Below are 128,281 nucleotides of genomic sequence, written 5' to 3'. Positions count from 1 at the left end.
CGCTTCGGTAAAAGATGGTTGATGAAAGTGAAAAGTCTACACCTACACCTGCATCTACATCTGGCTCTGCTGAGCAATACAACGGTAACAATGGTTATACTAGACCGCCGGTATTTGATGGTGAAAACTTTGAATACTGGAAAGATAAACTAGAAAGTTACTTTCTGGGTCTAGATGGTGATCTATGGGATCTTCTGATGGATGGTTACAAACATCCAGTAAATGCCAGTGGCGCAAAGCTGTCAAGGCAAGAAATGAATGATGATCAAAAGAAGCTTTTCAGGAATCATCATAAATGCAGAACTGTTTTGCTGAATGCTATCTCTCATGCTGAGTATGAGAAGATATATAACAGGGAAACGGCCTATGACATATATGAGTCCTTGAAAATGACTCATGAGGGAAATGCTCAAGTCAAGGAGACTAAAGCTCTAGCTTTAATCCAGAAGTATGAAGCCTTCAAGATGGAGGATGATGAAGACATTGAAAAGATGTTTTCAAGATTTCAAACTCTTACTGCTGGATTGAGAGTTCTTGACAAGGGATACACCAAGGCTGATCACGTAAAGAAGATCATCAGAAGCTTACCCAGAAGATGGGGTCCTATGGTGACTGCATTCAAGATTGCAAAGAATCTGAATGAAGTTTCTCTGGAAGAGCTGATCAGTGCCTTGAGAAGCCATGAGATTGAGCTGGATGCAAATGAGCCTCAAAAGAAAGGTAAGTCTATTGCATTAAAATCTAATATCAAGAAATGCACTAACGCTTTTCAGGCTAGAGAAGAAGATCCTGAAGAATCAGAATCTGAAGAAGAAGATGAACTGTCCCTGATCTCCAGAAGGCTAAATCAACTCTGGAAGACCAAGCAAAGGAAGTTCAGAGGCTTCAGAAGTTCAAGGAAATTTGAACGTGGAGAATCTTCTGATGAAAGAAGATTTGACAAGAAGAAGGTCATGTGCTATGAATGCAATGAGCCTGGACACTACAAGAATGAATGTCCAAATCTTCAGAAGGAAAGTCCCAAGAAAAAGTTTCATAAGAAGAAAGGTCTTATGGCAACCTGGGATGAGTCAGAAGATGATTCAGAAGATGAGCAGGCCAACTGTGCGCTGATGGCGACAGAAGATGACGGATCAGAATCTACATCAGAATCAGATTCTGAAGAGGTATTTTCTGAACTTACTAGAGATGAGTTAGTTTCCGGTCTAACTGAACTTCTGGAACTCAAGTCTCAGATTAGTCTCAAATACAAAAAGCTGAAAAAGCAATTTGAATTTGAAACAAAGAAGCTTGAGTTGGAGAATTCTGAATTAAAAGAAAAACTTTTAAAATTATCCAATAATGTTGGATCTCCTTCTAATTCAGAAAAATCCACTCCTAGTCTAAACCATATTCTGAAAGAATATGATTTAAGTTTCAGGAAGTTCTTATCTAGAAGTATTGGCAGAAGTCAGCTAGCTTCTATGATATATGCCGTATCTGGAAACAAAAGAGTTGGCATTGGTTATGAGGGTGAAACCCCATACAAACTTGAACCTGTTGATGAAATGAAACTCACATACAAGCCATTGTATGATCAGTTCAAGTATGGCCACTCTCATGATATTAGGCACACTTCACATGCACAAAGTTTTCACATAACACACACCAAGAAGCATGTAACACAACCCAGGAAAAATCATGAAACTCATATTAAAAATTATCATGCTGTTCCTCCTATTGCTTATAATGTCAAACCCAAGTTCAATCAGAACTTGAGAAAATCTAACAAGAAAGGACCCAAGAAGATGTGGGTACCAAAGAAAAAGATTATTTCTTTTGCAGATTCTCTTGATAACAAAGAAGACAACATTCAACATGACATGACACCTGGACTCAAGTTGCTCTCATCACTTGAAGGGAAGAAAGATTGTCTTCCAAGTTCTGGTTCTTAAATCTGTTGAAGAAACTATGTTTGTAGGAATTCAGAAAAGAAGCATATTAGTCTTGGAACCATCTATGATGTTTGCCTCTAAGGCTTTGATGTTTCTTTCTTGATTATTCTGATTGCTCTAAATGCTACAGAATATACAACATTGAAACATTGATTGTGGACAAATCAATAAACATCTGTTTTGATGATAAACTTGTTTCTGATGAAACAAAGAGCTTAAGAATTTCTGCAGATACAGTTTTGTCTTATCAGAAGCTGCAGAACAAAGAAGTAAACCTCCAGAAGCTGTGTACATCAGAAGTAATGGATCAGAAGATCATTCAGACTTATATCAGCACACTTCAGAAGGAGTATTTCCAGAAGAGAAATTAGATCAATTCAGAAGCAGTAATCAGAATTTGAAGGCGTAAAATCTCTCTGATATTTACAGCTGTCATCTATTATCTGATGATGAACACGTGTCTGTACGGTTTGTACAAAGCGTGCAGTTGAAAAGACGCCGACCTAGGTAACTGTATTAAATCATTTCATTTACTGTGTTCTCTCTCCTAATGTCATTTCTCATTAAATGCATAATGATTTCTTTTTAAATCTTTTAAATAACCCGCTTCATTTTCATTCCCATTTTTTCTCTCTTTCTCTCTCTTTTGTGCATTCACCTCGTTGCATCTCTCTTCAAACCCTAGTTCTTGATTTGATCTCAAAGCATTATCATAATGAATCCATCTTCTCGTTCATCAATCTCTAAAGATAGTATCACTTCCACACAGAACCGTTTAAGCAAAAATGATGCTCCGTTGAAAACATGCTTAATACCCACGAAAGAACTGGAAGTTCTATGTGAATCGGCTGTGGACGTCAACAACCTTAAAGCAAATGGCTTTCAGTGTGATGCAAGAATCCTTGAGCAAGGATGGTCTAAATATCTTGATAGATTGGTTGGTCCAATTTATCCTGAACTTGTAAAGGAGTTTTGGGTACATGCAACAGTTACCCCAACTGCCATCATTTCATTCGTGCTAGGGCATGAAGTGACTATCACTGAGAAACTCATCAGAAAGCTGTACAATCTTGATGATGAAGAAGGTTGGTCTGAGTTTCAACCCCATACAGTTGACTGGACTTTAGTTGAAAAACAAATCTCTACGGTTGTTGGAACTGATTCTCATTTTACGGGCAACTTAAAGCCTTTTTATAAAGTATGGGCTGAGATTATTCTGGGTTCTCTTCACCATAGAAAAAAGATGCGCTGCTCCTCCTACATCAGTCCGACTCACAAGTATACTCTTTTCTGCATTGGCAAAAAGATAGAGATCAACATCTCTCACATTCTATTTGAGAATCTGAAAACCTCTATCTTTGATTCAAGAGAAGATGAAAGGGCGAAGTACCCTCATATTCCAAGAACAAACATTCCTTTCGGAAGGATGATTTCAGACATTCTGATTGAAAGCAAAGTGGTGGACTCCATCAGAAATTGTAATGCCTCGCATTTTCTTGGAGTAACTCAAGGTCCCATCTTCAATGGTGTTGATCTGTTCGGACTGGAAGTCATTAAGAATGTACCTGTTATGTGCACAAGCTTTCCTGACATTCTGTCAAGAAGAATTGCTGTTGAAGGATTCATATCTTTGTATCATAAAGAACTTGATCAAGTTGTCAAGTTTTACTTGGAAGATTGTGTGAGGAAGCAATCAGACGTTGATCCTGCATGGATCCGTGGCAGAGTACTTCCATCCAAAGATGATATTCTGAAGAAGGATAAAAAGGAACGTCAGGCAAGGCTAAAAAGAAAGGCACAAGAAGATGAGGCTGAGAGAGCCAAGAAGTTGAGGGTCACCTATGATCCTGACAAGGTGGACTCTAAAGAACGAAGAGATAAAAGGATCAGAGATTCCTTTCGCAGAACCAGATCTTCTTCTTCTTCTGTACAAATCTCCAGAAATGTCTTTACTTCACCTCCTTCTGTCCCTAAACCATCTTTCCAATCACCTCCATCTGAACCAAAAGTAAACTTCACTCTACCAAATCCTTCTCCATCATCCTCCTCCTCTCCCATTCTAAACCCCACACCTTTAAGTATTCTTCCCCCAACTCCTTCTGATAAATCTCTCTCACCAATTCCCTTTACAAACACTCCATCCTCGTCTCAATCCATCATTTCTGATATTCCATCCTCATCAATCATTCTCTCAGATATCCCTTCTTCCTCATCCACCGTACTTCCAACTTCTATATCTCATCCCTTACCTATCGAAAATTCCGAACCTTACTGTCTTCTCTATCCTGACTACAAATTCACCTTCAATCCGCCTGAACCTGAACCCTATACCTACCTGGAACTTTTCAGACTTGAGGTAATTAGCAGTCTAGACCTTCTGAAGGATGCATTCCTAAATGGTCTGGATGATGTTTCTACAAGAAATCTCTGGAGAAGATTTCGCAAGGATTTTCAAGTAGAAGCAATAGCAGTACAGAAAAGACTAGTGGCTGCTGCCCCTGGTTACCCTGGTTACCTTCTGGAGGGAGATAATGGTATATACTACCATCCTCTCAGAAATTGTGTTGCTGCTGAGGAGAAGCCCTTTGTGGATGAGATGGAACAGTTGAGACTGGCTGCTGCAATGGAAGCAAACCCATGCAGGGACATGGTTATCTTTGTTCCTGATTATCCTGTTCTGCTAGGAGATTTCAAGACTCTCTTTGACTATCTGAGGGAAAACCCGTCTGAGAAAGATCCAAACTTGGTCATTCCAGAAGTTGTTGACCCACCAGAAATTGAAGGTCCTTCTGCTCCCAGGAATCTTGCTGCCATTCTTCAGGCACTTGAGAATGGAGACTCGGAAATTCCTGCTGCAGAATATGGAGATGCTTCTATGCAAGAGGCAGATGCTGAAGATCATGTTGCTGAATCAGACCCTGTTGAGGTTATCCCAGCAAATGATACTTCTATGGAAGCTGCAGATCAAGTTGTCATTCCTGTGGATCAAAGCTGTGAAGCTTCTTCTGATGAACCTTCTCGTCTTGCAAAAACGCTGGAAGAAATTCAGAGGAGACAGGATGAGCAAAGCTCACGCAATGACAAGTATGATGCTTTCATTGAGAGGCAAGAAGGACACAACAACGAGATGAAAGAGATGTTGGCCAAGATCTTGTCAAGACTAGGGCCATCTTAGATTGAGTCTATGCTGTTTCTTTCCTTTCTTTGCATCTGTTTTGTTTCTGTGCATCTGATCTTTTCATTTTGTACTTCTGTACCCAATGGTTGAACATTAATGAAATCATCTTCTCCCTCCATGTGTTCTGTTTTATGCATCTGAATCTTTTTAAATATTCTTTTTGATGTTATGACAAAAAGGGGGAGAAGATAAATGATAAATGATTTGATTAAATCTATCAGTTGCTGGGTAAAAGCTCCCACACATTCACTAACAAGAACTGCAAGTTCTATATGGTTTAAGTGTTTTGCAGGTACAGAGAAGTGAAGTGAAACACTAGAAGCAAAACCATAAGAAGCGTTATTCTGTAAAAGGAATAAGCTCTTGGAAACTGAAGCAAGCTGAGTGCTGTCAAGCTTCAGAGATCAGAAGCAAGAAAGAAGAATGAATCAGAAGCACTGATAATAGAATTTGAATATCATTGTCTATCCTGTTCTGACAAAATTCTATTTGCTCTGATACATATAATGTTATGGCTCTGATACATTATTTGCTCTGATACATTATATCAGCCTATATGGCTCTGATACATATAATGTGTTCAAACATACATTTTATGTTCTAACTCGTTCATGCTGACTTTTGTCGTTTAGTTTTTGTTCTGTAACATTTCAGGATGTAGAGATGCTCTGATGATGCTCTGGTACATTCAACAATGTTCTGATACAAATCTAGCATGAAGTGATGTTGGTAGACATTCAAAGTTCTGAAGCTATCCGAGGGAAGCAGAAATCAGAAGATGTGAATGTTCTAAAAGATCCAGAAAACTCAAGTTCTGAAGCTGTCCTGAATGGAAGCAGAAATCAGAAGCTGTGAATGTTCTGAAGATCAAAGAAATTCAAGTTCTGAAGCTGTCCTGAATGGAAGCAGAAGTCAGAAGCTGTGAATGTTCTGAAGATCAAAGAAATTCAAGTTCTGAAGCTGTCCACGATGGAAGCAGGAATCAGAAGCTGTGAGTGTTCTAAGGATCTAAAGAAATTCAAGTTCTGAAGCTGTCCAATGGAAGCAGAAGTCAGAAGCTATGAATTCTCTGAAGGCAGAAGCTTATATGATCGTCTCTACCGAAATAATCAGGGAAGTCTTTTATCAAAGTTCTTCGAGTATTTATTTCAGGGGGAGATTATTTATCTCAGGGGGAGATTGTTAATCTCAGGGGGAGACATATTCATATGCTTATGCTATAGCTGTGTAATTTGTCTTTTGCCGTCTACTCTTTCTGATCGCAAATTCATATCATTTATATATGTTTTTGTCATCATCAAAAAGGGGGAGATTGTTAGAACAAGATTTGTTCTTATCAATTATCTTAGTTTTGATGATAACAATAATATGAATTTTGCTTAAGATAATATGGTACTCTAATCCAATGCAATTTCCCTTTCAGGAAATATATATAAAGAGTACGCATAATTCAGCGCTCAGAAGTTGTGTCTCAAATGGTTCAGCATGCAACATCAGAACATGGTCTGGCAAGACATCAGAAGATGGTCGAAGCAGAATCAGAACATGGGTCTATGAAAGCATCAGAAGAACATGAGATCAGAAGCACTGAAGATCAGAAGATGGTATCACGCAACAGAAGCACTTCAAGATCAGAAGATCAGAAGATGCTATGCACCAAGCTGTTTTGACTCTGATGATATTCAAACGTCGTATTCACAAACATCAGATCAGAAGGAAGTACAGGTGGCAGACTACGCTGACTGACAAAAGGAACGTTAAAGCTACTAAAGGCAACGTCAGTAGACACAGCGTGAACAAGGCTCGAGGTAGTTGACAAAAGCGTATAACATTAAATGCAATGCTGTACGGAACACGCAAAGCATTAAATGCACTCAACGGTCATCTTCTCAACGCCTATAATTATGAAGTTCTGATGAGAAGCAAGGTTAACGATTCTGCACCAAAACAACTCAAATTAACTTGCTGAAACTCTGTTCAAATTCAAAGCTCAGAATCTTCATCTTCATCAAAGCTCACTACATTGCTGTTGTAATATATTAGTGAGATTAAGCTTAAACGATTAAGAGAAATATCACAGTTGTGATTATCGCTTTTAAGAAGCATTTGTAATACTCTTAGAATTACATTAAGTTGTAAGGAACTAGAGTGATCGTGTTGATCAGAATACTCTAGGAAAGTCTTAGGAGTGAACTAAGCAGATTGTAACTAGAGTGATCGTGTTGATCAGTAGACTCTAGAAAAGTCTTAGAGGGTATCTAAGCAGTTGTTCCTGGAGTGATCAAGTTGTGATCAGAATACTCTAGAAGACTTAGTCGTGGACTAAGTGGAAAACCATTGTAATCCGTGCGATTAGTGGATTAAATCCTCAGGTTGAGGTAAATCATCTCTGCGGGGGTGGACTGGAGTAGCTTCGTTAACAGCGAACCAGGATAAAAATAATTGTGCAATTTATTTTTATCGTCCAAGATTTAAAGTCACACTTATTCAATCCCCCCCTTTCTAAGTGTTTTTCTATCCTTCAGTGGTTACCGACGACGTCCCTACGCTGGCTGCAAATGCATCTGACACATAAAAAACAACCCGCAACGAACCCAAAGAGAAAGATTGCAAGGCTGCGTATTGCATTCAAACGACTGTTGATGCTGCAAATTTTGACAGAATCTCTCATGCTGAATCAGCGAATGAGGCATGGGATATTCTTGTCAAGTATTATGAAGGAGGTGAGAAAGTCAAGGTTGTCAAGTTGCATACTTTGCGTCGACAATATGAATTATTGTCGATGGGAGAAGACGAAAATATTTCAGAGTATGTGTCGAAGGTGCAGAAACTCGTCCATCTCATGAAGGGTTGTGGTGAAACCCTAACTGATAAGATTATAGTTGGGAAGGTAATGCGTACGTTGACCTCTCACTATGATCAAGTTATCGTAGTTATTTAAGAATCCAATCAACTTGAAATCCTAAAACTGGAAGATTTGGTTGGTTCGTTGGAAGCGCATAAGATTAGGATTGTCGAAAGGAAAGGAGTTCAAGATTCGATACAAACTTTACAGGTTCAATCATGGAAAAAGAATGGTTGTTCCAATAAATTAAAAGGCAAGGTTGACAAGACTCAGGGCAAGAAGTCTTGGTCGAACCCTCACAAGCATCAGGTCGATGATAGAACTTCTAAATCCTTGAAAAGAGGAGGAGGAAACTATCGAAAGGACAAAGAAGATAAGAAATGTGTGTAGTGCTATCATTGTGAGAAGTGGGGTCACTTGTCAAAAAATTATTGGTATAGGAAATATAATGGATCGACAAAAGACAAGGACGCAGGAGCGAACCTTGCATGCCAAGATTCAGATGATATGGTGGTTATGGATGCAGTTGTAGATAAACATGTCGAATCCATGATCTGGTTTCTCGACTCATGTGTAAAAATTATTGTCGGCCACAAGAATAGTTGGTTGTGGCATTTGAGGTTTGGACATTTGAATTTTTGATCACTCAATCAATTGATTACTCAAGATATGGTTTCAAGTATTCCAAGTTTTGAGATGCCTGACAGATTCTGTGAAGGCTGTGTAGTCGGAAAGCAATCCAAAAATTATTTTGCTTCTACTATGCCAATGAGATCATCTTGCATACTCTAAGTGTTACACTAAGATGTATGTGGTCCATTCGAAGAACATACCATTGGTGGAAACAGATATTTTGTTTCGTTTGTCGATGAGTTTAGCCGAAAGTTGTGGATCTATGTGATCAAGAGAAAGGACGAAGTACTCGACATCTTTAAGAGATTCAAGACACTTGTTGAAAACCAGAGTGAGAAGAAGATCAAAGTTTTGCGAATAGATGGAGGTGGGGAATACACGTCCAAAATGTTTGAAGAATTATGTGCATATCATGGTGTTGATCATGAGGTAACTACTCCTTATACGCCTCAACATAATGGAATTGCAGAAAGAAGAAATAGAACCATATTGGATATGGCGAGATGCATGCTAAAGGAGAAGAATCTATCAAAATCCTTACGGGGTGAAGCTGTTTCGACTGAAGTTTATATCCTGAACAGGTGTCTTACCAAGACATTGAAGAACAAGGTTCTTGAAGAAATGTGGAGGGGTAAACGACCATAAGTAAGCCATTTGAAGGTGTTTGATGAGGGGAAAACGACCATATGTGTTACAAGCATGTTCCTGATGCAAGAAGAAGGAATCTTGATGACAAGAGTGAACCTATGATTCTGGTAGGATATCAAAAGACTGGTGCACACAGGCTATTCAATCCAATTAATGAGAAGATTGTGTTGAGTCGAGATATTGTGGTTGATGAAAATTTTGCTTGGGATTGGAATTCTAGTAATTCATTTAACAAGCCATTGGTGGCCTTTGACTTTGTCGAAGAAACTAATGAAGTCGAAGTCAAAGGAATTGTTGAGAATCCAGTTGAAGTCGAAGTTGAAGCAGTTGCTGACATTCCTGACATAGTCAAAGTCAAAGAGGTTGTGGTTGAAACAAGTCAAAGACCTCAATGAACTAGAGTTCGTCCCACTATACTTCAAGATTTTGAAGTGGTTGATGATGATGAAGTCACCCCAGATGGAGAATTAGTTCATTTTTCTTTACTTGCTGGTGTTGAACCAATCAACTATAGTGAGGCTTTAAAGATTCAATAGTGGAAGTTAGCTATGGTCGAAGAGTTACAGGAAATCAAAAGAAATATAACCCATGGGAGTTAGTTGAATTGCCAGCACATACAAAAGCTATCAAGTCAAGTGGGTGTTCAAGTTGAAACACAATGTTGATGGTGTTAGAACAAGATTTGTTCTGATCAATATTCTTAGTTTTGATGATAACAAGCATATGAATTTTGTATGAGATAATGTGGTACTCTAATACTATGCAATTTCCATTTCAGGAATTATATAAAGAGTATGCACAAAATCAGCGCAAGAAGCACTGACTCAGAAGGTTCAGCATGCAACATCAGAACATGGTCTGGCAAGACATCAGAACATGGTCAAGCAGAATCAGAACATGGGTCTATGGAAGCATCAGAAGAACTTGAGATCAGAAGCAGAAGCACTGAAGTTCTCATGGTATCACGCTCAAAAGCTCTTCAAGGTCAGAAGACAAGAAGATGCTCTGCACCAAGCTGTTTGACTCTGATGATATTCAAACGTTGTTTACACAAACATCAGATCAGAAGCAAGTACTAGACTGGCAGGCTACGCTGACTGACAAAAAGAACGTTAGAAGCTATTAAAGGCAACATCAGTAGACACAGCGGAAACAAGGCTCGAGGTAGTTGACAAAAGAGTGAAACATTAAATGCAATGCTGTACGGATTACGCAAAGCATTAAATGCTCCCAACGGTCATCTTCTCAAGTGCCTATAAATATGAAGTTTTGATGAGAAGCTACGTTACGAATTCTGAAAACAACACTTGCGCACTATCCAGAATCGCTGTCAAATTCAAAAGCTCTCAAACTTCATCATCAAGCTCACTACATTGCTATTGTAATATCTTAGTGAGATTTAAGCTTAAACTTAAGAGAAAATCACAGTTGTGATAATAGCTTTATAAGAAGCATTGTAACTCTTAAAAGAATTTGTTTACATTAATTTGTAAGTTCTAGAGTGATCAGGTTGTTGATCAGTATATTCTAGCAAGTCTTAGAAGTTGTCTAAGCAGTTTGTTCCTAGAGTGATCAGGTTGTGATTAGGATACTCTAGAAGACTTAGCAGTTGGCTAAGTGGAAAACCATTGTAATCAAGTGTGATTAGTGGATTAAATCCTCAGGTGAGGTAAATCACTCCAAGGGGTGGACTGGAGTAGTTTAGTTAACAACGAACCAGGATAAAAATCATTGTGCAAATAGTTTTTATCTTACTAGTTTTTAAAGCTACACTTATTCAAACCCCCCCCTTTCTAAGTGTTTTTCTATCCTTCAATTGGCATTAGAGCGCCGGTTCTAAGGTGCAAGCACTTAACCGTGTTTAGAAAAGGTTCAGGAAGAGAAAAACGCTTCAGTAAAAGATGGCTGGTGAAATTCCAACAAACACACCTACATCTACATCTGGCTCTGCTGAGAAATACAATGGAAATGGTAACAATGGTTATACTAGACCACCAGTATTTGATGGTGAAAACTTTGAATACTGGAAAGATAAACTGGAAAGTTACTTCCTTGGACTAGATTGTGACTTATGGGATCTTCTGGTGGATGGTTACAAACATCCAGTGAATGCTACTGGCGTAAGGCTTACAAGACAAGAAATGAATGATGATCAAAAGAAGCTTTTCAAAAATCATCATAAATGTAGGACTGTTTTGCTGAATGCTATCTCTCATGCTGAGTATGAGAACATATCTAACAGGGAAACTGCCCATGATATATATGAGTCATTGAAAATGACCCATGAAGGAAATGCTCAAGTCAAGGAGACCAAAGCTCTTGCTCTAATCCAGAAATATGAAGTCTTCAAGATGGAGGACAATGAAGATATTGAGAAGATGTTCTCAAGATTTCAAACGCTAACTGCTGGATTAAGAGTTCTGGACAAAGGTTACACCAAGGCTGATCATGTAAAGAAGATCATCAGAAGCTTACCCAGAAGATGGGGTCCAATGGTGACTGCATTCAAGATTGCAAAGAATCTGAATGAGGTTTCTTTGGAAGAGCTAATCAGTGCCTTGAGAAGCCATGAGATAGAGCTGGATGCAAATGAGCCTCAGAAGAAAGGTAAGTCTATTGCATTAAAATCTAATATTAAAAAATGCACTAACGCTTTTCAGGCTGAAGAAGTAGATTCTGAAGAATCAGAATCAGAAGAAGAAGATGAATTGTCCATGATCTCCAGAAGGGTAAACCAACTCTGGAAGAGCAAACAAAGGAAGTTCAAAAGCTTCAGAAGTTCAAAGAAGTTTGAACGAGGAGAATCTTCTGGTGGCAGAAGATCTGACAAGAAGAAGGTCGTCTGCTATGAGTGCAATGAGCCTGGACACTTCAAGAATGAATGTCCAAAACTTCAGAAGGAGATTCCCAAGAAGAAGTTTCATAAGAAGAAAGGTCTTATGGCAACATGGGATGATTCTGAATCAGAATCAGAATCAGACTCTGAAGGAGAGCAAGCCAACTTTGCACTGATGGCTACAGTGGATGATGGATCAGAATCTACATCAGAATCAGATTCTGAAGAGGTATTTTCTGAACTATCTAGGGAAGAGTTAGTTTCCAGCTTAACTGAACTTCTGGAACTCAAGGCTCATCTTAGTATCAAATACAAAAAGCTGAAAAAGCAATTTGAATTTGAAACTAAGAAGCTGGAAGTGGAAAATTTTGAATCGAAGGAAAAAGTTTTAAAATTATCCAAAGATAGTGGATCTCCTTCTGTATCAAAAAAATCCATTCCTAGTCTCAATCATATTCTGAAAGAATATGACTCGAGCTTCAGAAAGTTCCTATCTAGAAGTATTGGCAGAAGTCATCTTGCTTCTATGATATATGGTGTCTCTGGAAACAAAAGGTTTGGTTTTGGCTATGAGGGTGATACCTCACATAAATTTGAACCTGTTGATGATTTGAAAATCACATACAAGCCATTGTATGATCAGTTCAAATATGGCCACTCACATGATATGAAGATCACTTCACATGCACAGAGTTTTAACACTGTACACACCAAGAAGCATGTGACACAACCTAATAAATATCATGCTGTCAAACCTAAAGAATATCATGCTGTTCCTCCTGTTAACTATTATGCTAAACCCAAGTTCAATCAGAACTTGAGAAAGACTAACAAGAAAGGACCCAAGAAATTGTGGGTACCTAAGGAGAAGATAATTTCTGTTGCAAATATCCTTAGCTGCAAAGAGGACAAAGCACAAAATGTCATGGTACCTGGACTCTGGTTGCTCGCGACACATGACGGGAAAAAGGTCTATGTTCCAAGACCTGGTGCTTAAGTCTGGTGGAGAAGTCAAGTTTGGAGGAGATCAGAAGGGCAAGATTATTGGCTCTGGAACCATAAGTATTGGTAACTCTCCTTCCATAACTAATGTACTTCTTGTAGAAGGATTAGCGCATAACTTATTGTCCATAAGTCAATTAAGTGACAATGGTTATGATATAATCTTCAATCAAAAGTCTTGCAAGGCTGTAAGTCAGAAGGATGGCTCAATCCTATTTACAGGCAAGAGAAAGAACAACATTTATAAGATTGATCTTTCTGATCTTGAGAAGCAGAAGGTAATTTGCCTAATGTCTGTTTCTGAAGAGCAATGGGTCTGGCACAGAAGATTAGGACATGCTAGTTTGAGAAAGATTTCTCAGATTAACAAACTAAATCTGGTCAGAGGACTCCCAAATCTGAAATATAAATCAGATGCTCTTTGTGAAGCATGTCAGAAGGGCAAGTTCTCCAAACCTGCATTCAAATCTAAGAATGTTGTCTCTTCCTCAAGGCCGTTAGAACTTCTGCATATTGATCTGTTTGGACCAGTCAAAACAGCATCTATCAGAGGGAAGAAATATGGATTAGTCATCGTAGATGATTATAGCCGCTGGACATGGGTAAAGTTCTTAAAACACAAGGATGAGTCTCATTCAGTGTTCTTTGAATTCTGCACTCAGATCCAATCTGAGAAGGAGTGCAAAATCATAAAGGTCAGAAGTGATCATGGTGGCGAATTTGAGAACAGATTCTTTGAGGAGTTCTTCAAAGAAAATGGTATTGCCCATGATTTCTCTTGCCCTAGAACTCCACAGCAAAATGGAGTTGTAGAGCGAAAGAATAGAACTCTGCAAGAAATGGCCAGAACCATGATCAATGAGACCAATATGGCTAAGCACTTTTGGGCATAAGCAATAAACACTGCATGTTATATTCATAATAAGATCTCTATAAGACCTATTCTAAATAAGAATCCTTATGAATTGTGGAAGAACAGAAAGCCCAACATTTCATATTTTCATCCGTTTGGATGTGTGTGTTTTATTCTGAACACTAAAGATCATCTTGGTAAGTTTGATTCTAAGGCACAAAAATGTTTTCTTCTTGGATATTCTGAACGCTGTAAAGGCTACAGAGTATACAATACTGAGACATTGGTTGTAGAAGAATCAATCAATATCAGGTTTGATGATAAGCTTGGTCTTGAAAAGCCAAAGCAGTTTGAGAATTTTGCAGATATAGATATTGACATATCAGAAGCTGTAGAACCAAGAAGCAAAGCTCCAGAAGCTGAAAGTCTCAGAAGCAATGGATCAGAAGATCAAGTTGCTGCATCTTTAGAGAATCTCAGGATTTTTGAAGAGCCAACAGTGAGAAGATCATCTAGACTCTCCTTAGCTCACTCAGAAGATGTGATCCTTGGAAAGAAAGACGATCCCATTAGAACAAGAGCATTCCTTAAGAACAATGCAGACTGTCAATTAGGTCTTGTTTCTTTGATCGAGCCAACTTCTGTTGATCAAGCTCTAGAAGATCTAGACTGGATAATTGCTATGCAAGAAGAACTAAATCATTTTACAAGGAATGATGTATGGGATTTGGTTCCTAGACCAAAAGGATTCAACATCATTGGTACTAAGTGGGTGTTCAGAAACAAGCTTAGCGAAAAGGGAGAAGTGGTAAGAAACAAAGCCAGACTGGTAGCTCAGGGATATAGTCAGCAAGAAGGGATTGACTATACAGAAACCTTTTCACCAGTGGCCAGGTTAGAATCTATTCGTTTACTAATTTCTTTTGCCACCCAGCACAACATCACTCTGTATCAGATGGATGTTAAGAGTGCCTTCTTAAATGGTTATATAGATGAGGAAGTCTATGTCCATCAACCTCCTGGTTTTGAAGACTCTAAGTCTCCAGAATATGTTTTCAAACTTAAGAAATCATTGTATGGATTGAAGCAAGCTCCCAGAGCTTGGTATGAAAGATAAAGTTCTTTCCTTCTGGACAATGGTTTCACTAGAGGTCAAGTGGACACAACTCTTTTTTGTAAAACATCTAAGAAGGATATTTTAATTTGTCAAATTTATGTTGATGATATTATCTTTGGAACATCTAATGCTTCACTTGGAAAGGAGTTTGCTAAGTCTATGCAGGCTGAATTTGAAATGAGTATGATGGGTGAACTCAAGTATTTCCTTGGGATTCAAATCAATCAAACTTCTGATGGAACCTATGTTCATCAAACGAAGTATGTGAAAGAACTTCTGAAGAAGTTTAATCTTTCTGAAAGCAAAGAAGCCAAAACTCCTATGCATCCAACATGTGTTCTAGGTAAGGATGAGGTAAGTAAGAAGGTAGATCAGAAGTTGTACAGAGGTATGATTGGATCTCTTCTATACTTAACTGCTTCTAGACCTGACATTCTATTCAGTGTTTGTTTGTGTGCTAGATTCCAATCAGATCCTAGAGAATCTCACTTAACCGCTGTTAAGAGAATTCTGAGGTATCTGAAAGGTACTACTAACGTTGGTTTAGTCTACAGAAGATCTAAAGAATACAACTTAGTAGGATTCTGTGATGCTGACTATGCTGGAGATAGAATTGAAAGAAAGAGTACTTCTGGAAGTTGTCAATTCCTTGGAAGTCATTTGATCTCCTGGTACAGCAAGAAGCAAGCTACCATAGCTCTCTCAACTACAGAAGCAGAATATGTTGCTGCTGCTGGATGTAGCACACAAATGCTCTGGATGAAGAGTCAGCTAGAAGATTATCAGATATATGAGAGTAACATTCCTATTTTCTGTGATAATACTTCTGCTATATGTTTATCTAAGAATCCTATCTTACATTCCAAAGCTAAACATATTGAGATTAAACATCATTTTATGAGGGACTATGTTCAGAAGGGTGTTCTTTCCTTAAACTTTGTGGATACAAACCATCAATGGGCTGATATCTTTACAAAGCCCCTTTCTGAAGATAGATTCAAGTTCATTCTGAAGAATATCATTATGGACTTATGCCCAGAATGAGAAGATGAGAAGATCTTTGTATGAATATCTTCTGAAATGTGTTAGGAATAGGCAACTATAAGAAGTTCTGATACTAATCAATTAGAAGTTCTGATTCTGTTATTACTAACGTTTCATTATCTAAGTTGATTTAGAAGCTCTTTTAAAGCAAAACAGCTGTCACCAGTCTTTCCAGAAAATGAATACATGTTCACTATTTTTGGACAAGCATGCGTGCAGTTGAGGAGACGCCGCCCTAGGTAACTGTGCAAATCATTTCATTTTGTTACTTTATCTCTCCTAACGTCATTTCTCATTAAATGCATATTAATGTCATTTTTTTAATCATTTCTTTTAAATAGTTTTCTTTTTACTTTATTTTATTTTCTTTTTCAAACCGTTTAAATAACCCGCTTCATCTTCATTTCATCTTTTTCACTCTCTCTCTATTTGTGTATCTCTCTCTTTGCATTAGTTTCCTTCAAACCCTAGTTTCTGATCTGAAACCAAGCATAATCATCATGTATTCTTATTCAAGTTCATCAAGCCCTGCAGAAAGACTTTCTTCTACTCAGATTCTTTTACGCAAATATGGGTATGCTCCTCTGAAAACCTGCATGATTCCCACTGAAGAACTAGAAGTTCTCTGTGAGTCCGCTGTGGACTTCAACAATCTAAGAACAAATGGCTTCCAATGTGATGCAAGGATATTAGCACATGGATGGTCAAACTATCTCGATAGATTGGTTGGACCAATTTATCCTGAACTGGTGAAGGATTTCTGGGTACATGCAACGGTTACCCCAACTACCATCATTTCCTTTGTGCTAGGGCATGAAGTGGTTATTACTGAAAAGCTCATCAGGAAGCTCTACAATCTGGATGATGAAGAAGGTTGCACCGGTCCTCAACCTGGAAGGGTTAACTGGTATCAGGTTGAAACACAAATCTCTCATGCTATTGGGCTTGAATCTCATAAAACTGGTACTTTAAGGTCGTTTTATCAAGTGTAGGCTGAGATTATCCTGGGTTCTCTTCACCACAGGAAGCATTTATTCTCCTCCTCCGCCTACATTAGTCCTGATCACAAGTATACTCTCTTCTGCATTGGCAGAAAGATAGAACTCAACATCTCTCACATTCTGTTTGAGAATCTGAAGACTTCCATTGTTGAGTCTAGAGAAGAAGAAAGGGCGAAGAGTCCTCATATTCCAAGAAACACTATTCCTTTCGCCAGAATGATATCTGATATTCTGACGGAAAGTAATCTGTTGGATTCTATTAGGACCCTTGGAGCGTCCCAATTTCTTGGAGTTGTTCAAGGACCTATCTTCAACGGTGTTTATCTGTTCAGACTTGATCTCATCCAGAAGGTATCTTCTGTTGGTACAATCTTTCCGGATATTCTGTCAAGGAGAGTTCCTGTTGAAGGTTTTGCCACTTTGTTTCATTTAGAACTTCACAAGGCTGTCAAGCACCACTTGGAAGATTCTGTTAGGAAACAATCTGAAGTTGATCCTGCGTGGATCCGTGGTAGAGTGCTTCTGTCAAAAGCTGATCTTCAGAAGAAGGTTCAGAAGAAACAACAGGCTAGGCTAAAAAGAAAGGCTCAAGAAGATGAGGCCAAGCAAGCTAAGAAGCAAAGGATCACCTATGATCCTGACAAGGTGAACACTTTAGAATATCGGCAGAAGAAAATTAGAGATTCCTTTCGTACTCCCAGATCTGCAAATGCTCCTTCTGCAATTGTCTCCAGGCATGTTTTTACTCCTCCTTCTGTACCTCAATCTTCTACTCAACCACCTCATTCTGAACCACAAAACACCTTCACTATACCAAATCCTCTTCCACCTTCTCTTTCCACTCCTGTCTTAAACCCTACACCACTAAATATTCTTCCTCCAACTCCTTCTGATAAGCCATCCTCATCAACCCCCATATAATTATTCCTTCTTCACCTACTCCAATCACAGATATCCCTTCATCCTCAATCATTCCCACAGATATCCCATCTTGCTCAAACACCGCACCTCCACCTTCTCTATCCCATCCCCTAACTACCAGAAAATCCAACCCTTACTGCCTTCTCTACCCTGACTACAAATTCACCTTCAACCCACCTGAACCTGAACCCCATATCTACCTGGAGCTGTTCAGAAATGAAGTGATTAGCAGGCTTGACCTTCTGAAGGATGCTTTCTTCAATGGTCTTGATGATGTTTCTACGAGAAGCCTCTGGAGAAGCTTTCGCCAGGATTTTCAAGTAGGAGCTATGGGAGTACAGAAGAGACTAGTGGCTGCTGCCCCTGGTTATGCTGGTTATCTTCTGGAGGGTGATAATGGTATCTACTATCATCCCCTCAGAAACAGGGTTGCTGTTGAGGAGAAGAGATTTGTGGATGAGCTGGAAGAAGCAAGAATTGCTGCTGCAATGGAAGCTAACCCTTGCAGGGAGATTGTGGTCTGGAGACCTCAGTATCCTATTCTGATTGGAGACTTCAGGACTCTCTTTGAATTTCTGAGGGAAAATCCTTCTGAGGAAGATCCAAGCTTGGTCATTCCAGAAGTTGTTGACCCACCAGAAGTTGAAGGTCCTTATGCTCCACTGAATCTGGCTGCCATTCTTCAGGATCTTGAGAATGGAGATTCTGAGGTTCCTGCTGCAGAGTATGGAGATGCTTCTATGGAAGAAGTAGATGCTGAAGATCATGTTGCTGAAACCATTCCTGTTGAGGAAAATCCTGCAAATGATCTGGCTATGGAAGCTACGGATCAGCATGCCATCCCTCTGGAAAGAAGTTGTGAAGCTTCTTCTGATGAACCTTCTCGTCTCGCAAGGACTCTGGAAGTGATTCAGAAGAACCAGGATGAGCAGAGATCGATCAACGCTGAGTTTCGTGCTTTCATGGAGAGGCAGAATGAGAGCAACAATGGGATTCATGATATGCTGGCCAAGATCATGTCAAAGCTAGGGTCATCTTAGTCATTGAGTCTTTGATTGTTTTCTTTTGTTTTGCTGCATCTGTTTTTCTATGCATCTTCCCTTGCCCTCTTGTACTTCTGAACCTTTTCTCCGTGCTTAATGAAAATTATCCTTTTTTTTCAAGTGTTTGTCTTTTTGTTTTTCATCTGAATCTTTTATGTTTTTGATGTTATGACAAAAAGGGGGAGAAAAATGTGATAAATGATCTGATTTATTTTATCAGTTGCTGGGAGAAAGGCTCCACATTTCTAACAGAACTTGCAAAGTTCTATGTCTTTGAGTGTTGTCTTGCAGGAATTAAAGATCCTCTTTTAAAGCTCAACATGAGAAGCAAAGAGATGAGGAAAAGCAATTCTATAAAGAATCAAGCTCATGGAAATTGAAGCAAGCTGAGTGCTATAAAGCTTCAAGAATCAGAAGCAAGAAGGAAGAATGTTCTGATATTCTGATGATAGAATATGCTTTCGCTCTTATTCCTTATATGTTCTGATGCATGTTTTTAGTTACAGAATATGCTCTGCAACATTTTGTGTGTGTGCTCTGATACATATTATATGTTCTGAAACATATTCTATGTTCTGATTCATTCATGCTGACTTTTGTCGTTTAGTTTGTTCTGTAACATTTCAGGATGTAGAGATGCTCTGATGATGCTCTGGTACATTCAACAATGTTCTGATACAATCTAGCATGCAATGACTCAAGAAGAAATTCAAGCTCTGAAGTTGTCCAATGGAAGCAAGAATCAGAAGCTATGAATATTCTGAAGATCTAGGAAATTCAAGTTCTGAAGCTGTCCTATGGAAGCAAGAATCAGAAGATGTGAATGTTCTGAAGATCTAAGCATATGTGAACGTCTCAACTGAAATACTCAGGGAAGTCTTTTATTTATAAAATTCTTCTAGTATTTATTTCAGGGGGAGATTATTTATCTCAGGGGGAGATTGTTAATCTCAGGGGGAGACATATTCACACATTGTCTATATGCTTATGCTATAGCTGTGTAATTGTCCTTAGCTGTCTGTCTTTTCTGATCGCAAATTCATATCATTTATGTATGTTTTTGTCATCATCAAAAAGGGGGAGATTGTTAGAACAAGATTTGTTCTGATCAATATTCTTAGTTTTGATGATAACAAGCATATGAATTTTGTATGAGATAATGTGGTACTCTAATACTATGCAATTTCCATTTCAGGAATTATATAAAGAGTATGCATAAAATCAGCGCAAGAAGCACTGACTCAGAAGGTTCAGCATGCAACATCAGAACATGGTCTGGCAAGACATCAGAAGATGGTCAAGCAGAATCAGAACATGGGTCTATGGAAGCATCAGAAGAACTTGAGATCAGAAGCAGAAGCACTGAAGTTCTCATGGTATCACGCTCAGAAGCTCTTCAAGGTCAGAAGACAAGAAGATGCTCTGCACCAAGCTGTTTGACTCTGATGATATTCAAACGTTGTTTACACAAACATCAGATCAGAAGCAAGTACTAGACTGGCAGGCTACGCTGACTGACAAAAGGAACGTTAGAAGCTATTAAAGGCAACGTCAGTAGACACAGCGGAAACAAGGCTCGAGGTAGTTGACAAAAGAGTGAAACATTAAATGCAATACTGTACGGATTATGCAAAGCATTAAATGCTCCCAACGGTCATCTTCTCAAGTGCCTATAAATATGAAGTTCTGATGAGAAGCTACGTTACGAATTCTGAAAACAACACTTGCGCACTATCCAGAATCGCTGTCAAATTCAAAAGCTCTCAAACTTCATCATCAAGCTCACTACATTGTTGTTGTAATATCTTAGTGAGATTTAAGCTTAAACTTAAGAGAAAATCACAGTTGTGATAATAGCTTTATAAGAAGCATTGTAACTCTTAAAAGAATTTGTTTACATTAATTTGTAAGTTCTAGAGTGATCAGGTTGTTGATCAGTATACTCTAGCAAGTCTTAGAAGTTGTCTAAGCAGTTTGTTCCTAGAGTGATCAGGTTGTGATCAGGATACTCTAGAAGACTTAGCAGTTGGCTAAGTGGAAAACCATTGTAATCAAGTGTGATTAGTGGATTAAATCCTCAGGTGAGGTAAATCACTCCAAGGGGGTGGACTGGAGTAGTTTAGTTAACAACGAACCAGGATAAAAATCATTGTGCAAATAGTTTTTATCTTACTAGTTTTTAAAGCTACACTTATTCAAACCCCCCCTTTCTAAGTGTTTTTCTATCCTTCAGATGGGTCAATAGCAAGACATAAATCAAGATTGGTAGCTCGAGGTTTTCTTCAAAGAGCATGACTTGACTACTCTGAAGTATTTGCTCCAGTAGCAAGATTGGAGATTGTTCGACTAGTGGTAACATTAGTAAAACTGTTCGACTGGTTGACATTTCATTTCGATCTGAAATCACCATTTTTGAATGGTCCTTTAGACGAAGAAGTATATGTCACACAACCTCCAAGGTTTGTGATTTATAAGGAAGCGAGTAAAGTATATAGGTTGCACAAAGTGTTATATGGCCTCAAGCAAGCACCTAGGGCATGGAACAAGAAGATCGACTCATACTTAGTCGAATTGGGATTTGTAAAATTCAAATCTAAGTATGATGTCTATGTCCGGGTTGTAGCAATAGACATTACAATCATCTGCTTATATGTTGATGACTTGCTGGTAACTGGAAATAGCTTGGAGAACTTGTTGAAGTTCAAAGAGCTGATGATGAAGGAATTTGAAATGTCGGGTCTGGAAAAATTATCTTATTTACTAGACATGGAATTTCAAATGTCAAAGCAAGGTATGATGCTACATCAAAAGAAGTATGTCAAAGAGATACTCAAGAGATTCAGAATGGATGATTTAAATCCTGCATCCTCACCTCTCGAACCAAATGTGAAGTTGGAGAAGAATGGAGAGGAATACAAAGTTGATGTAACTTTGTTCAAGCAAATTGTGGGTCCTCTGAGGTATATGTGAAACAGTCGACCTGATATAGGTTTCAAAATCGAATTAGTGAGCAGATACATGAGTGAACCAAGAGTGTCACACAAGAAGGCTGCAAGAAAAATTCTAAGATACTTAGAAGGATTGATAGAGTATGGAATTTTATTTCGACGAATCTCTAAAATAAAAGAAGCAAGATTTACTTGTTTTTCAGATGTTGATTAGTGTGAAGATAAGGAAGATCGAAGAAGCATAGCTCGATATTTGTTTCAAGTATTTGGTGTCCCAATTTCATGGTGTTCGAAGAAACAACCTACAGTGGCATTATCATCGTGTGAAGCTGAATATATAGCAAGATCCTATGCTGCATGTCGAGCAATTTGGATAAGATCGATACTTGAAGAAATGGAGGTCGAAGTAAAGAAACCTCTTGTGTTGTAAACTGACAACACGTCAACCATAAATCTGGCGAAGAATCCAATTTTGCATGAAATGATTAAGCATGTCGAAGCTATATTTCACTTATTGAGGGAAAAGGTAAATCAAGATGAACTTGAAGTTAGGCACTGCTCAAGTGAAGCACAGTTGACCGACATTTTCAGTAAAGGATTGATGATCGACAAATTCCTAAATTTGAGAAAGATATTAAGAATAATTCAGATGACTATTTTTATAGTATGTTCGACAACTTGGATTATAAGGGGTATGTTGAGATATTACTGAGATTGATATATTATTGAGATATTAGATATAATATAAAATATAATCTAATCTAATAATATCAAATATAATCCAAGTTGTGTAAGCTCATGTCCAGTTAGAGTTGTATATAAATAGTTATCGTCTGTATCATTATTTGTACAATTCAAGTGAATAATATAATCCTTATTTTCTTATTACTCTCTCTTTCTCTCCTCACTAAAAATACCTCACGCACTAAAAATAAGATGAGGTATGAAACTTATTGCCAAAGCCAATACAAGTTAGTGTGGCATTACAACTCCATCAACAATAATAGTGCATATGAATAATTGAGGAGTCCTACTTGATGAGACAGTTGTTTGTGTGCCCATTTTTAAGTTTAAGGAAGCAATTGAGAAAAGAGTTAGTAGAAAACAGGGAAGAGACCATACAAAAGAGTGGTTTCATGTGATATGTGTTAGAAGCCAAATTATACATATATTTGTTCATAACTTTTATGGTATTTTACAACTCTTTTCCTAAGTTCCTACTTAATTATGCATTAAACTTATGTAAATAAATAAAATCGAGTTTTGATTGTAAATATTATGTTTCTTGACTTTCCTTTGTATTTTATAGGTGCTTATAGTTATGGCATCATTGGAATTCAATTTGTAGAATGAAAAGGCTTGGAAGAGGCTTGGAAACAAAACCAAAAATCAAAGTTTTCGCAGGCTCGCTTAGCCAGCTCCCAGCGGGCTAACAAAGGCTAAATCCAATAACTTTCCAAATTTTGAAGCTCGCTTAGCGAACGCATCTCGCCAAGCGAGGTCTGCGTGAAAATCAGATATTTTGTAAGCTCGTTAAGCGAGCCATGCTGGCTAAGCGAGATTACTTTTTAAGGCACTTGATATATTTTTTAGGGTTAATCTTATCTTTTACCACCAACTTTTCATAACACAAGTTCTAGGGCAAGAAAGAGGATGAGAGAAAAAACAAGTCAAAGGCAAAATATTCAAGACTTACCATCATATTTTCATCATCTTTTGAGTTTTGATGCTTATAAATCTTTTGTGGTTACTTGTTGTTGAAGCTCCCATGGCTATGGAGAACTAAACCTCTTTTATGTCAAGATTAGAGGTAGTTAACTTGTATAGTATGTATTTTTTTTATCTTTTGTTGTATAAACTTGATTGATGATTAATATATGGTGAATATCTTGTTATTCGTGTTCTATTTGTTGCTTTGAATCACTATTGAGAGATATGTTTCAAATCTCGACATAAAAGATATTCATCTATCAATAAACAAACTCTAGAGATAGATTTGCGAGTTGATAACCACATGTATCAAGCTTTAAAGATTATTATGTTGATTGTTGGCATGAGAGATCATCTCATGGTTAATATGATAATTTTCACGATATTGCTTTAGAGATAAACGGTATCGAGAGGATACGTGGTTGTATTATTCATTGATAAGTTCATACGCATGATTAATCAAGTATATATGAAACAAGTTAACAAAAACTAATCTTGACACGTTTTCTCAAATCTTTTAAAACCCTATTTTAACATCTTTGTTCACTTTTCATGCAGGCTACACTTTATGTCACCAAAATCTTTCACAATCTTTCTCTCAAAACAATTATCACTGTAGAACGGCGGTAATATCGCACTAATCCGTGTGGAAATGATAAAGGAAATACTTACCCTTTCAACAAAATGGCGCCGTTGTCGGGGATAGTTTTGTTTAGTATTGCATCGCAATAGTTGTCGTGGTTTTGAGCTTTGTATATATCATATATATTGTATATACCTACTTGTATAATTTCAACTGTACATGTTTATTTGTATATGTTCAACATATAGTTTACTTGCCTATAATTACACATAAGTATACTTTTGTTTGGTGAATGTTGATGAAACAAGTTGAACTCGGATTAGCTCTTTAATTACAAATCTTCAATTTTTAACTTGCGTATCCAACATTAATAAACTTTCTCTTTTTGTAGATTAATAGTTGTATGTGTTCCATGTTTGTATATATATGTGTTTATTCATGTTCATACTTGTATATATGTGTTTTCTTTTATGTTCATGGAATTGTTGTATATATTTGTACCCATAAAGTTTGTTGAGTAGTTGGGTAGGACACTTTCTTTAGGTTTGCACGGTGAGACGTCAACATGACATGACGAGAGGAAGCTACTTTCCAAGCACGATAAAACAATAAAGGAGTCGAGCTAACGACGTAAAACAAGCGCTTGTTGGGAGACACCCCAACGGTTGTAAGTTTTGTTTAATTTTCTGCATATGAGGTATTTAGGTGAAGTGGAAGCAAGCTGGAAGAGCTATTGTTGTTCTTGTTTTTCTGGTTTTCTCTGTCATCGCTTAGCGAGGTCTATCTCACTTAGCGAGTGCATAAAAATTCAAAATCTTTGCTTTGTATCAGTGGGATTCCTATTCCACTTGGTTTCCTTTTTTTCCCACTTTCACTAAGGCTAATTAGTAGTTGATAATAGTTTTGTTTTTCTAATTCTTTTGTTGGTTGTTTGGCTCAAATTTTGGTCTGGTAATCGAAGATTTTTTAGGTGATTTTCCAAAGCTTATGTGTTTCAACTTGCGGATGTATGGTAGGATATTGTTTTTGAAGTGTATCATTCAAGATACTCATTTATCGCTTTCTATAGCATAGCATGTTTAGGAAAATTTTCATTTGTACAATTACTATGTCATTCATTCTTTTGCATTACTTGCTTGTTGACTGAATCACTTTAGTTCCCAAACCATAAATGTGAGGATGCTTTCCATTGTTCATATATGTTGGAGGCCACAATCTTTGTTTTAACTGGATTTTATTATGCTTAATCTTTTGTTTATGTTGATTTTATAAAAGCATGAAAAGAATCAAGGCATTTTGTTTCATTTTGAGCACAACCACCTTAGCCAAATAGTTAATTCACCTTGTGAGTGTGTGATCATTTGTTAACCCCTTTGAGCTTTTTCAACATCCATGTTATTTCTTGAACTTCTATGCTTGCATTTAGTTCACTTATTTTTGTATGGATGTTGATTCTTTTTTCTTGAACCCTCAACTTTATATTGTGGTATGAATTTTTACCTTGCCTTATAAAGTATGGAGTATTCATATTATGATGTGGTTGAATTCAAGTTGGGGATAAAAATGATTGTGCACTTGTGGTTAGTTGCTATGAGGTTGAAAAGAAAAGAAAACAAATGTGAAAAAGAAAGAAAAGAAAAATAAAGAAAAAAGAAAAAAAGTTTTGAAAAAGAAAAAGAAAAAAGTATGGAATAATTATGCTAATAAGTATGGTGTTTTGGTGTAACAACTTGGAATAAGGAAGAAGTTTGATCGGAATTGTGTTGTTTGAACCTGTGTGAATTGATCACTCCCTTAGATTTATGCAAGTTTTTGTTTCGATTAGCTTTAGGACTTATCCCTTGTTTGCTAACCAAGCCACATTACAAACTTGAAAAGTCCTTGTGGTTCTTGCTTTTGTATCTTCAATGTGATTTTTGGATTAATGCATAATTTAATCTTTTGTTTGCAAGATTGTTGGATGAATGTTAAAAGTCCTTCACTTTTGTGTGTTCTTCATCCATTGATGAATTTTTGCTAGGTGTGATTCATGATGTTAGCTTGTATTGTTTTAGAATGTTTTGTATGATTTTTGCACTTATGATTCATTCCGTTTATATGTTGTCGTTGTAGGGAAGTGGTAAGTATTTAATTTGTTTATACATTTTTGTGTTGCGCCATACATTTGTTTTTGGTTTTCTAAACCTGTTGATTCACGATTCTTTGGTTTATTACTTTTGATTCTTTGTGTTATTTAACATTGTTTGAGGACAAACAAAGTTTCAAGTTGGGGAGAGTTTTATAAGTGCCAAAATTTCATTATTTTGAGTATATAAATAATTGTGGCACTTATCGATTATATTCTTTTGGTTTTTGTAATAAAATCCCAAATTTCGTGTAAATATTCGTATTCTTGAGTTTTGATTTGTTTTGTGTATCGTTTCATAGGTTTCCTTTGTTTTATAGGTATTTATGCATATCAGAGGCTCGAAGAATAAAGTGTCGAAGGCACGACTTTGATTTCGCAGTTTTGGAGCAATAAAATGACAATCATGCAGAAGCTCGCTTAGCCACCTTCAAGCGCGCTTCCATAGGCTCAAAATAAGGATGAGAAAAATCATCAATTTGGTTTCCATTCAGTCATTGTTAGATAAAGCACTGAATAAGCTTTCCAACACTTCGAACCGGCGCAATTCGAAATTACGGTTCTCAAGTTATGGCAAACAAAATTTGATTTTTTTCTGCTACTCGCTTAGCGAGCCAAGCTAGCTGAGCGAGACTGCCTAAGACAACAGCTCGTTAAAAGGGGCAAACATCACATTTTTTAGGTTATGTTTTAGGGTATTTGTTCCTAACTCATCAAACTATAATTTTTAGGTTAGATTAGGTTAGAAAACAACTATGGAGCTTGCATTTGGATGATTGGAGGTGGATTGCTCATCAACCGGAGCTGACAAACCGGGAGATTTTCGGTTTATTTCTCTTCATATTTGTGTTTTCTCTTATAGTTGGGTTTTATGTATGTATTTACTTTGAACTTATGTATATTTGTCGCCAATGGAGTTATATAAAACTTGCTTTATAAATCTATGTTGATTATTGTCTTAGATTTTTGCTCTGTGCTCGGGATTTGGGTTGCTTTAGAGATAAACTTATTGAATCCTTATCTTGGATGATTGTCTGTTAGTTTCAGAGCTCTAGAGATAGAGTTAGAGCTGACAATCACTTGTGTATGCGTTCTTAATGCTTTCGTGTTTAAGTGGCGTGCGGGAGATCGCCAACGCGAGAGTACGGATGTTCTCGTGACTTTGTGTTAGAAATAGCCTTGGTTGTGAGTTGATCTCGTAGGTTCTCCAGAGATGGACACTGATGTGAGAGATACGTGATAACATAGACGAGCATCGTAGATTCAGTATAATTGGTCGATAAGTTTAAGTTTGTGAGAAGTCGTATGCAATGCTTGATAAATCTTATCTTTCCGAAGAATGAATTCTTTTTGTGTTAATAATTACTTTTCCGTTTTTATATTTTTGTTCATTCAAATTCGAGCTCGAAACCGTAGAAATCGTTGAATGGCATTCTACAACCATCTATGTGGATACGATAATTCTCGAATAAATATTTCCAAATCTTTTGTTGTTTGCCGCTATACAGCTTCAACAATATGTATGTAGACCCATGAAATGCAATTTACTATTATCATTCTCGAAACAGATTATATTTATTTTATCAATGTAATTCAAAATCGACATACTTTCAAGATCCTATATTTTATCAACCTCCCAAATTAGATAGTTTGAGTAAACCATTCTTATTGTTAAGCTAACACATGTGCAGATGTTCTTGCTTTAAGAGGCCACAAAGTAGGTTTTAGTCTATCCATCTTAGACAGTATACATTATAGTATTAATTTACTAGTTGATAAAAATTTAATTTTTTTTCCTTTATAATCGTGTCTTGATCTTTGTTGTTAAGCTAACCATTAGAGATTTTACATTCTAACAACTTTTTATCACATCTAAACACAAAGGGTGAGTAGTCAACATTGCCACATCGGTAAGAATTTGAAAAGAGAGGAGAAAGATGTATCGATGAAGCTGAAGTCATGAAGTAATGAAATGAGAAGTATTATTTTTCTTTTATATATATATATATATATATATATATATATATATATATATATATATATATATATATATATATATATATATATATATATATTATTAAACAATTAAATAAATTAATTTAAAACAGAAAGCATTTTTTTAAGAAACTATTAAAAATATAAATTAACTTTACATTGAAAAATAAATAAATAAAATCATTTTAAAATAATTTAGTGAAATGAGATGAAAGGAGATTATTGAACCAATTTGTTTCAGTTAAAAAAAGAGATATTACAAAAATAACTTTTATGAAAAAATTATTAGTTAAAGTTATTTCAAACACATTTTTTATATGTTAAAATATTAGTTTTAATAACATAAATATTTATTATTAAAATCAAAATATAGTTAAAATTATATCAATGTTCAAAAGAATATCCCAAAAAAAATTTGTGAAAATTTATTCAAAAAAAATTTAAATTTAAGTGAGTTCTTGAAATTTTAATATCCAAAATAAAAGTTTTCATAAAATGATAAAGTATATAAAATAAAATTTAATAAAATTTAATGTTTCTTAAAAAGAAAATGTGCCTGTTGTTTTATGTTTGGAGGGAGTTTTAACTAGCAGACTAGGAGGAAAGAAACCGAGAGAACCGAAAATGAAGATATTTGGTGAAAAATAAAACCGTCGACAGCAGGGTTCGAACCTGCGCGGGCGAAGCCCAACAGATTTCAAGTCTGTCTCCTTAACCACTCGGACATATCGACTTGTTGATATGGTGACAAATGTAAAGGATAAAAGCTATTATCTTCAAGGATAAACATAGTATTTCATACGCATATTATATTAGCAACTTTTCCTTTTCACATCTCCACATGTATTTTGTTTTTTTTCTTTCAAAACCTCATTACATTATTCTTTTGAGAAATGTTTCTATGACACTCAAAGTGACACATACACCGATTACCATAATTAGTTCCCAGTATCAATTAAAACAAACTCATAAAATCACTTGAATGAAAAATACAGATTGAAAAGAAAAAGACAGCTATATTACTATATTAGATGAAAAAAGTCTCATTTAAAAAATCATCTTGAGCTTCAATATATATTGACACTGTTTTCTCTGTATTAACTTTATCAAGATAAAATTCCATACTTTTTTAAATAAGTTATTGATCAATTTTGAATTGTTGGATCTAAAGTCTTAACAATTCGCCGTTAAACAGTCACTAATTTAGTACATAAATTATCACAATCACTTTAATTTCATGTCTAAAATATTTAAATATATTAAATATTTTTTAGATATTTTAAATTAAACGAGTAGTAGTTTTTAATATATTTTATGAATTTTTTAATTAAATAAATATATTAAAAGATTATTCAAACACGAGGAATGTAAAGAAAAGAAAAGTAAAAGTACAAATAAACTAGAATTCTAAAAAGAATTTAAAAGCCTAAATATTCAAGAGAATTGATCCAACAATGATTCAGGTTATATGAGAATGATGTGTATTTGACATTAATCCATCGCCAAACATGAATTTTAACACTATCAACTATTTTAGACAATGACATTCTTTGCATTTGAATAACTTGCTATTACGATTTAATCCACAATATGAATATATGACTTGAAGACAAACATGCGAATCATTTTTAAGCAAGAAAAAATCAATAAATTATTGGAAAATCAAGTCAAAATGCAAAGAATATTCTTGGAAAAAATAAATCAAAGAATAAATGTTGAGAATTTTATTTTCTATTACACATTCGTAAAGATAATAAGAAGATTATGCATTGAAGATACCACTGTTTTTTTTTTCTTTCGTACCGGTTCCGACCTATGTAGTAAATTGACTGATCCGCCTCGTGCTACGGAGACACTGTTAGCTGGAGATTTCGACATAATATTTGTGTTCTTCGAAGACATATGTCTCGAGGAAAGAATGACTTTTAATGGCTATTTTTAAGAGTATTATGTGTCAGGATTATTTCCTAATCAAAGTAAAGTATGAATAAATTGTCTTTGAAGCCTAAGGAATAAAGGACTTAGGATATTCTGATATATTTTATTATTATTCACAAAGACATGTTGCTTCGCGTCGAAGAGTTTCGAGCGGGAGGATTTGAATTTCAAAGTGTTTCGTTAGAATCAAGAAGGACGCGTGGAACTCCAGGAATTCGAAGCGCATGCAAACGAGCAACGTGACATCTTATTAGAGTAAGACCGTTAGGGTAAAATTAGTATAAATAAGGGTCTTAGTTGTAGGCTCAAGAGGTGTTCATTTTGTACAAATTACTCACAAATCACTCAAATACCAAGCGTAAGAGAGAGAGAGAGAGAGAGAGAGAGTTTTTCGCTGAGAAATGTACGTGTAACACCATTATATTTCCAATATTTATCCTTAGTTTTATAAACACAAATCATTTAAATACCTTTACATTTCTCGTCGAATCATTTACGTTTACAGTCCAGTCATTTCGAATTACTTTCTACAATTTCTTTCGCTGCATTGTATTTTATATTATTTTTTACATCAAACCTTAGATTAAAACATTTCTTGTAGAAGTAAAACTCAGAAATATGACTTCAATTATTATGATAGACAATTTTCGACACATTTCCTAAGATCAATCTAGTCGATCCTGCGAGTAACCAAATTATACTTAATAATTTGGAGGACTAACGGTTGTTTACCGGAAATCACCGTAAACAAATTGGCAGCCCAGTGGGACCGAGGGTTCGAAGGAAATGGGAGTAAGAGAAGTCACGCCAATATATCTTGCAGTCGTCGACTCAAAGCTTGCCCCAATCGAAAACATGGAATGCAGACACATATGGCCTTTTCTTACTGTACATGCATTTGGGAAGAAGTTGGACGAGTCCAAATTGTCTCGAGACGAGATTGGGTTGGTAACTAATAAGGCCATAGTGGCTCTTCATAATTCGCAGTCGATGGTACAACATTTTAGGAGTCAAAAAGGCCTCCCAAATGGCCATTGATTTAGCTTGATGATTTGGAGAGGAAGCATGAAATTCCCTGGTGAACCACTCAGGGCCCACTTTTCTTTCGAAGAATGGAGCCATCGAAGGAGTAAATCGGTAGAGTTTCACGAACATCATCATGAAGCCTCGAAAAGCTTCAGGTAATTGACCTCATTCTTCTTGAGGGGTTAGATGAGACAGCCTTGTGCCCTCAATGGTCCTATTTTTGATGGTTTTGTCTTCCTCATCAATTATTCCTTTCTTTGGTAAGACGGTCTCGAAAGTGGCATTTAACCATAGTTGTAGTAACCAGAAGGGTCCAGCGAAGAGTAATGAAGATCCAGCTTCATAAGTCCTTAAGAGATCAACAGATTCACCAAGGATCTCATAGAGATACCCAAGGATCATTTGGTTCAAGTCCAACTTCATGCCCGCATTAAGTTGGTTGGCCATGCAAAGATACCTTTTCGCCACTTGTAGAGACCTCGAGCAGAAAACACATCTCGATAGCCAGAGTGCTAATAAGGCAATGTGCTCTTCGTCAGAGAATTTGTTGTTATCTTTGACATGATGTTTCGTGATGAAAGTGGTATAGGTGGCTTTACTTTCACCAAACTTAATGGTGTCAGTGTCCATGTAGTTGGGATCGAAGTCCTCTCCCGTTGGTCGAAGCCCTGTAATAGCAGATATATCAAAGAGAGTAGAAGTGATCATCCCACATGGGAGATGGAAAGTGTTGTGAGATGCGTCCCAGAAATACATGGACGTTACCAACATAGAATGGTTATATTATAACCTAGTCTTCGACAGCTGAACTAATTCATAAATCACTAATTCTTTCCAGAATGGGACTTTCTTCGATTCAACTTTTGCTAACCAAGAGTAATAAGGTTCAGGATGTTTCACTAGAGGGATAGCTCTAAATAACTTAAGGGTATTGGTCATATATTCCAGACTAATAGTCTTTTGAGCTATCAGAGCTTCCTTAGAGGACCCCATAGAGTCCTTTTCTACGTTCTTAACAAAGAGGAGTCTTCCCTTATCATCTATTTTATTTTTGCTAATCAAAGGCCTAGTTTTATGGTAAACAGGGAAAAAGTCAGTTTGCAAATGCGTATTAGGACCAGGAAGTGGACCCATGAACACATGTGCTTTATCAGCAAGTTCAAAGGGGATGATTACTTGAGAAGCATAGATGATGCATTTCTCCTCTAAGTAAGGCTCTAAAATATACTCTTGATTCCCAACAAGCTTGGGTTTCTGCATCTTTAGAACCGATTGAGAAGCGTCAACGGTTTGTGATTATTGGATTTGTTTGTCTGTGGAAGCCATTGTTGATGAAGAAGCGGTTGAAGAAGATGAAGAAAAGTTCGAAAGGGTTTTTCTCAAAAAAGAATTAGAGCAAGAATGTAGATGAAACGGGAAGGAAAATCACATAAGTGACTAAGGTCACTATTTAAAGGGTTGGAAAATAACCCCTTCAAATTTCTAATTAATTTATTAAATGGAGTTAGTGGGGCACGTGTCAAAAAACGATTGGCTTGCCAGGCAGTTTCGCAGTTAATGGCCTCACTCCTAGTTCCTAGGAGTAATGATCAGACGTAATGGCGCATGGTTTTGAGAAGACGTTTTGAAAGAAAGGTCGTAATGACTATGACGTAATTCAGAATCTTGGAACTCAAGGGTCTTGAGAGGTCGAAATCTAAAAGTATCAAGAAATGCCTATTTCTACTTATCTTTCAAAACAGGCATTTATTGGGGGAAATTTGTTAGCTGGAGATTTCGACATAATGTTTGTGTTCTCCGAAGATATATGTCTCGAGGAAAGAATGACTTTTAATGGCTATTTTTAAGAGTATTATGTGTCAGGATTATTTCCTAATCGAAGTAAAGAATGAATAAATTGTCTTCGAAGCCTAAGGAATAAAATACTTAGGATATTCTGATATATTTTATTATTATTCACAAAGACACGTTGCTTCACGTCGAAGAGTTTCGAGCGGGAGGATTTGAATTTCAAAGTGTTTCGTTTGAATCCAGAAGGACGCGTGGAACTCCAGGAATTCGAAGCGCATGCAAACGAGCAACGTGGCATCTCATTAGAGTAAGATCGTTAGGGTCAAATTAGTATAAATAAGGGACTTATTGGTAGGATCCAGAGGTGTTCATTTTGTACAAATTACTCACAAATCACTCAAGTACCAAGCGTAAGAGAGAGTTTTTCGTAGAGAAATGTACGTGTAACACCATTATATTTCCAATATTTATCCTTTGTTTTATAAACACAAGTCATTTAAATACCTTTACATTTCCCGTCGAATCATTTACGTTTACAGTCCATTCATTTCGAATTACTTTCTGCAATTTCTTTCGCTGCATTGTATTTTGTATTATTTTCTACATCAAACCTTAGATTAAAACATTTCTTGTAGAAGTAAAACTCAGAAATAAGACTTCAATTATTATGATAAACACTTTTCGACATATGTCCTAAGATCAATCTAGTCGATCCTGCGAGTAACCAAAGTATACTTAATAATTTGGAGGACTAGCGGTTGTTTACCGGAAATCACCGTAAACAGGAACGTGCACTGGCCAAGCGTTGTTTTTGCGAGGAATCAAACTCGATGTTCCCTGAATGTCGTCCTTTTGTAGAGACTCGTTTGCCACTTGAGCCCAAACGTCTGGTTAGATAGCATGTTGTAACAAGTAATTCTTTATAAGAAACCAAACTTGCATTACTCTCTAAGAAAAAAGAAAAGTCTTTAAAGGAGCGAATTTATTTCAAATTAGATCCTAAATAGTAAAATAATCCTTTGATTCAACCTAAGTGCGCAATTGATAAGTTGTATAATCTTCTAAGAAAAAAAATTATTTCAATGTCGCCCTCTGTAATTACCCTTTCAATCATATCAAAAAATATTTGTCACCATAATAAGTTTTTCAAAATACAAATTAAATAACATATTGAACCTGGTTCTGAAAGAATCACTCTTAAACTAATGATCATGTTAGAACAACGCCAATTCCCCATTACCTACTACCCTATTCAAAGTCATTGAACCTAGAGATTCTACTTCGACTAGCACATTCCTTAATAATTTGTAAGTTCCTTCAACAAAATAGAAATTTTTCTGGCACACTGTTACAATATCTCGTTCTTGAACTCATATTTGTGAGACAACACCCTAAACCACAATTCACCCTTGTCTTTTGTAAGCTACCAACACCATTTATTTAGTAAAAAGAAATTAAATTCTATCACAATTTGAATGCCTAAACCTTCTTTACACTTGGTCAAACACACTGTGTCATAGAGAAACCAATTAACTTTACAAGTTTACTCGCTTTCCTAAAAATAATTACAAGGAATTCAATTTTAGAATTGGTTTTCATATGAGTCTTGAAGAAAGAAAGAAAAAATAGATAGGTAATGACAACAAGACAATTTTGAGCAATACGAGACGTCCACCCATCAAAATATTTTTTTCAATCAGAGAGAATGCTTTTAATATTTTCAATTAGATGGTTCCTAAGAGAGAGGTTTCATGGATTGCCTTCTATGGACAACCCAATGTAATTCAAAGTAATCCAACCTAATTTGCAATTCAACACATCGAAAGTGTTTTCCAACCAAGAACTCTCTAACATGTAAAATTCTACGAAAAGTTAATTTTTAGGTCAAACATAAGTTCAAACAAAACTACATTAACCTTAATAGCTCTAATGTTAACTCATTTTTCTCACCAAGGATCAAGAGGGTTCCTAAACATGTATGTCTGTGTTGGTAGGTGTTGTAGCGCTTTGTTCCGCCACCATGATGAAGAGGGTGTCTGAGGTCGTTGATGAACGAAGGTGAGTGTGGCCAAATTAGTTTTACCAAGGGCCTACAGTTGACGCCAATTGTACTTGCTAAAAAAATACAACGAGAGATATCCATGTTTGTGTAAGGCTATATGAGGTTTTAGGGCATTTGAGTGTGTTGTGAGCTTGCCCACGTATGGTTTATGGGGAACTGTTATCTGTGTGTTTTCATAGGGAATTCAAGTTCCTTTTTCCCCTTCTAGAAGCAAGGTATATATAGAAGACCAATTAGTCCTAGATCAGAGGCAAAGAAAAGTGGTTTCCCTAAATCCCAAAATATGGAACTAGGTGAACGGATCCTCCTTCCATCGTAGAGGAAGCAAATAGTCCTCCTCGACTGTTTCTCTGAACCATTATCCCTCAACCACATCTTAGCCACGTGTAATAAGTGGTGTGAATCATGGGTTTCAACTAAGATCCTATCTGACAATTCACCTCAGGCAGCCCAACCAATAAGACGACCTAAAGACTTATTTTAGACTACTACATCCCCTTGTGCATAAGCTTGTCTGACGCTAATAATTTCTTTGTTGACAAATTTCATATAATTTCATTACTCAATAAAACATATGTTTAGTTCTACATTTAGATCACAAATATTGATTTTTGCATGGTTAAGTAAAATTGATTATAATTTAAATTAAAATTTGTTATTTTTTATTTTGAGTATAATTTTCTTTTATATAAATACATTTAACTTTAAACCATTTTATATCCAACTTAATTTTTAATAAAAGTGAGTTGTAGAAAATCAACTTATTCAAAATCATTTTTTATTTCAACATACTCAAATATGCATTAGATGTTGAACGTGACACATTCCAATTTTGAAAACCTGTAAAATAATGTCTTTACGGCATAGATGTTTGACGTATATAATAATACCCTTTATTCTAGAACTTTAAGCGTAGGTAATGGTTTGAAATTGTTAAAAAAACAGCAGAATTCGTTCAAAAACGGAATAAATTAATCGCACACGTTTACATATTACAGCTGCCGCAGCTTGACCAGAATCGATTTTCAAACTGTTTTCCCACACAAAATGGATTGTACTAACCGAGTTGGTAAAAATATTATAAATTGAATGAAGAAAAAGCCAATGAAATTGAAAATCTGAAATCAAATAGAGAAACACAAAGAAGAAGAAAAAAGAAAGTGTATTAGGTAAAACACAATGGGTGTGCTTCCAAAGAGAATAATCCTAATGCGTCACGGCGAGTCTCAAGGAAACCTTGACACGTCAGCATACACCACCACACCCGACCACAGCATTCAGTTAACTCCGCAGGGCATCGCGCAAGCTCGCCTCGCCGGCACCAAACTCCGCCGCCTCGTTTCCGGCGAAGGCTGCTCCCCGGACTGGCGTCTCTACTTCTACGTATCTCCTTACGCCCGAACTCGATCCACACTCCGCGAAGTTGGTAGATCCTTCTCGAAGAAGCGCGTGATCGGCGTCAGAGAAGAGTCGCGTGTTCGAGAACAGGATTTCGCTAACTTCCAAGTTCAAGAGCGTATGAAAATCATCCAGGAAACTCGTCAACGTTTTGGTAGATTCTTTTATCGCTTTCCTGAAGGCGAGTCCGCCGCTGATGTTTTCGATCGCATTTCCGGTAACCGTTTTTTCCACGACACGTGCATTTCACTCTATTTGATTCTACTCGATTTGATTTAACTTGATTTGTATATGAATTTTTAGGTTTCTTTGAATCGCTATGGAGAGACATAGATTTGAACAGGCTTCACCTGGATCCATCTAACGATCTGAATCTGGTGATAGTTTCTCACGGATTAACGTCGCGGATTTTCTTGATGAAGTGGTTCAAGTGGACGGTGGAGCAATTTGAGCAGCTGAACAATTTCGGAAACTGCGAGTTTCGCGTGATTCAGCAAGGAAGTGGTGGAGAGTATAGTTTGGCTGTTCATCATACGGAGGAAGAGATGCTTGAATGGGGACTTTCTCCTGATATGATTGCTGATCAGAAATGGCGTGCAACTGCACCAAGAGGTGCTTGGAATGATCAATGTTCTTGGTACCTTGACGCTTTTTTTGATCAATTTGCTTCAGAATCTGATGATGATGATGATGAAGATATTAAAAATGGAGGTGAAACTGAAAGTTGAAACTAATAAGTAACTAACTCATTCAATAGGTTTTTTTTTGTTTTTTTATTTCAATGATGATAACTGAAAAGAAGAAATTCCAATAGAAAGAATAATAATTTGAGAATTTAGAAGTTCTTAGTTAACCTTTTATTGATTGTAGCAGTTTTATGCATGTGTATTATTATTCATTAATATGTCTAATAATAATAGTTTAAGTAATTGTTTTTTTATTATAAGATAAAATTTTATTTCATTAAGCCAGCTCATGGTTATGCAGGAACATATTCACCTTTGTGAAATTTAAAATTTTCAAAAGGTTATTTATATTTATATTTATCCAACTTGTGTCAATGAATACTTCTAAATAATAGCCATCATTTTTGAATTCAAATTCTATTTAGGACAAAGAGGATAGAGCGATATATACGTTTATTTAAAAATAAAAATAATAAAAAGAAAGAAGATATTATGTAGATTCTCATTGCATAGAGAGATGTTACATAACATATATTATTATTTCAACCAAGATAAATAAATCAACAAATTGAACTAAATTTGTCCTTGAGATCGGAATCCACTTTCAGAATTGAACGTAGAGGCTTTGGTTCTTCTTCTTGATCCAGAGAACTTGATTTTTGGAAGGACTTGCTCCTCTTTTTGTTCCTTTTATTCGGCAGAATCTCTTCCACATTGTCACTTATGCTTACAGATTTCCTTAGAGACGCCTTTTTTGCCAATCTTGCCGCAACATCAATGTTCGTGCTCGTGGAATCCCTATCTTCAGCTTTATTACACGATGTCTCTGATCTTACCACCTTGTTTGCCTTTTTTGCCAATCTTGCCGCAATATCAATGTTCGTGCTCGTGGAATCCCTATCTTCAGCTTTATTACACGATGTCTCTGATCTTACCACCTTGTTTGCTTCAGATTCAGAACCTTTTGGTGCAGTTGAGGTTGAATTGTAAGGTGTAGAACGCCCTAAAGTTACTGTCTTCAAAGCTTGAGAAGCTAGAGTTTTGGTGATAAAATAATAGAGCTTGTGGCAGATGCCCAGAGGTTGAGGATGGAAATCTCGTTGGTCCATCTGCTAAAATTTTATCTAGAGATAAAGGTGTTGTTGTAATGGGTAGGATGAAAAAAAATAGATTAATCCCAAGCGTGGTAAGAATGTAAGTTACTAAATTAGGAAATAGATATTGAAAATCTTTGAAAGATATCCTTTTCTTTTCTTGGAAGGTATGTTAACCAAGAAGTCTTCAACCTTTCTAAAGTAGCTATTGAATCTGACAGTAGAAAGCAAGAATATAAGGTATGATTGTTTGCATCTCCCATACTCCATGTTTATATCGTGGCAAGAGCATACTTAAGCAATGCAATTAATTAGCACTAATACAAACAAGTTTTAAGCTTAATTTAGTGAATCCTTCCAAATAATTAACAAGGTTGTATGTAATTTCGGAGTTAGTAATAATTTATTTATTAAATGAATAGTGGGTTTAGGAGAATAGCATCACCATTCTTCCACGTTTACTACTCAATTAGGTTTCCGAATCAATTTCACTGAAAAAAAAAACAAAATTTGGATAGGTTTACACGTATATTTGATTTTATTCCTAAAACAAAACTTCTCTAAGATGAACTTGTATCTAGAGGAAACAAGTAAAAGGTTTGTGGCAACTCAGCTCAACAGAAATAAGTTACAATTTATGAACAAATATAACTATCATAAACTTTGGAGTCTTCTTTCATGGAGATAGCTATGATGCTTGTGGAGTTATACGTCCACAAAGACGCCAGTATGCTCCAGGGTGAAACGTAGACTTCTCAAATACCCATATATCACGGACAAGAATCTGGAAAACATGTGAAACCAGCACTTATATAAAGGGTAGGATTATGAGCATGATAAAACAATAGATAGTGGCGGTGAGAAAATGCAAACTGATGCATGCACCCACTGTTATGAAGTTCCCTTTGGTATAGCAGGTTACCATTTCATAGAATAGAAAATGAATGTACCCCCACTGCTGCTCCCATATAATTCATGCCACAAAAATTTAATAACACTATTGATTCCTACTTTCTTAAATGCACAATTTTGGTCCTCTAGTTTTATTTTGAGCAATTTCGACTCCCACATTTATCTCTACATCTCTGACTCCACTGTTCTCAACTTGTTTTTCTCCAATTTTAAGTCGAGTGACAATTTTTAAACAGCATAGCATCCTTGTCACTTGGCTAGAGTGGATATTAGTAAATTAAAATATAAAAAAAAGTATATGTTATATTAAACTAAAACTAATAGAGTTTCAAACCCATTAAAATTTCCAAGTCATACATTTTTCCTTATATTTCTGAACCCATAGAAACAGGGTTGTGATAATGACTTAACAACCAAGCCCCTCTCTTTTAAACCTCTCATTGTCTCTTTCTATCCATTACTTTATCTCACAACTTCATCAACTTGGTCCAAACAGGCCCTTCTTTCATGTAATTAAACCATCTACCATTCACCTCCCAAACCTAACACCAACTCAACACCACACTAGCTCAACATACCCTCTTCTCCCAACCATCAACCAAATAAACCAGAAAACCCTATCTCCAAGCTATCTTCCCTTTAGATTAACAAAATGCGTAAATCCTAGACAAAATTTTAGAGAAAAGGAGCAGATCCCTGAAGAAAATGATGGATATTGAGAAGAGAAAAAAAAAGAATAGTTGAAGAAGAAAGGTTGAGTGGCATCAAAAGTGGTGACGGATGGCTTCAGTACCAAGAGAAAATTGGAGGGTAACAGTACCAAGTAAGGGAAAATTGGGGGTACTGTCTTTTAGTTCAATGGAGGTTTATGATGGTAAAGATGCTAGCTCCATAGCATATGAACAGAAAGGAAGTTTTATTCATCTTCCCAGCATCCCCCTCATAGGTCTGACATGCAATTGGGGTTTATAATTGGTAACTTATTTTTAATTTTCAAAAATGGAAGCAAAGAAGAAAGAAGAGAGAATGAATATCTTCCAGACACACTACAAGAACGGAAACAAAGCAATTGTCTAAAATTACCTCTTTGTTTTTGTCTCCAGCAATAACAGAACCTTTTAAGTCATATCCTTCAAATTTCTGCAAGTAATATAATGTTAATTTCCTAAGTTTTTGAAGTCCGCGTACTCATGAAAGGGATTGAAAGCAAGGGTATAAATTTTCTGTAATGAGACAAATTTTAATGTGTAATAAAGCATACTTGTTTAGCCAAAATCTCCATAGTGAGCTGATAAAATACTTTATTTGTGTCATTTCGATCAACTCCGATCTGTAAAGACAGAAATCTCCATTAAAAAATAATAGGAAGTAAAAAAATCACATAGAATTGTCATCATGATTCAAGCAAGAAAATACAAATTACATAAAATCACAGTAAGTGAAGAATTTGAGGTTGTCGCGTCATCTTGAATAAAATGTTACATAAAATACATTAAGTGAAGAAGAATACTAACCATACGAGCACGCAGAGTCCGTATCATAACAACAGGCTCAACCAATTCCCAGTAAACCCCACTCCATGTAGTTTCTCGTTGTTTAATTTCATTCTTAAGCGTCTGTAAATTAAACAGAAAATTATTGATGAAAAATGTACACAGCTGTATCTTAGCTAATGAATCACAAAAAGGAACTAAAGCATACAGAAAACATCTTCTCGGTAACAGCTTTCCTTAAGGATTTTTTGTCACCATTAGCTATTAGTGTGTTAATCTGCATGAAAGGAAAATAAATTTTAGCATCAAGCCAAAAAAATATGCAGAAATGAAATCATGTAGCATGAGAAAGTCCAAATAGAATGAAATGCATACTACAAGGCAAAAGAAGGAAACCAGCAAGAACTAATAATTATAAACTGTCCTAGTTGGTAAAAATATATGATTCTACTATGAAGCTAGAGGGGAAAAATGGAAAATTGAGAGTTTGCATGTCTCAATCAAAACTCTATCATTTAGGTAAAAATATTTATCATTCATGATTGTTATGAATTGTTTTTCACTCATAAAATTAAATTAATAGAATTTTGACTCCTCTAGTTTTAAATCTAGACACATATGGTAGATCGTTTGGGACTAAAAACAAGGTGACTTCATGGAATCGATTGATTGATGGAAGCTGACCTCGCCCAATGGTTAAAATACTTGGCTGCGGTTGTTGCATTGTATTGTATCCCTCTGATTATAAACAAGTTTGATATTGGCTTCCTAGTTTGGATTTAAATAATGTTGTCCTCATTGGTTTTCTAAGGTTGACACTTTTTACACATATTAAGAGAAGTTGGTAGTGTAATAATGTGTATAATTTGTGTATGACTATTACTAAATTGCCCTTTGGGTAGTATTTAATAAGGAATATATTTGGAAAAATAGTAATAAATATATTTAAAAATTTGCAAAGGGCTTTATATTTAGAGATAAACAAATGTTCCAAAACAGTCATATAACTCAGAACAGATGCAGCATTAATATATGGAAGAATGAGCTGTAGATAGACAGAACACGATGACATTGTTTGAATTATGAGTGAAAAGAGATCTTAATTGTAGCTTTTTGTTGGCAGAATGAGTTACAAAAATAACGCTTGGTAGGGACTACGCAATATAAAAGTTATATACCTCCTTGTACATACTGATAGCCTCTTTGTAGAACTGATTCTTTGAATATCCTGTTTTTCTTAACTTTGCAATGGCATAGGCACTTTTTAGCTGTAGCAGAGCAAAAAGAAAATTTTGATTAGAAAGAGCCATTGCTCATTGTCCAGGATTCAGTACTTTCGGCATGAATTTCATTTAATTTTTATTTTATTTTCTATAGTAAAACAATATTACTTAGATAAATAGTATGCAGCAATTCTCCAAGATTGGGGATAAAATTAAAAGGGAGCAGGAAAGAAAAAATTAGATTAACAGAAGTTATAATATAGAAATAGTTAGGTTGCAAAATAAGGAGATAGTGCGACCGAAAGTAACAGAATCAAGCATCATTACCTCCAGAATTATGTCGTTTTTCGTTCTTTTCCAACCACTTCTTGTGAAACACCTGAAACATCAAACATCATAGAAAATAACTATTAAGTTATAATAATAAGAATAATAGTCTATATGTAACTGCAATGTTATAAAGTCTTGAAGACACATCAAATTGGTGAAAAAATACCTAGTCAAGATTTTAACAATTCTAAGTAGATGCAACATCTCGAAAAATGCTTTAATGTTAAAATAAATCCCAGAAAAAGATATGCAAACTTAAATTTTAAGAGAAAGAATCATATAAAATAATATATGGCAGTATTGTATTTGGGCTAGTTATAGGAAGGAAATTATAATAGAGACAAGAAGCTAAATTCATGGAAATACAAAACCATTGCAGTCTAACCTTTTCCAAAATGGGATTTTCTCACGAGGTTCATAAGGTTCATAGATAAATCCAGGACTTGCCAAGGCTATCTGTGCTCCCTGCAATAATGATATGTCGGTAAAGCATGAAAATTAATACCTGGTCTGGAAATAAAAAGATCATAGGCAGCTGCTACCTAGATTTAATTTTTTTATTTATTATATTTTAATTTTTACAGAGTAATATAATATAATGGCAAAGCAATTGTTAAATAAGAGGGTTGTCTAAAGTCCATCAAAATCATTAACCCTCTGGAGGACTGTATTAGAGCACAAAACTAATTGTATCCATGAACCGTGCATCTTAGGTTTCATTCTTTCTCTAGTTGAGGAGTAGAATAAACTCCTTGTTGTTTGAAGAAACCCATCACTTCAATAGCCAATATCGAAGAGAATGGAAACATGAGATTAAATCTGGTAATTCGACTAAAAAATAATAGAATAACTGATGATAATATTGAATACTATAAGGGCACAAGCAAGAGATAATGAGATATACTAACAAATCAACTGAAAACATCATAACATCTCCCTAAACCATAACTAGTAAGAACTCAAACCTAAAAAATAGATGAGCATCGCTCCTAAGAAAAACAAGTACAATCCTCCACACACAAAAATCACCCTCTAAATTTTATCAATCCAATACAAAAAGTACACGCTTAGTGAAGAAATTCAAGAGAGCCTACCACACGCCGTGCTTGTGCTGTAGGGGTTTTGGATACAATAGTTGACATCCTTCTATCATTCATGAAAATGGAAAACTCCGGAGCCTGCGAAAGACACGACAACAAACAAAAAAATCATTAAACCAAATTCAAAACCCCAAAAGATAAAAACCAATTTGTTTCAAAACCATCAATTACCATTGTAGATCGAAGCGTCAAAGTCTTAACACTAGCCAATGAAAATCCATCGTTGCCTTTAAACAAATGACTATGTAAACCCTTAAAACTACCATCAGAACCTAATCAGACAAAAATCACAGAAAGATTAAACTGAAGTTCATATTCAAACTCAAATTATAGTTCCAAAATATATATATACTGAAAGAGATTACCGTTTGCTAAAGCATTGGAATAGCTCCTGCAGCTACCAAGCCTGAAAAATCATAGTTCAAACACAACGAAATTGTGCATAATGCCATTAATTTCAAACTGTAAAAGTAAAATTGGAATCGATAATGCGAGAAAGTGAGCAAGGTAGTGTTGTTACTTACAGATTGGATGAAGATTCTTGTCCAATCTGAGACGAACGATAGCGAGTGCGAGCTAGCTGTAATCGCTTCAAAGACATTGTATTCAACTTCGATACACGAGCATTAGAATTATACCTAGCTGATCAGGGATGAACGATGATTGATTCAGTTCAATCAAAACACAGAAATGACTGTCACAGGTTTCGTTCTGGTTTCTCAGGGTTTAAGCTTTTCAAGAAGAGAAATGAATGAATGTTGTCATGAATGTGAGATTTATTGGGCCTGTAAATTTGTAGGCCCGTTTCTCCTTGAGTTGGGCCTGTCTAGGTAAAAGTAGGAGAATTTAACTTCCCACCACCAAAGTTATATCCGGCACCCCCCTCAAAAGCTATGTTTTCACCATTATACTCTTGTTTAAAGTCACTAATTTTTTAAAAATATACGTTTCTACCGGAAATTTTGAAAAAAATACTGGATTTTCAAAAATTTATGTGAGTTTTTGTTGGAATTTTTGAAAAAATTACCTAATTTTTCGAAATTTCTGATATTTTTTTGCAAAAAAAAAAAGTGATACTATAAATTTGAAATTTCTGGTGTTTTACGATATGAACTTTTTTCAAAATACTAATATTAGTTCAAAGATATCAAACTTTTTTTAAAAAATGGATATAATTTAATACCGACAATTTAAAAATGAAGTACCGAAAATTTGATTTGTTATCGAAATTTTTTAATGAACTACCAAAAGTTTTGTTTGCTCTTTTTGACCCAACTTTGTCCATGAGCAGTTTTGAAATTAATAAAATATGTGGGGGTGTTAGGTTTAATCTTTAGGTGGCAGGCTAGGTAAATGTACAATTCTAGATTTTATCTTGCCACCCCACTTAAACTTGGCACCCCTTAGTAGTGTAAAAGCATACTATATTTTACACATGTTTTTAATATTTTTCCAAAAAAGCATACATTTTACACATGTCTTCAAATTATTCTAAAAATCACTAAGTCCCCAACACTACTGCGTGTATAAGAACTTCAACACGTTCCCTTGAACGTGTATGTCGACTCTTCTAACGCATGTTGTCGAAGAAATATCTACATAATCAATTAAATTCATCCAAGTTTTTTAAACTTATTCTAAACATGCTGAAGTTTGAGATATGTCGAAAAGTCCAGCTAACAGGAGCAAACTTGTTTTAGGGTTTCCTTTTTTATTTAATTTAATCGAATAGGTTGTCATTTCTAATCAATTAGAGAGCTGTCAGGTCCATGGATTGCTGCCTTTTTGAGCTAATTTTCCCCTATACTAGAAGTAATGTTCTCGCTTCTAAAGCACAAATTTTCTTTACTGGCTACTATTTCATCTCACTCATTCTCCTTCTAAAATCAAATTAATTCACTACACACTGTCTTAACATCGAGAGAGCGAAAACCTTATCTTGTGCATTTGTAATTAATTTGTTTATTCAAGAGCTTAGTTTTCTTATGCATTTGTAATTAACTTGGAGGTTATAAGCTAAATTTGTAAAAAAAAAATGGTCTAAGATAGATTGTTGAGATGAATTTGTATAAAGGCTGAAGTTGCTGATAGTTGAAATCTTAAAAGGAAACTATTAGGGACTGAAGTAGGTTGTTTGGTTTAATGTCAAACCAATATAATCTCTGGTGTGATCTCACTAACTTAATCTATTTTATTTCTATATTTTATTTTTCTTGTGAGATCTTTTGCAAATATCACAATTTACCCTCTCCCATCACCCCTCTCTTGTATTTGGAGTCGTTTGTTCAAGAATATTAAACATATGCACGACATTGGTAGTACCACGTCAGTGATACACCTTAATTCTGAAATTTCCATCTCAATTTTCCCATTAATTTTTTTTCACACTTTAAAGTCTAAGGTGATTGTATGATGCTATAAGCCTAAGTATTCCAATGGATTATTCACTAGGAAATTCCATTACTCATGGTACAAAACAAACCTAATAACAAAGCCCAAAGTCATATTATCTGAGGCGTTCACCTTAGCATATCAGTGTTATAAAACATGGTAACTCACAACAAGGTCATCCCTATAAACTAATTTGGTTATTAGTAAGGTATTTAGATGCATATCCATTTTCGTACAACTCATAACTATATTAAACATATGCAAATTAGATAGGTTTCACCACTAATCTCAGAGTCCATTACATTTACAAACTCATACTTATCCATTGATGATCTTAGAGATCGCCTCGGTGAAAATATCAACTACATGGAGCGTGATAGAGTTTAATCACTCTAGGAACATGAGTATCATCCCCCCTAAGTATGATTACACAATCAATCTACTCATTTTCTATTTAGTGACACACTGTCTAACGTAGGTTTCATGGTATATTTTGCAACTAAACTCTTGCATCTAAAGAAGAAGTTATACGTGAAGTATGGAGGATTGACATAATACAACCAATAATGCAAATATCACATCTCTTGCTCAAGTGATTCTTCTAGTAAATTCATAAAAGAAAAAATAATAATGTCATTTATGGTCATGCTAACATAGACGTGACATAAGCAAGTTATAAAAATGTGTCAAACAATCGTAATATAAATTCTCTAGGTACTTTGGCTCACGTGTTATGCATAATTAATAATTATTTAAACCTAAAAATAAATAATATATCAGCCGAAATTATACAAACAATCAAATTTATATTAAGTCGAGCTCTCCGCATTCGAAGGAAGATTAGACTAGTACAAAGACATTTGAATGAAGTTAGTTGATTTTTTTCAAGCCTATTAAAATCCATGAAGGACGTTCAGGTGTTAGATTCACTTAAAGGTTCAGTAAAGCTCGACCATATGACATTTTACCTAAGGGTGGCAAAATGGATGGATTGGATGGATATGGATTGGATCCTTAATGGATGGATCAAACCAATCCATTAATCCATTACAATCCATTAAACTCTCTAAATAAAAATCCAATCCAATCCATCCATTAAGGAATAAAATCCATCCAATCCATCCATTAACAAATTTCTAATGGATGGATATCCATCCATCCAAAAGATAATTAAAAATATTTTATTTTTTTTTAAATTTCATAAAAATAATAATTTAGGTATTTTAAAATAGTTTTTTCGTTTTTCGGAAAAATAATTGATTTTTCGTTCTTCCGAAAAAATTTGAATTTTTGTTTTTTCAAAAAAAATTCGATTTCTCGTTTTTCCGAAAAAAGTCGATTTTTTGTTTTTTCGAAAAAACTCAATTTTTTCGTTTTTCTAAAAAAAACTCGATTTTTTTTTTCGAAAAAGACTCGATTTTTTCGTTTTCCCAAAAAAAACTCGACTTTTTTCATTTTTCAGAAGAAAAAAAACTCGGTTTTTTTTCGTTTTTTGAAAAAAAAACTCGGTTTTTTTCGTTTTTTCCGGAAAAAACTCGATTTTTTCGTGTTGCCAGAAACAAATTGACTTTTTTCGTTTTTAAAAAAAAAACTGGATTTTTTCGTTTTCCCCAAAAAACTCGACTTTTTTCGTTTTTCCGAAAAAAACTCGATTTTTTTCGTTTTCCCCAAAAAATCTCGACTTTTTTCATTTTTTCGAAAAAAACGTGATTTTTCCGTTTTTCGAAAAAACTCGTTTTTTCGTTTCCCCCAAAAATATCGACTTTTTTCATGTTTTCGAAAAAACCGACTTTTTTCGTTTTTCCGAAAAAAAACTCGTTTTTTTCCGTTTTCCCAAAAAAATCTCGACTTTTTTTCGTTTTCAGAAAAAAAAACTCGACTTTATTGTTTTTTCGAAAAAACCTTATTTTTTTCGTTTTTCGGAAAAAAACTCGGTTTTTTCCGTTTTTTTGAAAAAACTCGATATCTCGTTTTTCTGAAAAAACACAATTTTTTCGTTAATTCGAAAAAACTCGATTTTTTGTTTTCCCGAAAAAACTGAATTTTTTTTCGTTTTTCGTAAAAACACGATTTTTCGTTTTTTCGGAAAAAAACTCGATTTTTCAATTTTCTGAAGAAACTCGTAAATAATTTAAACAATTTAAAGTATAAAATAAGAATAATCCATTGGATTATCAAAATGTGTTGGATGGATTTAATCCATCCATTAACTTATTTTTTATTTGGTGGATGGATTGGATGGATTTTTTGGTGGATGGATTGGATGAATTTTAGCTTAATGGATCCAATTGCCACCCCTAATCAAGAGTGGGAAAAGAATAAAAATCATAATTAGAATAATAATTATAAACTCATAAAAAAATAGTTTTTTTATTTTTTATCTTATTACATTTGTATTCATCGTTGAAATACACGTGTAATAAATGTGATAGTTAGGAAAACTAAATATCAGACAAATTAAATAATGGTGATGATTTATGCTGATGGTCTATATTAGTGCTGATTAAGTGAAATTAATGGTTGGAGAGTGGCACTAGCATGTATGCACAATAGCGTACCATGGAAATTCAAAACAACTAAAGGTACAACTCTTCCCGTCCACGCGTTGAAAGCGAGTGCAGCACCTCTTCGGTTTCCTTCCCCCCAAAACCCTATTACTTGTTTTTCTGTTGGATGTTGGAAGCTAGCCAAGCATAGGTGATTTTTCAAAATACACATTAGCTAGCACATTTCAGCAGTCAACAATAGTATACACCAAAGAAACATTAGTTACTCTTTCTCTCTTCAACCCAGCAAATGAATACTGAAAATCCCAGAAGCAACAAGAGAGAAAATGAAAATGAAGAAGACTCCAATAAGGTTTTAAACTTTTCCTTGTATTTCACGTCCCTTTGTCATTAAGTTTCATTGTTTCAACTGTGTGATTCATCATTTCAGAATAGCAAAGAAGAGGGAATAAAAGTTCCCACCAGAAGTAGCAAGAGACTTAAAGAAATGAAGGAGAAAGAGCCGATGGAGAAAGAGCCGAGGTTGGTACTGAAAAACTTCACAATCATTCTGAGTGTTGCTGCTTTCAAAACTTGGTTTATTTCAAAACTTCAATTAAAGTTTTTTTTTTGCACCAAAAATTACAATCTAATGATCACCTTGTAAATAAAGTCTATTACAAGATTAAGGAAAAATTAAAACAACCTTCTTCTTATTATTATTTTGTGAGAGAAAAAAAAAACCTTTTCATGAGTCGAGTGGTTTATTCAATTAAGTTTTCTAAGTGTGTTTGAGATTGAAAATACTTTTTTGATTTATTATGGTTTCCAATCTGATATTGGCAAATATTTTTTATGGTGAACCATTAGATGCCACCTTTTTTTTTTTAATATGATTTACTTAAAGCAGAGTTCCAAAGAAAGTCATGGCAAAGACCGGGAAGAAAAAAAGGCCAATGTCAAAGGAAGAGAAATTGTATCCAAAGGTAATGCCCAAAAGATTGTCTCAGAATCCACAACACCTTGAGGACTTGTACTTGAAAGAACCGATTGATATCGAGTCTCATGCAAGTTTTAACCCGGAGTTTTTTCACTATTCTCTTAAAAAGATGATTGAAGACGAAGCACTTTCCCTTCAACTACATTTTGGTATGTTTATTTACTTGTTTTGGTCCTTTTTCTTATTTTGTCAATTTACTGAAAATTTTCAATTTTGTCAGATACATGCTGGGCGATGTCTGTAGAACAAGCCATCAGATTTAATGCCAAGCTTCAAGACCGGATTAAGTTAGGAGAGTACTCCCCCCGACTCTCGCCTCAATGTTTGATTGACTGCTTACCCGCTATATATGATCTAAATCATTTGGATCCATGGGAAGGGGAAGGCAAAGCTTACCCGTGCAATGTGGAGGATGCGTTGCACTTAGTGGTGCACAGAGGCATGGCTCTGGAAACTCATGTGCCTTATAAAGGCCCGTATTGCGGTTATAAGCCCTATCAAAGCGTAAGCGTGATAATTTTATTCTCAAAAATATTTAAACACTTTATTTTTCTCATGGTTTTTAAAAAATAATTTTTTCTTTCTTTTCAGTTTGGCTTCATTAAACGGTACTTCTTTGTACCTTTAGATTGGTCAGACTTATGTATGGCAAAAGTGCTAGCAACCGTAGGATTCCTAATTGGAACATTTTCTTGTGACAAATTTCTCCAGAACTATAAGAACGATAAGGTAATTTATACGTATAATATAATTTATGAAAATATAGATTTAATGTCATAATTATTTGAGTGAAATTAAAATTTATTGTTAATTATTGCAGGAAGACTTTATTTATGGATTATCAAAAGGCTTCAAAACCAGTGGACACTGTGTTTTAATTACTGGCGTTGGGAATACAAACGGAAAGAGTTTTTTTGAAGTAAGGAACACGTTTGGTCAACATTGGGGTCGCGAAGGCTATGGCTTTATCGACAGAGAATTATTTACGGCGATTGAAAGCATCCAAGAAGCTAGCATCACCACAATTGAAGCTTACCTGAAGTCTAATGCTGCAAACCAAGATTTTATCAAATTGATGGCTTAATGACATTCAAATTTAGACCTCCTGTTTGTTGCAAATCACAATATTATTTTGATTGTACTCCACTTTAGAGGTGCTGTGAGTTGATAGGAGAACAAATTATGCTCTATTTGTTGAATTGCTGATGCCTAATGACATATTTGGTTAGAGCATAACTTTATGGTATTTAGATAGATATTTTGTAGGATTAGTTTGTTTCTCTAGGCGTAAGTCATTGGCTTCTTTAGTTTTTTTTAATACTTTATTTTTTATATGGAAATCAAATTATTTTGCTCTTTAAAGTGATTTAACAACTATGGTGGTTAAGCATATGCTATGCTAGATGTAGTTTCATTAACACATATCTTTACATTTTAATATTATAAGCTTTTGCATGGAATCATATTAAATATTGCCTTGTTCGGAATCCTTAATTATGTGAATCTTCTTTTAGACAGATATCCTTGGTTTAATATTATACACAAATGAGCATAATAGTACTTGGCACTTAATTATGTAATTATGTGTTTCTAGTTTTTGTGAATCTTGTATTTTGGACAGATATCCTTGATTTCCAGCAGGACTAAGAGCATTGGAAATAACTGCTACTTAAGTGGATGACTTCTGATCTAGCCTTGCAAGTATTTATTTACTATGAAGATTTTTCAAAGGAAGATATGTACAAGTAGCGGTGGCAAAATGGATGGATTGGATGGATATGGATTGGATCCTTAATGGATGGATCAAACCAATCCATTAATCCATTACAATCCATTAAACTCTCTAAATAAAAATCCAATCCAATCCATCCATTAAGGAATAAAATCCATCCAATAATGGATGGATATCCATCCATCCAAAAGATAATTAAAAATATTTTATTTTTTTTAAAATTTCATAAAAATAATAATTTAGGTATTTTAAAATAGTTTTTTCGTTTTTCTGAAAAATAATTGATTTTTCGTTCTTCCGAAAAAATTTGAATTTTTGTTTTTTAAAAAAAAAACTCGATTTCTCGTTTTTCCGAAAAAAGTCGACTTTTTTCATGTTTTCGAAAAAACCGACTTTTTTCGTTTTTCCGAAAAAAAACTCGTTTTTTTTTCCGTTTTCCCAAAAAAATCTCGACTTTTTTCGTTTTTTCAAAAAAAAACTCGATTTTTTCGTTTTCAGAAAAAAAACTCGACTTTATTGTTTTTTCGAAAAAACCTTATTTTTTTCATTTTTCGGAAAAACACATTTTTTTCGTTTTTCGGAAAAAACTCGGTTTTTTCCGTTTTTTTGAAAAAACTCGATATCTCGTTTTTCTGAAAAAACACAATTTTTTTGTTAATTCGAAAAAACTCGATTTTTTTGTTTTCCCGAAAAAACTGAATTTTTTTCGTTTTTCGTAAAAACACGATTTTTCGTTTTTTCGGGAAAAAACTTGATTTTTCAATTTTCTGAAGAAACTCGATTTTTCAATTTTCTGAAGAAACTCATAAATAATTTAAACAATTTAAAGTATAAAATAAAAATAATCCATTGGATTATTAAAATGTGTTGGATGGATTGGATCCATCCATGTATATAAATGGATGGATTTAATCCATCCATTAACTTATTTTTTATTTGGTGGATGGATTGGATGGATTTTTTGATGGATGGATTGGATGGATTTTAGCTTAATGGATCCAATTGCCACCCCTAATTTTACCCATGGTCCTTGTTTGAAAGCTCGACCATATGACATTTTACCCATGGTCCTTGTTTGTAAGGCACTAGGAAAAGTAACTATTAATTCGGAGTCAGATTACGAGAAGATAACACAAATGTGGATGAGAAAAGAAAGAAAAAAATATCGCGAAAAGTGGAATATGCCCGATGTGGGGTGTCACATATCCTAATAACTAGAAAAATCACACACTACTTCCATATTTAGAATTAGTGGAACAAAAATAAATTCTTTAGGTTATGTTGTTGAGAATTAATATTCATACACTGCATGTGACAACTTATACCGTATTTTTATACGATTTTGTTGTTTTGATTACATTTAAAAATTAATTTTTATTTTTCTAATACAAATATACATATGCCATAGATGTAATTTTAAAGGTGTAAATATACGGTGTATAATTTGAGGGTCAAAATAGCAAGTCTTTATGTTGTTTTGGTCATTAAAACTAGTATTTACCTATAAATACAGTATTTGTACATTTTTCTAACAAACACGGTCGATCAAACAAATTATAAAGTTTTTATCTATTTATCATCTTAGCTTTACTTTAAGCATTTATTTTTAGTTAACCCAAAATATCTAAAATCTACATTCAACACTACTTGGAGAGTTAAAAAACTCAAAAATGAAATACATAGATATTTTTAGGGTTATTCAAAAAATTCAAGAACAGAATTGAATCGTCGAACCAAATTGAACTGAAATTAAAATAACTAAATTTTTATGTATGATTAGTCAACCAAACCATAACGCACAAACACTTGTAGAATTGAATCGAAACGAACTAAAATTGAATCTGAACCAAATCAAAACTAAAAATAAAAAATACTTAAAATAAGTTTTAAAAAAATTGAAAAATTGTTTAACGGTTTGATTCTTTAATAAATGGTTCGGTTTAGGAAAATTATCTTTTAATGATTTGGTACGGTTCGGAATTTCGAAACGGTATATCAAACCAATAATTTTGGTTCGGTTCTTAGTAAATTGTAACGGTTCGGTTCGGTTTCGTTCGAATGAATTTTACTATAATTTATTCCGGTTCAGATCGATTTCTCACCAACTAACCATGAACAATCCTACATATTTCCTTCTTTAACTTAATAAAGTAGCTTGAATAGAAATAAAACCACATTTGAGAATTATTACAAGTTTGACAACAATAATAAAACAGAAGACAAAATAGAAGGAATCTTATAATTGCCTAATTGAAAATGTTCACGGGGGAGACAGACAATGAAGGTGAAGCAAGCAATACAATCTCGTGGATATGCAAGTCTAGACAAAATTGCACGCAAATCGTGCATCTAAGTGCAAGAAAAATCATGTTTTTTTCTTAAACGACACAACCAATCTTTCTTAATTTCTTCCTTTAATGTATAGACTTTAAATTAGCAACTTGAAGCAACTACCAGCATGGTGTACCATAAAGCAAGCATAAAAGGCAGCACTACTATTTACATGGCTGCATTGCACTTAATCACAAGTGAAAGTTGAGTGACATGGGTTCTACTTATGTTGTTGCATTACAAGTTGTGTTATTTTGCATTTGTTTGGTTTTGGCAAATTCTGTTGACTTTAGTTACCCAGCAGTTTTCAACTTTGGTGATTCAAACTCAGACACAGGTGAAATTACTGCAGCTAAGGGATTTAAACTCGCCCCGCCTTACGGACAAAATTACTTCAAAACTTCATCTGGGAGATTCTGCAATGGCCGTCTTATAGTCGACTTCTTAAGTAAACTTCTAATCCTTCATGAAAGTTTCTTATTGTATTGTAATTGTTATATGATCTTGATAGTTCCATTCGATATGATTTTGGTTTATCGTTGCAGTGGATGCGATGCATTTGCCATTTTTAAATGCCTATTTGGATTCAGTTGGTTTACCGAATTTCCATCAAGGATGCAACTTTGCAGCGGCAGGTTCGACTATTCTTCCAGCAAATGCAGCGTCGATCAGTCCATTCGGCTTTGGGATTCAAGTATCTCAGTTTCAGCTATTCAAAGCCCGAGTTCTTGAGTTTCTTGCAGGTACATTACTTCTGTCTCAAAACCAAGTTTCTATGTTATCCAATCAACTCATGCCTTAGGAAAATTAACACAATAATTTTTCAGGCGAGAAATTTCATGAATATGTCCCGGCCGAAGATTACTTCCAGAAGGGGTTATACATGTTTGACATAGGCCAGAACGATATTGGCGGTGCGTTTTATTCAAAAGACTTGGACCAAATACTTTCTTTAATTCCAACAATTCTACTGGAATTCGAAAATGGAATAAAGGTTGGTGACAAGTGACAACATTGTGTTTAACAAAATAACTATGACGTTGTTACATTCTTGAATTCCATTCTTTTATTTGTGATAGAGACTGTATGACAGCGGGGCTAGGAATTTTTGGATACATAACACGGGTCCGGTAGGATGCTTGGCTCAGTATATTGCCACATTTGGGAATGATCCGTCAAAGCTCGATGAACAAAGATGTCTTCATGCACTCAATCAAGCTGCTAAGGCCTTTAATCTACAACTGCAAGATTTTTGTACTAAATTGCAGGGCCAGTATCTAGATGTAAATGTTACCTATGTTGATATCTTTACCATAAAATATGACCTCATTGTAAACTCCTCAAAACATGGTAAGTCTAACTAGCAAAATTTCGCTATTGCCTCATCAAAATTTCGCTAGTGCTAAATTTGTGACTATTGATTACAGGGTTTGAACAACCTATTATGGCTTGCTGTGGATACGGAGGTCCACCATTGAACTGCGACAGTCGCGTTTCTTGTGGAGTAACAAGGATCTTGAATGGAACCACAATTGCAGCAAAAGGTTGCAATGATAGTAGTGTGTATGTAAGCTGGGATGGGACTCATTACACTGAGTCTGCAAATCAATATGTTGCATCACAAATTCTCACTGGAAAATACTCCAACACTCATTTATCGTAGAAGATGTCATTCCTTCTCTAGCACGAGTTCTAATCCAACAGCTGATTGTAACCTTGAATGACATTCAAGCTCTTATCAACAAATCTTATCTAAGAATACATCAGTTTGTCATAAATTCTGGCCTGATGCCATTATTTGTTGTATTGCTTAGAGACATACACCGAAATATGTACATGATAAAAAAAAGAAGTATTTATAAACATGAAGTAAGAATGATTCAAAGCAAGAAAAAAGAAATGTGAATTTATGGGCAAATTAATGGAAAAACAAATCACAAATATGCATTGGAATCGGAAAAAAAATTACAAGGTCGCAATATAATGTTCGTAGGTCAATGTCATCTTGAAGATCAATTTGATAGAACAAAAAGAAGGAAAAACAACATAGTTAAAAGCTACATTAAAAAAAGGGTTACATCATTGACTCCATTTTACAATCAACCTTCAAGGTGTCATGAGTCCCTTGTCCAACATCACCTTCCAAGGGGAAGCTTTATGCATGCTTTTCAATTTTGACTTCTGGTAGTCGCTTATGTTAGAAATGAAAAATACTATATTGAGATTTTATAAGAAATTTGAAGGAGAGACTATGTGAGAGAATGATATTTTTATTATTTGTGAGAATACTTTACAAATTAGTTTTTTTTTTTCTGTAGTTTTTTTTTGGCTAGTCTTGTCATCTATCTTTTGACCTTTCCTTTGACATTATTTCTTGACTTGTACATTTTTTTTCACGCATGTAGCCTTATGTTCTTTGGGAAGCAAAATGAGTTCCTATGAATCATTTTTGTCATGGATTTTCTTTCTCTGTCTATTTCTTTTCTTGAAGAGTTTCAATGTTTATTGGTTCATAATTTGCAGAAAGGCATAATAGTGTGGGATTATCTGTACCTTCATTTTCTTTATAGACATTTTCAAGCCTTCATGGTGATAATGTCTGTGTGTTGTCATTAATATCTTGAAGACTTCGTGTATGTGTCACTTCCCTTGTAGTGTTTTTAGAAGTGGACGACGTTGGTGAGTGAGACTCTTGCTGACTGTTGGTGAGTGAAACTCTTGTTGACTTCTCTAGATGTTTCTTCAAATTTTGAAAAAGAAACTATATTCTTTTTTCTGAGTATCAAAGTGCCATTATCCTTCTTTATCAAATATCACATCTCGGCTGATTACAATCTTGTTGTTGTTTGGTACAACTTGTAGTTTTTTGAGCTTTGATCATAACCTACAAAGATGAATTTATTGCTCTTGTTGTCCAATTTGGTTTGTTTCTCATCGCCAATGTGAGGTCACACTCCCAAAGACCCTAAAGTGTGGGATACCAGACTTTCTTCCACTCCATGCTTTTTGTGGTGTCTTTCTCCATATACATCTAGTTGGAGATCGATTTGATAGTTAACTACACACGCCACTAATCTGCCCAAAGTTCTTTTGACAATTTCTTACTTTTGAGCATGCTTTGAGCCTCAGCTTCTTACTTGGATAGAACTTAGGGGAAGCTTACAAACTTCAACCTATGAACTATCTGACTCATAGAGAACTTACAAACCCCATGTCTTGAAGTTGTCAAGGTATTAAAACAGGTTTAAAAACTGGGGTAGAACTTAGGGGGAGTTTACAAAACTCAACCTATGGACTGTTAAACTCAGAGGGAGCTTACAAACCTCATACTCTAATGTTGTTAAGTTGTTTAAACCAATCAACCATTATTCTTAAAATATTTATGTTTGTCATCACCAAAAAAAGGGAGAGATTATTGGAACAAAATTTGTTCACACTCCTTTTTTTTTATGATAACAAAGTACTTAAAGTAAAATAGGGTTTGCTAACATTTTCTTAAGTGTGCAGGATCATTAAGCTGATCTTTAACTAGGTTCTGACCAATTTAAATTGATTATAAAGAAGAAGCAATTAAGGTTCTATTGAAACAAAATCTAATTTTCATATAGAACCTCAGCACTAAAGTTGTCTTAGCCTCTGATATTTAAAATGGAGCTTCAAGCGCCTTACTGAAAACATAGTACAAACGTTCACTTCTCCGTACTTTGTGCAAAAGCAGATCCATCTTGTCAAACTACTAAAATTATGGAGAAAATCAACTAAAGGTTTAGCATAAGGCTCAAGGCAGCTTGGCATGATTTCTTCAATTTACTACAGCATACATATGAGCGCCTTACTTAAGAAAGACACAATGGATAAAGCAATTATTCAGAAGATGAAGATGTTCATCGTACCAACTCCAACGTCTCTCTCTTAGAAATTGCTTCTTCAACAAAGACATTTGTGCAAGAAAGCTTCCAATGTCTCTTTTGTTCCCTGTATAAAAGGAGCAGAAGATTCAAATGAAGTAACAAAATAATACAACAATAAGACACAACAAGAACAAGAACTGCTTCGCACTTTTAGCTTATGTACATAGTTGTTGTCGGTGCACATAATCTTGAGAGTTTCTTACAATTGTATATCTTATAAATCTCAAGAACCAAGGTCTTTGCGTGTGTTTCAAATGAAGTAACAAGATAATACAACAATAAGATACAACAAGAACAAGAATTGCTCCGCACTTTTAGTTTATGTACATAGTTGTGGTGACAGCACATAGTCTTGAGAGTTTCTTACAATTGTATATCTTAGAAATCTCAAGAACCAAGGTCTTTGTGTGTGTTGTACTATTTGTATCTCTGATTGTGTATCGCGTATATCTTGTTGTAATCCTAAATATTTTGTTTAGAATTTGGAAAATTCTCAGGCTTAGTGTTTGAGCAAGAAAGTCTTAGGCTGAGTGTTTGAGCAAGAAAGTCTCGGGCTTAGTGTTTGAGAAAGGAAGTCCTGAACAGTTGGTTTGGGCAAGGAAGTCTCTTGCACGCGTGCTTGAGAAAGGAAGTCTCTTTCTAATCTGATTCAGTGGGAAGTCCTAAACTGTATGTTTAGGCAAAGAAATCTCTTGCATGCGTGCTTGATCAAAAAGTCTCTTTCTGGTGAGATTGAGCAGGAAGTCTTGGACTGGTGTGTCTAAGCAAACTGTAATCAAGTTCTGATTATAGTAAAAAGCTCTTGTGTGACAAGGGGACTGGACTACTCTTGTTATAGAAGAACAGTGATAATTGTTGTGTGTGATTTTTTTATTGCTTATGCACTTTAAATTATTCTGTTGTTGCATACTCAAGAATAGAATCTGAACTTGGTCAGATTTAAAAGTTGTTATTTATAAGAATAATAATTATCAGATACACTACTCTAACCCCTCTCTTGTTGTGTTTTTTTCTCACTATCACACTCTATATTTATGCTTGAAGTACCCACTCTCTAATGGGCGAGTTAGAGTTACAAGGAGATCAAGAGATCTCTATAAAATGTTACGTAGAAAGCCTCAAGCTAAAAAGGTGTGCACTCTAGGTGCGAAAGTCAAGAAAGTGGACTCAAGAGTAAAGCCTCCAGGAGGAACCTACAAGGACAAGGAGGCTACCCCTCCAACCAGTGAGGAATTCCAAGATTGAAGGTCCAGAAGAAATGTCCTCTAAAACCATATGTCGTTTATTTGTTTTACTTTACCACTCTTTAGCTATTTTGTTGTTGATTTTTATAGGCGAGTATTACATCTTTACTGATTGTGAGGACGAGTTATTTTATGCTTTTCATATGGTGAAGATTTTTAATGAAACCACACGTTTTATTATATTAAAGATTTCGTGTCTGACTATCTTAAAGAGTAGGTGGGAGAGATTAGCATAATATAACTAGTGATTCAAATATCACATCTCTTGCTCATGGATTCTTTTAGTAAATTCATTAAAAAAACAATAATAATATCATTTATGGTCAAATGAAGGGGGAGTTAAGGGATCTTGCTAACATGGATGTGTCGGAAGAGACTTATAAAAGTATGTGTCAAATAATCATATTATATACTATTATCTAAGTATTTAGGCTCATGTGTTATAAATTAATACTTATTTAAACCTAAAAACTAAAAATAAATATATGTTTGACAAAAATAATAAAATAGAAGACAAAATTAGAAGGAATCTTATAATTGCCGAATTAAAAATGTTCACGGGGGAGACAGACAATGGAGGTGAAGCAAGCAACACAATCTCGTGGATTTGCAAATCGTGCATCCAAGTGCAAGATAAATCTTGTTTTTATTCTTAAACGACAAAACCAACCTTTCTTTTTTTAATGTATACACTTCAAATTAGCAACTTGAAGCAACCACACCAGCATGGTGTACTATAAGCAAGCATAAAAAGCACCACTCTTTTATTTGGTTGCATTGCACATAGCAAGTGAAAGTTGAGTGACATGAGTTCTACGTATGTTGTTGCATTAAAAGTTGTGTTATTTTGCATCTGTTTGATTTTTGCAGAATCTGTTGATTTCAGTTACCCAGCAGTTTTCAACTTTGGTGATTCAAACTCAGACACAGGTGAACTTACTGCAGCTAAGGGCTTTCAACTCTTCCCACCAAACGGAAGAAATTACTTCAAAACTCCAACCGGGAGATTCTGCGATGGCCGTCTCATAGTTGACTTCTTGAGTAAACTTCTAATCCTTTCATGAAAGTTTCATATTGTATTGTAATTATTATATGTTCTGGATAGTTCCATTCGATGTGATTTAGGTTTATCGTTGCAGTGGATGCAATGCACTTGCCATTCTTACATGCCTATCTGGATTCAGTGGGCTTACCGAATTTCCATCAAGGATGCAACTTTGCAGCAGGAGGTTCAACTATACTTCCAGCAAATGCAGCGTCGATCAGTCCATTCGGCTTTGGCTCTCAGGTGAATCAGTTTCAGCTATTCAAAGTTCGGGTTCTTGAATTTCTTGCAGGTATATGGAAAGTTAACTCAAATATCTTTACATTACTTCAGTCTCAAACCAAAACCAAGTTTGCAGGTTATCAGATTCATTCATGCCTAAAGAAATTTATCACAACAACTTTTCAGGGAAGAAATTTCATAGCTATGTCCCAGCTGAAGATTATTTCCAGAAGGGGTTATATATGTTTGACATAGGCCAAAACGATATCGGCGGTGCATTTTATTCAAAAGACTTGGACCAAATACTTTCCTTAATTCCAACAATTCTACTGGAATTCGAAAATGGAATACAGGTTGGTGACACTGTGTTTGACAAAATAACAATGACTTTGTTACATTCTTGAATTCCAGAGTAAATTTTTTTTTCTGAAATTAACATTCACTCTTTTATTTGCGATAGAGACTGTATGACAGCGGAGCTAGGAATTTTTGGATACATAACACAGGTCCACTAGGATGCTTGGCTCAGAATGTTGCTGCATTTGGCAACAATGCGTCAAAGCTCGATGAACAAGGATGTCTTCGAGCACACAACCAAGCTGCTAAAGCCTTTAATCTACATCTGCAAGATTTTGTTAATAAATTGCAGGGCCAGTATCTAGATGTAAATGTTACATATGTTGATATCTTTAGCATTAAGTATGACCTCATTGCAAATGCCTCAAAGCATGGTAAGTCTAACTAGCAGATTTTCATTATTGTTTTATCGAAATTCAGATTATAAGTCATTTTCCTTTCTAACATGTTAGTGTTAAATTTGTGGGACTACTTGATTACAGGGTTTGAACAACCTATTATGGCTTGCTGTGGATACGGTGGCCCGCCATTGAACTGCGACAGCCGTGTTTCTTGTGGACTAACAAAGATCTTTAACGGAACCACAATTGCAGCAAAAGGTTGCAATGATAGTACTGTGTATGTAAGCTGGGATGGGACTCATTACACCGAGTCTGCAAATCAATATGTTGCATCACAAATCCTCACTGGAAAATACTCCAATACTCATTTATCGTAGAAGTTGTTATTCATTCTTTAGCTCAAATTCACCCACAGCTGGTTGTAAATTTGAATGAAATTCAAGCTCTTATTAACAAATCTTATTTATGAATAAATCAATTGACATTATGCAAAGTCTCGTGCTTGATTGCATTATGAACCCTTCTAACAGCATGATAACATGAACCCTTCTAACAGCATGATAACATGAACCCTTCTAACAACTGATAAATGTTTGCATCAAGTACATAATAACTGGCATATAAAAATAGTCCAACAAACATATTTTCGAATTACATTTACAAGTCAAAAAAAAAAATCTGATCTCATTTATCATTTATCTCGAGCTCAATCGTAACATGAGCTGGGTTACATGCTTACAGCTGCACATTATACATCTGAATCCAAAGATTGATGATTTGGAAGACAGAACTAGTCGTGTGACCATTATTCTCTTATTTTTTGGCTATATAAGCATAGTATTGTACCATAGGAACAACAAATGCAATGACCAACAAACCTCCAACCACAAGAGAAAATTGTCCGCGTTTCTCATCTGTCTCTTGCTTTGATTTGAAGTTAGACTCGCGTTTGTCATCTTTAACTAAGGGCCCGCCAGGATCTGGAAGCCCATCAATGGCAGCAACTAGCCGTTTAGCTGTGCTATAAACTGCTTCATTGTACTTCTCATCCGTAGCCAATACTGCATACAAAAACCAGACATATGGATAGTATTGTGCCCCTAAGAAATGATCACAACTTCTACTTATTGATCGAAACTTCAAAAAACATATAGGCTAAACTAATCGGAACCGTGTGCTTTCTGTGATAGCTAAAAGAAAGGATTATTATTGGTTGATTTCCGAAAAAAGCAAACATATTCATCATTATAGTTTTTGGTAGCCCTACGAACCTTAAATCAGACTCTGATACCAAATCCAATCCACTAGCCTAAAGGAAGTACCTGGAAGGTTCTCTGAAACGGTAGCATCGAGGATTTTTTCTCCGACAGCTTGAACAAAAGCAGGTCCACCGGTAACTGCTCCTTCCTTCTGACTTGTTACAAGAACCACAACACCTTTATCGTTTCCCTCTTCCACAGAAGGATACCATCGCTCCAAAATTTGGTCAGCAAACTCAAAAGCATCAGCTTTACTCTGCAACCAAATAGCTTATACATTAACACTTATATGAAAAACACAATATCAAGTGGTTTAAGCCCCTCCGATCGCAGTTGCGGGGTTCGGGAATCGAACCGTGATCCTCCCTACCAAGTTCAGCGCCAAACCCCACTAGACTGACCAACTAATGATTGGTTGCTTTAAATTGAAATTTAACTAAAAAAATGTAATCTACTTAGCATGTTATTATTGATGAACAGCATAAACAGCACACATAGAACTAACACTAAGTTTTTTCTTCTTCATTATTTATTCTACTGAATTCAGTAAAATGACACATGGTTATGTAACAAACCGTGAGTTTTCTGAGTGTGATAAAATTGATGTGAAAATTCTTCCTTGATTCCAAATCAGACAACAACCGTTTCAAATCAGACTTGGTCACCCTACTAAGAACTCCAGCATCATCCACCACATAGGAATCTTTGGCTGGCCTCTCATTGATCACATCAAATTCAGACGCCAATGCATTGCCACTATGCAGAACTGGGCTGAAGTTAAGTGCTAAGGTGATAGCCAAAGCTGCAAGACCCTGTTGAGCATGAGTGAACCAAGATGTGGATGAAGGAAGGGATGGTGGTTTTATGGATAAAGTTTGATTCTTTTTGAGAGATGAGACAATGGGTTTGCAGGAAAAGAGGGAGTTTGGTTTGGGTTGAAGAGAAGGTGAAGGTTTGATGTTGAGAAGTGGAGAGAGGGAGTTTGGGGGAATAAGGGTTCCCATGAGGAAGATGAAGAGGGTTTTGGGATGAGGAAAGGTGGAGTTGTTCTTCCTATGTTGTTACACATCATTCTCGTGATGTACTTTGATCTGGTTTGGATTTTGAGTGGCCTATGTTTGTTGGATGTGTTTGGAAGTGGATAACGTCTAGTAGCCATGTGGGTCATTTTCAATTTTCCCTCTTTATTCATAAAATCAAAGAAATAAATATATTTTTACTTGCATCCATAATTTCAACTTACAAAATATCAATATTATTTATTATCAATGGTACTATTTATAAGATAAAAATTACCTTTAGATTCATTAAATAATTATATATTTGGACCGTATGATTAATCAGATATATTGATTATCTAATGAATCTAAAAATCAACTTTCTCTCATAAATAGAACTAGAGAGAGTATATCAGATGCCACGTCTTAGATTTGAATATGAGACCTCATATATATGTGAGAGTTTTTGGGGTTTTCCGATTAATCGTTATTATTACATCATTTGACGTAGACCTATTTCTTAATGGACTGGTGTTATCCTTGCTTCAGTCAAGCCTGGTCTGACGGAGGTGAAACGTGGTTATAAAATCATTCAAAAAGAGGGTGCCAAATGGACGACGATATTATGAATATTTTATCCATATTTAACATGTCTTGTCATTTGGCCAATTGATATTTTTGCCCCTATTCGATAGAAAATGATGGGATTTCTTGAAATCTGTTTACCTTAGTCGTCAGTCATGTGTTAATTTGTAGCTTTTAGCGAGATGAATTATTACTAGATCTAATGTGATTATTCTCATGGGAATCTTCATCGTCATTATTATCCTAACGATGCTATTACTGACATTTTTTTGCTAATTGGTTGATTCTCGACTCATTATTCTTTCTCTACGCATATAAATGCACATCATATTGTATTCCTTATTTTTCTTTGTCTCATCCTTACCTTTGTTGAGATTGTAATTCCTTGTGTCAAAGCATGTTTGCTCTATAGAAACAAGGTTGTGTCGAATAGCCTAGTGTGTGTATCAATTTGTAGTTGTCAAAATATCGAAGGAGTTGCCTCGACTGGCTTTCGACTTAGGCCTATTTTTTGTAGTTAACATAATGGGGTATTTTGGGATTTGCTTAGGGATCAAGCAAACCCAAAATCTTCAAATAGGGAGTAACCCCTATTATTGTATAAGTGAATAATATTTGCAGTTTGCATAATAAAGAGCAGAGAGTTTACTCTCCAGAATTCACAAACTCTTCTTCTTCCTTTTGTTAAAACCTAATCCTTTTTTCCCAATTCTTTTCTCTTTTCATTGTCTTAGTGTAGCGATAATTATCTTGCAACCAGGTTGGTTGATTCACTCAAATGAAGAGTGAAGAGCAAGAGAGATTCTGATCGGTTGATTGAATCTTGTTCATCAAGATTGATTAGGAATTCTCCATAGGTTTTGGGTCAATTCCAACAACCTTTTCGTGCTAGAAGTGTTCTTACTCTTCATTAAGGAATTATTCTTCTTCTTCAACCATCTCGACACTTTCTGCAAGTAAGTTTTCTTTATCCATTACTTGTAGCACCCTAAACTCGACGCACAAATTATACAATAAAATCATAGTACTTTACACCAAAGGGTGTCAAACATTCTCAAAATAAAACACGTGTCTTCAAATTAAATATATCGTAGTGGAATTATAAAAAATTTAACAACACTTTCTCATGGTCTCATAAAACAAAATTACTCAAATAAAAAAAATTCTCAAAACAACTCAACATTTTTCAAATAAAAGAAATAACGCCTCATCCCATGTGTTATAGTAACATAGCGACACAAAGGGTACTAAACGTAAAGTAGAAAATGATAAACAAAGAAGGCACATTGCCATCTTCCACACAAAATCATCCAAAGCTCCTCATTCTCTATCTCAGTATTTGCAAACATAGGCGCAAACTCAACACAATAAGCAAATAAGGGGTGAGAATAATCCTTACAAATGTTAGTGGTGAAAGTAAACAACAAGACAGTTATAATAACGCTAAGTTCATTCTCACACAACAACAACAATAATAATAATAATGCAATGCGAAATGCACCAAACTCCTCCTCCAATATGCACGTGGTACCAGATTTTGGGCATCAGATGTGTGTTACTGGTTCATCCTTGTCTCTAGTTCCTCTATGAAATGTGTCTCTCTGGACATGAGACCATTATGGTTCCTCTCTGAACCTGGCCTCACTAGACCGAAGTCCTATCTAACTCCAATATACATATATGCATGATCATGGAAATAGACATCACAAAACTCAAAACAACAATAGAATTATTCTCAAGAACTTATACTCAAACAGGTTCCTTACTGAACCATAGTTTCGCCAATATAAGGCCTCACTGTAATTCGTCTGAATTACTCAACTCAAAATATTCATATAATTAAATTTCAATAATTATATTATTTCTCAAAAACAATTCAGAGTAAAATCATGTGACTACTCAGCAACTCGAAATTAGCTCAACCAACATACTCAAAACATCACAATAGAGTAATTATTAATTTATTTATACTCTCAACTCATCAAAGGTTATAATAATTTATATATTTAATTCCACATAGTTCTCAAGAGAACTCTAAACAGCTTTACAACAATCCTTATAACTCTAAAATAACTTTAGTATACCCAAAAGTACTCTAAAGTGCTAAAAATTGCTCTACTGACAACCTTTCACGAGTGATAACTCTACTAAATTCTTAGGGGCTGGCGTCTAACTTGAACAATAATAAAAATAATTCTAAAATAATAATTTTATTTTAAACTTTTAAAAAAGGTCACTGACTTCAAAATTACTCAAAATTCGCCAAACTACCTATCGAACTCGAAAATGCCGAAAACTGTTGACTGTCGCCCACAAACTGCCTCCGAACCAAAACACCTGAAAAGCCCCAAATAAAGTATTTAAATACATAAGATACAAGTCCCTAAATTCAAAAATCATAGTGACTTTATGTAGTCAATTGTAGTTTAAGAATCTAAGAACTTTTATAACCATATATCGTTTTAAAAGACTTTAACCAAAATTTTCATATCATTCACAATTTGAGTAATTTTTTTCCATATCATGAATGTTTTCATCAAATTTCATTCCAAAAAGTTTGTACTTATGGGTCGATGTGTTCATTCTAGATCTTTTAACCTCAATTGTGTTTACACTGATAACTTGCAGTGAGAAACATGCAAAAACTCATCAATGCCAAAAGCGGTAGTGATAATAGTTTTTGCTTTGAAATTGAATTGAATTTTTTTTATTCTTATTTGGTCTAACTTTATTCATCAACCTAAACAATTGATAATTAAGGAGATAAAGAATGTAGAGTCTGCACCATATACTTATACATGTTCGACCTAATTACTTGGCATACTCCTTCTCCTAAGAGTTTCCTCTCGAAAGTTCCATTAAAATCAACTTTGAGCTTTTACAAGATCAACTTAAACAACCTTCAACTACAACTTGAACTTTTGCACAAGATAAACCCACAAACCTTCTAACAATAAATAAAGCTTTTACACTAGCTTAGATCAAGAACCTTCACCTAAGATTTTTTTTCTAAGTTTAGCTTACAATCTTCAAATTGTTTACAAATTTAGATCAAGGGAATCAAACTCTTGATTATAACAAATTTAGCACAATACCAATACAACATAACTCTTAAAAAACACTTCTCACTTTTTTCACCACTAAGACAACTCTCGTGAAAATAATTAGAAGAAAAAGAGAGTAGAAAGAATAGTATAAATAATTCTATTTAGCAATTTGGTATGTAATAAAGTGAGGAGAAACCTCCTTCATATAGAAAAAATATGGATAAAAAATAAAGCGATCCACATGTCGTTTTAATGATTTAATTGATTAACCCTAGGTGATAATCGATTAACGAGCCAAAATTAGAAAAGTTTGAGTTTTAACTTCACCTAATCGATTAACAACTTATTTAATTGATTAAGAGGAGTTAAAATATGTTTAGTCGTTTAGAGGAAGCCCGTAATAGATTAACCATCCTAATTGATTAACCAGGATTCTAACAAATTAAATGTGTGCTTGGAATGATTTTTAGAGATTTTATCAAAAGAGAAAAAAGGTTATGAAAGCATTTTGTGTGTGTATGTGTGTGCGCGCGCATTGCCTTAATACCTCAAGACTCAATTTTGTTCCTTTTACATTAAATTGATTAAGACTAGCATAAAACCCTAAACGCAGGACCAAACAAGCTTTAACACTTTCGCAACTCAAGTCTTCATTATAATCAAAATGTATACCTATGAATGATTCATCACTTAATTCCTCTCTTGTACCTTCACTCCAATAATCAACATTACTACCATTTTCCTTATTATTCTCTCTAACCTGATAATAAGAATTGATTTTCCTACAGAGTATTTCAGTTTAACATATATTTATATATCACACTTGTTGTCTTCAATATACTTTGGAATTTCACATGCAACACCATCATTCTTGAATGATTTTAGGTCTTCATACAAAATCGACTTATGTTTTCACCATGGTTTTACATCATCTTCAAACTTGGAATCCATATCCTTAATTAGGTCACAAGCCTCAAAACATGACCAAAAATTGGAATCTTGACCATTGTATACATACACCTTACTGTCTTTGTACTATAACTTCAGATATTTCACATAATATCCATTATTGTGGAATACAACCTTAAATAGACCATGTCCCATAAGCAAATTAAACATTACAATGTAAATATCATATTAAATGCAATGCAATACAAAGTACATAACAACGCAAGGTGAAATTTCATGAAAAACATGATACTTACTAATATAAAGTCAAATAGGATAAATACACAAACGAAATTGCAAGAAAAACCTTGAAATACACAATACATACAATAACATACAATACAATACATTATAAGTATGAAATGAATTAATAGCATAAAAAAGTTCAGCACATGAGAGACCAACCTTTACTACAAAGAGAGTATATTTCAGCTTGGTAAGGCTTTAATGGGACCACCAAACACAACTTTCAATGTCCTCATCAACTTAAGACAGTGCCATTTTCAACTTAAGGGACCGCCACTTATGTTTAATGAATCATTGTGGGCGAAATCAGGGTTCTTGCGTTTAATGCTTCAAGGGTTTTAACTAGTACATAAAATGTGTGTTAATGATGATGCATCGCTTTGAGAGGGTGAAATAAAATAAGGTTTTGGGAGAGAAATTGGGGGATGGGGTTTTTAAGTTTATCGAGTTGAGTTTTCTCCAATTTTATTGCCATACCCTAATTTTATTGCTATATAAAAAAATCATAATCCAAGCTTGAGAATGAGACAAAACATGTTGGCATCCTCATAACATCCCAATCAGTGTCCAACACAACAAAAAATGACAATTGTCAATCCACGACAACTTTTGTTAATGAAAGATAAGTGAAGAGACCATATGGATGAAAAAGTTTAGAAGAATCAATATTAAAAATTTGTTTTTTCAGACGAAAAACAAAGTTGATATGTTTAGAGTAACAAACATATTTAACTCCGCGTACTTGCTAAAAACGTACAATAAGGGTAGTCTTGTAACTAGAGGACTTCATTTGATATTTAGGGTTGTTGATGGTGTTTAGAGCTAACTCAAGCAGTATGGTGGTAAGCTCTATATTTGTGAGTTTTGTTGAATAATAAGATGTGAAAACTCCAGGGATGGGGTATTTATAAAGATCTCTTTGGGGCTAGATCTTTGGACCCAGGGAGTGGTTTTGCTACTCCACTCTCAGGAGCATGAGATGTGAAAACCGTTATTCCGCCTATTATTTTAGAGATCATAGTTCCTCCTTTGACTAAGCTTTTCATATCATACGTGCATAAAGACATTTCATTCCCCGCATTTTATAAGTGAGGGAGGTATGGTCTAACCCAAACCCAATAAAGACGACTGCTGCGACTATAAACCCAACGTGCGACACATAATGCTACCTTTGCACTCGCCCGAAATCAGAGTGTCTCTGACTTGTCTTACTATCTTTTAAATTACTTTCTTTTAGGCATAATGAAAATATCTCAAAACACCCTCAATGTTAACACAAAATAAATTACTAAAAATCGCATTTTAGCCTAGGATTGAGAAAGTTGAGTAATTTTCTATCATTCCCACTATACTTGTAATATTTACTTGTTTTGAAACTCCAAATACCTCACATAGTAGTACTTTATTCTACTTGAAATCACATCCCTTCTTTTAATAACCAACAAACAATCATGATAAGTGTCTGCATGCTTTTTCTTTAATGGCCATTCTTTTATCTACACTTCCCAAACTTGGCATTGCCAACACCAAATCCTTCATCTCTTTCACCTCAAAACCCACAATTTGTAGCAACAACAACCCCACTTCCAAACGCAACCTTATCCTCCAAACTTCTTTACTCTGCATTGGCATTTCTCTAACTCCTCAACTCCCACCCGCTCTATCTTCCCCTCAACCCTCTTCTTCATCCAATTCCATTCTCTCTAGCATTGAAAATACCAGTTCTTGGTTCCGTTTCTATGGCGATGGCTTCGCTATTCGAGTCCCACCAGAGTTTCAAGATGTCATGGAACCAGAGGTACTTTCATTCTGAAACTGTGCTTACTTATCAATTTTGATATTTTTTATTCAGTTTATAGCTTTTGAATAGGAAGAACTAGTAATGAATGACAGTTTGCATTGGGGTATGTTTGGATTGATAATATAGGGTCATGCAATTGCAGACTAATGACAAATTGAGGGAGAAGGAAAAAAAATCTCATTGGATTGGATTTAATTGTGATGATTACAAGTAATAAAGGCTTAATTTTGATGATGTGTAGTACTAAATTTTCAATTAACAGAAAACTATTATCAGCCACTATTAGCTGTAAACTAACTTTATAAACTAGTGATAGAAAACTAGCACTGAAAGATGAGTATGAAAATTGTTCCGTATTGGAACCAGAATTGAGATTGATTGGTGATGATGGACTTTTGATCCGGTGATGCTGATCTACGATATGGCGGCGCGGGGTGGACCTGCAAAGTTAGCACTTCTACGCCCAAAAGTTAGTTACAGAGGCTAAGATGAGTGAAGTGAAATTATGAGATCGGAAAAGCGTACCTTAAGTCTCACATGTGTCTGTTATATACGACTGGTGATTTTATTTGGGCTTTGCATTATTGGGCTTAATATCTAGGTCTTATCTGTATGGGGCCTTCGGCCAGATATTACTGATTGATTTGTCTAATGAACCTTCATAATTCATTTTTCAGAACTTGATTCTTGAAAATAATCATAATAAAGCATTATTAAAGCATTATGAGATTTTCAGTTTGCTGAGTTTATTTTCCATTTGTTTGTAGGATTTTAGCGCTGGAATGTCTCTTTATGGGGATAGGGCAAAGGAGAAAGAAGTTGTAGCACGTTTTGTTTCTTCAGATGGGTAAATTTTATTATCAAACTCCTAACTCTCTACTTTCTTATTATGCAATTATGCATATGTTTAGAAGGAAATATAAGCATGTCGTCCATGATTGTATCAGATCAGCGGTTCTGAATGTTATTACACGGCCGGCCAGTCAACTTAAAATCACTTTTTTAGAGGTAATCTGACAGTCAAGGATATTTTGTTTTACTCACTAATATATTCACCCTATATTCGGCATATGACAAGTCATGATTTGCATAATTTTAGGTTTCAGAATCTCACATATTGGTATTCTCTGAGAATATGTGTGTGTATATCAGCACCATTGTGTTTTAGATCTAGTTGTCCTATTTTTGATTCTTGATATAAGCTCAAGGAAGGAACTTACATATTCTTCATTGTAGTAGGCTCAGGATATATCTGGTTTAGGCTCATTGAAGGAAGCAGCAAAATTATTTATCCCAGGTGCAATTTTGCTTTGACTTCTGCACGATTTTGTAGATTCTCAATGTTACTTTTGTTCTAAGTTTATCTTTATGGTATCGTTTTGTTTTAAATGATATGAATACTTCATTGCTCTTTCTCTTTACTCCTAGCTCTTCGTTTCGGTGTCTTATTTCGCCCACAATGTACATGCAGGAGGGTCAGCAGTTTATTCTGCAAGATCAATAAAAATTAAGGAAGAAGGTGGTTTTAGGTAAGCTCATTTTCAATCTTTTTCATTACTATTTTATTTTTTTTAAGAAAAAGAAACAAACTATTCAAGTCAAGAAGGTCCTGCCTATAAATAAACAGCATTCTAGGACACTGTTTCTTAATCTTTTAAGCAATTTTTATGTCATCTGGACTTGCCATTTTGAGTTTCTCTGTTGCACCAAATTCCAAAACAGTTTCTACTTTTCTAATTTCAGGACTTACTATTTCTATGAATTTGGTAAAGATGAGCTTCACTTGGCACTGATGGCAGGCGCAAGAGGTGGAAAGGTTTGTTACTACGCATTTTACTAACACATATCATATCAAGTTGGGCATGCAATGCCTGGATTATAGTTTAGGTCACCAACTTTTGCCAATTGAACCAGTTACCAATACAGCAAATTCTCACATTTCTATGGTGATACAGGATTTGAATCCCCTCCTCGTGTGAATGTTTCGCATGACGGCGTCAAGTGCAGGATCTCACCATTAAAACTCATTCAATCCGTCCCACGTGGATTTTGATGGTGGGTCCCCCACTTGACCCCTCATGTGAAATCTCCACATAAGGGGATCCAAACCAGTGGTACATGCATATATCATTTCTATATTTTCAAGAACATAAAATACAGAAAGATAATTATCGTGTCATTTTATTCTATAGGTTATAATTGCTGGTGCAACTGCACCACAATACAAGTGGGACACTGATGGTGTAAAACTTCGTTCTGCTGTTATATCACTGACAATTTTGTAGCCATGTCTTGAAATTTTGTAACCGGTATGCCAACATTTTTGTATCATGCAACATTGTTCGCTACTTTAAGCCGAGATTTATATATAAACTTGATGGAGTATAGAAGATCACCAATTTCCTTGTAATGAGACTATTTATTTTTGTACTGTGTATGTATTCCAAAAAATTCTATTATATTCAAAATGTTTCTCACTGCAAAGACTGTTAGAGATGTGTTCACCTGCTTAAAAATTCTATTGTATGGCAAGATGTGTTGCTTCTTGTTCTAATTTACTTGTGTAACATTACTGTTTCTTGCTTCCATGCTGATGTTTCTTTCTAATTTTTAAGCTGTTCTTTACTTGTAATGCATGACCAATTAAGTAACATTTGATGGGTATTATTCATTATGGATACACTGTAAAAATTCTGTTACTAATTACTGAGATATGATTCTCGCGTATTGGTATCAGCAGGATCATCTCACCCGACTAAAACATAATACTCCTATTTATCAATGAACACAGGCTTAGTCACTTTTTTAATATGGAATGTTTAGTTACTTTTAAACCATATTGACAGCTTCAAAATAAAATTACATATAATTTGCAGTGTAAAACTGCTTAATCTTTCCAATCTTACGATAACGATGAACATGAGGCAGAACTAAATATCTTGCACCAAATTACAGATTTATGGTATTGATCACTTCTGTGTTGCAACTTGGTGCAAAATAAAACAACTTACATAGCAGTCAATATCAATGCCATCAAGTTATACCAAATTGGTTTATACCTCACTGGTCAGAAATCAGAATGTTAGATGACTCCTAAGATTGAAACACTTTCTATTTCAACCCACAAAAAACAAAAATATAAGACTGGTAGTTAGTTCGTTTCACACTCAACAACCGAAGTACACTCATTACATATCATTCATTTATTGAAATTAAAATTCTTAAATTCTGACAGTTATTTTGCTGGTATATATAGAACCTAGCAAACCAATGTTATTAAAAACTAACTCCATTTTGTAATAATCATCCAAAAACAGTATGTTTGCTCATCATTTCCCCAATTAATCATAGTAAACATCAACTGATTCAACATAACTCTACCGAGAAATGAAAAGTTACTCATTTTCAATTTGAGCGAGTGAAAGAATGCTTGAGATAGATATGTTATCCTCACCGCTTGATTCTTCAACTTTATATCTAAACACAAGCACTATTGTTGCACTTTGCGTATTCTTTGCACTCCTCTGTGCTTGCATCGTCATAGGCCACCTTCTCGAAGAGAATCGATGGGCCAATGAATCCATCACAGCCCTCCTTCTTGTACAAACTCATCTCATTCTTTACCTTTTCTTCACTTACAATTATGTAACTTTCTATTTCAAAATTTTCTTGAATTGGTTAATTGAGTGCAGGGTTTGTGTTCTGGAGTGGTGGTGTTGTTGGTGACCAAGTTTCGTAGTACCAAGATTCTAATATTCAATGAAGACTTGTTCTTTCTTTACTTGCTTCCACCAATCATTTTCAATGCCGGGTACCTTTGATTATTATCATCCCTCTCTATCTCTTAATTTTTTTCATATCTTATTTCTTTTTGTATGGTTTTTAATACCATTTCAGTTTCCAAGTCAAGAAGAAACAGTTCTTCAAGAATTTCACGACTATTCTTCTGTTTGGTGTCCTTGGGACAGTTATTTCTTTCTGTCTCATATCTCTCGGTAAGATCACTGTTTATCAAATCTCTCAAGTTTCTAATTGTTTTCCGAACCTCATGCTGAAAAAGATGCTTTCACTGCAACTTCTCTAGGTGCCTTTCTACTCTTTAACGGGATTGGCATAACTGACCTCAGCATAAAAGATCACCTAGGTACCACAGTCTTCATTTTAAAGCAATTTCTGTCTATCTATCTCTTTCGATCTAACCATCGTCTTCCTTATTCTGATTGCTTATGAACCTTACATGTGAAGCCATTGGGGCCATACTGTCAGCAACTGATTCTGTTTGTACATTACAGGTACATATAATATTCTAACCTCAGCTCAAACGTAAATTTACATTTTGATCATTTAACGATTTTCTTTTCCTTATTGCGATGAAGGTTCTTAGTCAAGATGAAACACCTTTTCTTTACAGCATTGTATTCGGCGAAGGAGTAGTAAATGACGCCACATCTATTGTTCTTTTCAATTCAGTCCAATCACTTAACTTCAGCAGTATCAATGCTATTACTGCCTTGAAATTGTTGGGGACCTTCCTTTACCTCTTTTGCACTAGTACTGCTCTCGGCGTAATTGTAAGTTCAAATTGAAATCTATAATCGATAGGACTGGAGTCACAGTTATATTCTGACTTGCTATATGACGACCTTTTCAGGTTGGCCTTGCAAGTGCTTATATTATTAAAACACTTTACTTTGGGAGGTATGATTAAAACTCTACAGTGTAACAAGTGCTCAACAAAGTCTCAATGCTGCGCGCCTGACATAGATCCTTTTATTTTCAGGCACTCTACAGATCGTGAAGTTGCACTTATGATGTTAATGGCATATCTGTCATATATGATTGCCGAGGTACAAAATCACTATCGACAAAGATATTTTAGTTGATATTATACCGGCAAACGGTATCATAAATCCAACAATTCAGTTTGTAATTTAAAGCTATATACATTTGTGTGGCTTTTGCAGCTTTTGAATCTCAGCGGAATTTTGACTATTTTCTTCTGTGGCATTGTTATGTCACACTACACATGGCACAATGTTACAGGAAACTCAAGGACAACAACCAAGTAAGGACATTATCTTAAACATTTTTATATCAAATCTTAATTTACAAAATACTTTCGCAATTTCAGGCATTCCTTTGCAACTCTCTCGTTCATAGCGGAAACCTTTATATTTCTATATGTTGGCATGGATGCTCTAGACATTGACAAATGGAAAAAAAGCAAAGCCAGGTATATAAAAACTTCTCTAGTTCACACAATCATAAACCAATGGTTAATTATTCTAGTTTTAGTTTCAATCATTTTTCTACCACATTATTATGTTGGAGCAGCATAGGAACTTCAGTTGCTGTCAGCTCAACTTTGATTTCATTAGTTTTGATTGGAAGAGCCGCATTTGTTTTCCCTATTGCAAACATTGCAAATTGCTTCAAAACAAGAGAGAGCACAAAAATTGAGTTTCGATCACAGGTAGTTACTCTCTTACTAACACCAACACTACAAATTGAAAGAGTGTTCAATACCTGCTGATGTCCAACACCGATACATGTGATTTCATTCAATCACATCTATTCTGTTAATTATTACCAATGTCGACGTATCAGTATCCGTGTCTGTATCAGTACTTCATAGATCATCAATGTTTTCTTCTAGTTCCCTGAAGTGCTAACATTTTCAGTTAACCTCACTAATTTTCTGTTGAACTGTTCAAAATGTCAGTTTATAATATGGTGGGCAGGCTTAATGAGAGGGGCCGTGACCATCGCGTTGTCTTATAATCAGGCAAGCATATGCTTTAACTTCAATCTTTTCTGAAATTTCTGTTCAACTCAGACATTTGATCTGCGTGCTTTCAATTCAAATGCAGTTTTCAAAATCTGAGATAGCATCTGCTGAAGACTATGCATTAATGATCACGTCAACTATAATCCTCGTCTTATTCAGTACCGTGGTGGGTTTTCGTGTTAATGTACAGAATATGAATTGCATTAGGATCACATAAATACTAACTTGGTAGTTTTCATTGCCAACAAAAACATAATGCAAATAGGTATTTGGTTCCATAACAAAGCCTTTGATTGAGGCTGTGAAGTTAAGGCATTCAAAACCACCCATTTCTGGTTCCACTGATAATCAAGAGGATCTGAGATTACTACTCCTCGAAAGCAATTGTTCCGTCAACCAAAGCAACAATCAGCCAAATCATAGACGAAGTACTCTGAGTTTGCTGATGCGTTATCCTACTACTACGGTTCACTACTTTTGGAGGAAATTCGATGATAAGTTTATGAGACCTGTATTTGGCGGTAGAGGTTTTGTTCCGGTTGCTCCTGGTTCACCGCCCGCTGAAGACGAGATTTCTTGAAACACAAGCAAATAGTACCTGTTTTGTTTTTATTTTCTGGTTTTAATATTAAATACAGAAAAAATACTGCTTGTTTTCAAAAGAATTGTTTTGTCCATGAAGCATGGGAAACCTGGTGGTATATTTGCATCTAAAACTCAACAGAAAATGAAAATAAAAAAATATTTTATTCAAGATAGACTATAAAATTCATAAAACAATATTTAGTCAATCATACACTATCAAATAACAATAAAATTCATCATATTTGGACCACAACTTCCCATTTAATATGTACAAATAATATTAGACAAAGGTGGAATAATAAACATAAAACAATAATTTAAAAAAGATCAAAAACATTATAATGAAACCAAAAATAGAGGAGATGAGAGATTATTGAAGATGGAAAAGAAAGAACAAAAGAGAGGAGACATTAGAGAAGAAGAGGTGCGATAAAAACAAAATTAAAAGAAAGAACAATAGCATAAAAATGAGAAAGTGGAAAAGAAAGAATACAAGAGAGTAAATATTAGAGAAAAAGAGGCAATATGTATTTGGAGAAGAATGCGATATACTGCTAGAAGAGATTTGAAAAGGCTGAAACTGAAATCCTAAGTGTGAGGAAGAGAAAATTGTTCGTAATCGTAAGACTAAGGCATAATAGGTTTAGGTTTGAGTTTGATGTGAGTTAAGTGAAATTTGTATTGTAACATAATGCGGTTTAATTTGGTTTGGTTTGCAAAATACAAACCGCAAATCGAATCGAAACACACACTTTTGTTAAAAGACCCAAACACATCCGAATCAAATGAAGTTTTTTCGATTTCCAGTTTAGTTTGGTTTGATTTGCGATTTTCTATTGGGGTGATTTGGTTTTGAACACCCCTAGTTGGGTAACCAACCATTTAAAAGTAATCCAATTGATAACCATTTCATTATATCCTGATATTTAAAATGGATTTTGATATAGTTATGGGTTTGGGCATTATATTCGGATATTTTGCACACCCTTAGTCACGTCGCCCGATTGGGTCTGAGTTACCTCGTCCGAACTAGGATCCATTACCTTTTTCATTCATCACACGTGACATGTGAGGTGTCCAAGAATAACAATCTGGAAATATCAATCCAAAGGAGAAAACCGTCTCCCTCATGATTTGAGGGAGAATGAGTCTTCTTCTACTCTAACATTTCTGATCATGGAATTAGAAGAACTGTTTTCTGGATTTCTAGGCCAGGCCCTAGAAGTCTTTGATAAATACCCCAATCCCATAATTGAAAAAGAATAAATACCTCAATCCCATAATTGGAAAAGACATGCACTGATTCTAGAGAGAAAAACACATAGTCTCTTTTAATTCCTACGTGAACAGTCGTTCTCTCAACTATTGTACGTTCAAGTACAATCAACTGCATTAATGTCTACACCATGGCATATCATTTGTACTAAATCATAAATACTTCTAAACTCCCTCTATATTTTTCATTCAAAAACAACATGTTTCCTTGTTATTTAATCAAATTCATAACCACTATTGATAATCAAAGGTATTATTAACTTGAGTGAGTGAATGAATATTCAAGATTTTGTTTTAGAACTCATCATGGTAAAAGTTATCTTTTGTTATTAATATTAGCCGGTAAAATCTCTACTCAGTTTGCAAGCTTAACCCATGAAAAAACTCTTATTTGGTTGTGGGGGTATGTAATGTAAAATTTCTTGATTCGCTTCTAATAAATATTCGTGGACATAACTTGTAAAAGCTCAAGTCATTATTAAAACTCTTAGTAAGTCTCTTGGAAGAGGATTAGGCTAACATTCAACCAAATTTCTATTAATTGTGGTGCCATCTCTCTAACTCTATCTCTTTATATTCTGGTGTCTTCGCAATCAATTACAGCAGCAATGAAGGTTGGAGTGATCTTGATTTTGATATGGCATGAGGAAGTATATAACCTTGAAATGATATTATCTTGAAGCACACTTGATAATGAGGCTCATGGCTTGATGAAACTTGTTGAAGAAAGCATGTAAATAAACACATGAACCTGTGGACTTCTTGATGAACCAAACCACGTGATCTTGATATGAACTTGATCAAATGAAGTTGAGAGATGCTTAAGAAATGATACTTTGATGATGATAATGTTCCTCTGGAATTTAAACCATTGAGCTTCCATGAATGACCAGTTGATTGAGAGTCGATCCTCAAAATTCTAATTTAGGAAAGGAGATGAATGCTATTGATTCAACACCTACAAGTACAAAGTATGAAGAGAAACAAAACATCTTTTTTGTATTTTGGTTAGTGTAAGAAACATGTATTTATAAGATAAACAAACATGGATGCTTGGTGATCCCTCATAGGCAAGACTAGAAAGGGCCAAAGCTAAGAGACTCACTAAGATTATGATCTTGATGTGTTGCATGAATGCAATATGATTGGTGATTCTTAGAGTAAAAAATTAGGATATGACACTATTCAGATATTCATTCAATATTCGTTTGTATTTCGGTTCATATCTAACTAATTGATTAATTAACTAATTAATTAGTTTTCAAAAATTTAATTAGTCTTTTTAATTTTATTTAACTATTTAATTTGATAAATAACTAATATGATTAATATAAATATATATTTCACATAATAATAATAATAATTATTATTAAAATATATAATTAAATAAAATTTAATTATAAAATATTTCAACAATTAATCATTGTGGTTCTTCTCGTCTCAAATGTTTAGTTTCAGTTACTCATTGTACATTAAAAAAGAAACTACAAAAAAGTAAAATTAGTTATTTTTTTCCATGCAAATACTCAAGTTTTATTAACAAGTATTACTCTCTGTTAGGACTATTAGGATGTAACCATCAAGAAAATATGAGTTTTTCTTATTCCCAATGTTTTAGTTATAGTCAGGGGAAAATACTTGAATTTTAACATTATACTAATATTTAAGAGTATGTTTGGAGGAGATAATTTATATTTTTTAAGAAATTCAAAATTTTAAATGATTCTTTTGAAATTCATTTCTTTTTTATTTATTTTTATTTGGATGATGTAGTAAAATAATTCCTTGTTAAAATTTTGAGGTCATTTTCATAATTTTTTAAAATTTTTGGGACAAATTTAAAATATTGAAAATAGAGAGCAATTTACAATTTTTGAAAATTTGAAGGGACTAGTTTGTAAAATATGAACATTATTGAAGAATTATTTGTAATTTTAAAAATTTTAAGAGTGTGTTTGGATGAGGTAATTGAAAATTTTAAAGGAATTTAAAATTCAAAGCAATTCAAATGATTCAATTGAAATCCATTCACTTTTAAAATTATTTTGTTTGGACATAGTATTAAGATAATTCATTGTTAGATTTTTCGGGTTATTTTTTATAAAATTTAAATTTTTTGGAACAAATTAAAAATTGAGACCAATTTGCAATTTTAAAAATTTGAAGGACCAAATTGTAAATTTTAAAAATTAATAAGGATTAATTTGCAATTTTTTTGGCCAATTTTGTAATTTTGGAATATATGAGGACCAATTTACAAAATTTGAAGAAATGATAGTAACAAATACATTCTATGGAGTATGAGAGGAATTTCAAATTCTTTAGTTTTTGGTGTTATTTCAAAATGATTAAATTTAACTTACATAAAATACTCCATAAATTTCCATCATTTTAACAATTCTTCATTTTTGTATCCAAACAATAAATTTTGTGCAAATCATTTTAAATTCCTTCAAAACATTACATTATCTCATTAAAATGCTTCATCCAAACACACTCTAAGAATGTGTTTGGATGAGGTAATTAGAAATTTTAAGGGAATTTAAAATTCAAAGCAATTCAAATGATTCAATTGAAATCCATTCATTTTAAATTATTTTGTTTGGATGAAGTATTAAGGTAATTCATTGTTAGATTTTTTGGGTATTTTTTTATAAAATATAAATTTTTTGGACCAAATTAAAAAATTGAAAAGTAGGGACCAAATTGCAATTTTTAAAAATTTGAAGGACCAAATTGTAAATTTTAAAAATTATTAAGGACCAATTTGCAATTTTAAAAAAAAATTTGGGGTCAATTTTATAATTTTGGAAAATATGAGGACCAATTTGTAAAGTTTGAAGAAATAATAATAACAAATACATTCTATGGAACATGAGAGGAATTTCAAATTCTTTAGTTTTTAGTGTCATTTCAAAATGATTAAATTTAACTTAGATGAAATACTCCATAAATTTCCATCATTTTAACAATTCTTCATTTTTATATCCAAACAATAGATTTTGATCAAATCATTTTAAATTCCCTCAAAACATTACTTTCCCTCATTAAAATGCTCCATCCAAACACACTCTAAGGGTGAATTTGAAATCTTCGTACAATATGAGAACCGTCTTGCAAAATTTGAAAAAATAATAAAATAATTTAACATTCGCATTATATAGATTATAAAGTGAGAGAATATTAGAGAAGTGCATCTCAGATAATCAATCAACTTTTGTTCCTGGAAGATCTATATTGGATAATGTTATGGCTGCCATTGAAGTGGTTCATCATATGAAGACTAAAATCAGAGACAAAGTCGGTGAGATAGCTCTTAAATTATATATCAGTAAAGCGTATGATAGGATAAACTGGGAGTACTTGAAGGATATTCTCATCACCATGGGCTTTTGTCAGAAATGGATTAAGTGGATTATGCTTTGTGTTGAAACCGTGGAGTATTCTGTGATAGTAAATGGTAACATGGTCGGTTCAATTGCTCCTGGCCGAGGGTTGAGGCAGGGGGACCCTCTTTCTCTGTATTTATTCATTCTTTGTGTAGAAGGGCTCACTGCACTTATCAGGAAAGCAGAAAATAGAGGTGATATTCATGGTATTAAAATCTGTAGGAATGCTCCTATCATTTCTCACCTTCTGTTCGCCGATGACTGTTTTCTTTTCTTCAGAGCTACTAATGAAAAAGCTAATGTTATGAAGGATATTCTTGTTACGTACGAGGAAGCTTCTGGTCAAGCGACCAATTTCCAGAAATCCGAGTTCTTTTGTAGTAGGAATGTTGATTCTGATACTAGGAATTTGCGGGCCACCTCTTTAGGAGTTCAAGAAGTGTTGGGTACTGGTAAGTATCTTGGTGTTCCTTCTATGGTTGGGAGAAGCAGGAGAGTAACCTTTGAGTTTATTAAAGATAGAATTAGGAGGAAAATCAATTCCTAGAGTAGTAGAAGTTTATCTCAAGCAGGGAGGGAAACCATGACTAAATCTGTGTTACAGTCTATTCCGACTTACATGATGAGCCTTTTTCTTCTTCCTTCTACTTTATTAGATGAGATTGAAAAGATGATGAACTCGTTTTAGTGGGGTAATAAAAGAGATAGAGCTAGAGGCATTCACTAGTTGTCTTGGGATCGTTTATCTATGCAAAAAGATGTAGGGGGAATGAGTTTTAAGAATATTAGTGCCTTCAACTATGCGATGCTAAGCAAACAAGTTTGAAGAATTATGACTAATCCTGATACTCTTGTCTCTCGTCTTTATAAAGCCAGGTATTTTCCTAATAGTGATTACCTTAATTCTAATGTTGGCCATAATCCCAGTTATGTGTGGCGAAGTATTTGGAGCTCCAAATTTGTGATGAAGGGAGTTCTCAAATGGAGTATAGGATCAGGAGAGAATATTTCGGTTTGGGATCAAAATTGGCTTTTTTATGGCACTTCTCTAGAAAACCCGTGGCCACATAATTTGTTTGTGAGTAATCTTAACGTCTCGGATTTGCTGAATCCAAATGGCAAACAAAGGAATCATGCGTTGGTTTTGTCACTAGTAGGTGAAGATATTGCGCAAAAGGTACAAAACACACCGCTTTTTATTTCGGTTCAAGATGACAAATTGCATTAGAGGTGTGAAAAAGATGGAAAATTCTCGGTTCGTAATGCTTATTGATATTGCATCAACAAAGCTATTGATACTTCTCACCTTAGGATTAACGAGAGATGGGATTTGTTATGGAACATTAAAACTCCCCCCAGAGTTAAGAATTTTTTGTGGCGGTTATGTAGAGATTGTGTGCCTACTAGACGAATACCATTGGATAAAGGGATCACTTGCCCAACTATCTGTGTTGGTTGTAGTAATAATGAGGAAAACTCTTACCATCTATTCTTCCAGTGTCCTAAAAGTATTGAGTGTTGGAATAAAGTGGGGTTATGGCCTATGTTGCAACATTGTAGTAACAATGGAGGGTCGTTTGCTTATGTAATTTTTTCTTTTTTTGCAGGTTTCAAATCATGACCATCAATCAATTTTCTCCGTCATTCTTTAGAGCATTTGAAAAGGGAGAAATAATCATATGTGGAATGTTGTGGAAGAGCCGACAGGTGTAATATGTCAGCGAACGTCTCAACTTTTGGCTGGATGGAAAGATGCTCAGCAATATCGCCCAAACAGTGAGATTAATACTCCTGATCTGTCAACTGTTACTAATGAAGGTGGAGAAAAACACAAGAAAGGGGGGGATTGAATTGTGTTCTTTACCGGATTAAAATTCCCTTTCTTTTTAAACGTCTTTGCTTTCTTTCATTTTATCATCTATTGGATTATGCATTTGGTGTTGCGGAAGCATGTAGAAGTAGAACTACATAACCAATGAGATGATCATTTTAACTTATGTGTGTCATCAGAACTTCTGACTGGTCTCAGTACAGTTCTGAAGAGCTTTTACTTGAATTTTCTAAGTTAAAACGAATAGTTCAGAAAGTACAAGACACATTCATCTTTATCCTGGTTCACCTTCTGAATAAGGCTACCTCCAGTTCACCTTCTTCAGGTAATTTGCCTCTGTCCAGAGGTCTTAATCCACTATAACCAAATCATGATTACAACTGCACGATCCTCCTTCGTGACTAACAATCCCGCACAGCCAATTGCTGTGACTAACCCCTAGATGACTGAACCGTTCAGTGATCCCATCTAGATATAACGTTCATCAATCTAGTAACCTGCACAACAACACATTGTGACTAACTCCTTGCACAGCTACCTGCTGTGACTAACTACAATGGACTGTTCAGTGATCTCCACGAGATATAACATCGATTGACTCCGGGACTCCTGACCTTCACTTGGTCTCCAAGAGATTTCCACAATGACCGCAGCCACTGTCTTCTCAAGCTTATGACCTTAACTTGGTCGCTCAAGGCATCATTACCAATTTAACTTGGTTTTCACATAATACTTCTTAATAAGCAGATATTCTAATTACAAACTGTATGACAAGTAAATTTGTTTTAGTTGAATAATCATTGAACTCTTCTTGTCTGCATCTTCTGACTAGTTCCTTGCTTCATGGTGGTAAGTAGAGTAAGAACATTGTATTCCAGTGTTGAGTGTTTCTTCAAGTTGATCTTCGTCTTCACTTCTCCAGCTAAGCAGATTAAGAACATTTGTTCTTAGTCAGGATTGCTTCTTGCATTGATCTTCAACTTTCTTCTTTAAGCAGATTAAGAACATCGGTTCTTATTTAGGATTGCTTCTTGCATTGATCTTCAGCTTTCTTCTTTAATCAGATTAAGAACAACTATTCTTATTGAGAGTTGCTTCTTTGGTTCTTCTTCCTCTGATCTTCTTCATAAGCAGATTAAGAACAACTGTTCTTATTGAGAGTTTCTTCTTTGGTTCTTCTTCCTCTGATCTTCTTCATAAGCAGATTAAGAACAACTGTTCTTATTGAGAGTTGCTTCTTTGGTTCTTGAGTAATAATTTGAATGGGAGTCTTCAGGGAGACAGTATTTCAATCCTCTTATGTTTAAAGCTCCTTTTGATTTTAGTAGTTTTTCATTACTACATCTTTCCTGAACCACACATTTCATAAGAGATCTTACTTCTTTTTATAGCTTTGAAATTGTGTTCGTTGTCTTGATCTTTGGAATGCGTAATAAATGCAAGCGTGTTTCCTCTGTGCTTTTGTTTTCTCCAATGGACTGCATGTAGGTTGCTTCTTCAATCAACCTTGGGAGTTGTTCCTTTTGATTGTTATAACCGTTTTGCTAATGATGATGTTTGTAACGGTTTTCTTCTTGATTCGATCCTTTGTATTTTATTTGATTTTGCATGCTGAGCTGAAGGTTATCTTCTGATTCACATGTGACTCTGTTGCTGTTTACCTTTTGTAAGTCACTGCATTGTAACTTCAGAACTTGTAACTTCAGAACTTCTGATCTTCTACGTGCGTGATCTTCTGAGTTTGCAAGGCTTCTTGTAACTGATTTTTCTTGTTCATTTTCTTTGAAGCTTCTGATGTACTTTCTGATTGAGTTGTTGTATATGTTGTAAAGGAATTTGACACTGTTTATGCACACTCAATGAAGCCATTAGTAATAAAATTGTTACTAATAAAATATACGCTTGTTATCATCAAAACTAGATTCTGAACAAATTTTCAATTTTGTTCCAACAACTAGGTGTGCAAACCATCGTCTGGTCGCCTCAAGTGCAATATTGATGCTTCCTTTTCTCATAATAAGGTAGGCATCGGTGCCTGTATTAGAAATGACGCAGGCCATTTTATTACAGCCCGAACAAAATGGTTTTCACCTTGTACTGATGTGGTTATTGGAGAAGCTATAGGCCGTTTGATAGCTATTAAGTGGGTAATTAATCTGGGCTTCGACAATATGGATTTTGAATTAGATGCAAAGCAAGTTGTGGATAATGTGAATTCTGTGAAGCCTAATGACTCGGATTTCAGAGCTATTATCGGCGATTGTAAAAGGCTGCTTACTCTCTTCTTTAGGAACTCTCATGTTAAGTTCGTTATAAGACAAACCAATGAGGTTGTTCATGCTCTTGCACGTGTGGCTCCATCTCTTGCTAGTTTTCATAATTTTATTGATATTCCAAGATGTATTCTGGATATTATTATTAATGAAATGATCTAATCTTTTCTCGTAAAAAAAGAAGAAGTGAGAGAGCAATTTCAAATTATTTACTTTTTGGTGTCATTTGAAATTTTTTCAATTTAACTTGAATAAAATACTTCATTAATTTACATTATTCTAACAATTCTCCATATTTTTCATCCAAACAATAAATTTTAGTCTAGTTATTCTCAATTCCTTCAAAAAAAATTATTTTTCTTCATTAAAATGTTTCACCCAAGAGTTAATTCGAAGTTATTTTGCTAAAATTTAAGACATTTCTTTCCACTACATTTTTAGAGAAAATTTGTATGCACATATTTTTAGCAAATTAGGCTCTAATTATAAAAATCTCTTGTGGCGATCCATGATTTGCAATTTTTTTTTGGAGCATTGAATCTTCTTTATTAAGACATAGTTTTTTTTGTCCACTTTGACAATATTTGCATTTTACTTGAATCCAAAAAAAAAAAAAAAACAATAAGAAACCGACCATAACGTAAGACATAACTAGTGTTAAATAATGGAAGAGAAAGACTAGCAACACTCTCTTTTGAACACTCTCTCAAACACTCATTTTTTTATTGGTTGAAACATGTGTGAGTCCTACTACTTTATGTGGGACCTATTTTCAAAATGAGGGGCCCACACATGTTTCAACCAATAAGAAAGTGAGTGCTTGAGAGAGTGTTCAAAAGAGAATGTTGCTAGCACTCCTCATAATGGAAACCGATTCATTGAAAATTGTTGTAGTCCAATTAAAACATGACACGTAAATAACATTTTTAATACCAAAATTACTCCCTAGTCAAATTACACACCTTTCTCTATTTTAGGGGTGAATTTAAATTTTTTGTACAACATAAGAACCTCATATAATTTTGAAAAATTAATAATAAAACAATTGAACATTAGCAGTTATATAGAGGGGAGGAGTAATTTTAAGTTTTTTACCTTTTAATAATTTTTTTCAATTTAACTTGAATAGAATATAAGAAAATGGGTGATGCACTGACAGTGTAAAAAAGTTTTACCCTGTCAACCAATCACAACCATGAATCAGAACAAGTCAGACTGTAATTTTAAAAAAACTTATATGACATGACAAAACGATTTGTTTCTATTGGATGACAGTGTAAAACTTTTTTACATCAGTGCACTACCTTTAACCTCATAAAATATTAATAAATTTATATCATTTTAACATTTCTTCATATTTTTAATCAAAACAATAAATTTTAATCAAATCATCTTAATTTTTTTTAAAAATTATTTTATCTAAACACATCCTAAAAGAGTTAATTCGAAGTTATTTAATTTGAGACATCTCTTCCACTATATTTTTAGAGAAAATTTGTATGCACATACTTTTACCAAATTAGGTTCTAACTATAAAGTTTTTTTTGTCCACTTTGACAAAATATTTGCATTTTACTTGAAATAATAAAAAAAAAAACACACTAAGAAACCGACCATAAGGTAAGACATAACTAGTGCTAAATAATGAAACCGATTCATTGAAAATGGTTGCAGTCCAATTAAAACACGACACGTAGATAACATTTTCATTACCAGAATTACTTCCTAGTCAAAGAACACTCCTTTCTCTATCTTCTTCAACATTTTGTTCTCATTTTCCCAAGATCCCTTCGATTTGTTGTCTGAAATCACTATGTGTTTCTGATAAAACAATTCACTGGTTCAGTGACACCGGATTCTCATCTGGATTAGAGAATTTTCCACTTGTAGGAACGGTACTGTACCCAATTCTTTCCCTTTCTATTTTCGGACAAATGGTCGAGGGTTACAGTTATGTTAGGTCCACCTTTTTAACTTTACCACTACTAATTAACATCATTAATTAATAATTATTCAAAGATTCTAAGATTCTTAATGTCACTTGTTGGAAAATTAAATTGAATTAAATTACCATAAGTGTGTATAAGACTAACAAATAAGAATGATGATAACTGTATCTAATTTTGATTTATCTGATTGCAGAATATGGAGGTGATTCATTCTTGGTCTGCTCCAAGGTCCTTGAGTACAAGCCTAATGTACTCTTTTTCACAGGTATTATTATCATCATCATCATCATCATCACTATGTTTTCGTTTTTTGATTTCGGTTTGTTGAGTTCAATTCATTTGTGATCTGTGTTTGTTTAGAGGGATGATATTGAAGTGCTTGATGAGCCTCTCTATGCAAATTTCCTTAAAATCAGTGGTTTTAACAGACCATATAGAGAACAACTACTTGCCGAAATGGTATGGTATTTATCTCACTCGTTTCAAGTACCTTTAAATTTATCTGCTCTACATCTATGTAGCACGGACAACAGAAACACGACACTGACACACACGTACACACTTTTTTCAGAGGTTTCAGTGCTAAAGAGCTCTATGTATATTCCTAAATCCTCATTGTTGTTGCTCTTTCAATTGTAATAGGAATCTGATGGAAATAAGGTTGTGAACGACATAATTTATGGTACGGGAAACAAAAAGTATAGATTCTGTAAGGTAAACCGAGTCTCCTTCAAGATATGATGCAATCCATGAGGAAGTAAATTACATATACTGTTTTCTCACAGTTATTCCCTTTGTATGTGAATTGGAATTGTTTCTTATATAAGATAAGTCTTTGGAGATTGGAGAAATAATCCAATCTTTCTTATTACTTTGTTGCTTTCAGCATATATCAAAACAAAGGGTGCTTGGGTTGCCGGAAGATTTATTGAAGAAAGGAAAACACTTCATTCTCATAAGAAATCCTCTTGACATACTGGTAACTATTGTTCATAAGTTGTATGCCACTTCAATCTTTTGGTAGTTGCTTATGATATTTCATTGTGTGTCCTCCAGCCATCCTTTGACAAGGTTGTGCCCCCATCTTTCTTTGAGTTGGGTTTGTTGGAGCTTGTTCATATATACAATGAACTCTCTGAGAGTGGAAAACCGCCGCCGGTTATTGATGCTGAAGAACTTCAAAAAGATCCTGAGGTAAATATGTATTTGCTTCTCTTTAGATATGGATATAATTTAGTCGTACGTTTTGCGTGATACATTAGTGATTAGACGGACTTATATGCAAATTTAGATTCTGCTTTTATTCTTGCTTTAATTTGTGATCTTGTTAATTTGCAGGCTACTTTACGGTGTCTTTGTGATGATTTGGAGATTCCTTTTCAACCTTCAATGCTCAGGTATGCAGAGTGTTCATTATGCAAATCCTGGCCTCGTGCTGCTACTTTTTCTGGTCTTTCTTTTTTTCAATGTTTTCTTGTTGAAAAATCTTCTTAGATTCAAAAAATTTAGTCATTGAAAATGTGGTTGAAGCATTCTTCCAAAATTTGAACTCATTCTTAAATTCATACATGGGAAGGAACAACTAAAATTTCGAACTTTTCAGTTGGGAAGCAGGTCCAAAACCAATAGATGGCTTATGGGCTCCTTGGTGGTATAACACGGTACACAAATCTACTGGTTTTAAGGAACAAAAGAAGTATCCTAAGGTATGTAGTTCCTTTATGTATCCCTTAAGTTTAGTTCCCGTTGCAAGGAGTCTATACCATTATATCATTTGCAGTAACAAACAATATGTTTTTCAATGTTTTCCAATTACAATACAAAGTTTTAGCTACTGATGAAAACATATAATCTTTTCTACTTGAGAACTAAAAATAGCATGGCATAAGAACTCATCAATTGAAGGCAGCATATATGTGTCTCGAGCATTGGAAAGATATAGAGCAAACCTTCTAGAAATGATTAGGCATATAAAAGGAGCGATTTTGGGCTTGGGGAAATCCTTGTTGAGTTTAAGCGGTGTTGTTATTTCCTTTTCAGCCATTTCCCTTTGCTCTCTATGATTTATTGGAGCAAAGTCTACCTCTTTACAACATACTTCGGCGCCATGTAAGGAAGAAGTCATCTCTTCTGAGCTCTCCTTTACCTCCTCCGGCCCTTCCGGTTCCCGCAAATGAGAAACTGCTTGCTTGGGTCGGTGATGAGATTGTAACACGCGAGAATGCCAGGGTATTTATTTTACAACATTTCAAGTTTTCTCATAAATAAAATAAGGCACATGAGATATGTAATTGAGCACACATTCTCGGGGTGTTAAATTTTTATTCTATGATATATTAGGTTTCAGTGTTTGATTCCGTTGCCCAAGGAGGCGACTCCGTTTGGGAGGGTCTTCGAGTGTATAACAAAAAGATATTTAAACTTGAGGAACATCTGGACAGGTAGGTAGTTTACAAACTTGAAAAATTGAAAGTTGATGTCTGGTGTTATGTTATCAATAATGTATATAGCTGTTTAATTAAACAAGCATAGATGGATACTTTTTTTGTTTATTTATGTATTTTATATAAAAAAAAGCATAGATTGAATTCTATTGAGTTATTTGTTTTGGTTTCATTTCCGATCAATTTGATTAAACTTGTAGTTTGGTAATTCATTGATTCATTCTGTACTGATAATATGATTTTATTTGTAAAAACTTGTCGTCTTCATCAATGTAATTGATTTTCATTAATCTCACCAGGATGTTCGATTCAGCTAAAGCTCTGGCTTTTGAAAATGTTCCAACTCGAAATGAGGTGAGTCTGAAGATGCTTTCTGTTCATCCATCATGAATGATTCAGATTGTTACCCCATTTTAAATTCTGATGCTTTTCCGTAAGATATATTGCAGATTAAGGAAGCTATTTTCAAGACCCTAATTAGGAATGGGATGTTTGACAATGCCCACATACGACTTTCTCTAACACGAGGAAAAAAGGTTTATTCTCTCAGAGTTTTGTTTCTATTACGTTAATTCTTTGTTTCCTAATGGTTTTTATTCCATCTCAACAATTAAACCTTGTAAACATGCAATATGCTAAATCGTAGCCTATTGTTTCACTAGTGTTGACTATATTTCATTCTGTTTGCAACCGAAGTTATGAAACCATCAATCGTATTTAATTCAGTTGCGAAACTGATTGCTAACCAATTCTATGTTATCTTCTTTTCTAGGTTACTTCTGGGATGAGTCCGGCATTAAATCTGTATGGATGCACATTAATTGGTAACAACTTAACCTTTCACAAGTAACAATGATACTGCACCAAAATATTTAGGTTTTTTTGATGATATATGCATGTCAATATTGGCATTATTCAGCGATGTTTTTGGATTGATCTAGCCAAACCTGTCTGGATCTGCCATACAATGTACTTTTCACCTGGACATGCAATATTATACTGAAATTGGTCCTTGCTAAATTATGCAGTGCTTGCCGAATGGAAGCCCCCTGTTTATGATAATGAGCACGGTATAGTTCTTGTAACTGCCACAACACGCCGTAACTCACCAAATGTAAGTTTCTTGTTTGTATAGTTGTTAGTTCGAAGGAGCAAGTTGTTATTTTAATAATCTATGCTTGAATTGTTGGTTTCATGATTTTCAAGCATTCACATACTCCGCTTTTATTCATTTTGATAATGGTAATTGAAATTGGCACGGGATTGCTTGGAGAATTCTCCCTCCAGTCTCAATTATAAGCTAAAAGAAATGTTACGTTTGGTGGTCTTAGATATAATCAAAAGTTTTTGCAAATATATGAGACCCGAGGGAGAAGCTTTTAATCGGCGAGATTAATTCAAAACCAACAACGTTCCTGTTTGATTGACATACTCTCTTTTGGTTTGCCTAGTTGATTGTTTGATCTTTTTATCTGTTTTACCAGAATTTGGATTCAAAGATACACCACAACAATCTCCTGAACAACATACTTGCAAAGGTAATTTTCTATTCACCGCATGATTTTTCACATATATTAATGCAAAATGGAATAAGCCATAATTTTAACATCTTTTCATGTTAATATCTTGTCTTTCTGAATAATATTTCACACAAATGTCGTTATTTGGTTTGGTGCACAGGTTGAAAGCAATAATGCAAAAGCAGATGACGCAATCATGCTGGACAAAGATGGTTTTGTATCCGAAACCAATGCAACAAACATCGTATGTCTTGAACTTTGTCTCAACTGTTATAAAGGTCTTTGTTCTCTATTTTGTTAAATGAGAACGATCAGAAGATTTTCCTCGTCGGTCTCTTTTGCACAGGGTTTTGCTGGCAACTGACAATGGTAGATTGCATGTACATTTCAACTGATATATTGCTTTACTTTCTGTAGTTCATAGTTAAGAAAGGCCGTGTTTTGACACCACATGCTGATTACTGTCTTCCTGGCATTACTAGAGCAACTGTAAGTTGTGCAGATTCATTTTTTTAAACCAACTTATTTTTCATAAGATGGATATTTTGAGTTAGGACTAATAATGATAAACATTTTGCATTGCTTTGAAAAAATATCTACTATCCCTGTAAGTTATTATATATTGGTACTGACGGGACTAAGCTGTTTCGCAATTTAAGGTTATGGATCTTGTGGTGAAGGAGCAGTTTATTTTAGAAGAGCGGAGAATCAGCCTATCAGAAGTGCATACTGCAGATGAGGTTCACCACTAATATATACTTTTCCTAGAAATCTAATAATTTAAAAGAAAGTGATTTTTATTTTCTATTGATTAAGTATTTGTTACTGGCTTATGGAAATTAGGAATATATATATATAGCCGAAATGTTACTCCTATATTTCTAGAGATTTTTTGAACCACACTGAGAGATGTCACAACTCACATGACTCAAGATTTCATTACAAAATAGCAATGTATTAAATACCTTACTCCTATCAGATTGTCCTAATTCTAAATTTTGTATTCTATGTAGGAATGGTAGCAAAATTTAAGTTCACTCTGTTATGAAATTCAGTAGTTTTATTTTCATTATATGATCACAATACTGATATATTAAGAATCCGTTAACTTTCAGCTTTTGGTTTGAACATTGGTTTGAATATTCAAATTTATGTCAAGTTATAACTTGAAAGTTACCTTACAGGTATGGACAACAGGTACAATGGGAGAACTAAGTCCAGTAAGTACTTTATACCTTCCAAAGTTTTGTCCGAATTATGCTACCGACATTTTTTGCACATCATGAGAAAATAAACCTTAAATCCTAAACTCTAAATTGTTTACCACCTGCAGGTTGTGAAGGTTGATGGACGCACAATTGGTGATGGAAAAGTAGGGCCAGTAACAAAAAAATTGCAAGCTAGTTTTAAAAAATTGACTGAAGAGTCCGGTGTACCAATACAGGACTACCTCGATAATTGAAAGGTATGCAATATTTTTCTTGTGCTTTTAGGACTACGAACAACTTTTTATACTTGGCCATACCGCAATATTTGAATTCAATTCCCTCAATCCTAATGATTTTTAAATAAAATTCTTCAACTGTGCAGTTTGAACGCGGAAGTTAGTGAAAATGGCTGTCGTGCCACTACTACCAATCTTGGCATTGCTTTTTTTCAATCGAAAATAAAAATGTGTATTACTTCATCTTCTACCTATCGGTTCTAGATAAATAATGCATAAAATTATGAGTTTACAATGCAATATGAAACAGTATCTCCATTTTTATCAATTTTGTACTGGTGTGCACTAATAGTAATACAGAAGACTTCCTATCTTTGTAGTTTGATTTGTGTGTTTCTCTAGATACAATATCTTTATCTGTTATGTATTATGTTTTTCCTCTAGTTATACATGTGAAGAATATATATGAATAAATTGAAACTTGTAATATTTGATTTTAATAACACTTTGAGCATCATACAATTGCATACCAAATAACTCAAAGTCACAATAAACTGGGTTGAACCAGGCTTCTTTGGCTTTACCTTACAAAGCTAGCTTACTAACACTGAAGAAGGCCTTTCCTTCACCGGCGTACTTAGTGCTTCTGCTAAGGAGCAAGAAAATAGATGCGATAAGTTGACACCTGATGCAAACAATAGAACGCCTTGGTAAAATGCACTAGCGTGTTTGATATGAGGTTCGTGCATACTCTTGCTAGGAGAGAGGCTAACCACCACCATAGTAGGTTGGTTCACTGTGAACTTCAATCAATAATGGTTGGATGATTGGATCTTGTAGTTTTTCAACTAGATCGTAGTATGCCACCTCCACACCAAATTGAACTCCCTCCCTCCCTCTCCCTTTCTTGTCTCTATCCCCTCTCTTAGTCGGTTGTACAGGCTCCTTGATGCCAGAGGTTGTAGTTTCAGAGACAGTTCTTGTGGTGGTTGCTATAGTATAAGTTAGATCTCCTACGATGTCTGAAAACTTAAGAGCTTGGGAGCTTGCAACTACCGTCCCAAAGGAGAATGAAAGGGTCATCTTATTATTAAGCTCAACAGTGAGTGTGACCTCTACTTCTAGAGCTGCCATTGTGAGTTTCATGTTTTTTTTTTCTTCGAGATTACTCATTCCAACTAAGTGGTAAAAAGTCACCCTTAAGAAGTCCTAAAATGTGCTTCCCATAATATGGAAGTTAACCTCCGAATGTCCCTCATACACAGGTAAAACATTTTGTAAGTGAGTCACTTCTCATTTTGTCAAAAATTAATACGGAAGTTAATCTTTACGTTCCGAACTAACTCATGTCATATTTCGAACTCATGACAGTGTGTTTATATATTAAATTTTCATCATAGGCAGTATTTTTGTTATAAATTTGACATATTTTAATCAACTTTATTTAATTCAATTAAACCATCAATGATCACAAAATACAATCAATCATATATAATTCAATCAAATCATACACAAATGTAATTCAATTAAAATATGATATATTAAATCAAAATGCAAACCATACATTGTTCACAAAATAAAGACCAAAATACAAATGATCAAAATAAAAAAAGTCAACTACTAAATATATTTGACCCCCGGTTCCTCCTTTTCCTCCTGTACTGCAAGACATTTTGTGTCTTGACTATCATGACCTCTACAATGACCCTCTCAAGAGTACATTCAAAAAACTCTCCTCTCTCTCTCTCTCTCTCTCTCTCTCTCTCTCTCTCTCTCTCTCTCTCTCTCTCTACCCACTCGCCCAATATCCATAATACATTGACATGTAGGTAACACATCAACAATATGATCTGCCCTAGCCGCCTCCTCCTCCTCCTCCTCCTCCTCCTCTTATATCCCCTGATGAGATGGTGTAGGTGGCCATCCTTATGCATCCGATGTCATGCAAGGATGTGACATTTTGAAAAATTATTTGATGTAGAAGAATGAAAAACTCCACGGATGAGGAGATGGTACACTACATACATCCTCTAGGACCAGATGATCAAGATACTCCGTAAATATTTCATCAACATCGTTGCAGTGAGCTGTGGAAGGAGTAGCAACAGTGAGGGCTCTTGGAATACCTTGTAGATATCCGAACTAGCTAATGACTCACGTAGATAGATGTCGATACATCAGTCGTGACCTACAAGCCAACTATTTAGAGTAGAAGGATATTTCATCAAATAGACGTGTCTCATGGTGATCGTCGTAGGGTAGGAATATCATTTTTCACAATGTGATCAATATAAACTTTAAACGAATTGGTCGCTTGATTCCCTCTGAGTGGGATGAAGGAGCAAACATGTGTTAAATCCTTATAGTAGTCATTCATACATGCCCGACCGAAAAAGCGTAGAAAGTGACGGAGGATCCATGCCTGAAAATGGTATAGATAAAATATTAGTAACGGTGAAACACAAGTGTTATGAAGTACTAGTAGCAGTAAAGGAGCAAATATATTACCGTAAATAGGGTGTTGATGGCTTCATTGTCTTGTCTTTCATAAACATGCCTCACTTAACTTAGAGCAAGTATACCGAACTAGAGCCCCCTAGTTGTACTCATGATTCCCCTTAAATTCAATGAAGTATCTCATGTAGAAGACATCGACAAAGTATGCACATTTGTTCCCGAATATGGATGTGCCAACCAGATACAAGAATTATGACCTAAATTCACATACGCTAGATATTCTACGTGTGCATCATCACCATCAGCCTCAACTGCCGCATCTAGGTGGTATTTGTACAACCTCCAAAAATCCAATCTTCCGTTAGGCATCACTAGGGTCAACTCTCAAATACTGCACCACTATATCAAGTGCTTCAAATCTAGTCACTCTGGAGTAGTTTAAAAACCATTTTGATCGTAAGATGTAGGAGGGAAGACACATCATCAAATGTGATGGACATCTCACCGATCGGAAGATGGAATGAAGAAGTCTTTGCGTGTCATCTCTCGGTGAAGGTAGATAACAAACTATGGTTAATAAAAATATACCTAGTCCTGGGTAAGTCTTGAAGCCCAGATAGCTGCATGACATTCATAAACCATGGTTCATTAGGCTGCAACAACTTCAAGATCTTTTTATCGTGGTTGATACATTTCAACGCCTCACAACACTGTAAAAAAATACATCAACGTTAGAATGTTCAAATTTATAAGACATAAGTTTCAAGAAAAATAAATTTATTTTACCTCTTCATCCCGCACGTGTCAGGAAACATGGTTTGCATATGAACAAAGAAATGAGGTGTTAGAAGGGCCTCTGAATAAACATCAGGAACAAAAGTAGCAGGTTGGACTTCAAGGGCATCAAGGTTTGTAGGAGGGGACTCATGTCTCTAGGAGGACGATGCCGGAGACATGAGAACTTTGGAAGACGATGATTTAACATCAAAAAGTGGCACCAACGGTTGGAAAAGAGGGTCTAGCTCATTCCTTTCAAAGGGAAGCATGTTAAGCCACTCTACCATGCCTCAATTTGTCTTTGTCATGCATTTTACCTATAATTACACTATAAAAATCATATCATAATCAGAGAAGCCGAATCCATGGGAGAGAACAGGTAAAATAAAAAAACAAAGCAAAAAACATACACGTGAACTTCGAAAGACAATGATTTAACATCGAAAAGTAGTCGCAACAGTTGGATGAGATAGTCTAGCTCATTCTCTTAGAACGGAAGCATGTTAGGTCACTCTACCATGCCTTAATTTATCCACGTTGTCAAATATTTTACCTGTAATTACACCAAAAGGGTCATATCATAATCAGAGAAGGCAAACCCATGGGACAAAACAGACAAAATTAGAAAAACGAAGTAGAAAAACAAATTTCAAAAGTTAACTTCCATATTACAGAATCAAAAAAATAGGGAACTTAGCTTCCATATCCTCCTGAAACTAGAAAACCCAAGATTTGAGCATATGCCCAAACGCTCTAACTTCAACATTCCAAGAACCTACATGCATGTATTAATAAAAAATCTGTTATGCATTCTAATGTACCATAATCAACCTATAATGCATTTAACTTCAAACTAATGCATTAAAAACCAAAAAAGAAAGAAAATAAAAAACTTATCGAATGTGAGAAATCGACGATTTTCAATTGAATAGAGTGGAGTAAAGTTTGATTGATGTCCTAGCCTTAAATGCAATGCAATAGAAGTAGCGAGAAAACTTGAAAAATGATGGAAGACAAGTTTGCTCACAAGCTCTCTGTTGAATTTTTAGTAAATTTTGAAATAAAATGAAGAAGAAGGAAGATTTGACACATTATAAGACTCAATTCCATTGCCCACTAGCGGATGTCCCGTTTAAAGCCAGAACAAAGTTTCGTATGAACTGAACCAACACAAGGATTTATAGCAACTAGCAGGATTCGAACTCAAGATCTTGAAAGGAGCACACTCTCAAGACCCAAACCTCCACCGTTAGACCAACCCTTTGAGGTTATCCAATCATACTATATAATTTTGATTAAAAGTTCTCATTTCTTAATTCCCCAACCCAAACAAAAGCTTTAACACGATAATCATTTTCTTTTCCACAAGCACCATTTTCATACTACCTGAGATTTTAATGATAATATTTTTTTAATACATTGAATAATAATGTATTTGAATTATATATAGGCAAAAATGTTCTTATTATTCAATAAATTAAAAAAATATTTTTTATAAATAAGAGCAGAGGGAGTATCATCTATTGAATAGGGATATTCAAAACTGAATCGGCCAAATAAAAACTACTAATCGAATAGAACTAAATTGAAAACTGTAAAAAATTGTATTTGGTTTGGATATGTTTGCGGCATTTTCTTAAAAGGACTGCACGATTTGTTTTGGTTTGAGATTTATATTTTATAAATCTAACCGAACCAATTTGATAATGTATGAATGACTAAACATAAAACTGTGTTCCCTTCTTCTACATATGTATGTATGACTCAATAAAAATCTTGTAAAAATCAAACAAATTCAAATTGCATTAATTTGATTTAATTTTATTCAATTTTATTTTTAAAAATCAATTGAACCAAACCAATCGCACCGGGAACATCATACTTAAGTTCAGTTCACTTCAAATTATCATTTGTATAAAAATTAAGTTTGGATCTAAATTTTAATAAGCATGTATTGACAACTATTACACTATTATTTTTCCATGTTAATGATTCTCGCCTAAAGAGAGTTTTTTTTTTTTATTTTTTTTATCAATTACCATGTTATTGCAGCGTGGAAAAGATGTTTTGAGTCAGTTTCAGCTGGCTCCAAGTACACACATGATAATTACATTTGGTACTATGATGATCCCCCATAATTAACGAAGGCAATAAAACATTCTTTGACTCAATCTGGTGTCGTCTAGCTCTACTTTACTCTGTAGTATGGGCACATATAATTAAGATTCCTCTCATTTTCTTGTGTCGAGATTGAGAAGAAACATATAGTGTGATATCAATCAATCATGACACAATTTCAAATCCTAGTAATCAGCAGTGTCTCATGCGTGTCAACATTGGGAGTAAATTAACTCACGACCTTGCACAACAGTCATAGGGTAAAAGGTTATGGCCTAAAAATTGCATGCATATCAAGTTTTTTTTGGATCCTATGAAAATTTGAATTGATTCACATGAACATATGAATATATCCATGCTGTAATTTTTCTAAATTTTCATATTCTCACAGTTCTAAATCTTCCCTAAACATAATTTAACTTCAACCATTGATCTAAGAAGGGTCGGCCCAATCCTGTTCTAATTTTAAAAAAAAGATTAATATCTATTTTCACTCCTACCATATGGATTTGGTTTGAAAAATCCTCCTGCTAAAAAAAACTTGCAAAAATGACCTCAATAAATTTCAAAAGTTTCATTTTGGCCCTTTATCATGTCACATCATCAAAAAGTCTGATATGGCAGTGTTTTTTTTTTTTTTTTTTACTTTTTAATGAATAAAATTTCCACATCATATATTCAGTCAGTACAATTACATTAATACCCTTATTAGGGTTCTTAATCTCTTCATCTTCCTTCCTTCTCAACGTGCATTCGTAAGAACAACTTTAAGTGCCTCTTTCCTTTGTAAGACAACAACATTCAATGAATTTATTTTCCAAAAAAACAAATTAAAAAACCAAGAAATTAAATTCAGAATCTTATGACTCATCACCACCAACCAATCACTATCACCACACCATTTTCATTGCAAACAAACACTGCTGTGTTTGAATCCATTCCGCACCCTTTCAACACCATCTCCAAAACACCTCACACACCACCTTTGTTCCTCGCCGTTCAGATCCACGATTAAGATGTCATCATCAACCCAAACCAAAACCAAAGCCATCGAACACATCGTCCTTTTCAAAGTCAAAGAAAACGCCGAACCCTCAAAAGTAACCTCCATGGTTAACAGACTCAGTTCCCTCATCTCCCTATATCAAGTCCTCCATCTTACCATAGGCCCTCTCCTACGCAACCGCTCCACCGCGTTAACGTTCACTCACATGCTTCACAGTCGATACAAGTCAAAAAAGGATCTCGAAGCTTACTCTGCGCATCCGAGTCATATTGGTGTCGTTAGAGGAAACGTTCTCCCGATTATTGATGATCTAATGGCGCTAGATTGGGTGGCGGAGGATGTTGACGGTGGTGAATTGGTTCCGAATCCGGGGTCGGCGATTTGTGTGACGTTTTTGAAGTTGAAGGAGGGGGTTGTTAGCGACGAGGTTGTGGTTTTAAGGTTCTTAATCTATTCATCTTCCTTCCTTTTCAAGTGGTTTTAGGGGCTTGATAAGGAAACTCATTTAAGTGGAGAATGGCTGCCTACACGGAGCAATGCTGATTTGTGGCATGTCCATCACCCATATAATGGGTTGCAGTGGTGATTTGAAATGAAACTACTCTATATGCACAACATTCTGGGTTTTTGTTGATATAATAACTAAGGATATTAATGTCATTGCACTGACTGAATATATGATGTGGAGATTCCATTCATTAAAAAGTTAAAAAACACTATCACATCAGACATTTTGATGATGTGGCCTGATAAATGGTCAAAATGAAACTTTTGAAATTTGTTGAGGTCATTCTTACAACTTTTTTTTGGCAGGGGTTTTTTTTCAAACCAAGCCCATATGGCAGAGGAGAAAATAGGTATTAACCCTTTTAAAAATGGGCCCAAATTTACAATATAAATACAATTATAATAATTAAAAAGACACATAAAAAATAAAATTATATAGTAATTAATAATATATTTAATTATAATTATTTTGAATTTTTAATATAGTTTTTTTTATTTATTGAATTTTTATTATAACATTTTATTTATTTCAATTAATATTTATAAATTTGGGGCCTCCTAAAATTTGGGGCCTTGTGCTGTAGCACTTCCTGCACATGCACAGGGCCGACCCTAGATCTAAGGTCATCCCTATCACTTATTAATAATTAAAAATCATATAAGCGTTCAATAATCAAAGGTTCATCATCTAAGTTAATGTGTAAGATGTGTGGGGTCTAGCCATTGTCCCATAGCCAACACACATTTGACAAAAATGGAAAATTGCATGTGAAGGCAAGTATGATATACGCTTGTTATGGTGCATGTATTGCAAAAGGACACTAGATAAGTTGCATGAAAGACAAATAACAAGTGTTTTCATGCATGTAAGACCCTTTTGGCTTGCTTCTCTTATAAATAGGATTAAGAGCAAGCATTCAAATCACACATAAAAACACAAGAGAAACAAGAAGCAAGAGAAATAGAGCCTTGCTCAAGAGAGAAAATTGTTTCTTAGAGTTTTCTTGTGAAAGAAATAGTGAGTCAATTTGTGAGATTGTTTCTTACAAATTGAGAGATACATTGTAGAGAGTTCCACCTAAGGGTGAAGTTGTTGTATTTCCATTATCATTATAGTGGAAGTTTTAAGAGGCCTAAATGAATGGTTCTACTTTCCCGTGTTCTCAAAATGGAGGGTTCTATCAATCATGATGAAGATATGCTCAAGTTGACTATTGCTAGTTATACTTACTGGAAGCCGGTGATGGAAGACCACCTATATTACAAAGATTTTCATGAGCCAATTTCCGAAAAGGATAAGCCTTCGAAAAAGAAAGAAATAGAGTGGGAGCTCCAAAATCGGAAGACAGATGCCATGATAAAAAACTACATAGATAGAAGTATATTCGAGCATGTATCAACTTATACCAATGTGTATGAGTTATGGACCAAACTTGAATCCTTGATTCAAAATAAGACGCCGAGAAATAAAGCTCACCTTGTCAGACGACTGGTGAAATTGGAGTACTCAGATGGCCAAGACATGATCAGGCATTTGAATACCTTCAAAGGCATTGTGAATCAACTGAAGAAAGCTAACATGAAGATAGATGATGAGTTACAAACTCTTCTACTCCTAAGTTATCTACCTGAGAGTTAGGACACTCTAGTAGTCCCTCTTAGTAACTCTGCTCCAGATGGAAAACTTGTCATGGATTTCGTTACAAATTCCTTACTAAATGAAGAATCAAGATGGAGGGAAAAGACTTCAACAACCATTTTGAAGCCAACATTGTTGATAACAGAGGAAGGAATAAGAATCCTGAAATAGGGGGTTGTGGGAGATCACAAGCTAGATCCAAGACTCGCACAAGACTAAGTTGTTATTATTGTGGAAAACCTGGTCATAGAAGAACTGAGTGCAGATTCTTGAAGAGAGATCAACATGCTAGAACAATCCATCCCAATTTGATAAACCCAAATAATTACAAGGAAGATGGAACCACAGCTGCACTAACCTTGAATGATGAGAATCTTTTCCTTATTGGATATGAAAATTATCTAAATGTTGCATTCGATGATTACACTTGGATAGTTGACACGAAAGCATCTTTCACATTACACCTCATGAAGAATTATTCTTATCATATCGAAAGGGAGATTTTGGTACGGTGAAGATGGGAAACCATGTCACAAGCAAGATTGTTGGTATTGGTGAAGTGACTATGATCACATAGAATGGCAACAAGCTCGTGTTGAAGGAAGTAATACATGTACGATAAATGCGTCTAAATATTATCTCAGTAGGAAAATTGGATAATCTGGGGATGATAAACCAGTTCGGTCGTGGTAGATGGAAACTTAGCAAAGGGAGCATGACAATTGCTTGTGGAAAAAAGGAAGGCTCCATGTACATCATGCAAGGAGAGATAAACAAGGGAGAGACTAATATTTATCAAGATGCAACCAAAGAATTATGGCACAAATGACTTGGCCACATGAGTGAGAAAGGTTTAGAGATTATTACTAAAGATCACCTTTAAAATATCAAGGGACAACCACTTGAATTCCACGAAGACTGTCTAGCAGGAAAACAACACAGACTATCTTTTCAAAGATTAGATGATGCAAGAAGACAGAAGAAAATCCTAGATCTTGTTCACTCAGATGTTTTCTCCATATATGAAAGGTCTCTTGGTAGCGCACAATATTTTGTTACCTTCGTTGACAATCACTCCAAAAAGGTGTGGGTGTATCCATTGAAGAAGAAAGATCAAGTTCTACAAGCTTTCAAGGAGTTTCATGCCTCTGTATAATGAGCATTTGGAAGAAAGTTAAAATGCTTAAGAAGTGACAATGGAGGTGAATACCTTTGAAGCATATTGTAAATCTCAGGGGATAAGACATGAGAAGACATCTCCGAAGACTCCCCAAATGAATGGAATAGAAGAAAGGATGAACAGAACAATTGTAGAGAAAGTCAAGAGCATGCTTTCTCATGCAAAACATCCCAAACCATTTTGGAGAGAAGCGGTGAGAACTGCAATTGATTTGATAAACATGTCTCCTTCAAGATCGTTAAATGGAGAGATACCGGATGAAGTATGGTATGGAAAGAAAGCCTCTTACGATCAATTGAGAGTATTAGGGTGTGGGGAAATTGTCCATATTCTCAAAGATGAAAGAGCAAAACTCAATGCTAAGACGAAGGATTACATATACCTTGGTTCTCCAAGAGATGAACTTGGGTTCAGACTATTGAATCATGTAAACAAGAAGATTGTTCGAAGAAGAGATGTGGTATTTTATGAAGATCAAACAATCCATGATATTCAATATAAGAAGCCAAATACCATTATAGTGCGAAACTTAGGGGAGAGATTCCTCAACAAGATATCAAACCTGATCATATAGTACAACCTAATTATGTGGAAAATTTTGGCCAAATAGAACAAGGTTAGGAAATATTGGAAGAGAAAATGATAGACACTGATAAGAGGGACCAAGAATCTCAAGAAAGAAGATCCATGCGAGTAAGACAACCATCAAGAAGATATTCTCTAGATGAGTATGTCACTCTCACCGATGAAGGAGAACCTCAAATCTTCATGGAAGCCATTGAGACAGATGATAATGACAAATAAATGCAAGCCATGCAAGAAGAATTACAATCATTGAAGGAGAATCAGACTTATGACTTGGTGAATTTACCAAATGGAATAAGGGATTTGAAAAACAAGTGGGTGTTTAAACTCAAATTTGAAGAGAACAACCCAAGCCCCAGATACAAAGCACGAATTTTTGTGAAGGGGTTCCATCAAAAGAAAGGCATAAGTTTCGAAGATATATTCTCACTAGTGGTGAAGATGACATCCATAAGAGCAATCCTTGGTATAGATTCAATGCTAGACTTGGATATAGAGCAACTTGATGTTAAAACAACATTCTTACAAGGAGATTTAGAGGAAGAAATATACATGGAGTAACCCGAAGAATTTGTAGAACCAGGAAAAGAACACGTTGTGTGTCTCTTGAAGAAAAGTCTATATGGGTTGAAGCAAGCTCCAAGGAAATGGTATAAGAAGTTTAAACTCTTCATGACCGAACATAAATTTGAAAAGAAATCTGCAGACCACTATGTGTTTGTGAAGAAATATGATAATTGATCAAATATTTCTCCATCGGATATTTAGGTGCAGTAAAGAAGATTTTTGGAATGAAGATCATTCGAGATTGTCCCAAAAGATTGTTGTGGATGTCACAAGTAGATTATATCAAGAAAGTCCTTGAGAGGTTCAACATGCATAATGCTAAACCTGTGCATGTACCACTACTTGGTCATCTGAAACTCAGTAAGACACAATGTCCAAGCAATGGAGAAGAAAAAGAAGAAATGAGCAAGGTACCCTATTCTTCAGTTGTGGGTAGCCTTATGCATGCAATGTTTTATACAAGACCAGACATTACTTATGCTGTAGGAGTTGTGAGTAGATTCCCGTCGAATCAAGGAAAGGAGCACTAGAATGCTGTGAATGGATATTGAGGTATCTAAGAGGAAATGCCAAATAGTGTTTGTGCTTTGGCAATGAAAAGCAATTACTCATTGGGTATGTAGATACATATATGGCAGGAGATGTAAATTCAAGAAAATCTACTCCCAGATATTTGATTACTTTTGCAGGGGAGCCGTCTCATGGCAATTACGATTATAAAAGTGCATTGCTTAGAGTACCACAGAAGCTGCATACATTGCAATAACTGAAGGTTGTAAGGAAATCATGTGGATGAAGAAGTTCATGCAAGATTTAGGCCAAAATCAAGAAATTTATGTTCTCTATTGCGATAGTTAGAGTGAATTCATCTTAGCAAGAACTCGACATATAACTCAAGGTCAAAACACATTGATGTTAGGTATCACTAGATTCGTGATATGTTGGAGAGTAAACTATTTAAAGTAAATAACGTTCATACTAATGAGAATGGGGTAGACATGATGACAAAACCTCTACAAAGAGAGAAGATAGAGTTTAGCAAACATGTTGCTGGATTGGCAGCAACCCCAAACTAATCAAGGTCATTCCCCCATGGCTAGAGGGAGAGTGTAACACCCTTCTAAAACCCCGCGGAAATATTTAACAATAATCAGAGTAAAACATGTAAAGGGAATTACAACTTCCATATAATTAAAACAATACTCATGTCATGCCATAAAAGAGAACGTTAAACCAAAATTATCCAGATTAGCATGTTAACACAACGGAAAATATCTTTAACATCTGAATAATGAAACAACCTGAGTCATAGACTCAAAACACCACCATAAACAAAACATCCAATGGTAAGAGTTTATCAAGTAACTCTAAATGACATCACTAGTGTTACACGACCAGAGCATGACACGGACCCAACTGACTCTAACGAATTACTTGACGAGCTAATCCTCACTAAGTACAAAAGCTACTCCTCAATCTGAAAAATAACAACAGTAAGGGTGAGTCTCATTCACATTTAACCAATGTTATAAGATATAGATAATAAAATATCAATCACATATTATTCACCCAATTACAGTTACGATCAAATTCACAACAACACAATTAGTCACAACCAATACACAATTACACGTATTATAACATTGGACAATCTTCCATTCATGTTATAATAACACAAGTAGCCTAATGAAATGCAACTATATGCATGTGGTACCGAATTTGGGATAACCCATCTCACCGATCCACCATCGTCAAGGATACGGCGACACCCACTCACTAATTCCACACAATGGGAATTAGCTACCACTGATCCACCATCGTCAAGGATCAGCCACATAATGATTATGAAATGCATGTATCAACCATAACATGCTCATCATCAACATTAACCAACCAGATGTCATAATCATCAACCAGCACAACAATCAATAGCCACACATAGTTTATGCTATCCTCAACCATAATAAAACACATATTTTACATCGACAATATATGTATATCAACCATCAGTTACAACCACGACATCACAACAGATAAAACATTTACCATTGTACCTGTATGTATAAACTATCACCACTAATTAAAATCGAGAGTTTTAATATAAAATCGAGTCACGACCCAAAACACTATTTTATTATGTAAATCATTTAATTATCTTCACTATGCTCAAAACGGCACCAAAATCTGATTTATGGTTTAAAAGTTAGGAGTTTATAAAGTTAAATAAAATTTAGGAAAAGTCTGTGGAACCCGGTTCCTCCCTATGTGGGAACCGGTTCCTGAAATCCTTCAGAAACACCTCTCTGGTTTTTTGTACCAGGAACCGGGTTTTCCCTACGTGGGAACCGGTTCCTGCTGAACAGAAACTCCTTGTTCTGGGTTTTTACTACGGTAACCTGGTTCCTCCCTACTACCTATAATCCTATAATAGAAGATAAATGGAAGAGTCCCCCCTTACCTGAAGGTTGTTTCTTCGCTCTTCCTCTTTTTGCACTTTTCCGCTTCTCTGCTATTTCACGTTCAGACTTCTCTTCTTTTTGGTTCTATTCCTCTTTTCTCACAATTCTTTATTTTGTGAAAAAATAAAATAAAACTATTCTAATTAGTAATAGGGCCTACCAACACACTCCCTCTTTATTAATCACAGCTTAAGCCCATTTGCTTAATTCTCACAATTCTCAATAATTCCAAATAATTTCCCATAATTCAATTAAATTAATTTAATTTAAATTACGAAAATACGGAGTGTTACAGAGAGGAGAAATGTGAAGTCTATCCATTGCCACATACCCGGCACACATTTGAAAAAATGGAAGGTTGCATATGAAAACAAGTATGATGTATACTTGTTATGGTGCATGTGTTGCAAAGGACACTTGCTATGTTGCATGTCTTGCAAAGAACACTTGGTGTTTTGCATGAAAGGAAAAGAACAAGTGTCTTCATGCATGTAAGACCCCTTTGGCTTGCTTCTCCTATAAATAGGACCAAGAGCAAGCATTCAAATCACACACAAAAACACAAGAGAAACAAGAAGCAAGAGAAATAGAGCCTTGCTCAAGAGAGAAAATTGTTTCTTAGAGAGTTTTATTGTGAGAGCAATATTGAGCAATTTTATCAGAGGGTTTCTTAAAAATTGAGAGATACATTGTAGATAGTTCCACCTAAGGTTGAAGTTGTTATATTCCCATTATCATTATAGTGGAAGTTTTAAGAGGCCTAAAGGTCTTGTGGTTTTTCCTTTCTCACACTGAGAAGATTTTCCATGCTAAAACCCTTTTGTGTCATTGCGCTTTTATTTTTCACGTTTCCGCTAGTGTCTATTTTTGAGTTCACTGAGGAGGGAAATTATGGAGGTTATTTCCCAACAAGATGTAGCCCTAATGTTCATCTTTCTAGGTTATCAACAACCTAACTCTCAAACGTAATACATCATTTTCTCTAAGTGAAATGCATGTCAAGATATCATATTATTTAACTGTTCTGGACTTGACTTGTGGCTAACCCATCGTCGGACATAACCCACTCCAACATGCTGCAATGAAGGCCCAAACAAGAGCAATCCAGATAGCAGTGGCCGTTGGGGAATTTACACCCACGTGCCCATCCAAGGGAACGTGGTCAATTGCCTTCCAAAAGAATCAATCCTTCACCTTCTGAGGTTCACGGGAAGTATACCCAGGATGAAGATCACGCGCTTATCTTGCCCTACCCACGTAAGATCTTGGCAGTCACCTGTTTTGGGCCTGTAAATCCAGCCTGAAATAAGAGACATTGGCCCAGCGTTGGGGGCTATAAATACCCTCTTCCAAAAGAGGGTCATGTATTCACTTTCATTCCCTACTTTGAACTTGCTTTCTCACTCTAAATCTCACTTTGGCATTATATGTCTTGCAGGTACACCCCTTCCTCCTCTTTGTACTAAGCACAGTCAAGTGTTATAGGCCACGAAAGTCTCCTGATCTCGGTAATATCACTAACCTAATTAAATATCAAATACGAAACAAACTAACCTTGAATCACAGGGAATAAATAGCCTACCTTTGAGGAGAAACCTCTCCTGCCACACTCTTTGGTTTCAACAATTCTCCGCTAGTTTCCCAAAATCTTTAAGATTCCATTTGGATTTTACTAACACAAACTCGCATAGGTAAAACTAGTTTGGATACATAAAACCAACACTTTCCTCAACCTTATAAGGACATATCATGAATCAAACAATTGAGAATTCAAAAGGAAGATTTGGATATCTAAGATACACCAAGTCATTCTACAACCTAAATGTAGGTTAACTGTTGGTGGTACAACTTATCTATTCAATTATGGCTTATCCACCAACAAGGATAACAATGATCTAAAGATGACTTATCAAATTATACATTACGAGAAAAAACTCGTGACAAATTGGAATGGAAAAAGAGAAAAGGGAAATTATGGTGTTACCTCCATCTATATTATAAAAAAAATCAATGTTCTGGAAAATTCAATATATCCCTTCATTCTGTTGCTGCAACGACACCAAACTATGAGAATTTTTTTCCAAATGTTACTTTTTCCAACTAATAACGTCATTTGAGTTCTTTCCAATAATTTGAATATTGTCTTATGCATTATGTTTTCTTTCCTGATATTGTATTCTTTACTCTTCTCTGAAGATCTGATTCCGAACTAAATTTTTTTGTAACTAATTACATCATCAAATCAATCAAATTTATCATCTTGATTCATCTTGTAACATCACTTCTAATGTCAATTAGGGTTGGTTAGGTTTTCACCAAAGTCCATGTTTATATTACTCTCCCTTTTTCATATCCTCTACTTCAAGCTTTTCTCATCTACTTCATCAAATTTTTTGTTACGGTTTCCTTTTCTTTGTATAAAACTTTCAGTTTAATCTTCTTTGTTTCCCAGGTTCGACTTCATTATTTATAAGTTTTCAGTTTTATTCTACTTCGGGTAAATTTATATGCTTAGTTGTTTTATGTTGTTAGGTTTATATGATTCTTAAATGAAATATGGTTAGGCGTTATTTTAAGCCTAAATATGTATTTTTAAACCTAAACTTTTGTTTCGTTTAGTGATGCTAATTCTATCTTTTTATAACCTTGCTTACGTTTATGTTTTCTACTCATTCTATGAAACAAACATATGGTAAGACCCTTTGATAATATCAAAGACATTACTGACCGGAAAGAGATATGAAATAAAAGTTGTTAAACTTCATCACAAATGCACCGTGCTTTCAAACAACAAGGAGCGCTACTACAAATAATATATTTTATGACATAGTTTTCACCTCGACACACTAATAACCGAGATATATGTCTTGAGAGAACCATTATTTTTATATAAAAAAAACTATACAACATATACCCTCATTTATTCCTATAACCGAGGGAATACATTTACTAGGGACCTCGCTTCGAATCCAAGATACTGCATTTTCTGTTTTTTATTTTTATTTTTCAATTGACTTGGGGACCAAATGTTACTATTTCTCAGTCGGCGCTTTTCCCTTATTTATTTTTTTTGAACTAAGAAATTAATTTTTTTAAGTACCTTTATGTTATTATTATTATTATTATTTAAATTTTAATAATCCCTTTTATACTTTGTCCCAATGTTTTAAAAATCGGATCGAACCGTCTGGTTGAACCGGTTCAATCTTGAACCGTAGTCAAATCTGATTCAATTTAGATCAATAAACTGCTAAGTCTACAAAATTGGGATAAAACCTTTTCAACTGCAAAAAATCAAAATAATTGCAAAATATCAAATTTGTTTTTTATGTTTTACTTCTCTAGTTTTCTTTATTTAGATCTAAAAAATTGATTATAACAAATAATTACAATTATGCATATAAAAAATAAAATTGGAAGACATGCGACAATGTAAATGCAAATAGAAGGAGAAGAAATAATATAGGTTTATGGACATTGAGTAAGTGATTTTGATCTTGAAAGAGATAAGAAAAATCATGCCGATAAAAAACCCAAAATTGGAGAAATGACACTTTTGTGTTAGTGTTGAATCACATTGTCCGAGTTAAAGAATTAAGGCAAATACTTCTTCTTTTGCAAGCTTGTTTATTATATTTTTTTTTTAGAATTTTATTTATAAATTTAGATATAAAATAATTTTATTAGGATGTTTAATAATATACTTATTTAATTTTTTAGTTTAAATTTGTTATGCGGTTCAACCACGATTTAAATGGTTGAACCGATTAAACCTTGACCCACATGTTTTTCCGAATCATTTTACCTTTCGATTTTTAAAACATTGCTTTGTCCAACCGAGGGGTAATCAGTTCCCTCGGTTTTCCAAAAAAAACCGACGTGTAATATTTTTTACATGAATTTCTCAAAATAAAGCGCTTTCTATTTTTTAATTTTTAATTAATATATTCCCTCGATTTTCCCAAAACCCGACGTGTATGTTATTTTTCATGAATACTTCAAAGATCTATACTCTAAATTTTCATTTACATATCAACAATCCTCGTTTCATCGTCATTCTCTTTAAAAAAACTAGGCGATTTTCCTCTTCAGCAAAACTCATATTCCATCATCTCTTGCAACATCAACTCTTTCAATCTAACTCGTTGAAGCTTCCTCATCACGTTTTTGCTAGGTAATTCACTTTATCTTGTGTTAGTTAGAGAAAATGGTGTCGCTTACCAATAACATGTTGATATAGATGTTGTTTATCTTGAATAGTATTTAGTTTGAGAAAATGATGTCACTGACCATTGAAATATTGATAACAATGTTGTTTTTCTTAAATAGTGTTAGTTTGAGTAAATGGTGTTACACATTGACCACTGGAATGTTCGTAGAAATGTTGTTTTTAATGAATAGTATTAGTTTGAGAATATGTTGAGTGTATATTCTTAGGAAGTGTACCATGAGTATAATATAATTCATATGCAATAGGTGCCTTATCAGAGATTTGTTGGTTTGAGTAATACATTTTTTAATTTACACAAACATGGACGATTCGACCAACACCACTCATACAACTTATGCTACAATCTCTATTAATGCTAAAAGTAAAAGATAAATTAGAGGTGCCACAATGTTGAACAAGATGACAAAAGCCCACGAAAGCGGTGTTCTCTTCCAAGTTAATTTTTGTCTAAGAACTTGTAAAGCTTAGGGTGAACATGTAGATAATTTTAGGGGTTATATGCCATTACAAGATAAAAGAAAAGTCAGAATTTTGAAAGATAATTGGCATGACGTTGACGGTGATTTGAAAAATAAATTATGAACCGATATTACAATATTTATTAGAAATTTTATGATATGCATTACAAGTATAAATGACCATTTTTTATTTATTACTAATATCAACTCTAATATGTAAATATAGGAAGTGTTTATTGTTCTAGAGGTATAATGAAAAAGAAATGAATTGGATATGCTAGTGAGCGTTGGAGGGGATTTAAGACACAACTCACACATGATTATTTTAAAAATTCAAATTATAACTAAGAGCCTCTATGAAGTATCCATTTCTTGAAAAGAAAGTTGGGGAGGATTTTGTCAAGTATCGCACCACTCATACTTTCTTGGCTAAAATCCAAAAAGGAAGGAGAATGGAACCATAAATATCTGTCAATGTAGATTGTCTCGTGGAGGATATGATGAATTGGAACAAAAAATGATTAATTAAAAAAATAGAATTAGATCTGAAAGATCCTTTTAGAAGACTTGATCGCAACCCATCTCCACCATCACGCTATGAGAAATGAAGAGGGAACACAAATACCAAGAGGCGAGTTCACATCAGAGACTACATGCGAAGTGGCTGAAAAGATTGTAAGTCGATATTTTTTTAACATTACTTATTTTAGTTAATTCATTTTGTCAAAAATGAACTTTTATATGTGTGGTAGGATTTACTAATTGAAAAGTCCAAAGATGGTATCTCTGTTCCACAAGAACGTCATGACATCTTCTAGGTAGAAGTGATTGGAACCAAGGAGAATGATGGGTGTGTCTATGGTCTTGGAAGAGGCGACAACTTGAGGTTATATTCTGGACCATCGTAAACAAGTAATGTAGTAAACCGTAAAAAATAAATTGAAGAGATAGTTGATAAAATGGTGGGGAGAAATCACAAGTATTATAACTGGAGCGGAAGAAGTGGACTCAGGGGGTGCTTTAGAAGTGGACTTAGGAGGAACATGAGAGGGTGCATCTAGAGGAACGAGATAGGTTTTTGCAGGAGGTGCGAGAGAGGTTGCAAGAGGAACGAGAGAAGTTAACTGAGAATGAGCGAGAAAATTTATCTGAGGAACTGTAGGAGAAGTGTACCATGATGTGATTGAGGTAAGTATAAGTTAAAAAAATTGTATTTTGTTGTTATTGTTTACGTATTTAATAAATTTTTGTATTGTATTTCAGTTGCTTTTATGATGCAACAATTGAAATCAATGAGTGTACTCATCCACTCAAATTAAATCAGTTAGACGTATATGAGAAAGTTGGTATGGAGGGGTGTAAGCATAAAAAGATAGTTGTTCTTCCCCACAACATAATATTGACACCACACTACCTCAACCAGAAAACACACAAAGACTATCAAAGACGATATAGAAGATGTCATACATCTAGTTTACATTAAAACACTAACCATAACAAGCTTATATACTTCATAAGATTTGTGTTATGGAATTTTTGAAGGGAAATGATTGGTTGGACATAATGTACTATAGTTATGGTGCTCGTAAGTACACTTTTTTATAGTGATTTCAGTTTACATTCATTGTTCTCGTACTTTAACATAAAGATTTGACTTTTACATTAACTTTTAGATCCATGCATGAGATATGTGTTGAAAGGGAATTAAGAAAGTATTGTTTCTTAAATCTATTCAATATTCAATTTCAACAAAAGAGAATACTATCAAGATTTACATACAAAATAAGTTGGTTAATGAGAACAAAGAATGTTACTTAGGACCGCTTTACCATGCGTAAATATATATTAATTTGTGTTTTCTTTTATAAATCAAGGGTTAATACCTATTTTACCCCCTGCCATATGGGGCGTAGTTGAAAAACCCCCCTGCCAAAAAAAAAGTTTCAAAACATGCCTCATAAAATTTCAAAAGTTTGCATTTGAACCTTTATCACGCCACCTCATTAAAAAATCTGATGTGGCAATTTTTTTTAATTCTTTTTATTATTTTTAATGACGTGGTTGGCTTAGGTGGCATTTTTATTATTTTTTATTTATTTTAATTCCACGTGGCATTTTTATTATTATTTTATTGTTTGGTTTTAGGAATGTTTAATATGAATGCTCAAAAAATTGGTCGTAGTAAGTGTTGAATCCAAGTCATAAAGCATACATGACCAACACCATTACCACTAGGCTGCATGTTAGTTTTTGTTATTGAAATGCCTTAGCTAAATTATAATAGTTAAATTAACGTTATTAGCACTAATAATTAATGTTTTCATAATTAATTAATATAAATATTATTAGTAAATAATTAATAGTTATTAGTTAATATTTATCAGTTAATTAATATTAATTAAATTATAAATTATAAATTAATAATTAATATTTATTTTACTGTTAATAATTAAATTATAAAATATAAACTAAATTAAACTAAATTAATATAAATATTATTAGTTTATATTTTATAATTTAGTTAACTTGAATAGTAAAACAAATATTAATTATTATTTTATAAAACAACCATATCAACCTATAGTAAAGCAACCATATCTCCAAACTAATAATAACAAACTATTAATTATTAGTAAAACAAATTAATAGTTACAGTAAAACAAATATTATTATTAGTAAAACAAATTAATAGTAACAGTAAAACAAATATTATTAGTAAAACAAATTAACGTTAATAGTAACAGATTTATATTTTATATTTATCTAAACTCATTATTAGTAAAACAAATTTAATATTTAATTAATATTAGTTAAATTACAAAATAATAATTAATATTTGTTCTACTATTAAAGTTAACTAAATTATAAAATATAAACTAATTATATTTATATTAATTTAGTTTAATTTATATTTAATTTAATTTAATTTATTTTACTATCAACGTTATTAATTAATATTTTTTATATTAATTTAATTTAGTTTATATTTTCTAATTAATATTAGTTTAATTTAATTTAACGTTTATGTTTAGTTTAATTTAATTTATTTTTATTTAATTTATTTAATATTATTTTACTATTAACGTTATATTTATGTTAATTAATATAATTTAAACAATTTATATTTAATTTAATTTAATTTAATTTACTATTAACGTTATTAATTAATATTATTTTATGTTAATTAATAACGTTATATTTATTTTCAATTTTCAATTAATATTAATATATAGAACGTTATTTTATATAACGTTATTTTATGTGAAGACCCATGATATAGTTGTTAATTAATAACGTTATATTTATTTTCAATTTTCAATTACGTAAGTGAAGACCCGTGATAATAATATTTATTTTAATTTATTTTTAAAGTAAAATAAATATTATAAAATATATAGTAAATAGTATATGTTTAACTTTATTAGTTGGATACTATAAAACATAGTATTAAAAAATCTATACTAAATAGTATATAAAATATATTTTAAAAAAGTTATAGTAAATAGTATATAATTAGTTGTATATAATTATCAATTAAATGCAAATAATTAGTTGGATACTATAACAATAATTAAATGCAAACAAATAACAACTTAGAGCTTCTAGCCCAGTGGTCAGGCGCTCCACTTTGAAGTTGCAAGGAGTGGGTTCAACTCCCACCTCCAACAAAATTTTAACATGTTTTCTTATATTAACTAAAAACCAAACAATAAAATAATAATAAAAATGCCACGTGGAATTAAAATAAATAAAAAATACGTCATTAAAAATAATAAAAAGAATTAAAAAAAAATTGCCACATCAGATTTTTTAGTGAGGTTTATGAGGCATGTTTTGAAACTTTTTTTTTGGCAGGGGGTTTTTCAACTACGCCCCATATGGCAGGGGGTAAAATAGGTATTAACCCATAAATCAATTTTATACATATTATTAGTTATTTAAATGTTTATGCAATTCACATTGACAACTATAATTAGTATATGTCCAAAGCAAAATGTCATAATTATGTTATGCTCGTTATACTATAATCTTAATGAAATGATGCATGAAGTTTTGAGCGAAAAAGTGGTATTATTTGTAATACTCAAATTTCACCTTTAATTTTGAATAATTTGTATTCATGTTTATTTTTTAACGACATGTAAAGCTACAAAGAGATATAAATTTGTGAAACATACTCTAAAAGTTAGAAATGCAAGCTTCGTTTTCCCAAAAGTAAGTATTACTTGTGATTTTTAACATTATTTTATTTTTGTTAATGTATTACTTGTACTTTGCTAGTGTTAATTAGTAACTATATAAAAATTATTTATAGTCGCAAAAATAACCCGACATCTTTTCGCGTGGATAACAAGTTTTAAGACATATGTTAATTATTGTCTCTGTATGCATTATCAATTTATGGGTTAAGGTATTAACTCATTCCATATACATGTAATTTAAATATATTTGTTACGTTAATATTGTTTTTTTTTTTGATAGGCAAGATTAAGATTATATAAGATATGAGTACTAGGGGTACTCAAAACCCAATACAACAATAAGTAGCTATAAGTTTTTTAAGGCCACCAAAGGGGCTTGAAACCAAGAATAAAACGATATAAAGGCACGATTAGTCACCCCCGCCGAAAGCCAAATCCAAGAAACCATTTTGATGCCCACCACCACTTCATCTAGAACAATATCAGAATTGTTGAAGATGAAATTGTTTCTTGAATTCCAAAGAGTCCATATCGTGGCCAACCAGATTATGCCCATTTGTTTCTTTTCCATCTTTCCTCGCAATTCCTGAATAAAGTATGAAAAGTGAGCAGGACCAGCCAAGGAGACTGTCAGCCTAATGTCAAGCCAAACAGCAATCTTTTCCCAAACTTTTGCTGCGAAGAAGCAACGAAAACCAAGGTGATCTAGATCTTCAATCTCAGCCGAGCAGAATATGCACATTTTGTCCTCCGTCCTATTAATAATAGCCCTTCTCTCTAATTGATCTTTTGACGGTAATCTATTTAAAAGATAACGCCACCCAAACACCTTAATTTTCGACGGCACCGTCGTTTCCCAAATCTTATTAATCACCTCCAGAGTAGTCGCGGCAACCAAATCTTCTAGTTGTCGATCCCTCAAAAGAGAGTAACAGCTTCTGACCGAAAAACTCCCGTCCACACTTGGCCACCATTTTGTTGTATCTCCTCCTCCCAATGCAGGCCGAATGTCTCCTAAAATTTCTAACAATTCTAAAGCTTCCTGCAGCGCTATTGGATCTCCCAACAACGTTCCCGAATTGATGTTAAGGTCCCATGTCCATACCGCACCATTCCAGCACCCCATTTCATTAACAGTGGCTACCGGATTCCTGGACAGATTGAACAAAGAAGGAAACAGATTTTTGAAAGGAGAATTGCCAAGCCATCTACCGTGCCAAAACATAATTTTATTGCCGACTCCTAAGCCAAAAGAAACAGAACCTGCAAAAACATCAACAACGTTAGTAGAAATCACACTGGCCAGCATCATGTCTTTCCACCACACTGAGTCCTTCTTCTTTAGTTTGTATTCTGCCCCCATCAGTACCGCCTTTTCCACTTCTCCATAGCGTTCTTGCAGGATGTTTTTCCAGATTGAGTCACCTTCCATCAGTACTCTCCATTTCCATTTTGTCAAAAGAGATTTGTTGAAAACACCTATGTGCTTTATCCCCAAACCACCTTCATTCTTGGGTTTACAGACGTTAACCCAACTTACCCACGAAATCCCCTTCTTATCCTCATTCCCACACCATAGGAACCGACTCTGAATACGAATAATGTCTTTGATAATCTTAACGGGAGCCTTATAAAATGACATGGGATAGATCGGAACGGAAGATAAAACCGAATTAAGGAGAGTTACTCGACCACCAATGGATAGCGTTTTGGATTTCCACAACGATAATCTATGCTTCAGATTGTTCACCACCGAACCCCACGCTTCACATCGTCTAGGATTGGTTCCCACCTGAATTCCCAAGAATTTAAAAGGCAATGATTCCCTGTTGCAGCACAAAAATTGAGAAGCAGCCTCCATAAACAATTCCTCCACATTTACCCCCAACACTTTACTTTTTAGAAAATTGACCTTCAGACCCGATACTAGTTCGAATCCTCTAAAAATTGATTTTATAGACCATAGATTTCTCCAAGAGGCTTTCCCAACAATTACCGTATCGTCTGCGAATTGGAGGATGTTGATATTCGCCCCTCCATTCAACCTATAACCCTGAAAAGAACCTGCCACCGATGCTGCTTTGAATAATACTGACAATCCTTCAGCAACCAAAGTAAAAAGAAAAGGGGACAGAGGGTCGCCCTGGCGAAGACCTCTTTCAACGATAAAATCTTCAGTCGGACTCCCGTTAACTAATATCGACATTGAACTAGAGAAGACACACGCTTCCATCCATCTACACCAATTATTGCCAAAACCACACTTTTTAAACAGAGCTCTCAAAAATTGCTAGCTAACACAGTCATACGCTTGTTGGAAGTCCACCTTGAAGATGAAACACTCTTTTTTACCCTTTTTCGCGTGGTCGATGATTTCGTTTAAAGCCAGGACCCCATCCAATATTTGCCTCCCAGGTACAAAAGCAGATTGAGAAGGAGAGATTAGAGACTTTAACACCCGCTTGATTCTGTTAGCCAAAACTTTCGCAATAATTTTATACAGACTCCCTATCAGACAAATGGGCCGGTACTCCATGACAAGCTGTGATAGACTTAGGAAGGGATGCTGTTTTGTGAAACTCCATGACAAGCTTAACGATATCTTCCTGCATAAAATTCCAGCAGTTTTGAATGAAGCCAAGGTTAAAACCGTCGGGGCCCGGACATTTCTCGCCATCTGAATCCCACACAGCAGCTTTGATTTCTTCTCTTGAGAATTCAGCCTCTAAAAAGTCCCTGTCCTCCAATGATAGTTTCATGAATCCCTCATTTTCCAGTGTTGGTCTAATTGCTATAGCCTCTTTAAATCTAGCTTTGAATTCTTGCAGCACTTCTTTTCTAATGCCAACCACATCTTCAATGAGTGAACCGTCCTCTAGATGCACTGCCACAATGTTGTTGCGCCTCCTTCTTTCTTTGATCGCCTGATGGAAATATTTTGTGTTTGAATCTCCTTCTTTGAGCCACTTCTGTCTGGATTTCTGACGCAAAAGACTTTCTTTGAGATGCAGATTTTTCCACAAGGCATTCTTGGCCTCCACACGCCCTTGACAATCGACATCCCACCCATTTATCTTCTTAGTAGCCTCTTGAATATTCAGATCAATCCGACCGAATTTCTCCTTGTTCCATCTCCTTAGAATATTTCTGAACAGTTTGAATTTCTCTTTCACCACATAAGCTTGATTTCCCTCCACCTGTATGTTCTTCCACGAGGATTCTGCGAAAGCCTTGAATTCCTTTATCTCAAACCATCCATTAATCACACGAAACGGTTTGGGTCCCCAATCCTTATCAATCACCGTTAACCAGATCGGAGCATGATCTGAAATATCCCAATCCCCCACCTTCTGACCACCAATCTTCCAATCATCAATTAACTCTGATGAGAGCAGAAACCTGTCCAACCTACTTTTGACACTCCCATCCTTATTAGACCAGGTAAACTTCTTGACAATAGTAGGAACATCCACCAAACCTATCAAATCTATGAAATCATTGAACTCATAAGATACAGACGACCTAGTAATCATATTGTTTCCTTGTCTTTCATTAGCATTTCTAATTGCGTTGAAATCGCCACCGACACACCACCACCCCATAGGGAGTTTTTGTTTAAGCTCCACTAATTCAGACCATAACAGACGCTTACCAGCAATGTGACAGGAAGAATATACATTCACAAAAAAGCATATCTGACCTTGGAACTCTGCCCCGATGCCAACCGATCCCTCCGTTCTGAAGCTGAATAAAGGATTAATTAAGCCTTTTTTCCAAATTATAGACAAACCCCCTGAAGCTCCATTCGAATCCTTGCTAGTCCATTCGCAATCATCGTGACCCCAGAGACTTCTAATGAAATTAAAATCCACCACCTGAGTTTTGGTTTCCTGCAAGAACACCATATCTGCCTGGCCCTTATCAATCATCTTTCTCAAGCTCCTTCTTTTAATGACACAACCACACCCTCTTATGTTAAAAGACATAATATTCATGTTGACCCCAATTTTTTCTCCCTCTTTTCCATCATGTTTTCTGTGTCGCTCCTTTCCAATCCCTTGATAATCTCCACATAAAGCTCCTTTCTCTCCCCCCTGAAATTCCCAGAGAGGATAACTCCTTCCACACCTTGTCTGCTACCTCTTGTGATTCACTCTTCTTGTCAACCAACCTATCCAAAATACACTACGCCAAATTTAATCTTTAACAGCACCCCTACTAAAGCGCTTCTAGTAAAAAGCGCTCTTATAGGTTGCACTAAAAACAAAATAAAAAAACACGCTAAAAAAGCGCTCTTAAAGGGGGGGGGTATGAGAGCGCTTCTGAAAAGCGCTGTGGTAGGGGGGGTGTATGAGAGCGCTTTTGAAAAGCGCTTTGGTAAGGGGGGGGGGGTATGAGAGCGCTTTTGAAAAGCGCTTTGGTAAGGGGGGGGGGGGGGTATGAGAGCGCTTTTCAAAGTGCTGCTATAGGGGGGTTTAATGAGAGCGCTTTTTGCTAAAAAGCGCTGGTATAGACCAGGCTATGAGAGCGCTTTTCAGAAGCGCTTTAGTAGCCTTTATTAGTAAAAGTTAAAAACAAAAACACGCTTTCACTTTCTCACTTTCTCTCTTTCGTTTTCTTTTTATTTACTGTTTCTCACTTTCTCTGCAACCTCCGCCGTTCACAGCCACCATCGTTCGTCCCTCCGTCGCCAGCCACCACCGTTCGTCCCTCCGTCGCCAGCCACCACGAGCAACCTCCGCCGTTCTTCTTCCTTTCAGATCCAAAACACACGAGTTTATGGTGAGTTGAGGTTCGTGTTGTTGCTGAGTTCGGTTTCGATTCTGAATCTACAAACCAAAACCGGGTGAGACCTTTCTGAGTTTATTTCTTATTCTCTCTTCCTCTCTCAAATTTCTGAAGGGTTTGTTTGATTAGGAAAGTGATGAACAAATGTTTGGGTTTGATGAATGTTTGTCTGGTTATGTTTGATGATGATTTGTGAATGGTTTTGTTTCTGATGAATGGTTTGCGTGTATGAGAAAGATGAACAATTAGGGTTTTGGTTAGTGTTTGCGGCTGTGTATTGTGATTGTTGTTGGATGAATATGAACAATGTATTTACAGTTTCTGGAGAGGTTTTTCGAAGATGATGAACAGAATTTTTTTTAGGGTTTTTGGTTGTTGGCTCTACGGCTCTACGGCTGATTTTTTTTAGGGTTTCTGGTTGTTGGCTCTACGGCTCTACGGCTGATTTTTTTTAGGGTTTTTGGTTGTTGGCTCAATTGACTTGTTCTTTTATCAAAAACTATTTTTATGTGCATGTGGTTGTTAATTGATTTCTTATAAATTGGTTTCTGTTCTGGTATAGCACTATTTTTATTAACTATTTTGTCTTTTGTTCGGAGATGAGGAAATTTTTGGTTGATAGAGAAAATATTGAGAATGTGAATGTTGTGTAAATAATCACGTTTTTCTATTGTAGGTTGAGCTTCAAACAGTGGATGGACTGGTAAAGGATAGAACACAATGTGCCCCTGCCGATTATGTTCCACAGAATAAGAATCAAGTAATGTACCCCGAAGCTAAGTCTTCTGTGGCAGGATCGTTCGGGGTACAGTTATTTGATTCATATTCTGTGACACAATACAACATAGCTCAGGTGACTACTGGTTCTCCACTAAAGCATCAATACAACATAGCTCCAGATAATACAGGAAGCGTACATTGGCTGCATAAGAACTCGGAAGTTGTTTCCCATTTAGTTGTTTTGGTTTAGAAATATGTGAATTGGTTTAGTTGTTTTGGTTTATAAATATGTATATATGTATTTTGATTTACATTAATGGTATATAATATAATACTTTTTTGTATATAATCGATATCGATTATAATGGTATATATCGATTTGAAATGATAAATTATAGGTTCATGAAAAAATACTGCCAAAAAATAGTAAATTACAGGTTCTAAAATATTGCTGCCAAAAGTGCAGGTTTAGAAATAATAAAAAGCATAAAAAAAAAAAAAAAAAACGCAACATACGAAAGCGCTTTTGAAAAAAGCGCTCTTATAGGGGTTCCTACCAGAGCGCTTTTTCTTGAAAAGCGCTCTTAAAGGGGGGCCTACAAGAGCGCTTTTTCCAGAAAAGCGCTCTTATAGGGGGAGTCTACGAGAGCGCTTTCAGAAGCGCTTTTGTTACCTACGCCAGCGCTGGCTTTCACAGCGCTTTTAAGCGCTTTTAAAGCCCAAAAAAAGCGCTTTTAAAGCCCCAGCGTGTTGTAGTGATAGGTGATAGGTTCAGCTCCGAATTACCACATAGAGTGGTTCCTCCAGAAGATTGTGACGATTGACCACGATCGGCTGTTACACCCGGCGGATCCCCAGTTCTTAGGGTTCTAGGACGCGCCATAACAGAGAAGAAGGATTTTGATGTTTCAAAGTTGGAGTCCTGTTGATAATCAACGCTATGCATCTTGTTCTTTCCTTTACGCAATTCATTCACAAGGCTCTGGGCCTTTTCAGCCCTAAAATCTCCACCCTCACTTTGGGCCTTTTTGAGACCCACAAATTGTGCTTTAATATTGGGCCTAAGCTTTTTTTCCCAATCTGCCAGATCCACTTGAGAGAACGCCTTTTGTCCAATATTGTCCACATTAGTAGGTCCCCCATTGTTCCACTCCCCTAACTGAACAACACCGCAACTAGTTAATTTTTTGTCTAACCACTTCTTAAAGCAAATGTCCAATCTCCTCTTTTCTGCCATAAATAACCATACGTTAATATTGTTGTTTTTAGCTTATCTTTCTTGGAAAAAAAATACCATATTAGTGAGTCTCTTTAATATTTCAAAATTTCTTATTGTTCACTTCACAAAGTATTATTTAAAAAGAATTACACGATTAAGTAATGGTCATTAACTTTTGATATTGTTTAACTTTTTTTCTTATAACTAGCAAAATACAAGTGCGTGATCCGCAAGTGTAAATTTATTTAATATAGTGTAGATTTTATTTACATATACATGTAAATTCAAAATGAGTTATTTAATTGTAAAATGAGTAATGATAGTATAAATTCAAATGTATTAAATAACCATACACAAATAAAAAATAACCTATAAAATAGAGAAAGAAAAAAAATAAAAATTTGATATTTAAAAATAAGAATTCTATTTTTTAAATAAAAATAATTATTAATTAAAATAAAATAAATATTTTACTGTGATATGTAAGATAGAAAATTAATTGATTACATGACTATAGAAATTTTATTAATTTTATTAAAATTTAAAAAATAGATCAATTAATATTTTTAATAATATTAATTAATATGTATAAAAATGACACTGTGAGATGAAAAATATCTTTTAATATATATAAAAAGTGTAAGAAAAATATTTTATTTTATTGGTAATTAAAAAAATACAATTATTTTGTCTAATTGTATATTAAAATATTTTTATGAAATATGTCTTCGTTTTACAAATTATAGATTATAATATTTAAAATTTGAGATTCTTTTAACTTAGTTGTTTCATTTGTGAAGTTTTTTTCCATATCCATTTACAATGTTGATAGATCTGAAAAATAAAAAAAATTAATAATAATAAAATATTTGTTTGTACTCACCCTCACCCGTATATTTTTTGTTTTATTTTTCTACTTTTTCATGTGTTTGTACATTATATTCATTTGTATTGTTTATGATCCGAAAAATAAATATAGATTAGTAAGTATAAAAAGGACATAAACTATAAAAGAATGAAATGAAATATAAGACATGTGAGGGATTTAGAGTGATGGAGAAGGAGCGGTTTATTAAAAAAATTAAAAAGGTGAAAAAAGTGTATTTCATTTCATGGATAAAAGTTGAAGGTATATAATTGTTACATTTGTAAAATACTTATTTGTCTTTTTACTAGTGTAATTATTATTAAAATGAACATAGAAGGATATATTAGGTAGCTTGATAGTATTTTTCATTAATAGTAATACAGTTGATGTAATTATAGTACGTGGATGATAATGTTTCAATTTTCGCACGCATAAATTTATTTAATATGGTATGGATTTTATTAATTATATATATAAATTTAAAATTAATTATTTAATTATAAAATAAATAATAATAATAATATAAAATTAATTGTATTAAATATAATATAAAAAGAAATTGTGTGTCTTAAATAAAATAAATTGTTAATTAAAATATAGATATTGATAGTGACCATGAGAAAAAAAATTGACATTTAAAAAGAAACATTTTTGTGTCACAATTGTTAATTAAAATAAAAAATATATATTTTTGTATTTTACTGATACTGACCCGTGAGAAAAAGATAAAATTTAACATTTAAAAATAAGAATTTTGTGTCTAAATAAAAATAATTGTTAATTAAAATAAATTAGGTATTTTACAGATAGTGACCCGTGAAAAAAAAAGAAATTTTGTGTCTTAAATAAAGACAATTATTAATTAAAGTAAAATATATATTTTTGCATTTTGCTATAGTGATCCGTGAGAAAAAGATAAAATTTGATATTTAGAAATACAAATTTTCTGTTTTAAATAAAAGCAATTACTAATAAAAATAAAATAGACATTTTTTTATAGTGACAGGTAAAAAAAATTAATATTTAAAAATAATAAATATAATTGTTAGTTAGAATAAAATTGACATTTTATTGATAGACTTTTTTTAATAAATAATTTGTACCTAATAGAATTTGAACCTTAACACCTTGAAGGTAACATATTTTGTTGATAGTGACATGTGAAAGAAAAAGAAAATGTTGAATTTAAAAACAATTTTTATTGTATTATTTAAAATATAATTAAAATTACAAGAATAAATAATGGTGATTAATTTTTGATATTGTTTAACTTTTTTTTCTCATAATTAATATTAAAGGTTGTATCAAACAAACTTTGAAATAATGCATGAGAGAGACAGGGAGGATTGGAATCTATATGAACGACAAGTTCCTCACAAGATAACAAGAAGGTGAAAACAAATTATGTGTATTGAGACTTGGAATCTTCTGAACTCCAATTCATGAGTTTCTTCAACAATCGATGAATCTCTATTATTTAAACTTTATCATATATTTTGCTAAGCTGTACAATAGGAAGCTATGACGCTTGTAGGGCTTTGTAGAAGGATTCATGTGAATTCTGACATTAAAAATAGGGACATGAGATGGTGAAAAGAAAATTAAAAGGGTAAGGAGTCAAATGTACCTCACAATCGATGATTGATTAGTTATGTACCTCCCTTAATAGTATTCAACACTAAATGTAAATTCTATGCTTTTCATTCATAGAATCAAAGCATGTGTACATCAACAACAACAACCTTTATCTCAAGGATAACTACTTAGATCCTTTGTTACCATTCACTTGAAGCAAGTTAATGCATGCTTAGTATTACGATGGGTTTGACATAACATAACATGGTTAATTATTACAATTTTATAAAATTCAGATCAATACAAAAATGAGTAGTTCATTGCAACTTAAATATTTCTATCAAGTCTTATGAATTTTTGAAACTATCCCTTATACTACATTCGAAAGTTAACTTATAAAACTAAAGAAGTTTGGGAGATTTTCATGAAAACACTTTCAAAGTGCGTATGTCAAAGTTGTAGTTCATCGCAATAAAGTTTGAAAATTTGAGAATGAATAAAGATGAATCCTATCTAACTTCCACATTCGTCTTCGTGATATAGCCAACAATTCTTTTGTCTTGGGAGAGAAGATGTTAGAAGAGAATTTGGTTAGAAAAATCCTTTGATCTCTAGTTAAGAAGTTTGACATGAAGGTTACAACCATTGAAGTAGCTCAAGACTTAGGCAAGATCGAAGTTGATGAACTTATTGGTTCTTTACAAACTCTTGAGATGGCTATAAGTGATAGATTTGAAAAGAAGAGCAGGAACATGGCTTTTGTTTCCAACAGTGAAGAGAAGAAAGATCAATGTGATATTGAAAAAAGTCTATCAGATGCTATATCTCTTCTTGGTAGAAAGTTTAACAATTTCTTGAAGGATCTGGACAGAATGTGGAGGACAAATGTCCAAGACAAGGTGTCAAACATCAGTCCCCAAAGAAAGAGAAAGGATGAATATAGACCTAACAATAGCAAAAGAGCACAATTTGAATGTGGAGGCTTTGGTCACATTAAAGCTGAATGTCCTACTTTTCTAAATAAATAGAAAGAGGGATTGTCAATCATTTAGTCTGAATCTGATGATGAGGGTGAAGAAGAAATAACTAATAAGGTGCTGACTTTCACTGGAAAATATGACTCATGTAGTGAGTCTAATGATGAAGATATCTCAGTAGAAGAACTGCTGAAATCTATAGATCTTTGCTCACTCAATGGAAGGAATCTTGCTTGAGAGAAGAGAAACATAAGAAGATCGTAAGCGCTCTATTTCTAGAAAAGGAGAATCCTGGCTCAATCACTGCAAGTCTGGAAGAAGAAGTCACGTTGTTAAAGTCCAAACTTGACAATATGACAATTTGTATGTATGTTGAACAACGATTTTGATATGCTAGATGAAATATTAGATGTTAGGGAAAATTCAAGAAATATGAAGGGTATATGGTATGACTACAGACCCATGAACAAAAAGGTCAAAGTCCCAACTAAGAAGTTTATCTCTCCTGAGAAGAAAACTGAGTTTCTAATGAAGGACCACACGTCCCAACATCTTGCTCAACATGTGTACCCTCATAATAGAGGAAACAAGAAATTATCTAGGAGGAATCACCATTGTGGAAGATATGGTCATACAAGTCCCTTTTGCTATAGACTGTATGGTTACCGACATTCCTACAGTCAGCCATGGGTCTACATGAAAAAAGGGAAGAAAACTCAAGAAAAGAAAGTGTGGAAACCCAAGGAAATTGTCACTTGTGTCATAGCTCATACATCTCTTAGAGTGTCCTCTAGAGAAGATTGGTATTTTGATAGTGGATGTTAAAGGCACATGATTGGAGAAAAGACCTATCTTAAAGGGTTAAAGCCATACTCTAATAGTTATGTCACTTTTGGCGATGGAGCAAGAAGAAAAATTAATGGCCTAGGAAAGATGGTCTATCCGGGCCTGCCTAGCCTTGATGATGTACGGCTGGTGGAAGAATTGACTGCAAACTTGATTAGCATAAGTCAAATATGTGATCAAGGTCTAAATGTGAACTTTAATAAGTTTGAATGTATTGTCTCCATCAAAGATAAAAAAGTGTTAATGAAGGGTTCAAGATCCAAAGGAAACTGCTATATGTGGACCTCTCATGTGTGAAGTCCAAGATTGATGAGAAGAATATCATATCTGAAGAAGCCATCAGGAGTTTATCAAAGTTGAAAAGTGAAAAAGGAAAAATCGGCGGAGATTTCCAAATAGGCAAGATATCCCACAAGATGCTTTAGCATCCTACTTCCTCTGAAGCTCTGAAGTTACTTCTTATGATCCTCATGGAATCCACACAATTGAAAAGCCTAGGTGGAAGAAATAACTTCCTGAGTGTGAAGAATAATACAGGAAAACTGAATTATGAAGTTATGTTTTGTGAAATGTTAGACAATATGTTAGAATATTATGTTCAACAAATACAGTCTGAAATTAAGATGAGTCTTGTATGGAGCTTCATTTACTCCATTGGTCTACAAGTTAAGCTATTAAGAGATATTTTTACCAAGGCCTTAGATAATTATTAGTATGAAATACTAAGGGATGTAATTGGTATTTGGATGTATGAAATCTTATAGCAATTAATGTAAGGAGTTATCATTAAAGGGAAGTCTGATGGTCAGGCTGTGGAACCTTATTTTGTAGGTAATAGGTTTTCTCTTGACAATGACATCTACAAAGTAAAATACTAACAAAACTTCATCATGATAAGAGTGCAATAAAGGATATGACCAAGAGAACTTAAGCGGTTAAAGATACAAACCATAAATGTAAGGGTTTGATGAACTTGACTATTCAAAGAAGAAGGCAAACCAAGAGAAAATCATCTAAAACCCCAAGATATCTTCAAGTAGTGTCAACACAGAAGATGATATCTGGAAAAAAGCTTGTAGAAAGAGTTAAACTCCTAATTTAGTAAGTGAATGACCTTTTGTACAAGCTAAGGGTTTTTTGTAAAATTATATGTCTATAAGCACACATTCACTAAATCAACTGCATTATCACTCATCCTAACTAAAAAACAAAAAATGCCAAAGATAAAAAGCTTGAGTTAGAAATGTACTTGATAACGTGGGGTTAATGAAACGAGAGGAATGGAAAAAAGGAGAAAGCTTTAAGAGAAGCACTGGATTGCTTTTAGCGATACTCTCAGGTTAGAAGGAACAAAGACATTTTTCTGAAAATTAACAATAAGTCTGAATCCTAAAGATTGCCAAAATTTTCCAAATACTCAACTCACCTTATTTATAAGCAATGACAATTGAAAACATGAAACCAACTATGGAAAGATATCACAAGATCAACAGTTAGATTTCCAGTCATGGATACACGCTAACTCAGTGCTCTCAAGTACTTTGTAAACTATATCATTCCCTACCTAGTCACGTCATTGCACGTGTTAGAAAAACGTGACAAAGCGTTTCAATGAAGGAACCACATTAAATGCGCATGTTCTTCATTATTTTTTTTAAAAACTAGTCCCGAGCATTTCAGCTTCATTCCACATCGGATCACATTATGGAGGCCGATTCAATGATACTTAAGGCTTTCCCCAGCTCCTCCAGTGTGTGACAAAGTCTTGGGGGCAACTTTTTTGGACCAGCTAAAGGTCCAATTAACCAAGGCTCAATCCATCTAAAATCTATTCCACATGACCCAAAGTATAAAATTAGTTCACACGTTAAAACAATGTACAATCCCTGATCTCCACCTTTCACTACACTCATCTTGAATCTTGAACTGGCTTGAGCATTGGAGTGCTAACAATGCATATCCATCTCGTGTCACCGTAAAAGAGATCAGAGCCATTGTTCAAGATCAACAATTTTTCAACTATCCGTTCTGATTCCATTATGAAACAACAAATATGAATTTTAACATGATTAATAATATTTATATTATAAATTTAAATAAAGTCACTTAATAATTTGACTACTCTTTTTATTATCTATTCTAGTTATAGCCTTCCTTATAAATATATCATGTGTTCACCTCATTCAAATTGTAACTTATTTCTTGTTCTATATTTCATTATGTATGTTGTTTAAAAAAATCAATTTCAAAAGATTTTAAAAAAAAATTATGCATTCTTAGTGTCCAATTACAGAGATTAATCTTTCGAATTGAATAAGACCATAATAGATGACAAAACTTTTCCTAACAAAATTTAACATTATTATGTACTCAGAGCTAAACTAAAATCCAAAATCTCTAGTAAAACGGAAGGAAATCTCTAACCATTTCATTCCTCCGCATATTTTTGAAGATTTAAACATATTAAAGAGTGGATTGGATAATTTCCTAAATACAATTCAGCTAACTCCTATAATTACTTGCTGATATCACTTTAATCATGAGCAATAGTTTGCATAAATAACTTTTTCTTTTCATTCTGATCTTGAAGATACTCAATAACCCCACCACCATTTTTCATGTTTCCTTTTTATTTTCATAGGGATTCGAGCTCACTATATTGTACTTTATGAGTAATAATTTTTCAATTTACTAATGATTTACATATATATTTTAAACAGTTATACAAATAATCTAAACACACACAAAAAGTGACAATTCTTCTATACACATGTACACTCCAACACATCCATCAAAAGATTCCTATCAAAAAAAGATTCCTGGATTGAGTTTAGTAAATTTGATAATGATAATAAAGGTGACCTATTTTTTGTGGTTGAATGTGAAAAATATAATTCTCAAAGAAAGCTTTATTTCTTCTTAAACTGTTCACCGCAGCTTTCCCCTGCAATTCATCCTACTTAGTACAAAAACTACAGACTAGGTATGTCTCCTATGACAGTTACAGTACCTTTTTCTACAACTCCACAACATTTTATTATTTAGATAGTATTTCTTTTAGTTTTCAACTTTTTCTTCTTAATTTATACTCCAAAGAACATTATATTTATGTCAAACTAGCAATTAGTTCAAACATTTACACTAGTTAGTGTTTGAGTCCAATTATTAGAAGATACAAAAAACAATTAGGC

At 34.3% G+C, this 128,281-nt stretch overlaps 12 protein-coding genes and 1 non-coding gene across 14 annotated transcripts; 8 read left to right on the top strand and 5 right to left on the bottom strand.

Moving 5' to 3' along the window:
* Positions 1-29,067: 29,067 nt before the first annotated feature.
* Positions 29,068-29,149, bottom strand: TRNAS-UGA (transfer RNA serine (anticodon UGA)). Its single transcript has one exon. It is a non-coding gene; the product is annotated as a tRNA-Ser (tRNA).
* Positions 29,150-36,279: 7,130 nt separating this feature from the next.
* Positions 36,280-37,560, top strand: LOC131634764 (phosphoglycerate mutase-like protein AT74). The gene is made up of 2 exons (XM_058905389.1): positions 36,280-36,848; positions 36,935-37,560. Exons 1-2 carry the CDS (start codon positions 36,413-36,415, stop codon positions 37,357-37,359), a joined length of 861 nt encoding a protein of 286 aa, XP_058761372.1. The 5' UTR covers positions 36,280-36,412; the 3' UTR covers positions 37,360-37,560.
* Positions 37,561-37,753: 193 nt separating this feature from the next.
* Positions 37,754-38,716, bottom strand: LOC131634766 (uncharacterized). Its single transcript, XM_058905390.1, has one exon. The coding sequence runs from the start codon at positions 38,424-38,426 to the stop codon at positions 37,878-37,880; it is 549 nt and encodes a 182-aa protein (XP_058761373.1). The 5' UTR covers positions 38,427-38,716; the 3' UTR covers positions 37,754-37,877.
* Positions 38,717-38,868: 152 nt separating this feature from the next.
* LOC131634763 (uncharacterized) lies at positions 38,869-44,208 on the bottom strand. The gene is made up of 12 exons (XM_058905388.1): positions 43,994-44,208; positions 43,835-43,875; positions 43,641-43,741; positions 43,464-43,547; positions 42,755-42,834; positions 42,367-42,418; positions 41,995-42,084; positions 41,025-41,093; positions 40,838-40,939; positions 40,585-40,653; positions 40,407-40,463; positions 38,869-39,195 (listed from the first exon to the last, which is right to left on the bottom strand). Exons 1-12 carry the CDS (start codon positions 44,068-44,070, stop codon positions 39,100-39,102), a joined length of 918 nt encoding a protein of 305 aa, XP_058761371.1. The 5' UTR covers positions 44,071-44,208; the 3' UTR covers positions 38,869-39,099.
* A 4,448-nt stretch (positions 44,209-48,656) lies between these two features.
* On the top strand, positions 48,657-50,430 carry LOC131634748 (uncharacterized). The gene is made up of 6 exons (XM_058905373.1): positions 48,657-48,719; positions 48,798-48,889; positions 49,257-49,495; positions 49,567-49,850; positions 49,938-50,075; positions 50,167-50,430. Exons 1-6 carry the CDS (start codon positions 48,657-48,659, stop codon positions 50,428-50,430), a joined length of 1,080 nt encoding a protein of 359 aa, XP_058761356.1.
* A 2,932-nt stretch (positions 50,431-53,362) lies between these two features.
* LOC131634753 (GDSL esterase/lipase At1g54790-like) lies at positions 53,363-55,533 on the top strand. Its single transcript, XM_058905380.1, has 5 exons — positions 53,363-53,857; positions 53,955-54,152; positions 54,237-54,403; positions 54,489-54,759; positions 54,837-55,533. Exons 1-5 carry the CDS (start codon positions 53,623-53,625, stop codon positions 55,070-55,072), a joined length of 1,107 nt encoding a protein of 368 aa, XP_058761363.1. The 5' UTR covers positions 53,363-53,622; the 3' UTR covers positions 55,073-55,533.
* Positions 55,534-59,142: 3,609 nt separating this feature from the next.
* On the top strand, positions 59,143-60,942 carry LOC131634750 (GDSL esterase/lipase At1g54790-like). The gene is made up of 5 exons (XM_058905376.1): positions 59,143-59,605; positions 59,704-59,901; positions 60,018-60,184; positions 60,292-60,562; positions 60,671-60,942. Exons 1-5 carry the CDS (start codon positions 59,371-59,373, stop codon positions 60,904-60,906), a joined length of 1,107 nt encoding a protein of 368 aa, XP_058761359.1. The 5' UTR covers positions 59,143-59,370; the 3' UTR covers positions 60,907-60,942.
* Positions 60,943-61,112: 170 nt separating this feature from the next.
* Positions 61,113-62,872, bottom strand: LOC131634751 (UPF0603 protein At1g54780, chloroplastic). The gene is made up of 3 exons (XM_058905377.1): positions 62,364-62,872; positions 61,852-62,044; positions 61,113-61,590 (listed from the first exon to the last, which is right to left on the bottom strand). Exons 1-3 carry the CDS (start codon positions 62,790-62,792, stop codon positions 61,343-61,345), a joined length of 870 nt encoding a protein of 289 aa, XP_058761360.1. The 5' UTR covers positions 62,793-62,872; the 3' UTR covers positions 61,113-61,342.
* A 6,140-nt stretch (positions 62,873-69,012) lies between these two features.
* On the top strand, positions 69,013-71,961 carry LOC131634739 (uncharacterized). The gene is made up of 7 exons (XM_058905364.1): positions 69,013-69,410; positions 70,181-70,260; positions 70,361-70,421; positions 70,653-70,710; positions 70,885-70,942; positions 71,157-71,229; positions 71,606-71,961. The coding sequence occupies exons 1-7, from the start codon at positions 69,093-69,095 to the stop codon at positions 71,696-71,698; spliced, it is 741 nt and encodes a 246-aa protein (XP_058761347.1). The 5' UTR covers positions 69,013-69,092; the 3' UTR covers positions 71,699-71,961.
* Positions 71,962-72,641: 680 nt separating this feature from the next.
* LOC131634738 (sodium/hydrogen exchanger 1-like) lies at positions 72,642-75,955 on the top strand. The gene is made up of 14 exons (XM_058905363.1): positions 72,642-73,013; positions 73,106-73,224; positions 73,311-73,408; positions 73,498-73,557; positions 73,659-73,705; positions 73,790-73,984; positions 74,065-74,111; positions 74,194-74,260; positions 74,378-74,478; positions 74,545-74,646; positions 74,748-74,886; positions 75,136-75,198; positions 75,284-75,367; positions 75,467-75,955. The coding sequence occupies exons 1-14, from the start codon at positions 72,840-72,842 to the stop codon at positions 75,779-75,781; spliced, it is 1,611 nt and encodes a 536-aa protein (XP_058761346.1). The 5' UTR covers positions 72,642-72,839; the 3' UTR covers positions 75,782-75,955.
* Positions 75,956-86,253: 10,298 nt separating this feature from the next.
* LOC131634752 (branched-chain-amino-acid aminotransferase-like protein 2) lies at positions 86,254-92,292 on the top strand. Of its 2 annotated transcripts, none has more exons than XM_058905378.1 (21): positions 86,254-86,449; positions 86,697-86,768; positions 86,864-86,962; positions 87,146-87,217; positions 87,390-87,482; positions 87,560-87,697; positions 87,842-87,900; positions 88,107-88,209; positions 88,544-88,732; positions 88,844-88,944; positions 89,247-89,301; positions 89,397-89,483; positions 89,720-89,771; positions 89,976-90,061; positions 90,432-90,485; positions 90,628-90,711; positions 90,885-90,956; positions 91,127-91,207; positions 91,652-91,687; positions 91,801-91,932; positions 92,058-92,292. In XM_058905378.1, the coding sequence occupies exons 2-20, from the start codon at positions 86,700-86,702 to the stop codon at positions 91,927-91,929; spliced, it is 1,659 nt and encodes a 552-aa protein (XP_058761361.1). In that variant the 5' UTR covers positions 86,254-86,449; positions 86,697-86,699; the 3' UTR covers positions 91,930-91,932; positions 92,058-92,292. The 2 variants fall into 2 exon arrangements, with proteins under 2 accessions (XP_058761361.1, XP_058761362.1); XM_058905379.1 differs by lacking the exon at positions 86,254-86,449 and adding an exon at positions 86,474-86,514.
* Positions 92,293-98,372: 6,080 nt separating this feature from the next.
* On the top strand, positions 98,373-98,855 carry LOC131634747 (stress-response A/B barrel domain-containing protein UP3-like). Its single transcript, XM_058905372.1, has 2 exons — positions 98,373-98,702; positions 98,754-98,855. Exons 1-2 carry the CDS (start codon positions 98,373-98,375, stop codon positions 98,853-98,855), a joined length of 432 nt encoding a protein of 143 aa, XP_058761355.1.
* A 17,737-nt stretch (positions 98,856-116,592) lies between these two features.
* On the bottom strand, positions 116,593-118,092 carry LOC131634746 (uncharacterized). Its single transcript, XM_058905371.1, has one exon. It carries the CDS (start codon positions 118,090-118,092, stop codon positions 116,593-116,595), a length of 1,500 nt encoding a protein of 499 aa, XP_058761354.1.
* Positions 118,093-128,281: the final 10,189 nt, after the last annotated feature.

The sequence above is a fragment of the Vicia villosa genome, unplaced genomic scaffold (genome assembly GCF_029867415.1).
Source record: "Vicia villosa cultivar HV-30 ecotype Madison, WI unplaced genomic scaffold, Vvil1.0 ctg.001344F_1_1, whole genome shotgun sequence".
In the NCBI taxonomy this organism is placed as follows: Eukaryota; Viridiplantae; Streptophyta; class Magnoliopsida; order Fabales; family Fabaceae; genus Vicia; species Vicia villosa.
This window is presented reverse-complemented; position numbering and strand designations above follow the sequence as displayed.

Excerpts from the sequence above, each read along its gene's own strand:
- LOC131634764 (XM_058905389.1), top strand. The coding sequence starts at position 36,413 with ATGGGTGTGCTTCCAAAGAGAATAATCCTAATGCGTCACGGCGAGTCT. Across the intron at positions 36,849-36,934 it reads TGTTTTCGATCGCATTTCCG|GTTTCTTTGAATCGCTATGG; the intron begins GTAACCGTTTTT and ends ATGAATTTTTAG.
- LOC131634766 (XM_058905390.1), bottom strand. The coding sequence starts at position 38,426 with ATGGACCAACGAGATTTCCATCCTCAACCTCTGGGCATCTGCCACAAG.
- LOC131634763 (XM_058905388.1), bottom strand. The coding sequence starts at position 44,070 with ATGTCTTTGAAGCGATTACAGCTAGCTCGCACTCGCTATCGTTCGTCT. Across the intron at positions 42,085-42,366 it reads AAAACGACATAATTCTGGAG|CTAAAAAGTGCCTATGCCAT; the intron begins GTAATGATGCTT and ends GCTCTGCTACAG. Across the intron at positions 39,196-40,406 it reads CTGGAGACAAAAACAAAGAG|ATTCTTGTCCGTGATATATG; the intron begins GTAATTTTAGAC and ends CATGTTTTCCAG.
- LOC131634748 (XM_058905373.1), top strand. The coding sequence starts at position 48,657 with ATGAATACTGAAAATCCCAGAAGCAACAAGAGAGAAAATGAAAATGAA. Across the intron at positions 48,720-48,797 it reads ATGAAGAAGACTCCAATAAG|AATAGCAAAGAAGAGGGAAT; the intron begins GTTTTAAACTTT and ends TCATCATTTCAG. Across the intron at positions 49,851-49,937 it reads GTTATAAGCCCTATCAAAGC|TTTGGCTTCATTAAACGGTA; the intron begins GTAAGCGTGATA and ends CTTTCTTTTCAG.
- LOC131634753 (XM_058905380.1), top strand. The coding sequence starts at position 53,623 with ATGGGTTCTACTTATGTTGTTGCATTACAAGTTGTGTTATTTTGCATT. Across the intron at positions 54,153-54,236 it reads AGTTCTTGAGTTTCTTGCAG|GCGAGAAATTTCATGAATAT; the intron begins GTACATTACTTC and ends ATAATTTTTCAG. Across the intron at positions 54,404-54,488 it reads AATTCGAAAATGGAATAAAG|AGACTGTATGACAGCGGGGC; the intron begins GTTGGTGACAAG and ends TATTTGTGATAG.
- LOC131634750 (XM_058905376.1), top strand. The coding sequence starts at position 59,371 with ATGAGTTCTACGTATGTTGTTGCATTAAAAGTTGTGTTATTTTGCATC. Across the intron at positions 59,606-59,703 it reads TCTCATAGTTGACTTCTTGA|TGGATGCAATGCACTTGCCA; the intron begins GTAAACTTCTAA and ends TTATCGTTGCAG. Across the intron at positions 60,563-60,670 it reads TGCAAATGCCTCAAAGCATG|GGTTTGAACAACCTATTATG; the intron begins GTAAGTCTAACT and ends ACTTGATTACAG.
- LOC131634751 (XM_058905377.1), bottom strand. The coding sequence starts at position 62,792 with ATGGGAACCCTTATTCCCCCAAACTCCCTCTCTCCACTTCTCAACATC. Across the intron at positions 62,045-62,363 it reads TCACACTCAGAAAACTCACG|AGTAAAGCTGATGCTTTTGA; the intron begins GTTTGTTACATA and ends ATTTGGTTGCAG. Across the intron at positions 61,591-61,851 it reads CGTTTCAGAGAACCTTCCAG|TATTGGCTACGGATGAGAAG; the intron begins GTACTTCCTTTA and ends TTTTGTATGCAG.
- LOC131634739 (XM_058905364.1), top strand. The coding sequence starts at position 69,093 with ATGGCCATTCTTTTATCTACACTTCCCAAACTTGGCATTGCCAACACC. Across the intron at positions 70,422-70,652 it reads TTAAAATCACTTTTTTAGAG|GCTCAGGATATATCTGGTTT; the intron begins GTAATCTGACAG and ends TCATTGTAGTAG. Across the intron at positions 71,230-71,605 it reads CAGGCGCAAGAGGTGGAAAG|GTTATAATTGCTGGTGCAAC; the intron begins GTTTGTTACTAC and ends TTTATTCTATAG.
- LOC131634738 (XM_058905363.1), top strand. The coding sequence starts at position 72,840 with ATGCTTGAGATAGATATGTTATCCTCACCGCTTGATTCTTCAACTTTA. Across the intron at positions 73,558-73,658 it reads CAGCATAAAAGATCACCTAG|CCATTGGGGCCATACTGTCA; the intron begins GTACCACAGTCT and ends TTACATGTGAAG. Across the intron at positions 75,199-75,283 it reads TCGCGTTGTCTTATAATCAG|TTTTCAAAATCTGAGATAGC; the intron begins GCAAGCATATGC and ends ATTCAAATGCAG.
- LOC131634752 (XM_058905378.1), top strand. The coding sequence starts at position 86,700 with ATGGAGGTGATTCATTCTTGGTCTGCTCCAAGGTCCTTGAGTACAAGC. Across the intron at positions 87,483-87,559 it reads GAAATCCTCTTGACATACTG|CCATCCTTTGACAAGGTTGT; the intron begins GTAACTATTGTT and ends TGTGTCCTCCAG. Across the intron at positions 89,484-89,719 it reads CTCTAACACGAGGAAAAAAG|GTTACTTCTGGGATGAGTCC; the intron begins GTTTATTCTCTC and ends CTTCTTTTCTAG.
- LOC131634747 (XM_058905372.1), top strand. The coding sequence starts at position 98,373 with ATGGTTAACAGACTCAGTTCCCTCATCTCCCTATATCAAGTCCTCCAT. Across the intron at positions 98,703-98,753 it reads TTGTTAGCGACGAGGTTGTG|GGGCTTGATAAGGAAACTCA; the intron begins GTTTTAAGGTTC and ends AAGTGGTTTTAG.
- LOC131634746 (XM_058905371.1), bottom strand. The coding sequence starts at position 118,092 with ATGAATATTATGTCTTTTAACATAAGAGGGTGTGGTTGTGTCATTAAA.